We start from the raw sequence: 102141 nt of genomic DNA on the forward strand, positions 1-102141 counted from the left end.
TGGCTAACTGTGTCCAATTGCAGGACAAACCTCTCCCAAACCCCTCCATGTATGTATGTTTGTTTGTTTGTTTTAATAGCAATGTCTACTATGCATTATGCAAAATGAGTGATGTTGCTTACAAGGTGTGTGGAGGAAATAAAAACTCATGGGATTGTTACAGCTTTATGTTTGTTTCCATGGTAATTATAAAATTATTTTTATTAACTTTAACTAAACCCACTCAGGAATCATATGTTAATCCTGAAAAAGAGGACATCTGATCACCTTATTTTATTTATTTGTTTATTTTAATATGTAGAACACTTCTATTTCACTTTGTTTCTGTATGGGCAAAATTATTACATATTATTGAACATATTATTAGTAACATATGATTTTAAAAGTTGAGTTTCATGGTTATAAGAGAAAATTGACTAAACATATATAGGTATATAAATATATAAGTTTCATGCTGGAAACATGTTGCATTTGTATTACTTTAAATATCTTTAATGTTGTCGACTCAGAGAATTTAGGTATGTTTGGTGTTATAATGAATTAAAAGCAGACGTAATTATTTTCATACATTCTGACATGCAAACTTTTACAAATGTGTTTTCAATGCAGAGGGATTGAAGACCTTAAGATGATTATTTTTATCATTTGTAACATGGTTGAACATATTAAAAAATATGATCTGTTTGCTTCAAATTTGAAAAGTTTTGTGTACATGCAACTAAATATATGATCTAATTTGATGAAAGAAATGTAAAATACAATGAAAACCTACAAGCAATTCTAGATTTCTTTGGTAAACTATGTGCTTTATTGTTTGTAATTTCTGGTCTATTGATCAATAAATCATACAGAGATTGATAAATTACATTGTTCACTCTTTTAAGCAAGCTGAGCCAGGCCAACACTGTTGGTCTGCCTGTTAAAGATGGTGTAGTAGTTTCGGATGAAAACATCACCCAGAATCCACAGAGAGTCACCGCTGCCACTAAAACCTACATTGCAGCCATAAGAATACTAGAGAGAGGGGTGGGGAGGGGGAGAGTAAATACGACATGTTTAAATTGAAATTTGAAAAGGTGACCTTAAATATGCAGGTTTTTGCAGATGAAATGAAAAGGAAGTTTGTCTAGATTTACCTGACTGACGTAGGATATAGGAGAGATGGTGAAGGTGTAGCCATTAAGGGTGAAGGTAATTGAAGGCATGCTCGGGATGTTGTTACAGTTCACACTAGCCTGCAAGGAAAGCATGACAATTTTTAGTATACACATGTATATTTGTTCCAATTAAAAAGTTTATTTTCTAACATAGGCAGAATTATAATATTTGGTTTGACTTTAATCAAGTTTTTAAAACATTAACTCACAATTCCATATTGGTCTACAGTGGCGCCCAACAAGGAGTTAATGTTGCTGATCTCTGAGGATGGGCCAACAATATAGGAAGTGCCAGTGTCAACAATAGCCTGACATCCTCCAGAGCAAGCAACAGTCTGCCCATTGATAGAAACACTGCAAACAATAAAAAAAAATAGTTGTAATTGACGGCAGTGTGGCTTTGGTGAGCATTGCTTAGCATTTGAAATGACTGGGAATTGTGCTATTGTTAGTGAGAATTAGAATGCTGTGCATTATTGCTCACTTAGTATACATAATGTATAAATCTATGAAATGCAAATGGTATCCGGTGAGCTCTAAGAGTATGATTTTTGCATGGTTTTGACATTTGTGTGTTTTTGAATCTATAATAGTTAAATGTTTCACCCGGTGCAAGCTATAACAGAGCATGATACTGTAAGTATTCTAAAGGTTCTAAAAAGGTTAATTTGTAACATTTTCAAAATAATGCTGTTAACATTCTTACATCAACACAAATTTGAACATTATAAACATTATGTTCGAAAGAAATTCAAAAAAAAAATCGACAAATTATTGCAACAAAAAGATCATTAAACAGTAATGCTCTGAAAACATTCTTTAACATCATCACACCAGACACCAACCATACCTCAGTGTAAATACTTATATAAATCATGAATAGAGTTTTGTATATATTATATGATTGCACCTGGTTCATAACCTGCCTACCTGTCCATGGTGATCTGGTAGTAGCTCTCAGAGGACAGAGGGATCCAGTAGATGCTGCCAGTGTAGTAGGAGGTGTCAATCTCACCAAACAGCACCTCACTACCCTGCTGACCACTGCGGAATTTAAATAGAGCCATGGTTGAGGTAGACTGACATTTTTCAGACTCAAATTATAACAGTGTAATTTGGTATGTCTGAAGCTTAAACAACTTCTAAAGCTTGTCTAAATGTTGAACTAAAATTAAAATAGGAGAAAAAATAGGCATACTTGCTCAGGTAGACTGAGAATAGATCCTGGGAGACCAAATTCTGACTCATCATGTTGTCAAATATAGGAGTGGCACCATCAGAGGAAAGGGATTTGTAGGCCAGACCCAGGATACCGTCTGCCTTCATGATGGCCATGAAGGGTGCTTCAGTCTCACTCAGTCCGAAGATCTGATTTTGCACTGAGATTCCACCGACCTACAGAACAAAAGCTTAGGAGTCACTTACTGCTGTTTTTTTTGTTTGGTTTTTTTTTGTTTTGTTTTTTTTCAACATCTAACTCTTCCCATTAGTTGCAGTATCTTATACGCTTTCAACTACAGAAGAAATCTGGATCTTATTCCTTTTAAATTTCAAATGAAAGAAACATGTTTTCTCAGTGATTAGATCCAAAAGCCTGATGCTCACAATAAGAAGGACAACTAATGGAAAAATTGTCACCTTTTGACTCATAATACACAAATCATAACAAACTACCTAGGGCGGTTATAATAACCTTGCAGCAAGTTACTGGAAACTAAGTACTGGTAGGCTTACATGGGATTAGTATATTTTAATATTTTTTTCGCATGGTTCAGAGGGCAAACATTATGATTTCTGGACCTGTCTCTGTTTATTAGCTGTCCTGTAAATAATTTCAAATCAATTTGATCAAATCAGTAGGAGAAACTGAATACCGTCACAGTGTCATAACCCAGGTATCCGGTCATGCTGCCTGTGCCATACTTAATGGTCAGAGCCTGGTTCTTGGTCCGGAAAGTGCTGGACTGTGTTGGGTTGAATTTATTGTGGTTCTCTTAAAGACAGAGATATTTGTTAGTGCTGTGAAAGTGCTGAACTGACTGTCTGTCCAATTATGGCAAATAGTTGCCAGAGTGTTGCAGTATTACTATGAGCTCATGTTTAAGCAATATAAGTATGTTTAGTAACATTTACCTCTCTTTTTTTTATTAAGCAGTCATATGGCTTGTATTCATTGACTGTCTCCCGTGTAACCCCACTGATACTTACGGCAAGCCTGGCTTGAGCAATAGATAGAAGGCACCCACAGGTTGGCGGAGCCAGAATCAAAAATCACTTGGAAGGACTGAGGAGGAGTGCCGATGGAAATTACACCGTAGTAAGAGAGCTGAGATGGACAAGAACAAGACTTAATGCACAAACTGAGAAGCCAGCATATTGCTCTTTGGACAAACATACTAGGAGATGTGCTATATGTTTTGGTTAACTTACATCAGCATCATTGGTCAGGGGCTCAGTACCAGTCTGTTGAAACTTGACTAGTGGGTTGTAGGGATATTTCTTTCTGTACTCCTCCCACAGGCCTTTCTCATGTAGTCTCTGACGTGCAGTCTTACCTTTGATCAGAGGCACTCTGCCAGAAAAGTCTCAGTGTTATTTACTCGGTTGGATTACTGTAATGTCATTTTAGCCAGAGTTTCTAAATCCATAATCAACAAACTGCAATATGTACAAAACTCTGCCGCCAGGATCCTGACGGGAACCAGGAAATGTGAACATATTACTCCTGTTTTGGAGTCCTTGCACTGGCTCCCAGTCAGGTTCCATGTCGATTTTAAGATCACGATGTTGACATACTAGGCATTACATAGCTTGGCTCCTCATTACTTATCTGGTTTAGTAATCCCTTACACCCCAAATCACAGACTGCGCTCCTCACAGTGTAATCTGTTAACTATTCCACAAACATGCTTAAAATCTATGGGTGACAGGGCCTTTTCTGTCTATGCTCCTTCCCTTTGGAACTCTCTTCCTCCTGAACTCAGGGAAGCTCAGACCTTTGGCATTTTTAAAGCTCAACTTAAGACACACTTTTTTAAACTTGCACTTAACTGCTGATGTCTACTTCTATTATTATTATTATTATTATTAACGTTGTTATTCTTATTAACTTTTATATATTTTCTTTTTCTGTGTACTGCTTATTTTGTGTACAGCCGTTTGAGAAGCTGCTTTTAAAGGCGCTTTATAAATTTATTATTAACTTTATTTACTTATTAAAATAAAGTTTTCTCCAAGCAAGGAATAATATTATTATTATTATTTACATTGGTTTATCAGTTTTAAACATTAAAACAAAAGCACATGACACACAAGAAGAATTAACAGGGATTAAACATATCACCCAGATCCATTTCTATTACAGTAGACTCATCGGCCATGTTGCTCTAATAAAGAGTTTTGGTACTTACCTGATGCACTCTGCAAATGCTACTAAGGCACACAAGGCCAGGATCAGCTTCATTTTCTTAAGTGTGACTTTAAGCTTGCACTAAATCATATATTGCACAGCCAGAGACGTTAGCCTTTATATACAATCATATCATGTTTCTTATCATAAACACCCAGAAGTTAAAACACATAGTTCCAAGAAAACTCATTTGTCATTGACAGAATTTCCTTTATATTTCATATTATCTTGAACTTAACACCAAACACTGTTGTATGTTTTTCCATAGTTTGTGGATGTTAAAGTATACATTCTTATATCTATGGCTGATAGGTGTAATGAATTATATCTAATGTTAAAATTGTGCTTAAAGGATTTACTGGGCTGTTTTATTACTAAAATGCACCTTTTTTTCAGAAAAGAGCACAGTTTATTTAATAAAATAAAATTTTAAATTATGTGTTTGAATATGTTTGAAATGAAGAAGCTGAAATAAAACTAATACATAAAATAAACTTATTTACTACTTATTTATGCAAGTTCAGTAGTACAGATAAAATATATATAGATTTCATACAATAATGATGGGAAAAAATATTTAACACAATTAAGAAAATCACAGAAAGATCTTAATATACTGTACATTTTCCCATCATTATCATTTGCCATTAAATGGGTGATCTCTGACCCCACACCTTAAATATGTATATACACATACACCTACATTACATATGTGTGTGTATATATTAATATATTAATATATACACACACATATATAATTTGATGTGTGTGTGTATATATATATATATATATATATATATATATATATATATATATATATATATATATATATATATATATATATATATACATCAAAAAGCTTGGCAAAGATTTTATAAGATAAATGTTTGTATTTGTCGTGGTATTGCTGCAAAAATCTGAAGAAAGACTGGAGTAATGGGACAAAGCATTGCTTAGTAGTGAAGCTTAATACAATGTTTACAGTAATTTTAAGGCTGAAAAAATAGTTTTTACACAAATTTAATTGTTATTCATACTTTTTAATAAATAATAGAAAACATAAACTAATGAGTTTACACTTTAAACCCTTTCCTCTGATTGTGTTCTTTATCTTTTGCAAACATATACACTGGAAACTGTTGTTGTGCCTCCTTCTGGTGGAGTGCTTGTCCAAGGTCAAATAATACTTTGCATTTCATATCAAAATGTACTTATCAGGAAACAAGAACAGGAAAATTTCATAACAAAAGAAAATTATTCTTTGCTCATTTCTTGAAATTGGCCTTCTTGTGCTTTAGCCCCCCAAAATGACACACTGTGTTTGAGCATTGACACTGTGACACCATTTGCGAGTACTGTAGATCTATAAAGAAAATTCTGTTGTATAAATTTGACACTTAAAACATATTGTTAGAAGCTGCAAGCCTACTGTAGTAAAATGAATAAATCCATCCCCAATATGAAAATTAAAAAACAAGTTTACACATTTGAACTAGATCTAATTTTTTTATGCATAAAATACAAAAACGCAGTGCAATTCCAACATAAAAGGAATTTTCATAGCCTCTGTATGGATTAATACTGGTAGCCAAATAGGTCACTGCTAGAAATGTATGATTGAAAGCTAAGAATTTATTTATCTAAATGGGTTTAAAAGAATGTACAGTGAGGGAAAGAAGTATTTGATCCCCTGCTGATTTTGTACGTTTGCCCACTGACAAAGAAATGATCAGTCTATAATTTTAATGGTAGATTTATTTGAACAGTGAGAGACAGAATAACAACGAGAAAATCCAGAAAACGCATGTCAAAAATGTTATAAATTGATTTGCATTTTAATGAGGGAAATAAGTATTTGACCCCCTCTCAATCAGAAAGATTTCTGGCTCCCAGGTGTCTTTTATACAGGTAACGAGCTGAGATTAGGAGCACACTCTTAAAGGGAGTGCTCCTAATCTCAGCTTGTTACCTGTATAAAAGACACCTGTCCACAGGAGCAATCAATCAATCAGATTCCAAACTCTCCACCCTGGCCAAGACCAAAGAGCTCTCCAAGGATGTCAGGGACAAGATTGTAGACCTACACAAGTCTGGAATGGGCTACAAGACCATTGCCAAGCATCTTGGTGAGAAGGTGACAACAGTTGGTGCGATTATTCGCAAATGGAAGAAACACAAAAGAACTGTCAATCTCCCTCGGCCTGGGGCTCCATGCAAGATCTCACCTCGTGGAGTTGCAATGATCATGAGAACAGTGAGGAATCAGCCCAGAACTACACGGGAGGATCTTGTCAATGATCTCAAGGCAGCTGGGACCATAGTCACCAAGAAAACAATTGGTAACACACTACGCCGTGAAGGACTGAAATCCTGCAGCGCCCGCAAGGTCCCCCTGCTCAAGAAAGCACATATACATGCCCATCTGAAGTTTGCCAATGAACATCTGAATGATTCAGAGGACAACTGGGTGAAAGTGTTGTGGTCAGATGAGACCAAAATGGAGCTCTTTGGCATCAACTCAACTCGCCGTGTTTGGAGGAGGAGGAGGAATGCTGCCTATGACCCCAAGAACACCATCCCCACCGTCAAACATGGAGGTAGAAACATTATGCTTTGGGGATGTATTTCTGCTAAGGGGACAGGACAACTTCACCGCATCAAAGGCACGATGGACGGGGCCATGTACCGTCAAATCTTGGGTGAGAACCTCCTTCCCTCAGCCAGGCATTGAAAATGTGTTGTGGATGGGTATTCCAGCATGACAATGACCCAAAACACGCGGCCAAGGCAACAAAGGAGTGGCTCAAGAAGAAGCACATTAAGGTCCTGGAGTGGCCTAGCCAGTCTCCAGACCTTAAGCCCATAGAAAATCTGTGGAGGGAGCTGAAGGTTCGAGCTGCCAAACGTCAGCCTCAAAACCTTAATGACTTGGAGAAAATCTGCAAAGAGGAGTGGGACAAAATCCCTCCTGAGATGTGTGCAAACCTGGTGGCCAACTACAAGAAATGTCTAACCTCTGTGATTGCCAACAAGGGTTTTGCTACCAAGTACTAAGTCATGTTTTGCAGAGGGGTCAAATACATATTTCCCTCATTAAAATGCAAATCAATTTATAACATTTTTGACATGCGTTTTTCTGGATTTTTTTGTTGTTATTCTGTCTCTCACTGTTCAAATAAATCTACCATTAAAATTATAGACTGATCATTTCTTTGTCAGTGGGCAAACGTACAAAATCAGCAGGGGATCAAATACTTTTTTCCCTCACTGTACATTAGTTATAAATAATAATAATAATAATAATAATAATAATAATAATAATAATAATAATAATAACAGTCTACACACCCCTGTGAAAATGGCAGGGTTTTGTGAAGTAAAAAATGAAACTAAGCTAGATTATGTCAGAAAATTTCCCATTCTTTAATGTGAAATTGCAAACTATTCAAATAAAGTGAAAAACAATCAAACTTTTTAAATGGGAAAACAGAAAAAGTACAATAATCTGGTTGCAAAGTGGGAAAAGTTCTGACATTTTTTATCTTAGTTTCATTTTTTACTTCTACAGAATCCTGCCATTTTAGCAGGGGTGTGTAGATTTTTTATATCCATTGTATCTTGAATTTATGGGGCTGAGTTAGATCAGTTATATCAGTTATATCAGTTAGATCCCATCAGATATATCACATTTGAAAACCAGAGTCTTTAGGAGCTGTTTTTTTAGGAACCTTAGGAACAATTTAACCACAATAGCTTTCTATCCCTGCAAGCTATGGGGAGCTTCCATCACAGGTTGCTCAGGACACCTCAGGATAAAAAGCACAAAAATGTAAAGCTCACACAATGCCATATTTTAATCTTAGATTTTATTCAATTTCCTGCTGTACAGTAAGCTTCTGTTAGGTTGTATCCTCTTTGAAGGCTATTTGTAGGCTATTTTTTTTTTTTTTAATTATCTAGATATCTTGCCTGCAACTTTCTTTTGTGTTTTTGTGTGGTCAGCTCATTCGTCCTAGCTGTGAACTGTGTCAAACTACAGGGCAAACCTTGTACCAAATCTTATACAAATTCCTCATAGCAATGTTTCCAAGAAATTTCTTATCTTATCTTAAAGGTGACTTGGTAAACAAGGCCACCTTTTCCTTTTCAGTCCACAAGTGTTATTGTTCCACGTGGGATGACTTGGTGAAATATAAATTCCCTGTTGTTGCAGGATTTCCTTTCACAGAAAATGTGATACTATAAGCTTTGATTTTGCTGCTTGATATGATGTAGAACTGGAAGATGTCCCCAACAGAGATGGGTGTAATGTACTGTACTGTAGTCTAATCATTTATTCTGATAATGCAGTAATGTAACGCATTACATTTTAAATTTATGTAATTTGATTACAGTTACTGATGTCAATAAAATTACATTACTTGCGTTACAAATTTATTGTTAAAATAAAATGTATTTTTAAAATAAATCACATTTTGCCCTGAAGATTTTTTCTTTAGCCCTGAATAATTTTCCACTTGAAGCTGTTTGTCACTATGTAACTGAACGTCAATAAAGAAGACCACCTGTAATTTTATACCTTCAGTGAATGGCGGCGAGACCAACCCGACAGGGTTTAGAGGAAAATACATGGAAATACTTGTGTTTTATTGGCTGACAGCTCTCAGTTCTGCCAAACACTAACTCACAGTCAGTTTGAAGAAAAATGGAGAAACGCCTATATATATATATATATATATATATATATATATATATATATATATATATATATATATATATTTCAAACCAGTAAAGGGATTGAAACTGAAACAGTAACATCCTCTGATGCTGAACAGGAAAACAAGGTCTTTAAATGTCAATATAAGTTCCAGTTTACATGAACATGATTTGAGCAGAGCATAAGGAAAGATAATGTACTTTGCATGGCACTGTAGCAGCTAAACCCATACACTGTAGCTTAGCTGTGCCTCCCCTTGTTTAGCGACACCAAATGAGCCTAGTTAAAAAAGTTTTATATGTTATCAGTCTGGTAGTACTACAAACAGTAACAACACTCAAGGCAAGTTTTATGATAAATCCAACTTTTTCTGATCATGTCATACATTGACGCGCTAAAATTACTGAAAAACTATGAGTTTCACATTGTAGTGTATTTTTGAAGGTTTGGTAGGTTTTGAAAGTAACTTGAAAGTAAAGTAATTAGTAATCTGATTACTTTTTACATGCAGTAATCAGTAATGTAATTAGGTTATTGCAAGTGGCCAATTGTGTCCAATTGCAGGACAAACCTCTCCCAAACCCCTCCATGTATGTTTATTTGTTTGTTTGTTTGTTTGTTTTAATACCAATGTCTGCTATGCATTATGCACAATGAGTGATGTTGTCTACAGGGTGTGTGGAGCAAATAAAAACTCATGGGATTGTTACAGCTTTAAATTTGTTTCCATGGTAACTATAAAATAATTTTTATTAACTTTAACTAAACCCACACAGGAGTCATATGTTAATCCTGAAAAAGAGGACATCTGATCACCTTATTTTATTTATTTGTTTATTTTAATATGTAGAACACTTCTATTTCACCTTGTTTCTGTAGGGGAAAATTATTACATATTATTGAACATATTATTAGTAACATATGATTTTAAAAGATGAGTTTCATGGTCATTAGAGAAAATTGACTAAACATATATAGTTTATATATAAATATATAAGTTTCATGCTGGAAACATGTTGCATTTGTATTGCTTTAAATATCTTTAATGTTGTTGACTCAGAGAATTTAGGTATGTTTGGTGTTATAATGAATTAAAAGCAGATGTAATTATTTTCATACTTTCTGACATGCAAACTTTTACAAATGTGTTTTCAATGCAGAGGGATTGAAGACCTTAAGATGATTATTTTTATCATTTGTAACATGGTTGAACATATTAAAAAATATGATCTGTTTGCTTCAAATTTGAAAAGTTTTGTGTACATGCAACTAAATATATGATCTAATTTGATGAAAGAAATGTAAAATACAATGAAGACCTATAAGCAATTCTAGATTTCTTTGATACACTATATGCTTTATTGTTTGTAATTTCTGGTCTATTGATCAATAAATCATACAGAGATTGATAAATTACATTGTTCACTCTTTTAAGCAAGCTGAGCCAGGCCAACACTGTTGGTCTGCCTGTTAAAGATGGTGTAGTAGTTTCGGATGAAAACATCACCCAGAATCCACAGAGAGTCACCGCTGCCACTAAAACCTGTATTGCAGCCATAAGAGGTCTGGGGGTAGGGAATGAAATAGTAAATATGACATGTTTGGATTGAAATTTGAAAAGGTGACCTTAAATATGCAGGTTTTTGCAGATGATATGAAAGGGAAGTTTGTCTAGATTTACCTGACTGACGTAGGATGAGGGAGAGATGGTGAAGGTGTAGCCATTAAGGGTGAAGGTAATTGAAGGCATGCTCTGGATGTTGTTACAGTTCACACTAGCCTGCAAGGAAAGCGTGACAATTTTTAGTATACACGTATATTTTATCCATTTATAAATATTATATTATATTTATTAATGTATAATTTATATTTATATTTATAAATATTATATTATAGGCAGAATTATAAAGTTTGGTTTGATTTTAATCAAGTTTTTAAAACATTAACTCACATCTCCATATTGGTCTACAGTGGCGCCCACCCAGGAGTTAATATTGCTGATGTCTGAGGATGGGCCAACAATATAGGAAGTGCCAGTGTCAATGATAGCCTGACATCCTCCAGAGCAAGCAACAGTCTGCCCATTGATAGAAACACTGCAAACAATAAAAAACTAATTGTAATTGATGACAGTGTTGCTTTGGTGAGCATTGCTTAGCATTTGAAATGACTGGGAATTGTGCTACTGTTAGTGAGAAGTAGAATGCTGTGCATTATTGCTCACTTAGTATACATAATGTATAAATCTATGAAATGCAAATGGTATCCGGTGAGCTCTAAGAGTATGATTTTTGCATGGTTTTGACATTTGTGTATTTTTGAATCTATAATAGTTAAAAGTTTCACCCGGTGCAAGCTATAACAGAGCATGATACTGTAAGTGTTCTAAAGGGTCTAAGAAGGTTGATTTGTAACATTTTCAAAATAATGCTGTTAACATTCTTACATCAACACACATTTGAACATTATAAACATTATGTTGGAAAAAAATTTTTATATATATATATATATATATATATATATATATATATATATATATATATATATATATATATATATATATAAAATTAGACAAATTCTTGCAACAAAAAGATCTCAAAACAGTAATGCTCTGAAAACATTCTTTAACGTCTTCACACCAGACACCAACCATACCTCAGTGTAAATACTTATATAAATCATGGATAGAGTTTTGTATATATTATATGATTGCACCTGGTTCATAACCTGCCTACCTGTCCATGGCGATCTGGTAGTAGCTCTCAGAGGACAGAGGGATCCAGTAGATGCTGCCAGTGTAGTAGGAGGTGTCAATCTCACCAAACAGCACCTCACTACCCTGCTGACCACTGTAGAATTTAAATAGAGCCATGGTTGAGGTAGACTGACATTTTTCAGACTCACATTATAACAGTGTAATTTGGTATGTCTGAAGCTCAAACAACTTCTAAAGCTTGTCTAAATGTTGGAAAACTGGAAAAATCACCAGTCTACAATAGGATTGGAAAACTGGATAAATGCAAACATAAATCCTACTGATTCTTAGTTGAATAATTTGAAATTAAAATAGGAGGAAAAAAAGAGGCATACTTGCTGCTCAGGTAGACTGAGAAGACATCCTGGGAGACCAAATTCTGACTCATCATGTTGTCAAAGACAGGAGTGGCACCATCAGAGGCAATGGATTGGTAGGCCAGACCCAGGATACCGTCTGCCGTCATGCTGGCCATGAAGGGTGCCTCAGTCTCACTCAGTCCAAAGATCTGATTTTGCACTGATATTCCACCGACCTACAGAACAAAAGCTTAGGAGTCACTTACTGCTGGGATTTTTTTGTTTGTTTATTGTTGCTGTTGTTTTTTTTTTGTTTTGTTTTGTTTGTTTTTTTACAAAATGTAACTCTTTCTATAAGTTGCAGTATCTTATATGCTTTCAACTACAGAAATGATCAGGATCTTATTCATTTTAAATCTCAAATGAAATGAAACACATTTTTTTCTCAGTGATTTAGTTTAGATCCAAAAGCCTGATGCTCACAATAAGAAGGAAAAATGGTCAGCTTTTGACTCATATTACACAAATCATACCAAACTACCTAGGGCGGTTATAATAACCTTGCAGCAAGTTACAGGAAACTAAGTACTGGAAGGCTTAAATGAGATTAGTATATTTTAATATTTTTTAGCATGGTTCGAGGGCAAAAGTTGGAATCTGTTATTATATTTTACTTTTCGATATGGATGTTAACATTGTAGCATTATAACATTATGATTTCTCTACCTGTCTCTGTTTATTAGCTGTCCTGTAAATAATTTCAAATCAGTTTGATCAAATCAGTAGGAGAAACTGAATACCGTCACAGTGTCATAACCCAGGTATCCGGTCATGCTGCCAGTGCCATACTGAATAGACAGAGCCTGGTTGTTGGTCTGGAAAGTGCTGGACTGTGTTGGGTTGAATTTATTGTGGTTCTCTAAAAGACAGAGATATTTGTTAGTGCTGTGAAAGTGCTGAACTGACTGTCTGTCCAATTATGGCAAATAGTTGCCAGAGTGTTGCAGTATTACTATGAGCTCATGTTTAAGCAATATAAGTATGTTTAGTAACATTTACCTCTCTTTTTTTTATTAAGCAGTCATATGGCTTGTATTCATTGACTGTCTCCCATGTAACCCCACTGATACTTACGGCAAGCCTGGCTTGAGCAATAGATAGAAGGCACCCACAGGTTGGCGGAGCCAGAATCAAAAATCACTTGGAAGGACTGAGGAGGATTGCCGATGGAAATTACACCGTAGTAAGAGAGCTGAGATGGACAAGAACAAGACTTAATGCACAAACTGAGAAGCCAGCATATTGCTCTTTGGACAAACATACTAGGAGATGTGCTATATGTTTTGGTTAACTTACATCAGCATCATTGGTCATGGGCTCAGTACCGGTCTGTTGAAACTTGACCAGTGGGTTGTAGGGATATTTCTTTCTGTACTCCTCCCACAAGCCTTTCTCCTGTAGTCTCTGACGTGCAGTCTTACCTTTGATCAGAGGCACCCTGCCAGAAAAGTCTCAGTGTTATTTACATTGGTTTAGCAGTTTTCAACATTAAAACAAAAAGCACAACTGCATTGACACACAAGAAGAATTAACAGGGATTCAAAAATAATACCCAGATCCATTTCCATTACAGTAGACTCATCGGCCATGTTGCTCTAATAAAAAGTTTTGGTACTTACCTGATGCACTCTGTAAATGCTACCAAGGCACACAAGGCTAGGATCAGCTTCATTTTCTTAACTGTGACTTTAAGCTTGCACTAAATCATATACTGCACAGCCAGAGACGTTAGCCTTTATATACAGTCATATCCTGTTTCTTATCATAAATACCCGGATGTTAAAACCCATTGTTCCTAGAAAACCCATTTGTCATTGACATTATTTACTGTGTGTTTCATATTATCTTGAAATTAATAACTTAAAAACAAACACTGTTGTATGTTTTTCCATAGTTTGTGGAAGTTAAAGTATACATTCTTATAACTATGTGTGATAGGTGTAATGAATTATATCTAATGTTAACATAGTGCTTAAAGGATTTCCTGGTCCTATTTTATTATTAAAATGCAATAATTCTAAAAAAAAATTCCAGCACAGAGCTCAGTTTATTTAATAAAAATAAATAAATAAATAAATTAATAAATAATAATAATAATAATAATAATAATAATAATAATAATAATAATAATTTGTGTGTTATTATTATTCATAAGCATGGAATTATCTTCCACTGTTATGCTGATGATACACAGTTGTATGTTTCAGCAAAGCCAGATGACAGACACCAGATTAATAAAGTTGAGGAATGTGTAAAGGACATTAGACATTGGATGCCTATTAACTTCCTTTTACTTCATTCTGACAAGACAGAAGTACTTGTACTATTACCACATGCAGCTAGAAGTAAGCTTTCTGATTACATAGTAAGTCTGGATAGCCTTTCTGTTTCATCATTCAGTAAAAGACCTTGGTGTGATTATTGACCCCAGTGTTTCATTTGAACCTCATGTAGATAGCATTACTAGGATAGACTTCTTTCATCTCAGAAATATTGCTATGATAAGAAATATAATGTCACTACATGATACAGAAAAATTTTATCATGTTTTGATCACCTCTAGGCTAGATTATTGTAATGCCTTACTGTACTGGATGTTCCAGTAGGTGCATAAACAAACTCCAGTTAGTCCAAAATGCAGCTGCAAGAGTCCTTACTAGAACAAGAAAGTATGACCACATCACCCCTATCTTATCCACACTGCATTGGCTCCCAGTAAAATTTCACATTCATTATAAATACTATTATTGAACTACAAAGCACTGAATGGTCTCACGCCACAATACCTGAACGAGCTTTTGGTCTTTTATGATCTGACATGCCTACTGCGATCAAAAGGTGTAGGCCATTTGTTGGTACCTCGAATAGTGAAGGTTACAACAGGGGGAAGAGCTTTCTCCTACAAAGCCCCACAGTTATGGAACAGCCTTCCAATTAGTGTTCGTGACTCAGTGTCTCACTGTTTAAGTCCAGGCTGAAAACATATTTGTTTACTCAAGCTTATTGTGAATATTTTTTTTTCTTAGGTAAGAGAGGAGATCTAGAGGGCTTATAGGCATAGTGTGTTGTGGAGAACTGGGATGATTGGATGCTGTCAACCACCGCCCCCCGCCCCCGTCACATTCGCACATTCACCCTGCTTTGTTGATGGTGGGGTGGCTGGCTGCCTTATGTCCCATGCACCCACATGTCTATGTTGCCTTCTGGCTCCTCCTTTTAGTTATGCTGCCATAGCTATTCTTGTCGGAGTCCCTGCTTGCACTCATGCAAAGTACTTTGTCCTTAATCATTACAGGACAATAAGCATACCTAATATTATCTCCATCTCTTTCTCTCTCTCTCTTTATGCTGAGCTACACATGATACTCCTGAGATGCCAGTGATCCTGACCCTTTCTTCTCTCCGGATCTGCCTGATCCATCCTAATGCCCTACTTCTGATTGGAGTTTTCATCAATTGGAAGTCACATGCTGCTGCTGAGGATGGCCCCACATGGTGCAGGCTAAAGATCATTGAGATTGCTGAGGATGGTACCACTTAAAAAGAATAAGATGACTTTGGACCTCAACTCATGTGAACAGTTATGATGTGATGGCCAGGACTACAAATTGCTATTATTGCCTCAGCACTGCAATTACCACAAACAGTTTTACACTCAAGTCTCCATCAGTGACCAGTGGAGAAGTTCAACAAAACAGATTTCATGTAAAACTGTAATGAATTTTCCTGGTTACACAACAGCGCTATTTGAACATGTGGTATTAGCGCATTTGTAGAAGGGACTTATTTATAATTATACTATTCGTTGTCACCCAAATGAGGATGGGTTCTCTTTGAAGTCTGGTTCCTCTCAAGGTTTCTTCCTCATATCTCCTCAGGGAGTTTTTCCTTACCATCATCACCTCCGGCTTGCTCATTAGGGACAAATTCATGAATTTAAAATTTATATTCTGAATTCATATATTTCTGTAAAGCTGCTTTGGGACAATGTCTATTGTTAAAAGCACTACACAAATAAAATTTAATTGAATATATGTGCCAGATTATATGTTGAATCATGTGTTTGAAAATGTTTGAAATAAAGAAGCTGAAATAAAAGTAATAAATAAAATAAACCTATTTAGTACTTATAGTGGGAGAAATAAGTATTGAACGCATCAACATTTTTTCAATAAATATATTTCCAATGAGGCTATTCACATGAAATTTTCACCAGACATCAGTATTAACTCAAGAAATCCGGGAATATAAAGAATTCATAACATTAAAATCCATAAATAAAGTTATGTGTAATAAAGTGGAATGACACAGGAAAAAAGTATTGAACATACTAAGAAAAAGCAGTTCTCCAATGCAAGGTAAGGTAAGGAACCCGCTGAAATATGTAAGTAATTATACCCCCTATCTGTGCAAAGTAATGTCAGCTGAGTTAGTAAATTGATGGTCTATAAAAAGGCTTTTCGTTACCGAGGTGTCACACAAGAAACATCTCATGATGGGTAAAAGCAAAGAGCTCTCCCAAGACCTTCGCAACCTTCTTGTTGTAAAACATATTGATGGAATCGGATACAGGCATATTTCAAAACTTCTGAATCCTCTAGTAAGCACCATTGGGGCCATTATCGAAAGTGAAAGCAACATCACTCCTTCATCAAACAGCCCCACACAGGAGAAGAATAGTCAGAAGAGTAGCCGAAGGGCCAAGGACTACTCGGAAAGAGCTCCAGAAACACTTGGAGGCAGCAGGTGCCATCATCAAAGAGAAAATAATAGGCAATGCACTCCACTGCTCTCGCTCACCCCGCAAGACTCTATTACTAAAGAAAAGTCATGTCGAAGCTTGTTTAAAGTTTGTTACAACTCATTCGGACAAGCCTATGAAATACTGAGAGAGTATAGTCTGGTCAGACGAGAGCAAAATTGAACTTTTTGGCTGTCATACTACACACCATGTTTGGAGAAGAAATGGCACTGCACATCACCGTAAAAACATTATACCAACAGTGAAGTTTGGAGGTGGAAGCATCATGGTGTGGGGCTGTTTTTCATCACATAGTACTGGCAATAATAATAATTGAAGGAACGATGAATGGAGCACTTTACTGGGAGATTCTTGAGGAAAATCTGCTGCCATCCACCAGGATGATGAAGATGAGACATGGGTGGACCTTCCAGTAGGACAATGATCCAAAGCATACAGCAAGGAAACTCTCAATTGGTTTCACAGAAAAAAATCAAGGAATGGCCCAGTCAATCACCTGAACTGAATCCAATTGAACAACCTGAATACTGCGGCCGATTAATTTCTTCATACAGGAAGCGTCTTGAAGCTGTGATTACAAACAAAGGCTTCTCCACTAAGTATTAAATAAATGTCAGTTAGCGTGCTCAATACTTATTTCCTGTGTCATTCCTCTTTATTTTACATGACTTCATTTATGGACTTGAATGTTGTGAATTATTTATATTTCCAGATTTCTTGAGTTAATACTGATGTCTGGTGAAAAGTTCATGTGAATTGCTTCATTGGAAATATATTTACTGAAAAAAATGTTGACACTTCCAATACTTATTTCCCCTACTGCATGTATATAGATCAAAAAGCTTGGAGAACATTTTTAAAATAAACATGTGTATTTGTAGTGGTATTGCTGCAAAAATCTGAAGTAAGACTAATAGGAGTAATAGGACAAAGCATTGCTAAGTACTGAAGCTTAATGCAATGTTTACATAAATGTTAAAGCTGAAAAAAGAGTTTATATCACCATACACAAATATAATCATTATGCATACATTTTAATAGATAATAAAAAGCATAATCTAATGGGTTTACACTTTAAACCCTTCCATCTGATTGTATTCTTTATCGACTACAAACATGTACAATGGCAAATGTTATTGTGCCTCCTTCTGGTGGAGGACTTGTCCAAGGTTAATTAAGACTTTGCATTTCATATCTGTTCATCAAAATGAACTTACCAGGAAACAAGCTTAGAAAGATTCATAACAAAACAAATTATTCTTTGCTGTAGGAATAGGCTTTCTTGTGCTTTAGCCCCCAAAAATGACACATTCTATTTGAACATTGATACTGCGACACCATCAAGACTCTTATGCTGAGTTTTTGGGAGGTGTAAATATTTATATGTGTGGGTCCCCCTAATGTGCTGTCACTTGATATGTGTATTGCTATATTAATAATGCTATAACAGTTTGTTACTATTTGCTACTATTATTTGAATTGATTCTATCATTTATGGCATTGTGGGGTGCCAGCACCTATAACTCCCATGTTTCATGTTTAGCTGTGGCTCTCTCCCTTGTTTTCCCACAATCATCTTGCACTTGTTTAAGATCATTTGATGGAATTTTCCTTTAATGCTTCCTTTAACAGCACAATGCTTGGAAAGTATTCTTCTAAAAGGGTCTGGTAAACACATCCATTTAAATATAAGTGAATGTGCATTTTTATTGTGGGACCTACTGTACTGATTTTAGTGTTGTGGAAGATGGAAGAGTAAAATGCTGTGGAGTTGTCAGGTTGTATTTGAATTATAAGGTTTTATCTGACAATTCTGTGATTTTAATATACTGAGTCATACTTTATCTTTCTTCCATTAAGGTTAAGTAAAATACAATTTTAAACTTCATATTTTTGAAAGATAATATTTATTATATAATGACAATTATTATTCCTGACATATATTCAGTGACATATAAATCACATATTTAAAACATTAACTCATTTTGAAAGAAAAAAAGAAGACTGAACTTTATAATTCCATGCTTTCAATTTATTTCTGATGTAATTTAGTGCTTAGACAGGATAGAAATATTTAAAGCAGTGGATTATTATTATTATTATTATTAGTAGTAGTAGTAGTAGTAGTAGTAGTAGTAGTATGGTTGTTGTTGTTGTTGTTGTTGTTGTTGTTGTTGTTCTTATTGTTATTGTTATTATTATTACTTTTCCTGAATAGCCAGCCAATTTTATTGTATTACACACTTGGATGTTATCTGATTAAAAATAGATAAATAAATAAATCACAAATACCTCATTTTTGTGCTCAGAAATGCGAAAGAGTAGTGAAATATCAGCAGATAATTTACAAATCACACACCACATTTCATTCAGAAAGCATTCAAAAACATAGAGCACACTTTTTATGGAGCAAGACATTTATTTGAAAATATGCTCTGAATGCTGTTTGCTATACTAACTCAGACTGTGCACATGGCTTATTAGATGCCAGTGTAAACAAGTATGACATTTCCACTATTATTTTGGAAAAATGATAAGAGTGTACAGTGCAAAGTGCATGAATGTGATAAACAAAATCAGGGACCGTGGCACTTATTATCTTATAATTTTTCTTTCAAGTGCTCATTTCTCCTAGCTCACAGTCCTCTGTTTTCTCCCTGTCTCTAATATATGCATTTAAAAGTCTATACTTTTGTAATCGTTGGTACACCGGTATCTGCTGTCAGCAAATCTGGTGCACACTAAATGAGGCAGACAGGGGCAGGTGTGATGCTGTCTCTTCCCAGGGAAAGGTACCTGTGAAGAGAGATATGTAGATGACAATAATGTTATTTCCTAAACATGCTAAAATTGCTCCTTAAGAACATAATATTTGATCATTCAAATATCCATGAGTATTTTTTTTTAGTTGCGTGAATATAATAAATGCAATATAATGCAGTATAATGCAATATAATATAATAAGTACAATATAATATGCACTGATATTCATCTCATTTAGATAAAATATCTTAATGCAATACTCTATAGATTAACAGTGCATGCTGGGGAAAGCATCCCTGATTCATCTAAATACAATGCACTGATCTTTATCTTTGTTTCTTTATTCACTGTGTTTCCGAGTCCCACCTTAGCTACACGGCTACACCATCACTTGATCAATGCTGCGGATGCAGCGAGTGATGTATAACACAGATCACTCTCACAGCTCCCAGGACATGATCAGTATCAGCTATTTCTGTCAGTAACTGTACTACAGATGCCCTTTGAGCAAGCACTGCATGGGGCTATCGAATAATCCACAAAATAGATGGCTGAGAGTGACAATGTTTGGTTTGGCATATCATATTCATCTTATTTCTTATGTTATTACTATAATCCTTTACTCTGACACAGCTCCCTATTTAAGTATTGTATATCTTCCTTACTATAGGACATATGCTGACAGGTTCCACAAACATATTCTTTTAAATTATTGGCACTATCCACCACTGCAACCCATTAGATGAAGACATGTCATATGGATAAACAATATGGAACAACGCTTGAAATAATATGTACCTTGTGGCTAAACGGATGGCACTCGTCTCCCTCAAACCCCTCTGGCGTGCACATTCGTAGGCCCCTCAGCCACAGACTGACTGCACAGCACATCCCTACGCCGCACTGGATGTCCCTGTCACATGCCTGCAACACACACACACACACACACACACACACACACAATGAGCATATGTTCATATTCACTCCCATGCACATCCATTATATACGTAATACTGTCATATAAATACAAAATATAATGACTCTTTACTAACATTTGCTTATTGTTTGTAAGGCTCTGAAATGGTTCTGCAGTTCATCCAGTAATACACATTTAATCACAAGGATCCAAATTTAGTTCTGTCATTTGTTCATTAGCATGCAATAAAAAACAATCTGTGTGTGTTTTCTACCCATCATTCTATAATCATTCTTCGGCTTAAGATGAAATCAGGTTTTAATATTAGCTCTTTATATAAGGATTATATATACTTTAGTCTTTTTTATGAGATCTCATACTAAATTCTAAAAGTGAAATCAATTTTAATGCAGATTTTCCTTTTGTTGTTGTTTTTGCTGTTAGAAGTCCCTGAATTTGTTCAGAATTGCATCAATTAAATTCAACTAATGAATAAATCAAATCATTGATTTTGTTAAAGTACCGTACTAATACTATACCTACAAAGTACTGTTTTAATAAGTGCTTTTATTAGGTTAAAATGTATTTTAGTCAACCTTTTTTCTTTATGAAATTAAGTCAATTCTCTAACTATAATCCTATTTTAATGTAAATTTTCAGGTGTTTTCGTTATAGTTCAATAAATGTGCTTCAGAATGACATCAATTAAATTCCAGTAATGACCAAATTAAATCTAGAATTTGTTTTCTTAAAGGTACTAATACTGTATATGGTAATGAGCCTTACTTGCTCATAATAAGTAGATAAAAAGCAAGTTGGTCTTACCCCAGTGATCACAGCACATCTGCCACCACTCAGAGACGCAAGGAGAACTGAGAATAAGATGAGCAGGCTCATAGCAGCAACAGCAGAGCTTTATAGCAGACACTTCACTGCTCTTACACCCTACAGTTCTATCTAATCCTCCTTGAATTCAAACAAGTTTTACAAAGCTTTGTCTTAGTTTGGAGATGCTGAGGTTCCTGCTTTAGCCGTGCTTTCTTTGCCTACTTTCCTTTTCTTCTTCTCTCCAGCTTCTTAGCTCATAGGTGCACCAATAAGTTCTACAATGAGATTCAGTGTTTTCTCTCTCTTTATCTCCCTTCACCCTGGTTCAGCCCCCTCCCCTACCTCTGTAGGATCCTCGTCATCTTGCTCTATATGACGCTGGACAGGTTGATGGCGATGCCATTTAGTGGTAAATGATCCTTTGACATAATACTTTCTTTTTTTGCAGTACTTGTACTTTTTTTGGTTCTTCCTGATTTCAGCAATATTAACCATGAAGTTTTAGAATGATCTGTGTTAACTCATAAGAGCTGATTAATTGTGCTTAATTTTTTCGCCTGATTGTCAACCTTTCAACTAATAAAAATTTGATTTTCATGTAAAAACACTCCACCCAGATGCAAAGCCAGAGGTAAATGAATATGCAATTTAACATTATAACATGCATTACACATGTCTAAGAGACCACCGTGAGCTAATTATTTGGGTCTTTGTTGTTGTTATTGTTGCTGTTGTTGTATGTGTTGTATGTGTAATACATCTTAGCACATCCTATAAAATCTTTGAAGATGAGTCATCAAGTAGAGTAGGCCAGGGTAACTTTTATTTCCACATCCAATAAAGGATTCAGCTTGCAGGTAGATCACAACAAATTAATCACTTGTCACTGCTTTTGTGAAATTTTAGCCTACAGTGACACAGAGATATGATTCATTCTGTCATTCACTGACATTCTAAATTTGCACATTGAAGAATTCCCATCAGGGTAAGATGGTTAGGGCTATCTGACATGTATGACCACTTGTGTCCAGACACTTTCTTAACCACTGGCACTTTTTCAGTGAAGACTTATATGCTTTCTGTACAGTCAAATTAGAATACAATTAATGTCAGATTATCCATGAGAAATCCCTGTCTGTGTATCATCTTTCCTCTGTGCATCAATGTTCTATTCAGCTACAGGGTTCATTGGCTTGAAGTGTAGCAGCTGCCGTGTTCAATGTTTCTATCCATTTCTCAGCCAATTATGGCACATGATGAGCCATTTGGAAGGGTTGCGCTTAGGTCGGACTGTGCACTTTGAATTCTGACACTAATCTGGTTCAGGTCATCTTTCACTTTGCTGTATGATTTCCTGTGAACTTTGCTATAAAGATTAACAGCACAATGCTTAATGGAAGAAATGGTTTATTTTTGCAATACTACGTCAACTGTCGGAGAGACAGAAACAACGACTCACCATTACTCTATTTCTGTCGACTCATCCAATGTACTGTAAAGAAAAAAGTGCTGTAAAATTTGCAGTAGTATACTGGCAGCAGGGTTACATTTACATTTACAGCATTTGGCAGATGTCGTTATCCAAAGCAACTTTAAAAAGTGCTTTGAAGTCTCTATCAATAAATATATACTGATAATGGTTCACTAGGTCACTGACTAAGAATACCATCAGTCTAAAAACACTGTTGGGGACGTAAAATAGTAAGAAATGCAAACAGAGAAAAACATTTTTTTTTAAAGTGCTAATTTAATTACTTCAGGAAGAGGTAAGTCTTTAGACTTACCTTTAGACCTAGGTCTTTAGGGTTGTCTGTAAAGTACAGTAAATCTATAGTAACTAATTCTAAAATATTGTGAAACATTACAATAAAGTACTATAATATGTTTACATGTAATTACTGTCCTTTTTACAGTATATCACTGTATGTAATCACCAGTAATATGCTATAACTTTGAAATAAAATATAATCCACTTCACACTTTTATCCAAAGTGACTTACAATCGAGGCAGGTATAACTGAGCAGTTGAAGGATAAGGGTCTTGCTCAAGGACCCAACCACGACAGCTTGGCGATGCATGACCTTCTGATATGTAGAACAACGGCTTAAACAATGAGACACCACTTCCCTCAACTAACCTGTGCAGATTCAGCCTCATTTATTTTTGAATTCACTTGTACTACAAGATGAATTTCAGTGTTATACTATGCTAAATATAATCTTAAACTCGAAAAATGTCAACTGAAATAGTGGCTAAAATAAAGGCCACAAAAATGATCCACTAATTTTCAGATGTTAAGGTTAATTATGCATTGCTCTATTTGTCCAATCGTTTGCATTTCAATCCTGTAAATTAATAAAGCAATATTTTGTTGTAAAATAAATACTGTATATGTACAGCAGTTTACACAGCATAGCAAGAGATTATATAATGTTAGATTCATCCCATTGAACCATCCCAAATCTGTGAGGCTACATTCATCAGATAACATCCTGGCTCTTTAACATCCTTCTTCAAAACAACATCTGAATAAATTCAGCCTAACAATGCCAACTTAAAGTGTTAAAGCAACTTTAAATGCTCAAGGGGTGGAGCGGAATGCTGTTGTCTGAAGGCTGCATTTTCATCTCGCTGCCGTTTTGAATTAGAGCTGGATAAATTAGGCCTATCTGCTGTGAGACCGATATGCGTGAGGTATGACAGCCCTGAAGGTTGTGTGCGTCTGTTAGATACTGATTTAGGGCGAGTAGGAGCCTGAAAGTGCCATAGGTTAGTCGGCATGGCATCACTGAGCTGCAGTTAGGAAGATGTATGCCTCTGATCTACTGGCCACATAATTACATTGCACCATTTTGCCTGGTCAGCACAACAGTCTGGCCCTTATCCTGCAGTACAGAGCAGAAATCAAAATGGGGAGAGACACTGAGCTGGCTCTTTACCTGTAAGCCAAAGTACAGTTCCAATGTGAGTAATGGAAACTTGCTTAAAATAAGTTTTTATCCCAATGTGTGAATTGTGTTATCTCTGCTTTTACAATTGGGAAAATATCATGTTTCCATTGTATTCAGAACATCAACAATTATTAAATGTGTATTAAATGTGTAGACAACCACCAATGTCTCAGTTCTTACTTGGAAACTCACCCTTAAGACAAAGCTGCCTTAAGACATTGACACTGTTAATCATTAACTTCCATATAAACCATGATTCTTATAACTTTATTTTCAGCAGCAGAGGAGGACGGCTTGCCTTGTAGAGTCATCATAACTGCTCCATCAGTTGGAATGGTTGTCCTTGGCATTGCTGGCCTTAGTGCACCCACTGTGGGTTAAAGCACCAGTGTCAAAACACTAACTGATTAAAATCTATTTTGTTCTATTAGCAGGGCCGCAAAAAGCAGACATTAACTGTAATTATGACATTCTTACACTCATATACTTATAATAATCCTTTACTTACAACAATTCTTTATTATTAACCTATTCATCTTATTAATATTAACATTAATTAATAGACATTAATAGACATAATTAATAGACAATAGGCATTGCCGGTTCCCACTCACTATAGCCAGCTTTCCCATATCTCATGACAGATACCAACTGGGGAGGATGAGCGCTAGGATGCTTTCTCTGAGACACTTGACAAACTTATTATTAACTAACTTTTTGAGCAAATGTTCTCAGCTGTCCTGCACTCGATACGGCTCTTCAGCTCACACTGCAGCTGTTGGTTATATGAGTTGTACGAGGGAGCAGGTTTACTCGACTAACCACCAGTGTGTAAAGCCTGACTGAATTACACTAGCACAAGCCAGTGTTCCCAATGACCAATCACTGATCACCTTTGTTTGTCCCACTCGCACACTTCTTTGTTCTTCTTAATAAAGTCTCTTCTTATATTTGCATTTACATATATTCATTTAGCAGATGCTTTTATCCAAAGCCACTTACAAATGAGGACATTCTTGACAATATTTATTATATTTATAAGTAATAAAAGTTGATTATTCCATCAGTAACTGTTTCCTTCGTGCTTATTTATCAACTACTTACGACCACAGCTTCTTGAAGCCACTGTTGCTTTTCAAGCTGAATTAGCTTGGAGTCGATGCTTAACAAACCGCATAGACACTGATACAAACTCACCCAGATATCAGAGCCACTTCTGCTGTGTTGGACGCACAGCCATGTATGGTTATAATATAAATTAATTTTAAAAAATCTAAGCTATAATATATATATATATATATATATATATATATATATATATATATATATACATATATAAAAAATTTTTTTAACTCCAGTTAAACTCATTTGAGTGCTTCATGTAGTAAATAGGGCAGAACACTATATGAAACCATGGTAGTTGGATGTTTCACTACACACATTAATATGTTTGCAACGTACGTGAATTTATTTTACTTTTTTAATTTTATGACTTTTTTGCTTGTATGCTATAACATTTTTTTCTTTGATTTATGTACATAGTATTTTCTTGTGAAGTGACATAAAAGTAAGCTGCCTATTAAAATACGCCAAGATCTCAAAAGTCTTGCAGTTCATTTGTGAGAAAGGAAGAAAATGTAAAATAAGAGTTTGACATCCTCACTGATTGTATGTAGTTTAATATTGTGTTCTATATTAAATTATGTTTGAATGTTGTTATGCAGAAATCATTAGATTCAAATATTAGAAAGATATATGAGACAAAATGTCAAATGAACCCATAACCGTGGTTTTATTAATATAAAAGAAATACAGAATGGTTTGATAAGGAGCTCCTGCAGGCTGTCAAAAATGGAAGGCAGTCCTGTCTTTTGAGAGCTGCTGTGTCCCTAACAGGATCCATTCATAAAACACAAACACAAAAGAGTTTGACCATGGCTTTGTCACTGAACAGAAAAAAAGTCGCACAGATTTCTGATAAGAGGATATACCCTTTTAAGAGTGCATGTTGAGAAGAACTGATCTTTTCATAGCGCTATAGTCAGTGACCAGGTGTCATCTGATAGACTATCCACATTCAGTCACCAGTTCCCCAGTGATCACACTGACAATAGTGAATAAATGTGAGTTTAGTGTTTTTAAATAGTAGTAGCTTTGTGGTTGGGGCTTTGGACAACTTATTGGAAGGTTGTGAGTTCAATTCTGAGTACTGTCACTGTTGGGCTCTTAGCCTTCTACTCATCTACTCAATCTGCTCAATTATAGGTCTCTTTGGATAAAAGCATCTGCCAAATTAAATGGGTATGTAAACACAAAGATTCTACTGGCATGGCTGGACTTAGCCAGGGGCTAACCTGGGCTGTAGCCCAGTGGAACCAAATTAATCAAAACCAGTGATTAAATATTTAAGTTTTCAGTCCGGCAATTAAAATAATTTGAAAACAATATTGTAACTGGTTTGTCCAAATTCAAAACATATTTTTAAAAATGGCGCTTTGATTGCTTAGTTGAACGTCAGACATATTTGGTTTTGTTTATTGGTTTACGTTTTGACAGTGGAAGGGTTTGCAGCAATAGAACCCCTCATAGAATTTGCAATGGTTTTAATGGTTATAATAGGAATTGTATTGGTTTTAATGGAAACTTAAATGGTCCCTGTGGGTCTCTACTGCTAATTTATTGCCTTCTATTGGTGGCATTGTATGTCTAGTAGATATCATTAAGGACCAGTAATGGTAATGGTTTTAATGGTTAGCTGATGGTTGTCAGTGATGGTTTCTACTGTTTTTCTTCAGCACAGATGGGACCCCATCTCCTTAATCCACCCACCTGTCCCAGCAAAGAATGGTTAATTACATAGGCTAATTACACTATAATGTGCAGTATGAAAGTATGTATGACCAAGTGTTAGCTCTATTTTGAATAAGTGAGACTTCTGAGGAAGTCTAGAACATAGAAGTCTCTCAAAAAAGCCATTAATCAGTTTGAACAACCAAACGTAACTGCTATAGGGGGAAAAATATGTTAATGAAGTGTAATTACGCCATAATTTCACTAGATGGCGATTTTGCCGCGTTAAAGGAATCACGTGACTCAATATCAGGTGATTTTTTTTGTTCCCGGAAGTATTTTAAGAGTATATAGCCCTTAGCTTATTTATGCAATTTTCATCACGTTTCCGTTTAAATACAAATTTATTCTACTTGGTTTCATGGAGGCTACACTAGAACAACACCTTGACGATACGTAAGCGTGTATTTTTGTGACCTATATAATTTTTTTAATCGTTATGTTATTTTCATTACGCTAAATGTAGTAATGATTCTGCTGTAGTTTGTTTTGTTTATGGAGCGCATATTTAAAACCAAAGTCATTGTCTTGTGCTAGAATGAAAAATCCTGCGATTGTTGGAGTTTTGTGTACAGACGCCCAAGGTCATAATCTTGGATGTAAGTATTTATCACAAACATCACAAATGATCAGGTTGCCTAGTAGCTAGGCTAAATATGAATGCTAATTCTGCATCAACAGTCCACCCTTCTGGCACATACACTGGGAAATAATACACTGATGTTTTATTCCCCTTATTTGAATGAATGAATGAATAAAAGCGAAATCGAGGTGTTTATTGAATCCGTTATTGTTATTTTATTGCTTACAAATTTTATTCCAGTCTAGGTAACACTGAGAAGTTCAGACCTAACTAAAAAGGCAATCAAAGAATACTTTTATCTCTATGAAAGTCACACTTGTATAATAAGGGCATACAGAAATATTAAATTAAATTCAATTTTATTTGTATAGCGCTTTTTACAATGGACATCGTCTCAAAACAGCCTTACATAAACACAGGATACAGATTTTAAGTGTGTGAATTTATCCCTCTTAAACAAGCCGGTGGCGACGGGGGCAAGGGAAAACTCCCTAAGATGATCTGAGGAAGAAACCTTGAGAGGAACCAGACTCCGAAGGGAACCTGTCCTCATCTGGGTAACAAAGGATAGTGTGAAAGTAAAAGAAAGTTCATTATGGTTTTTACATGAAGTCTTTGTTGAACTAGTCCACTGTTCACTAAAGGAGACCTGAGTGTGAAATTGTATGTGGTCATTGCAGTCCCAAGGCCATAGTAGCAAGGCATAATCCTAGCAACCACAGCAAGAGTGTCCATGTGGAATTAAGGTCCAAAACCATTTCAAGGTACTTCAAGCGGTATCATCCTCAGTAATTTACAGAATGTAGCCTCCAGTTGATGATAGCTCCATCCAGAGGTAGGGCATCCGGATGGATCAGGCAGGTCCGGAGTGCAAAAAGGGTCAGGATCACTGGCATCTTCATAAAATTATGTGTGGCTCGACAGAAGGAGAGAGGAAGAGGGAGGTAAAGAGAGGGAGAGATTATTAGGTATGTTTACTGTCCCGTGATGGAAAAGACAGTGTACTTTGCAGAAAAGAAAGTTTATTCATGGTAAACTTGAGTAAACAAATACGTTTTCAGCCTAGACTTAAACACCAAGACTGTGTCTGAGTCCCGAACACTAATTGGAAGGCTGTTCTATAACTGCGGGGCGTTGTAAGTGAAAGCTCTTCCCCCTTGCCGTAGCCTTCACTATTCGAGGTACCAACAAATAGCCTGCACCTTTTTATCTAAGTAGGTGTGGTGGATCATAGAAGACCAAAAGTTTGCTTAGGTACTCTGGCGTGAGACCATTCAGTGCTTTATAGGTCAGTAGAAGTATTTTATAATCAATGTGAAATTTCACTGGGAGCCAATGCAGTGTGGATAAGATAGGGGTGATGTGGTCATATTTTCTGGTTCTAGTAAGGACTCTTGCAGCTGCATTCTGGACTAACTGGAGCTTGTTTATGCATCTACTGGAACATCCAGACAGTAAAGCATTACAATAATCTAGCCTAGGGGTGATCAAAACATGAACTAATATTTCTGCATCATATAGTGATATATTTCTTAGCAATATTTATTAGATGAAAGAAGGCTATCTTAGTAATACTATCTACATGAGTGTCAAATGAAGACTGGGGTCAATAATCACACCAAGGTCCTTTAATGCTGCACATGATGAAATGTAAAGGCCATCCAGAGTTACTATGTAATCAGAAAGCTTACTTCTAGCTACACATGGTCCTAGTATAAGTACTTCTGTCTTGTCTGAATTAAGTAAAAGGAAGTTAATAAGCATCCAGTGTCTAATGTCCTTTACACATTCCTCAACTTTATTAAGCTGCTGTGTTTATCTGGCTTTGCTGAAACATACAGCTGTGCATCATTGGCATAACAGTGGAAGCTAATTCCATGTTTATGAATAATTTGACCTAGAGGTAGCATATATGGAGTAAATAGCAGTGGGCCTAAAATAGAACCTTGTGGAACACCAAATTTAACCTCGGAACTATTCGTGAACATGTGAAAAAAGTTTAATCTGCCATGCCACAGCTCTTTTGGAAAGTGTTGATTAATTTTCTATAAGAGCAGCTCTAACAATAGTGCTGGCTGTAGTTCAGGTCACAGCTCTATTTTAATGCACTCTGTCTAATATGGCTTTGTTTCTATAGTAACAACAATTTCTGAATTCTGACTGATGTCAGATGCTCCATATAGTCGGTGTACTTCTAAATGTTTTTTTTTTTTTTTTCAAAAGTGCTGTCAATTAACAAAGAGAAATCTGTTATTGTTGATACGGTGAAGTTTTTTGTAAGGAGATGCTTCTTTAACTTTTATGTTAAGAGTCTTCGATGTCATGCATTGTAAAGGTCAGTAAGTGTTCAGGAAAGACTTCAGGAGGGAGAACACGCTTTGTGAACTCAGAGTACAAAGTGTTCCATAACAGAGCGTACCACTGAGCTTTCCATCTTTAGGACTCCTAATTCTTTCAGTCCATATTCTGTAATGACCAGCGTTTCAGTGGTTAATGAGCTGCTTGATCCAGTCTGTTTTTCTGCCAAAGGACCTGGATATTTTGTAAGGACATGGCATCATGGACTCTATCAAATATCAACCGATATTAGAGGAAAACCTGACTGTCTCTGCCAGAAAGCTTAAAATAGGTCATGGTTGGATCTTCCAGCAGGATAATGATCCAAAACATTCATCAAAATCAATGCAAAAAATGGTTTACTGACCACAAAATTGAGGTCCTGCCATGGCCATCCCAGTCCCCTGACTTGAAACCCATAGAGAACTTGTGGGGTGAACTGAAGAGAGGAGTCCACCAGCATGGATCCCGAAATTTGAAGGATCTGGAGAGATTCTGTATGGAGGAATGGTCTCAAATCCCTTGCCATGTATACTCCAACCTCATCAGGCATTATAGGAGAAGACTGAAAGCTGTTATGTTGTCAAAAGGAGGTAGCACAGAGTATTGACTAAAAGGGTGCCAATAATTGTTGCACACCTATATTTAAAGAGTTTTTTGTGTGTTTTTTTGGGGGGTGGGGGATAAACCTGTGTTTTGTTTGTAATAGCTTGATATCTACTGTATGAGAGCAGAGTATTTTTGTGAATCATTTGGAAAAAAGCTCAGAAGGTTAAAGAATAAAGACACTTTCACTGCCTTCTTTGCTCATATTTACCAAGGGTGCCAAAATTAGTGGAGTGCACTGTATACTCCTCAATATATACTGCATCAACAGCCAAGCAGTAGATACTGAATCAAATGCAGTAGGTAGAATTTCAAACACAGCCCTAGGTTTCATAGGAGTGTGTTTTGTTTTTTTTGTTGTTGTTTTGTTTTTTTAATAACTTAAAGAAGCAATAAGCAAAAGAAGCATCATGGAATGTTTAAAATAATACACACACACCATATAAATGTGTGTATGTATGTGTTGTTTTTTTAGATAGATAGATCTATATAGCTATAAATCTATATTTATCTCCCAACTGAGAGTTTGTTTCTGGTAGAATCACCCTTTTAAGTTGCACGCAACGTTTAAAGAGCAGCGTATAGTTTACAGGAGTGTGACTTGGTGCTTTGTATTTCTGCAGGCCGTGGCTCCCTTTCTGATGAGCATGGTGGAGTTGTGTCTGTTCTGGCTAAACAGGCTGCCTCTCTAACTAAAGATCCAACAGACACTCCTACTGTGTGTCTCGAATCCGATTCAGGGTAAGATGCTAGTTTTACACACACATGCACACTATATGGCCAAAAGTATATGGACACCCCTCCTAATTCTTGTTCGGGTATTTAAACCACACCCATTGCTAACAGGTGCATAAAATCCAGCAGATCACAGCCATGCAATCTCCATAGACAAACAGTGGCAGTAAAATGGGTCGTACTGAAGAACTTGGTGACATTAAACATGGCACTGTAATAGGATGCCACCTTTGCCATGGGTCAGTTCATGAAATTTCTGGCTTGATAGATCTGCCCTGGTCAAGTATTGCATCTAGGAGCAGCAACATCTCAGCCATGAAGCGATTAGACCATGCACACTCACACAGTGGGCATAAAAATCACCTCCCTTCTGTTGCCATCACTAGTGTTCCAAACCTCCTCTGGAAACATCAGCACAAGAACTGTGCATTAGGAACTCCAGTGGCCTACACAGAGCCCTGACCTCAACCCCAATGAACATGACTAATTGGACCATCGACTGTGAGCCAGTTCTTCACGTTCAACATCAGTGCTGACATCAAAAATACTCTTTTGACAGAATGGTGTATGGTTATGTTGATGAATGTGATCTTTCTTTGTCCCATGAGCTACATATCTGACCACTTGTTTACACCTGCATGAAAGCAAAAACCTCCTAACTTACTCATATCCGGAGATAGTGAGACGGCACATAATTATAAATCATGGTGTGACAAATATTGGAGTCACAAATCTTAAGCAAATTATAAGGTAGAAAAGTAAATTCTCTTGGTTATAATGCTCAACATGGCATGCTTTATTTCTCTTATACCACAACAGTTTGGGAGTGCTAACATTTTTTTACTTGCTAATAAAAGAGTCGGATCCATAAGTATTTGGACAGTGACACAATTTTCATAATTTTGTATCTGTACCCCACCATATGAAATGATGCAATCCAGATGTGGTTGAAGTGTAGACTTTCAGCTTTAATTCAGTGGGTTTAACAAAAATATCGCATTAATCGTTTAGGAATTACAGCCGATTTTTCATAGTCCCTGCCTTTTCACAGGCTCAAAAATAAATGGACAGTTATCTGATGAGTTTCATGGCCAGGTGTGGCCTATTTCCCTGTTATTTCATGACAAATTAAGGAGATAAAAGGTCTGGAGGTGATTTTTGCATTTGGTAGCTGTTCATGGGAAAACTCCATGTGGTCCGAAGAGGTGTCTATGCACCTCTGAAGGAAGTGGCCATCAAAAACTAAACAAAATAGACCTATCAGAGCAATAGCAGAAACTTTAGGAGTGGTCAAATCAACAATTATGTACATGCTTAAAAAGAAGGAATGCACTGGCGATTTCCACAAGTCCAAAAGGCCTGGAAGACCATGGACGACAACTAAAGTAGATGATTGCAGAGTTCTTTCCTTGTTGAAGGAAAAACCCCTTCACAACATCTAGCCTAGCATATCATTGTCAAAGTCTACAATCAAGAGACACCTTCATAAATGTGAATTCAGAAGATTTACCACAAGATGCAAGTACTGGTAACACTAAAGAACAGAAGGACAAGATTAGACTTTGCTAAGAAAAAAAATCCTGGCTAATTCTGGAACAAGATTCTTAGGTCAGATGAAACCAAGATTAACTTGTACCAGAATGATAGGAAGAGAAGAGTATGGAGAAGGAAAGGAAGGGCTCATGAATCAAAGCATACCATATCATCTCTCAAACATGGTTGAGGTAATGTTATGGCATGGGCATGTATGGCTTCCAATAGAATTGTTGATACTGCTGATAGAAGTAGCAAGGTGAATTCTGTAGTGTAAACGGTTATACTTTCTGCTTAGATTCAGTCATATGCTGCAAAACTATGCACTTCACAGTACAGCTGAACAATGACCCAAAATGTACCCCAAAAGCAACCCAAGAGCTTCTTAAGGGAAAGAAATTTAATGTTCTTAAATGGCAGAGTCAGTCACCTGACCTCAACCAAATTGATCATGTTTTTTTACTTAATGAGGACAAAACTGAAGGTAGAAAGACCCACAAACGGGCTGCAGAAAAGGCCGGGCAAACCATCTAAAAGGTGGAAATTCAGCATTTGGTGAGGACCATGGGTTCCAGGTTTCAGGTAGTCATTGACTGCAAAGGAGTTGCAGCCCATATTTATAACTGTTTGTCCAATTACTTTTGAGCCTGTGAAAATGGACAGACTCCAAACTTTTTATTTTTACTTGTTTAAAAGGCTGTAACTCCTAAAAAGTTAATGCACTATTTTTGGTAAACACCCTTAAATTAAAACTGAAAGTTTACACTTCAATCACGTCTTGATTGCTTCATTTCAAATCCTTTATTGTGGTGTGGATGTATAATTACAAAAATAGTGTCATTGTCCAAATCCCTATGGACCCGAGTGTATTTCATACTTTTTTATCCACTTACAGTTACATTTAATGTTCTTGAACATTTTTGAAATGTTGGTTCTTGTGATCCACTTGCGCTATTGCCAAACCTGTGATCACACCCAAATGTACATATACAGTGCTGTGGAAAAGTATTTGCCCCATCCTGATTTCTTGTTTTCGTGCACATCTCATACTAAATTGTTTCAGAAATTAAAACAAAGGAAACTTGAGTAAACACAAAATGCAGTTTTTAAATGATAATTTTTTGCTTCAATAAATAACATTTTCTCCAATACCAACTGGGCCTGAAATGTGAAAATGTATTTGCTCCCGTAGTTACTAATTCCCCAAATCTATGAAACTGCATTCATAACGGGGTTCAGCTGGACTAGACACAACCAGGCCTGATTACTGCAAACCCTGTTCAATCAAATTAACACTTAAATAGAACTTTTTCAACAGCATGAAGTTGGTTAAAAGGTCTTACCCAGTAACACACTGCCAAAATTGAAAGAAATTCCAGAAGTGATGAGGAAGAAGGTGATTGAAGTATATCAGTCTGGGAAGGGTTACATAGCTATTTCAAAGGCTCTGGGACTTCAAAGAACCACAGTGAGAGCTATTATCTCCAAATGGAAAATATACTCTTGAATAACTAAACTGGCTCTCGCCATGAATTTAGCCATAGAAGCTGACATGGCATTAAAAAGGAAGGTGGAAAAAATGGTGGGGGGGGGGGGCGTCCATGGAAGTGTGGCGAGGTGAAAACTACTGCTGACCCAGAAGAACATTAAGGCTGATCTGAATTTTGCCAAAACACACCTTGATGATCCTCAAACCTTTTGGGAGAATGTTCTGTGGATTGATGAGTCAAAAGTGGAACTGTTTGGAAGACAGGGGTCCTGTTACATCTTCCTACAGAAAACTTCACTATAATGTATCAATAATTGTACATTTTCTTTGCTAAATAATGTTATGTTTTAGTCTCTTTTATTTATATTTATTTTTTTTATTAGGCTTGGATAAACATAAACCTGCATCTGTAACCATGTTGCTAACATAACTTGCTGACATAATTTTTCATAAAGTTCTGCCTCAAAGTGCAGTAACAGACTTTGATAGGAAGACACTGGCCCATGCTGTATAACCTAACTAAACTTACTTCTAAGTAAATATGCAGCGCTCATCTGGTTACTCTATATTAATATGTAGTCTTTCTGGAGTAACCAGCTGAGAGTTGCTGACTTTCTTAAACCAGAGAAGACAGTAATATTAATGTAATCCTTTAGTCACACTTCATGACCACTTATCTATTCTTCTTCTTTATGGTAATACTTCATAAGAATGCATTGCTTGCCGAATTGACCTTGAAAATGCAATCACTGCTACAATAACACTGTGCTGTTGTAACTTGTGCATCTGTTTTTGCAGGACTGTGCTGGTGAGGACACACGGCACCATCACAGTAGCCATGCACAAGATGGTCTCATAAAGTCTCTGGATGCGTGCACGATCATCACAAAATCTTGCTAATGTACAGAAATCTGGCCGATACACATTACCACTTATCTGCTTTGGATTAGAAAAGGACTATGTCTGCATTCTATGCACTATATGCATATCTAATAACTGTTCTGTGTTGTGTTTTGCTTATAATGGCATATTTTGAAGGATTTGAGTAACTGTGGCCTCAATGCACTGATATGGTGTTTGCATATTCTTTTACAACTAGATACATTTCTTAATTATTCAGTGCTTCCAGGTGTAACTTGAAACTTCTGATGTTAAATGTTACTGTTAATAAATTATTTAATAAATAGTTTTGATGTCTTGTCCTAAAGTTCTATCAAATGTAATACTTAGTTGTCTAAAAAAAAAAAATCTAAACATTTGTAACACTGTATATAGCCTGTTCTTATCAATGACCTTTCTAACAAAACACTTTTTACTTCAAATACTTCTGAGAAGTATTTGTGAAAATTGGTGTGTGATCCCAGTCAAGTACAAAGTGTTATTACAGTCGCTGCCGAAATACGAAAAAGAAACAATTGTTAAAAACAAAAGAATTGGCCTTGTTGTTCCAATACTCTTGGAGGGGACTATACGTTCAATTCAGTATTGTTTGTGTATTTAACAACAGATAGTCACAAAGCAGCTTATTTAATATACTTCCAGTGCATATATCATAAAGTTATACACATACTGTCTTTTGATTGTCGTTATAAATGTGAACAAAAAGTAAGCATAAACAAAGATGTTTACAAAATTATATTGATGGAGGAAAAAGAAGTGTTCAGACAGCAGAAATAACAAACATTAGTACTTTGTTGCAAAGCTGTTGTTGGCACTTACAGCTCTGAGGCATCTATAGTAAGAAATAATTGTATTAATGCACCATTATAGATACAGTTATGCCATTTCTGCTGGCAAATTGTCTTAAATTCCCCAAAGTTACAAGGGTCCCTTGGATAGATTGCGAAATCTTCCAAATATTTTCAGTTGTGTCAGGAGACTTGCAAGGCCTTCTTGTGTTATGACATGTTATCTAGCACAAGTCTTTCCTTTGCTTCATTAATTTTCTTTCATTTATGTGTAATGCCCCAGTACTGTTTGCAGAGAAGCAGCCCCATACCATGATGCTCCCACCTTCATATTTCACTGAGGGTATAGTGTTTTTGAAATCATATGCACAACATTTCCTTCTCCAAAACATGGCAAGCTGAATTATTGCAAAATATTGTTGTTTAGTAATGTTGTCCCAAAGAACTTTTCTAACCATGATTCTACTTGTATGAAATGTTTCCAGTGGCAACTTTTGTAATGACAGCAGGGTCTGTACATATACAACTTCTCAGAAATGCTCTAAAGAATAGTCTTAAGCTTTGACTTAAGTGTGAAAAGAAAAAAAAATCTTAATAAAAAGGTAGGACTTGTGTAAGAGCAGGAACATTTTTATAAAGAAGCTAAAAGCAACTTTCAGCAAAGTCTAAGACTGACTCTTAAGTGCTGACTGAGGTGACACTTAAGTGAGTTAAGGACTACAATGATGCCAACCCAAAATGGCCACCCTCATCCTCTGAATCAGCCAATAGTGAGCCTGCAAGGGTAGTCACAGCAGCATGACACCTTTCATTCATGATTCAATTAAGACACTGAAACAATTATTTTAATATTTAAATTTATTTACAAAATTTGCTTTGCAAAATATGTGCATTTTTTTTTTTTTTACAAATAAGTACATGCATTTATTTTACACAATTTTGCACAATTTTAAGAACGAGTTTCAACACATAAAACGTGATGCTATTTAAGTAATTAAGCCAATGAATCACATCATTCTAACTTGTACTCACAGCTGAGTGCTGTGAGGAAAAGACCAAAGACTTAAAGGAAAGACCAAAGTTGCTTTTATATATATATATATATATATATATATATATATATATATATATATATATATATATATATATATATTAATGTATTTAAAAAGAAAACCAACCTGGTCCAAGGAAGAAAGTGTTCTAGTGTAGTCAGTCCTTAAATTGAAGGAGGGGATAAGAGGAAGATTTTACTCTTGAGTGGCTTTATGCATACGGCCCCAGGTGCAGTTTGCACAAGCTATCATGAGCACATACTCACTGAAACTAGACAGTTGAAAACTGGAAAAAGACCAGTGGCCCTATACATAAAATTTTTAGAATGACATCATTTTAGTCTTATTCCTAGACTTAACAATAAGTGGGATTTATAAAGGTTCCTAAGTGTTAAGTCTAGGTGTCAGCACTTAAATTATTTAAGAGTGCTGGAGAGGTATCCTAACCTAGTTAGGAGTAACAAGATGGCAGCAGAGAGGCGGAGACCACATATTTTCCAACAAAGAAAGAATGTGTTGGAATTATATGATGACAGGGAGTTGTTAAAACGATACAGGCTCGATCGTCAATGTATTATTTTTGTTACTTTCCTAGTAAGAAATTCAGTAACTTGTCCCACTCTACGAAACAACGCTCTAACTGCAGAAATGAAAGTAATAATGACTCTGCATTTTTTGGCAACTGGAAAAATACAGCAGTGCACCAGTGATGACTTGGGCCCATCACAGTCCACAGTAAGCAGGGTCTTAAATAACACTATTGCAGCGCTAACCACATTAAACATAATAAGGCAATTCATTGACTTCCAAACTGACCTTCAAACCATACGGCAAAAGCAAGCTGCTTTTATGAGGATTGTGGGCTTCCCTGGGAGTGCTCCAACTGTAAATGAGGAGACATACATTAATAGAAAAGGATTTCACAGCATCAGTGTTGAAGTTGTGTTTGATGCCAATTACAAGATGCTGGATCTTGTGCCAAAATGGCCAGGGTCAATCCATGATGCTCAAGTTCTTTGCCAGAGTGGCCTCACCAGGTTATTTGCACAAAATTATGCTCGCCCTGGATATCATCTGCTGGGTGACTCAGGATATCCTTTAAAATGTTGGCTTCTCACCCCTTACAGAAGACCACAAGGAGAACAGCAGTTCAGTTATAACAGGTACTGTACTGGATTGAACTGTAGACAAAATACCAATGTTGTTCACTGAGTGCATTCCTGACTTATCTTTTTTTTGCAACATGAAGAGCACACAAAGTAAAGAGACAAATTGGACAGCTGAAAACGAGAGTCCATGTCCTTCATGGAGAGATTCAACACTCCCCTGAGCGCTCTAATCGCATTATTATGGCTTGTGGCATTTTACACAATATTTGCAAAGCTCGTAAACTTCCACTGCTTATTGATGATGATGATGATTGTTATGAGGAGAATGATGACAATACCACCGACCACACATTACAGAGTGTTTCAGGGAGAGCATCAAAAAGGATTGCTTTGCCAACTTACATTTTGCATAAGTAAAACCAGTTGACAATAAATAATATTGCACAAACTTGTCATTTACACAAAACATGTGTACAATCATTGAGTATTCTTTGATCTTTTCAGTTTTAGTGTGTAATACTCATTTTGCACTTCCAGCAACTTTATTTCTAGTTTGAGCTTTTTTCTTTTAAGAGACTCAATGTCATCTAGAGGGGCTGCGTTCTGTGCAAACCCTGTGTCTTGTGAGGCAGAAGGCTCATCTGGAGGACACGGGGAGATGTGCTGAGATGATCCAGGAGAAGATGGGCCAGCTCCAGCACCATCCACACTACATTCACATGCAGAAAATATTAAACATTGCAAACATGTTTATTAATCTGATGTGTTGTGTTTATTTCATGTCCATAGATTAAAGTAACCATTGTCATGTTATAAAAAAAAAAAAAGAGAAACACATTACTACACATACTATTTGTAGGGCTAAAATATTAAGGGTCAATTACTTAGTCCACTGCTCTCCTATAAGCAAAATAGGAAATAGGTGCAGCCAAAGTTTGAATGTGTGTTTTAATTTATGGTTTGGTAAAAAGGTCTGCACTTATATAGCGCTTTTATCCAAAGCGCTTTACACTGTGTCTCATTCACCCATTCACACACACTCACACACCAATGGTAGCAGAGCTGCCATGCAAGGTGCTAACTTGCCATCGGGAGCAACTTGGGGTCAGTGTCTTGCCCAAGGACACTTCGGCATGTGGAGTCACGTGGGCCGGGAATCGAACCGCCAATCCTACGATTAGTGGACAACCCGCTCTACCACCTGAGCCATAGCCACCCCATGTTTTATATATCTGACTCTATTTAATTAATTCTCTGACTCTTAAAGATAATCTTCTAGTTAGTGCTGGAAATATAATACCTCAGTGTTCTGATTATATTTAGTCTAAAAGAGTTTCATGCTAAGCTTTCATTATAAAAAAAGACGTCAGGGGCTTTTCTATAGCTTATAATAAACAATTCTTCTTGTTAGCTCAGAGGTTTATATCAATGTGCAAGCCTAGGCCTTTCCTATTAGCTTGTCAGAGGTCAATTTTAACATGTCTAACATCAGGTGACTTTAGCTTAGGAAATTATTTCTAATAACCATATAAATACAATCATGCACTTTTAATACTTTCTCCCGGAAGAACCACTGAATATTTAAAGAAAGAAATAATGAATGGATTTATTGTACAAACACAAATGAACGATATACAAAAAACAGAAACAAAGTTGTTGGTCAGCGTCATGGACATAGGATGGTAATAGCATTACTGGCATATAGGCACCCTCTGATGTTATAAGCCCCTTCCTTGATGTTACAAGCCCCTTTCTTTTATACCCCTGAGCCTCTTTGTAATGTATAGTGACCAAGATACCAAATGGGAAATAAAACAATGTGTTTCATGGCAGGATGGACCCCCAGCTGATTAGGAACTATATGTTAATTAAGTTCCTGAGAATGGGTTGGTGGGATCAAAGGGAAAAATGTCCCCCAATGCAAACCGGGGGTGCCAGCATGTCTCTGTGTGTGTTTGTCTGTGTGTGTATGGAGAAAGAGCACATATTACAACATATAGTGTAAATGTTCTCTCCTGAACCTATATGATATTTATGATATCACCACATCATTCACCATGAAATATGGATAAAAATGATACCGAACATGCCCTGAGGAATACTGTAATTAAAAACAGTTCAGATGACCAGTTTTGGTTTCCCTGGTATTTCTATAACCCTGGTATTTCTTGTGCAAATTGCACCTGGGGCGGTATTCATAAAGCAACTCAGAGTAAAATCTTCCTCTTATCTCCTCCTTCCATTTAAGGACTGACTGCACTAGAAGAACATTTTCTTCCTTGGACCAGTTTGGTTTTCTTTTTAAATCCATTTTTTTTAATATAAGCAACTTTGGTCTTTCCTTTATATACAGCTGTGAGGGCAAGTTCGAATGATGTGATTCACCGGCTTAATTACTTAAATAGCATCACATGTTTCATGTGTTGAAACTCGTTATTAAAATTGTGCAAAATTGTGTAAAATAAATGCATGTACTTATTTGTAATATTTTTGCACATATTTGCAAAGCAAAGCAAATTCTTTTAAATAAATTTAAATATTAAAATAATGGTTTAAATGTCTTAATTGAATCATGAATGAATGGTGTCATGCAGCTGTGACTTGCAGGCTCACTATTGGCTGATTCAGAGGTTGAGGGTGGCCATTTTGGGGTAACATCATTGTAGTCCTTAACTCACAACACTTAAGTGTCACCTCAGTCACCACTTAAGAGTCAGTCTTAGAATTTACTGAAAGTTGCTTTTAGCTTCTTTATAAAAATGCTCCTACTCTTACACAAGTCCTACTTTTTATTAAGAATTTTTTTTACACTTAAGTAAAAGCTTAAGACTATTTTTAAGAGCATTTCTGAGAGGTTTTATACATACGGCCCCTGGTGATTTTTCTTTTTCTAATCTTCAGCTGCCCAGTTTCAGTGAGCCTGTGCCCATGATTCTTGTTCTTGGCTGAAAGAAGTGGAACCCAATGTGGTGTTCTGCTGTTGTAGCCCATCCACCTCAAGTTTGTGTGCATGCTGAGATGCTTTTCTGCTTATTTGAATTATTATATCCTTCCTTGCAGCTCGAACCAATCTGGCCATTTTCCTCTATTCTTTCTTAACACAAGGCATTTGCACCCACAAATCAGTGGGGGTGTTCCTCACCATTTTGTGTAATATGTTTTGTGTAAAGATTGTCGTGTGTGAAAATCCCAGGAGTTCAGCAGCTTGTGAAATACTCAAACCAGCCCAACTGGCACCAACAACCATGCCATGATTAAAGTCACAGAAATCACACCTGTTCCCCATTCTGATCTTTGATGTGAACGTTGACTAAAGCGCTTGACTTGTATCTGCATGATTTTATGCACTGTGCTGCTGCCACATGATTGATTGATTAGACAACTGCATGAATGAGCAGGTGTACAGGTGTTCCTCTTAAAGTGGACGGTGTATATATAACGTTGCAATGCCATGGGTTAGCCACATGGCTGCAGTAGATGTAAGACATTTTGCTGTATCAAAAAGGCATGGGAAAATACCTCGGCAACTGTTTGTTATTTCCTTAGAGAACACAGAGTGTGTACATAGCTACATATTATCATACAGATGTACAGATACTAAACTCTACATGTGACCATTGGTGTAGTAATACAACTGCAGTTCTGACATTTTACCACCACTACCTGCATTTATCCAGATATTCTTTATAGTGTACAATATATAACAGTGATGTTTCATCTTATTTAGGGGGGTGGAATGCCTTTTGTATTTAATTGCTCAACTGGTCCAGTTAACAGTTTGTTCTCAGAAGCTACAGGAATACAGTACGGTAATGGAATTGTTGAAACTGGAATCAATACAATTATGGTCACCCAAGTGTTTAGAGGCTTATTATCCATAATAAGTAGTTCAGTAGTTGTGTTTACACATCTGTATGTACAATGAACAACTTAGCATTTTAACATTGGATAAATGCTTTCAGGTTAAAGAAATTTGGGGTAGTTTCACCTTCATTATTTTACTAAAATTTTAGATATCAGTGTCAGCCTACTGGGGGAATTCTCTTATGTAAATAATGTTGAAATAGGGATTGGGGTCAAATTCAAAACCGTACGTTTTACTGAAACCTCTTCATCCATGTCAGGGTCACAGTGGCTCCAGAGCATATCCTGGGAATGTTGGGCATGAGGAGGGAATTCACTCTGGGTAGGATTCCAGTTCATTGGTGGCACCATGCACACACACACACACACAGTCATTCACACCTACAGACAATTTATCTTAGCCAATGCCCCTACTGGCATGTTTTTGGGAGGTGGGAGGAAGTTCCACAACATGGTGTGAGAAATTTCAGAATTAATTTATTTTCAAAAGATTTCTATGTATGTATTTTTTTTATGATTATTTTAAGCATTTTTTTCACATGTCGGGCATGTGGTTTCATTTATCAGATTACTCATACACACACACACACACACATACAGTGGGGGAAATAAGTATTGAACATGTCAACATTTTTTTCAGTAAATATATTTCCAATGAGGCTATTCAATGAGGACATTTTCACCAGATATCAGTATTAACTCAAGAACTCTGAAAATATAAAGAATTCACAACATTAAAGTCCATGAATAAAGTTATGTGTAATAAAGTGGAATGACAGGAAAAAAGTACAGAAAAAGCTGAGAAAAAGCAGTTATTCAATGCAAGGTAAGGCCAAGAACTAGCTCAATATGTAAGTAATTATACCACCTATCTGTGCAAATTAATATCAGCTTTGTTAGTAAATTGATGGACTATGAAAAAGTCTTTTCGTTACCAAGGTGTCACACAAGAAACATCTCATGATGGGTAAAAGCAAAGAGCTCTCCCAATACCTTTGCAACCTTATTGTTGCAAAACATATTGATGGAATCGGATACAGACGTATTTCAAAACTTCTGAATCTTCCAGAAAGCATCACTGAGGCCATTATCCGCAAGTGGAAGCAACATCACTCCGTCATCAACCGGCCACACACAGGAGCTCCTTGAAAGATTTCTGACCAGGAAGAGTAGCCCAAGATCCATGGACCACTCGGAAAGAGCTCCTTGGAGGCAGTTTGTGCCTTCGTTACAGAGAAGACAATAGGCAATGCACTCCACCACCATGGCCTCTATGCATGCTCACCCTGCAAGACTCCATTATTAAAGGCATGTTGAAGCTTGTTTAAAATTTGTTACAACTCATTTCAACAAGCCTATGAAATACTGGGAGAGTGTAGTCTGGTCAGACGAGAGCAAAATTGAATTTTTTGGCTGTCATACTACACACCATGTTTGGAGAAGAAACGGCACTGCACATCACCCTAAAAACACTATACCAACAGTGAAGTTTGGAGGTGGAAGCATCATGGTGTGGAGCAGATTTTCATCGCATGGTACTGGCAGACTTCATATAATTGAAGGAACGATGAATGGAACACTTTACCGAGAGATTCCTGAGGATAATCTGCTGCTATGCACCAGGATGATGAAGATGAGACATGGGTGGACCTTCCAGCAGGACAGCGATCCAAAGCATACAGCAAAGGAAACTCTCAATTGGTTTCACAGAAAAAATCAAGGTGTTAGAATGGCCCAGTCAATCACCTGAACTGAATCCAATTGAACAACCTGAATACTGCGGCCAGTTAATTTCTTCATACAGGAAGCGGCTTGAAGCTGTCATTACAAACAAAGGCTTCTCCACTGAGCATTAAATAAATTTCAGTTAGGGTGTTCAATACTTTTTTCCTGTGTCATTCAGCTTTATTACACATAATGTCATTTATGGACTTTAATTCTGGGATTTCTTTATATGTGTGGATTTCTTGAGTTAATACCAAAGTCTGGTGAAAATGTCATGTGAATAGCCTCATCGGAAATATATTTACTGAAAAAAAATGTTGACGTGTTATTATTTCCCCCACTGTGTGTGTGTGTGTGTATGAATGACATGTGTCTACATGTCTGTGCGTGTGTGTGCGTGTGTGTGTGTGAATGACATGTGTCTACATGTCTGTGCGTGTGTGCGTGTGTGTGTGTGTGTATGAATGACACGCGTCTACATAAACATACAATACATATTACTCACATAAACATCTCAGGCTTTAGAGGCCAAGACATGTTCCCATTTGTAAAGGGTAAGCTTGGTACTTGATCTCTGGTTGTTACAGGAGAAAGGTTGCCCTAAAACTGACACTCTGCCATATCCTGTGCCTTTTCCTTAACCTGAAGGGGCCTGCTCCCTAAAAAGGGAGACACTTGTTTTTGCATAACCACAGCCCGCCTTGCCGCACGCGGTTTCGGGTCGAACCTTATGGTCAAGATTCCAGTCACGTGGTTCTCACCACGTGGTCCAGAGCTCCAGCGCCACAGCGCGAGCCAGCGCAGTGAGTGTTGGATCAGTGTAGTGCTCAGCTTGTAAAACTTGTAAAACTGAGACAAACTCCGGGAAGAAACGAGAAGGCATAAAAACCAGCCATGGTCAGGCATGATATCCTTAAGGCATATCATTGTTTAGAATTAGCTGTGTGGAAGGGGTGTGCGGACGGAGCAGAGCGCGCGGCTGTAGATGCTCAGGAGACCAGACGTCACCGCAGCTCCATCCTTCACCACTGACTGCACCAAGCCTTCATGCCGTTTCACACAGTAAGGTAACACGCTGCTGCTTTTACTCCAACTCTCTCGCTGTTGATGAACTTTTTAACCCTTTATTTGCGTACCAAATGAGGTAATTTTGGTTTAAAATGTAGCAAAGATTATATTAAAGTGAGCAAGGGAATTTAATTCAACTCAGAGTCAGGCGCCTGAGGGTGTAGGGTAATATTAACGCTGGTGTATCACAGTAATGTGCACACTTTTGTGAAACTGTGAAACTGTACACACTTTTGGCTCTGCGATTTACCCTCATTCAATCAAAAACATTTTCTCATACACATGATCCATAAAACATCGACCTATTTTATACACACAGTGTGGCTCAAGGGCTTGTCCGTTTCAAAACAGACCCAAACAGAGTTTTTTAAAAAATAGAAAAATCTCGTCTTTTAGAGTTTTAATTCATATTACTGTAAATGAAAGTACTTTACAAAATGATTCAGAGTGCGACATGCACCTCTGCTGAGTAAAAGCAGCTAACTAAGTAAACGGATTTTTCATACGTTGTGGCCGGTCACGTGACCGGCTAATAGGGTGAGGGGTTAAATTATGTCATTTAACGATCTGCGGTTTAAAGATCGGATTTTCATACAGCTGAATACAGAAGCTATATAAGGTAAGAATAAAGTCTGTATTTAGACATTGTTGTAATTGTAACGAGCAAAACGTTTACAAGAAGGGATATTTTGAAAACAAATAAGCAAACAACAACAACAAACTATAGTAATTTAATTGGGTCAGTTAGAACAGTGGTTTTCAAAGTGGGGGCCGCCAGGGGGCGCCCGGGGGGTCTCAACAATTTGGTGTGAAAAATAAGTTCTCACTCTCAGACAACCCCCCCCCCCCCCGCCCCACACACACACACACACACACACACACACACACACACACACGATCAATTCCTAATATAATGTAATGTAAAGATGTAAGATGTAATTATTAATTTAAAAAAAAGGTGGGCTTGGCTTTTAAACCATGGATTTTCCCACTTGGGCTTCTTCTGCCATGGGTTAAATGTTTTCGACCGTGGATTAGGGTCACCAGATGCAAACGGACCAAATGTGGGACAAGTACTAAGATTGTGTGGGACATATTTCTGATACCCAAAGGCCTACCACTTTGATGTCTAAGTGAATAAGAAACATGTACGCTTGGCCCACTGATATTTATTTATATTCATGTCTTTTGTGTCAAACAATGCAACAAAGAGAAACATTACTGCATAAAAAATGAAGTGGAGAGAAAAAAAGGATTTCTGTACGTTGACATCACGTGTGCCCAGTTTGAGTGAAAGCTGACAGCCCTTTGATGACAGACTTCAGTACTTTCTTCACAGCCATTGGATGAATGTCAGATCTGGCCACCGCCCCCCGGGGGCGATTGCTTCTTCAGTGATGCAGCTGATGTTTTCCGTCTATTTCAGTTTATAACTTACTGAAATATTATCGTAGAAATATGAGAGAAAAAAATGACTAAAACCTTCGTGTAACACTTTCCCATATTCAGGTGGAGAATGAGGAAGCTGGAGGCAGGCTCGAAACAACTGAAAAGGAGCTATATTCTTTATCGTTCTCTTTTCAGCGGTTTTATTTTTTAGACACACACGGCTCTGTACTAGTTGGCTCAGCCGTTTTAATTCTTGCCTCGGCTCGTTGCAACACAGAACATTCATTAGTATGATTACCCGCAGATGTACAATCCTTACCACTCACCTTCTCCGGCTCTACCCTCCAATCCCAAACCGGCGCTCAAGCACACCCCCGCACACCCTCGAGCACATATCGCTGCAAGTTGCCAGTCGCTGTATTATGAAGTTGCCAGTAGATGTTCCTACTTCTGGTTTCCATAGTAATATGGGTGGTGCAACTACCATTCCACTTTTTACAGAACAGACAGGTTTTCCTAGTTCCTGAGAGTTGCACCCAAGATAGGAGCTACACTGGGATTTTGCTTGATTGCAAGAAAAGTGAGTGTTTCATTACTGGTTCTTTTGTTATTATATATATATTTTTGCTTTAAACCCGCTAAGATCCTAAGCTAAGCAAATTGGCTACTGCCACAATGGCACTGCTTCTGCTAGTGAGCGCGGGTGGCTACGGATCACGCGCGCTTATAGAAGTATAATAGTGCTAAATGTCCTCAAAGAATTGAAATAAAAACATATTGCAATAACAATATTGAATTTTTCTGCCCAGCAATTTGACACAAATTGAAAAAAAAAACAAAGCAATAACAATGCTTGAATTAGTTTCCTCTGCAATTCATTGGGTTTGTATATTTTGATTGAAAACAAAATTCCAGCATTCAAAATTCAATGCAGACATATTCATCTTCCTAAAATACAGTTCCAAAATAAACAGTTGTTAAAATAGCATATTCATTATTCATCAGGTAGTATTTCAACACATTATTTTTCAACCTCACAAATTCAGGCTGCAAAAATTCAAGTCTTCAAATTCGGGTCTCACAGGAAGAGCAATGAATAATAATTAGATTATAATTTCAAACGGATTTTGTCAAGTAAAGTGGATGTGCTTTTCTGTGACAGACACTTTAAACTGAGGGATCACGTACTGAGAGACACGTTCACCGGTCTAGGTGAGTGTTTGTTTCCACAGTGTAAAGGTCCATTCACACTAGACTTCAAGAGTGTTGCATGGCTTTCCCCCGCGATCATCGTTCCTGTGTAGTGATTGTATTTCTGCATGGTATAAATTCTCTTCCATACACACAAGTCTCAGATACAAACGCAATCCTCCCCTACCGTGAGTGTAACCGGTAGCGCTCCTTCAGTATAACCGATCAAACGGCTTCTATATTTGTCTTAAAAGTTATTAGAAGTGCAATAGCGTGTTCATATGTATTTTTGATACAGAGTCAAGTTGCACTACAAGTGCAAAAGACTGTGCATTTATTTGTGCTTTCACAGGATATGTCTATATTTGTGTAATGTACTGTGAGCTTGTATAACCATGTGTAATATATTTATTCATTTTGTGGAATCGTTGATTTTAATTCAGTTAAAGTGAAATAAAACTGACTGGTTTAAAAGCTGTTGTTGTTTTGTCTCTCCTCTTCCCCCTCCACTCTGCAGATTACTACGTCTACTTTTCTACAATTTTTCAAAACTGTGATGAGAACTGACTGGTGCTGAAATAGGGCAATTTCATGACCCTTTAATGGTATAACAAAAGTTTGGACTGTAGTATGTTGTAGATGGTTGTAAGTTCAGATTTGAGTAATATTGGTACAATAATCTGTTTATTGCCTTTCTTTAAACGTTATTACATTATTTGCTTGACTTTCTAGACTAGTGTTATAAAAGAACAACATTATTTTGAACTTGAAGTAGGTACTATTCATTTGTTATGATTGTGCGGTCTCTTGAGCGTGTCTGAGTGCTTGGCTTTGATGTGTGCAAACAGAAGTACTGTCTATAATAAACTGAGAGGTAAACGGTATAAGCTAAGACAATGATTTGATTAAAACTGTGACTAAATATTTTTCTTGCCGGTGAAACTTAATTTTCTGAATCGAGCACAAAGTGTAGTGTTCTATCATTGAATATCTTATGATTCTTTCAAAATCGCACCCAGTGAACCTACGGTACAATAAGTGAACAAATTGTTCTTGTTAGCATTTATTGTTTCAGGCTGCCCCACCCGATTAATGGATTAGTGTAAAAAAATAATCGGCCAACTAATCGATTATGAAAATAAGTTGCAGCCCTAATTTATAACCAGTCATGCGAAAAAGTAAGCACACCCCATGGAAAATGTTGCCTTTTCTTTTTTGACATATTTGGACAAGCAAACATTTGGTAATTTTTGGTGCCTGTTAATAAAGTTGATATACTTGAACAAAACCACAAGGGAAATGAGCTTTTTCAATCATTTATTCAACAGAAATATCAATAGATGTTATATTCTTCTGTGCAAAAAGTAAGTACACTCTTGGCCTCAGAAGCTTATATTGCCCCCTTTAGCAGAAATAACTTGTCCACCAGACTATGACATCGGTTTGCTGGAATTTTTGACCATTCTTCCATACAAAATTCTTGTAGTTGCAAGATGTTTGAGGGTTTTCGTTCATGTACTGCCCATTTCAAATCCTCCCACAACATTTCAATGGAATTCAAATCCAGGCTTTGTCTAGGCCATTCCATAACACTCCATTTCTTTTTTTGAGCCATTCCTTGGTGGATTTGCTAGTGTGCTGAGGATCATTATCCTGGTGAAAGGTCCACTTTCGGTTCAACTTCAACTTTTGGACAGATGGCCTCACATTATCTTCAAGCACTCTTTGATATGATGCAGAATCCATAGTTGGATCAATGAATGCAAGCTGTCCAGTCCCTGAGGCAGTAAAGAAACCCCAAACCATAACATTTCCACCACCGTGCTTCACAGTTGATATGAGTTGCTTCTCCTGAAAAGCAGTCTTTGGTCAGCACCAAACATATCTGCTGTTATTGTGGCCAAACAACTCTATCTTTGATTCGTCTGTCCAGAGCACATTATTCCAAAAAGCCTGGTCTTTGCTTATATGCTCATTGCAAACTGTAATCTTGCTGTAATGTTCTTTTTACGCAGCAAAGGCTTTTTTCCTGGCAAGCCTCCCTTGCAGGTCAAATTTCTGAAGTCTCTTTCTGATTATAGACGCATGCGCTTTGACACCAAAAGTTGCAAGACTTACTAGCAGATACTGTTTTTCAATTTTGGGTTCTTGGAGATGTCTTTTTGCATCAGGCGGTCTGCTATGGTACATAGGTGGAAAAAAATGAAAATGAGAAAAAGAATACAGACACTGGAAAGAGGATGATTGGGGGGAAAAAGGGTTATGGACAGGTGAATCTAATTTTGAGGTGTTTGGATCACAGAGAAGAATATTTGTAAGGTACAGAACAAATGTAAAGACGCTGGAGGAGTGCTTGACACCATCTGTCAGCCATGGTGGAAGAAATTGGTGATGGTATGAGGGCTGCTCTGGTGCTGGTAAAATAGGATATTTGTACAGGATAAAAGGTATTTTGAACAAGGAAGTCTATCAATAAAGGTCATGCAATACCCTGTGGACAGTGCGTGATTCGAGCCAATTTTATCCTACAACAGAACAATGACCCAAAGCACTGATCCAAAGTATGGAAGACCTATTTAGCGAAGAAGTAGTCAGCTGGAAGTCTGCCTGTAATGGATTGCCCAGCGTAATGACCGGATCTCAACTCTGTTGAGCTGTTGTGGGAGCAATCTGATTGGATGGTATGAAAAAGTGCCCATCAAGCCAATCCGACTTGTGGGAAGTGCTTCAATGAAACATTGAGTGAAATTGATGCAGATTGCCTCAACATCCTAGCCAGAATGCTCAGAGTCTGCAAGGCTGTAATGGTTGCAAATGGATAATTCTTGTATGAAAGCAAAGTTTGAAGCACTAATTTTTTTATTTCAAGCATAAATCATTATTTCTAACCTTGTCAGTGTCTTGGCTATAGTTTTTATTCATTTTACAACATATTTGATGAATGAAAGTATGACTTTTCATGGAAAATGTGACATTTCTTTAGTGATTCCCAACTTTTCAATGGTAGTGTAAATTGGATGGTTGAAATATTGGGTAAAAATTGTATTAAAATGAGACATGTTAAAGCAACAAATGACTGTCTAGTAAATTGCTCTGTCTAGTTCTTTTTTGGTACAGCTCCTACCTTGGGTTTAGGTGCACATAATGCAAGCAAAACTGTGGTTTCATCCTTAAATAGGATTTACCAGAATATTAAAATATTAAATATTAAAAAGTAATGCATGTATGCATATAAATAATACACTAGATTGTATTTTTTATGATAGTGAAATAAAACTGTTGGGCTAGAAATCCTTTACAAAAGGATATCAGTCAAACACATTCATTAGAATATTAGGACCAAACCGATCCAGTTCTGAAATTGAGAATCTGAGGTTTTAATTCTGATTGGTATTTGAGTAGTGTTTTATCATTTTTTCTGTCTTGTTTTTCTCCCTTCAATCTTTGCTGTTTGATTTATCACTTAGTGATCATACAAATATTTAACATTTTATATGTTTTGCCCTGGAACATTAAAAGAACTGTAAAGAGCATTAAAAGAGTGTAGTAGTTTATTAATTTAGAAGGCTTTACATTCTCATTGTTATGTGGTCAGTTTACATTCATAGCATATTTTCAAATCCATCTCTACAGATATGCACAAGATTATAAGTGGCATGTGAGTAGAGTAGATTGTTATCTGATCACCAGCAAACTTTCTTGATGTGGAAATGAGTCTCACAGATTAAATGAACCCGGCATTTGTTTCTGTTCAAATACTGCCTGCTCAAAGAACCTGCACTATGGCCTGAGGGGGAGGAAGGCAATGTTTTGGCATGCCGCTGATACTATGCACATTTTCTCTTCTCCCCATCTGGACAACCTTCACAGCTTTGGTATTCTTTTTTTTGTTGTTGCTTCTTTAACCCATTTGTACATGGATTTGGGGGTAAATATGATGTAAGTGTTCAATTCCACATACAAGATAATATTGACAAATGTGCGTTTTTAATGAGTGGAGGATTTTAAATCCTTTCCGCAAACTCAGAAAATCATAATCATTATTTCTCAGCGACACTGTAAAGTGGACTACGGACTGTGTGTTTACTAATTATTTCCAGAGGTCACAGAAAAGAAACACATTTTAATTAAAGGCTCTAAATGAAAGGCTTCTGTAAAAGTGAATATAAGTCTTGAGTCTTCTTCACACTACTTCAGGCTACACTTCAGCACCACACACAGGTCATCAGTGCAGTAAGGTGATAAGACAAGGCATCTCTCCTAATGCTGTAGCACAGCCTCCTGCTCCACCTACTTCCTCCCTGCCCCCTTGCTCCCTCCTTCTCTCCCTCCCATCGGAAAAGCCTTGATTTACTGTAGCATGGACATACAGTCTGTCCATGTGCACTGCAGCACTAAGATGACTGCTAAATTACCTGCATGCTAGTGCAGTCTTGGTTTAGCTTGACTAACTGCATATCAGCTAGATATTTTGCAACACATCAGCTGCATAGTGCTACAACAAGAAAGGGGGTAGAACTTAAAAGGAGTCTGGGGTATACTAATTTTAGAATTTGTATTTCAAATCTTTAAAAAAAAAAAAAAAAAAGCTAAAAAGGCAATCAGAATTGACAGTCCTGTTTTGGTAATTCTAGCAAAGAGATTCATACTGCAAGTGGATGGTCTAGAAGTAGGTAAGCCAAGATTTTGTTCTGCTCCACCTTGGCGTCACTGAAGGAAAAAGTTGTTTTAATCACTTATTTCAAATACAGTACTTTTTTATGGACTTGAATGTGTTTCTACAAGGAGGGATGAAAACTGGTGAAAATCCCCAAAATACCCAGACAGAGCTCAAACTAAAAAATCAATAAAATCAGTATTTTTGCTCATAGATACCTGTTACAATCGCTTTGTTTCTACAGAAATTACCCCTGTAAAGATTTTTCTCTGAATTTCTTTTGAAAGTTCACCTAAAACCTAAGATTGTGTGAGCAAAGTGAGGCACCTTAAGTTCTTTCTTTCTTTCTTTTACTGAATCTTCCTTTTTTAATGTTGTTATGAGAATTGACCATTTTCTGTTGTTTTAGATCTAACAGGAATATAAGACCAAGGCTTTCCAGCTAAGTCTATCTTGAGGATGACACCAAGCAAATAGGTTCTGCAAAGTTTCTTCATTTCTCCCACATCAAATCATCAAATATGCTGCCTAAAGAAAACAGCAGGTAAAGTCACAAATACTAATGTACTCACATATAATTTTTGCACTGGCTGAAATACAGGACAGTCACAGGACCAACAGTTCAGTCTTTCAGCAAGAGCAAAAAAAAAAAAAAAAGTGGTAACTGAGTGTACAATTATTGATTTTGCATGATGTGTTCACATTGTTTATCTAAGTGAGCACTATGAGATATCAGAGGCTTTTTATAGTTTTTTAATAGGACCTGTTTCAATATAGAGATACTCAATCTTACTCAAAAGGGAACATTAAGGGCTCAGTTTTCCCTCTATGATTCTTCTCAGTCCTTAGTAATGGACTGTAAGCAAGTTATATTAAGCCAGGTAATTACATTTAATTGAGACTGCATTAAATTACAACCCCAATTCTGAAAAAGTTGGGACAGTATGGAAAATGCTAATAAAAACAAAGAGGGGTGATTTGTAAATGTACTTTGACTTGTATTTCAACAAAAATGTATAAAGACAAGGTATTTGATGTTTTACCTAATCAACTGCATAGTTTTTTGAAGGTAAACATTCATTTGAAATTGAGGCATGCAACACATTCCAAAAAAGTTGGGACTGGGGCAATTTAGAATTAATAGCGATGTGACATGTTGAAATAAGAAGGTGATGTGAAACAGGTTAGGCAATCATCTAATCATAGTATATAAGGAGCCTCCAGAAAGGCAAGGATGTGTTGAGGCTCGGCAATCTGCCAACAGAAAATAATCCAACACTTTGAGAACAACATTCCCAAATGACAAATCAGTAGGATTTTGGGCATTTCACCTTCTACAGTGCACAATATAATTAAAAGATTCAAGGAATCTGGTCAAATCCTATAGGCTATCAATATTAAACTATGTTTCTCATTAATGATTCTCATGAAGTGCATTCAGAATAGTAACTTATTTTTTACATCGGTTTCAGATTAACTACTTTGCACTGTGGTATCTCTGCTTAAAATTACTTACTTGATAGTTGAGTGCGAAGAAACGTTCTCAGAATTTCTGTTCCTTTTAAGAGTATTTATACCTTTTATACTGTTTTTGTCTGTTGAGACTATGGTTACTGTGTTATTTTAGCTGTTTAGTGACAGCTGAATTGGTCTGGAATTGTATTGCAGACCATACATGTTAGCAAGGATAATACAGTTGTCATTAAGCACTTGGCTCTCCTTTACATGTGCCTATCACAGGTAAAATTCATAGACAATTTCAGCATCTTCTGGGAACACAGAGAGTTGATTAAAACAAATGGGCTTCATCCTAACATGCTTCCTCCGAGACACGTGAAGCCAGCCAACAGCATCTTTTCGAACTGCTGCTCATGCTGGGTCACAGATGCCCATGATTGGCTGGTATTGTTGTGATTGATAGGGGAGAGACTATGCCATCTCTCCCAAAATGACTCCCAAGCATGTATGGCTGTGGCATTGTCGTGATTCAAGCTTGTTATCTCTGGACAACAGGGCAAATGCTTTTCAGTTGCATCATTCAAGAGCCCCTCTTTTTAAACACATTTACTGATTTTTAAATGCATTCAAGGTCTTTTTCCACTGTATCTCAGCAAACTGATTGTTAGAGAGGTTCCAGTGAGAGCTCTCTGATCAACAAACAGAAATATGCTGGTAATACCTGCTATCTAGCTGAAGATTAGTGAGGCATTCTTTTGTTGTTATGGCCCTAAATGAGTTCTTGATTTGTGTTCATTTAAGAGGAGACTAAAGACTTGTTCTGCTTAGCTTTTACTTCATATTTATTCATGTTTTATTTCTGTTATCCATTGCACTTACACTCTCTGAATTACATTCTCAAACTTAATTTTATTTGTCTGTTTTCATGTCTTTTATAATAATAATAATAATAATAATAATAATAATAATAATAATTATTATTATTATTATTATCTAAAATGACAAGTTTAAAAAGTGCAACAGACTCAAACTTCTTTTTATTGATGGTTTTTCATGTTTTTGTTGTGATTCACTATCTTAATTGCTAATCATTTAATTACTAAACATCTGCACATTTCACTTACTGTGAAGATATATAACAGTAACAGTTAAAATTTGTGGTGTGTGTAGCCAGAAAAACCTAATAAATAAACTGTCCTTGTCATAAAGTGACATGGTGCTAATGAACACTTCAGTAGCTGTATTAATGTTAGGTTCATAATGCATTCACCCTATATTGTATAAAGGGATAAACAAAACCCCTCTTTGTGTAGCGTGTTTCGGAAATGTTTTTTTTTTTTTTTTAATAATTGGAGATTGTACACCTTCTGTAATCAAGTATACCTGTTTTTCTAACTCTTTTTTGAGAACTTTTTGGAAACCTCAAACTTTCGAAACTTTTTGGAAAAATAAGAGTGAATCCGAGTCGAGTTGCAAGCCAATCAAATTTAAATCCAGTCACGAGTTACTGAACTGAACTAAATGCAATGACAACAACTCACACATATGCACACACTCACATACATACTCTGTGGCAGTCATTGAGTAGCACATGTAAAGAAATACTTTTGCCTGAAACACAGTCACAATTCATCCTTCTCTAATCCGCTAAGTAGTTTTTGACAGATTTGGGCTAGGCCTCTAAACATGGCCATTTCTGCTCAGTGGTGTGTATATTAGTATACCAGCAGAGAAATGTTAAGCAGCATTGACAGCAGCTTCTAGGCAATATTAGTTTAAAAACACTCTGATTTGTGCACTTCAGCACAAGTAGTAATGATGCAAGAAGTTGTTTGATCAATTTCTTTACAATTACATTTACCCTAAAACTCCAAAGAATAGGCCTTTAATTTTAAGATGCACTTACTAAAATCTGCCTGCTTTGTGGGGAAAAAAGTAGCATGTGCTTTACTTCATTGTATAAGTTTCATTAAGTAGCAAACATTTTATTTTACACTCCAGTTCTGTGTCTAAAATGCCACTCCAGAGACCCCACGCCACATCCAGTATGCTCACATCTTTGTCTTGTGAACTTCATTTCTGACTACCTGATCCCATCCACATGAGAGTAAAAACCGCCTGTTCCTGCAGCTTTTTTCCACACCTCTACACCTTGTTTCTTGAACTTAAGAAACAGAAAACACAATAAAGGTAAAATAAAGACAAACACTTTCTTTCTGTCATGCCTAGGAAATATATATCTAAAAATACACCGTTACAAAGAGGTCATTATATTGAAATGTTTGCTGAAATTCACCTCATAAGTACCTTTTGTTTGCCCAATCACTTCCATTATTGTAATGCTTATTTCATCATTTTTTTCCATTAAGACCTTAGAATTATAAGGTTCAGAATTTTAAGGCAAAATAACTTAGTTGTAAGTGTCACACAAAAACAGAGCAATTTTTAAAAAATATGAAACGGTATATCAGCTTGACTTGATTAAGTAAAAAAAAAAAAAGTATAGCTTGATATCCTAAAATCACAGAATTATCAGCTATATATGGAAATATATTTTCCATGGTCACCAATTCCAAGGTCACAACAATGCCATGGGTTTATTGAAATTGAAATACAAAGAAATTCTGTGAATATGCTTTCAGGACAATGAAATGAACAGTTGAAATGTAATGATAAAGAATTTATTTTAAAAATACAAAATACAAAAAAAACACACTTTTTGCAGTAGTATAAGTTTGTAATTTTGTAAAAACAGTTTTATGACATATAACTTGTGCAACCAGACTGCAAAAGATGCTTTATTTATGTAAATGTCAAAATTGCCTCTTGAGGCAATTGTAAGAACCAGGAGTTTTAATCTTGCCATTATTAATTATTTTAAACAAAGTGTTAATTTAATGTCACAGTTTGTACGTGGCAGCAAAGTACACATAAACATTCTTCTCTCTCCTCAGATTTTAACTACAAATATAACGACTTACAGTGACCCAATGCAATCTGAGAAGGACAAAGATTAAAGATTTATGAGGACTGTACCAAACTCAGCAGCCTCATAGCAGTAATGTTAAACACTGGAGAGTAGGGACATTGGCCTGCTTTGGTCAGCTATATGGCCTGTTTGTTTGCATTTATGCCAACACTGTAGCATTTTCAGGAATCTGCTAAAGACTGGTCAGTGATTCACAGTTAACTGTGATAATTGATGATTTATGAAGGTGATTGAAAGATCAAAATTTACCCAGAACTTCTTGAAGGTAGGTTTCGAATTTGTATTTCACATTTACTGTGGCTTTTATTGGCACTGATTAAATTTAAAGCTGTGTAACGCCAAGGCAGCTATGTTCAACAAAGGACAAAGCTTTTCACAAACATGCTGAAAAAAAAAAAGTGGTTAATGTACACGAAAACTAAAGTGGTATGTCCAGTGATTGACTGTCAGTGGATGTTGATGTTAAATGAGCATCGCTGTGTTTTCAGTGAGGGTAAAGCAGCCAAACTTATGCAGTATGAGAAGAAAATCAGAGCTGCCAAGAAAGAAGAGACGCTGCACTATGTGGAGCCACCAGATGGAGGATGGGGCTGGATGGTGGTTCTGCACTGCTTCCTGGTGTGTCTTCAACAGCAGTACCTACCCCAAGACTGCTTTTTTTCTTTTGCAGCAACAGATTTGTCTACAAATTGATGATCCCTGATTCCTGAATTTGATTTCTAATGATCTCTTACCACAGTAATTCTGCCATTTGATTGATTTGTGCTGTTTACTGTCTACCAGGTGAACGTGCTAGTGATGGGGACCTTGAAGACTTTTGGGATCTTCTTCGTGGTGCTGCAGGACGAGTTTGGTGGCTCGTCTGAGAGCATCAGCTGGATCGGCTCCATCATGTCCAGCATCAGACTCTCAGGAGGTAGACCTGCTGTCCCTATAACAACCATCCCTTACACGCGGCCAAACAGTTCCACCTATTTCTGTAGCACTCACTGCATCCAGGAACTCAGACGAATATGAGGGTTGCGTAGCCTTGCAAGAATGACAAGGTACAGTTCCTTGTGTAGTTGTTGGAACTGTAAAGTCGCAACCCTGAAATAGCTTACCAACTGTGTATACGATGTTAGCAACCTGGATCTGTAGCTTGCATTTGCCTTCATTTCTTTACTCTGGTCTTTGCATACCTCCAAATAGTGTTGTCCCTGTACCATCAGGTCCTCTGGCATCTGTAGCCTGTGCTAAGCTGGGGAACAGAGTCACTTCCATCATGGGAGCCCTACTGGTTACCGCAGGCTTTCTCATCAGCATTTTCGCTAACAGTCTCATCTACTTGTACATCAGCATGGGGCTGGTGGTGGGTGAGTCTTAGGTCTTTGCGCATATTTAATTCAGGACAATTGAAGTTTGGTAAATGAGTATATAAACATGTAGACATTACATAATTAGATGCTATTATACTAGATGATAATTTATTGTCAATTGATTAGATAACTCACTTAGATGTTCTTTTTTACTTTATAAAATTATCAACAATGTTTTCATGTCTTAAACACTTATTCTCCAGGTCTTGGCTTTGCACTGCTGTACCAAGCCTCATCTGTTGTGACTGCAACTTATTTCCGTAAGAGGTTAGCCACGGCATACTCCATTGGCCGCTCTGGCATGGGCTTGACCTTTGCGCTGGCACCCTTCACACAGCTGCTTCTGGATCAATATGCATGGCAGGGTAAATATGACTTGAGATTTTCTATTAAAAGCTAAAAGACACAAAGACAGAAATATGTGGACAACTGCCTGTACCACACAACCAAGAAACTTCATTAATGCTGATTATTGAACTAATCTGTCTGTGCAGGAGCTCTGTTGATTTTGGGTGGTCTGATGTTGAACCTGGTGGCTTCTGCAATGCTGCTGCGGCCCATCCAAATGCAGCCTGCTGCCTGCCCTCTGCCTTCTTCCCCCAGCCTCAGCAGAGATCTGCCTGCTTCTCTGACACAAACGGAGAAGGAACCTCTTGAGAACAGTCAAAAAGCGACTCCAGCCATGTCTAATAGCATCACCAAAACAGGAGCGCCTTCCTTTCCCAGGGATACACTTACTATTGAGAACACATCTCTTGGTCACAGAAACCTCCAGGCTATGGAGCTAACGAACCTGGTCCAAAATGGTGGCAATGAATTGGACAATTGCCCCATAAAGGTTTGTCCAGAAAAGAATGGCAAATTGACTGCAAATTCCTTAATACGGGAGACGGCTGCAACCAAAAAAGCCAAAGTCTTGGACTTCTCGCTCCTAAAAAATCCTTTCTTTTGCATATATACCTGGTCGCTTGTCTTCAGTCAGTTAGCCTACTTTATCCCCTACTTCCACCTGTCAGCAAGAGCCAGGACTTTGGGCATTGACCCCATGGATGCATCATTTATCATATCTGTGGCAGGTGAGTATCAGGAAATTGTTCCTGGTTCTCGACATCTCTGTAATTTAACAATCATGTTACCGATATATAATTTGGAACAGTAGGAATTATATTTTCCAGTCAGTAGAGAGACTTAATAGATTCTTATATTTTAAGGCTGTCATAGTGAAAGTTACAAGATTTTCTAGTGCAAATAATGAGTCAAGTGGACAAATAAGGTACATGTTGCCGATCCCACGTTGTACAGTCTGCACTATAATTACTTTTGTACAGGAAATCGCAGAGCAGGAATATTTGAGACCTGATGTTTTCTAGTCCTAAGAGAGAGAAGGAAAAAAGCTAACTTTCAATGACATCTATAGCAACCTGTGCATATGACAAACAATAGACAAACTGTGACCGCTACAGTTGAAAGTCGTAAGAGGGGATAAGTTTGATCTTTGTGTTTTATTTTGTTTTGTGTTTATCATGCATGTTACTATTTTTTACACTGAGCCATATTTGAATGAATAGTTTAAAAGTAGATGCAAAAAGCCTCCGTCAGTGTCTGCACATTAATTATTTGTAGGCTACTGCGAATGTGGCGAGTTATGTAATGAATCTTACATAAAAGATGAACTTTATCCCAGTGGCCAGAGCTGTTGGGTTCAGAAGTATACCAATGGTGAGACTACATCAGAGAAAAAGACCTCCTCTCAAAATGTCCAGTATATGTTTTGTTTTTTTGTTTTTTTGTGTGTGTGTGTGTGGATGCATTAAAATAGTTATAGTAGAACACGCTCAAATTTAAAATGAAGGAAAATCCAACATAAAGTAATGTGCCTTGACATTGATTCTGCACCCAGGAGTGACAAATAAAAGGAAAAGGTAACCTAATGTGCATTAGTAATGCATTGGCTCACTGCAAGCCATAGGTTCTACAAGTCTCTGGAATTATATTGGAGGAAGGAGCGCAATTCTTCCAAAATATATTCTCTCAATTGGTGTTTTGATGATGGCGGTGGAGAATGCTGTCTAATATATCGCTCAATTTCTCCTATAAGTGTTCAGTTTGGATGAAATATTCATCCAGTCAGCTGTCATTGTCACAGCTGTGCATGGGATTCCCATCAGGATAGAAATGTTTCATCATAGGATAAAGTGATCAGTCAGAATAACTTTGTATTGATTTGCAGTGACACTTTCCTCTAAGGGAACAGGTGGACCCAAACCGTAGCAACAAAATAAATTCCCCCCACCACATTACAGCATGGCGCATCCATTGGTTTTTACTTTATTTTGTAAACATATGCCGCAGCATGTAAGCCTGTCAGCTTTAGTGCCTAGAACACAGCTGCCAGTTTTTGCCCTTTCTGAAAACTGGCAGAAAATGCATGGTCATAAATAATGCAAAATGCAAGGTTTAAACAAACGCCCACAAAAGGGGATCAAATATTGTCCTGATTATGCAAGTATCCAAAGCATCTAATTGGTTGCTTTAATAATTAAAAGTAAGTAGTAGTTGTATGTCAGTCTCGTTTTGATTACACGTTCATAGAAAAGCGGCTCAACCTTGATTCAGAGATTTTTATTTATTTATTTATTTTTCAAGTTGGACAGCCTGAGTAACTGAGTGCGACTCAGGACACTAAAAGCGTCTCCTCATCATGGGCCATTCTGTGTCACCGAGCCGGGGAAGTCGCTAAGCAACGGCAAGGCTTCCTAATTCCACAACCGCCTCTAAAGTGGCTGACATTGTACTGGGGAGCACTGGGGCATAATAGCAGGAGAAGAGAGCGGCCAAAAACGCTTGTGCTCTTAATGAGTGGACTGGGAAATTGGACATGCATTTGGTCCATCGTCCCCCACCATGAGCTCACTGTCTCTTTTTTTATGCAGTAGGGACCCTGCATTCCTACATTTTCAGTGGTTGTTTAGGTGACTCGATAAAAGCACAAACACCTGTGCTGTTGAATTGATTGCTGAATTGAGCCTCCTGTATGCTATACTTTTAATTGTGGGATAGCAGAATGGTAAAGGGATTTAAAAGCTCCATTTTTTGTTCCTTGCTATTGAAGTGTAATTGTGTAGTACATGATAAAGACAGCTGTGAGTTTCACTGGACCTGCTGTGCCTTAAACACACAAGCAAATCCCCAAAAGTCTCTGTGCTCAAGTAGGGACACGCCAGGATAAAGCCTTTGGTGGTGTGGTGAGGACAGACAAACATTGTCCAGCTGTCTTGCTACATGCCTGACCACTATGAAGAACATCACTGTGTGTGCTTCAATACTGCCACTGCATTAAGAGTGGCCTACATTTTATGGTTGACCTTATTGACTTGCTTGTCTATTCAATACAGTGTTCTGTGCACATTTGGCAAGTTTCCCACATTCTCCTGGCCTCCTATTAATTACTTGGGTCATAGTATGCTGGAATGGTTCTGAAGTTAAAACCATTGCATACATTTCTAAAATAATGCATTTTTAATGCATTATTATTCTTTCAAACTGCAAATAGTCCATAATATAGTACACAGCTGTGTATCTAGTGTGCAGTCATGGCTGTGATCAGTACCACTGATCCATAAATAGTTTGCTTGAAAGAAAAATGTAAGATAACACATCACATCATACACATCCGATAAATTTTATGATGGAATGATATAAAGTTTTAAGTGCATTCTGAAATTTTTCATTTAACTTCTATGGCTCAATGTATGCAGCTGACATATGCAAAATAATAAATCCATCATTGTATCCTTTTATATATATAAGTAAATATAAGTAAATTTGTTTAAAGCCTGTGTTGCACTGTAATTTCAGCAGTCTTTTAAGATGATTACTTTTTCACATTGCACAAGATGATGAATAAAATCTCGGCCGAATTTTATAACAGACGTTATAACAGACGCGATAACAGTGAAGATCCTCCTGCGATTAAAGAAAATTACTATGTTCTACTCATGTCATCACTGCAATCTGAGCTCATGCAGAAACTGAACAGAAAAACAGAAACATTCTTCAAAGTGAGATTGAGATAATAGGGATAATGTTTCTGCACATTAACAAATTTAGATGACATTTTGCCTACCGTATTTGTAGCTGTCCCATGAGTTTGTAATCCTATACTCTCTTCCTATTGGTAGATTTTAGACAAGCATTGTAGCAGTGTGACTCTGGGATATTAATTTAAAAAATCCTGACACTGCCAGAACTAGGTTCTAAATGTCCCTATTTATGCGTTTTAATCTCAGCTAACGAACATAGAACAATTTTACATGATTTTTGACTGTGATAAAAATCAGCTGAAAATCATACAGCATAAAGCTGGTTTAAAGCCTTTCTGTGACTGACAACTGTTTACTTCTAGAGTATAATAGGCTGGAGAGTAATGGAGCCAGTGATCCATGGTTGAACCCATGTGTATGTCAGGCCTCTTATACACACCTTCATACGCTCATTCACCACAGCAGAGAAGTCACTGCTCACTGAGCCCTGTCGATTGATGCTTTTAGCAACATTACTGACTCAATAATGTTCATGTAGGGGACATCAGTGACCCTGTTCTCGAACTCGTCACACCAGTGATTTTTATTCATGCATTGTGCAGATACAGCGTGGGAGTGTGTGATGGGTGGGTTCTTGTCTTACACAGGTATAACAGAAACTGTGGCTCAGCTAGCCTCTGGCTGGGTGACAGACAGGAACCTGGTGCATAAGTACCATTACCACAAGGCCTATCTGATCCTATGCGGGATCGTCAACCTGCTCTCTCCCCTCGCCACCTCCTTCATTCAGCTCATGATCTACGCTGTATTCTTTGCCATCTTCTGTGGAGGATACATGGCTCTGCTCCTTCCAGTCCTGGTGAGTAATGAAGTAACACTCAGAAACAATACACTTTATGTCATCAGGATTTAGCATCAAACAAAACCTACAGACGATCAGGTTTCTATCTTGTAGATTACTACTGTATTGTATTATTTAATAGTTTAATTATGGATTCATAACTAACATTTTTTTTTTGTACTGAGTATGAATACATTTGTTTAGTACACGCTACCGATAACAGTCTGTAATTACATAGTGGCCGTGAAAAACACACATGCTTATTCAAGCACTTAGGCAGCTAGGGTCATTCTTTATCATTTAACTATTTGCTTTTAAATGAAGTGCATTTGCTAGATACATTTAGTTATCTTGGATTGAGTAGGGTTGCAGTGGAGAAGAGCAGGTTTTGTTTCACTTTGGAAAAGTGCTTTTGTGCATGTGTAAGTTTTTTTGGGTTTTTTTCCCATTGTATTAGAATCCTTCATTTTCAATCACTAGTAGTGGCTGATGGTAAAGATACATACTGGATGAGAGCTGTTAATTTCTCTCACCCAGTGTTGTCTGTAGACATTTTTTATTGCCTAGCTAGATACTGATACTAGTACTGGTATTGATACATCCCTATATTTAATTGTGAAAGGTACTATACACATATGATCTGAGATAAAGTAACAGCTGAAATAAGACATGGTTGAATAGTAACAAAAAAAAATTTAAATTAAATAAATAGAGAAAAATAAAGAAATAAGAACAGATTGTAAATCTGCTGCTGTTTTTAAGCTCTCCTAATTGGTAATTTACCTTTAGGCCTAAATGTTGTGAGTTTAAGCCTCTTAATATTTCCTAAAGTTGATTCCATAAAATGGCTCTAAAAGAAAAGCCCTCTCACCTACTGAGTTTTTATTTGTCTTATACGTCTTAGAACAGAGAGCAAGCCACAGCTAAGAGAGTATGGTGTGTGTGGTAGACAGTAATCAGCAAGTAGGCCAGACAAATAATATGGTGGCTTGTGTAGCTTCGCAGGTCAGTGAACAAGCTATAGTCAATCAATTTAACAGCAAGTCCAATAAAGTCTGATAGAGTCTGTGTTATTTCCTAGAAGTCTGCTTACTGGAGACATACAACAGTGTAGGAGATCATATTCACAAGCTTCTTCAGAATGACTCAGCAATAAGTTTCACCACAGATATTTGGTATTCAGGTGTGAGCCCAATGAGCATGCTCAGTCTCACTGCTCAATGGATCGATCGTGATTTTAAACTTTTAAAAAATGACGTTAGATAGACGGAAAATTGACAAATCAAGAGTGCACTTTGTTATACATGACAATACAAGGAATAAGCTAAAGCCATGATGGAAAGTGATGTGTTTTCTGTTTATAACTGAGACCAGTTACTGTGAAACATGGAAAACATGTAGATCGAGTGAATAAAGTTATTATTTGCTTTTCTTTTCAAAATTACTTATCAGTCATTTGAAACAACATATTAAAAAACAGAACCACCAAACTATCGGTATCAACGGATGTCATTCTTAAAAAATCTGATATCGGAATCGGCGCAGAAATTTTGTACATTTTGCATCGCTAATAATAAATAACAATGTTGCCTTTTCAGTGCACATGAACTTTGGATACGGAATAAGGGTGCAACTATGACAGATGAAGAAAGTGAAGTATTAGAAAGAAACAAAAAGAGTTGAACAAAGGAAAGTGTTAATAACATTATAGAGGATCTTCAATGATAGGTTTAAAAAGCTAACATTAAAACATACAGTATATTCAAAGTTGTTATATGGGCATTGCAATGGAATAGCTGTTGCAGTGGTGAATCCCAGTTTTTGAACTTTGTGAACATTGCCTCATGACACTGGTAGGACATTTTGTTATCGTACTGGCCACTCTCTAAACAGACTGAAGAGACTTAGAACATTCTGAACTATAGACATGTTCATGTTGATTTCTCCTACGAGTGTTAATGAATAGACAAGATTGTTTACATAATCAATAAGTAATAGCAGACTTATGATTTAGGTAAGCTGTTAATAATTAGTACATTTTATCATTCCTCCTAGAGAACTATTTACAAACTGTGGATAATTGTAAAGAAATGGCTTTTTAAATGCACATTTCGGGACCTTACTCCTGTGGACATTTTTCTGTCATGCCTTTGAACTTCACCCTTATTTGTAATCATTTTTTCCACATTATTATTAATACTTAAATAAAGAGAAGACAGCTTAGGTCCACACTTCTCACTGAATCACTAGAGTCACAGAGACTACTGGAACATTTCAAGTCATTAGCCATACCCCAATTGCCAGACAAATTGTAACCTATACAGTGATTTATTTATTTAACATACCTCACAGAAATATATGGTTCTATGTAAGTCTTCTACCTCATGGTTAGAATATTCTATACTTTAGGATTAGGTTTTCATTAATAACTATTATAGGAATCATAGTAGCCCACTAATAATGACTACTACATCCTTCAGAAGGAATGACTAATTATTTAGAACCGTATTCTAAAGTGAAGATCATGATAACTCCCTACTAATGACTCTAGTGTTACCAAATCTGTCAGAATTAATTACTAACCAAAACCTTACAAAAATGTACACTGAAAAGCTTACACTGACCAGTGTTTGGTTGCACGATATTTTTTCATCATAACTGGGGGAAAAACGCATTATCTTTAGTTTTTTTATTTTATTTTTATTTCCGTTCACTCAATGGTTTACATATTTGCATATCAGTAATCACTACATATTAAGACTCAGTTTATGTTTTATTCAAATACTTTATTAATTCCAGTGCATTATTTAGCTAGTTGGAGTGCACACATTCTACTTTGTGTTGTACTGTACACACTTTTGTTAACAATGTTTTATTTGAGTCGAGCTACTGTTGTGTGGGATGAACTGAGGAGTGGACGGCTGGTGTATAGTTGCCTTGCGGAATCTCCGATGGGGTCGGTGCGCATTAAAGGCCGACACACTGCATTCACTGCTATTTTTAGTCGTGCTTGCTGGTACCAAGAAGCAGATTGGCTGTGGGGAGAGTGGGATGTTTTGTGTTTGTTTTCTTTACTTTCTTATTTACGATTATGTATTTTTTTCTTTCTTTTACTTGATTTATTTGTTTCTATCATTATTCCAATTATTCAGCTGGCCTTGTCTTTAATGTTGTACTTTGAAGTTTGTAGTGTTTTGTTTTCCCCCTGTGCATCTAAAGTGGACTAGTCCATCTGTATTGCCACCTCTGTCGAATTATTTGTTTGGCTCTGTTCAGTCTTCCGTTATTTCAGTTTAGTTCTGTTCAGTTGTAATGAATTGATAATGATGTGGCCCACGTTACAAGTTGTCCTCTTTTATAGGTTCAAATATTGATTTTGATTATTTTAATTTAATTTGATTTATTTGTAAATACATCTTTTGATTCATCAAACTTTTTTTGGGAAACTATCACTTGTGCCTTGACTGCCCTGGTCCCTCACAAACAGCTTACCCAAATCATAAGTCTGCTATTACCTATTTATTTTGTAAACAATCTTGACTATCAGTTAACAGTAGTGGTTTCGCATTAATTATGAAACTGTATATAGTTTATTAGTAGTTCTCCAGGAGGCATGAAAGAAATAGTAGCTCCTGATTAGCTAATAGTGAACTACCACATTCATCTGTGTGCTATTACTTACTAACTCAATCTAAGTTTCTAGTTAGATAATAGTAGTTACCAGAAAGTTAATATTGCATTATTCATTTCTTCCCGTGTAGTTAAGCATTAATGACAGATCTGTATTCTAAAGCGTTACCGTTCATCTTTTACAGGTTGACTTGGTAGGTTCTGAAAAGGTGAACAACTCTATGGGTTTTTCCATGTTCTTTGTGGGACTTGGCTGTCTAACAGGTCCTCCACTGGCAGGTAAGTTTTTTTTCCCCCATAATAAGTAAATGATTGATTAACACTACACATGCTGTCAGAGAACGAGGAGTGATTCAAAACAGCCAGGGTTAAAATGCTTTGCATGCTTTATTAGACTTGGGAGATACAACTTTGCTACCTGAACTGTGTAAGTGTGTCATCTTTCTTAAAGGGGGAACAAATATATCTCCTTTTGACATTGCCAGGCAGATCATGTCACTTCTCTTTATTTAGCAGCATGTTAACTTGCTCAGTTGCATGTAGTTGTCCCCCCCCCCCCCCCCCCCCCAAGACCTTCGGCCTTCATCATGTGATTTTTAACGACGCAAAAAGCTAAAATCTTCTTTTTTTAAAAAAAATTACCTAGGAACCTCACTTTGAGAACCACAGTTCTATTTAATTCAGGGTTCATGAATATAAAGTAAGTTGAAAAAATTGTTTGGTTGTACTGCCACGATGTCCACTTAAAACATGCCTGGGACATGCCTTGATGGTCATAGATAAAATTCTTAGAAATTGTACACACTCACCCTTAAACGGCCCCGTTTAGGAGGGGCTTGTGCAGGCCCTATTTGCAGTGGGGGGTATGTTTACTGTTTCTAAGTGGGGGAAGTGTAGGATCTCAGTGGGAGAAGGCAGTGTATGTAAGACAGAAAGGCAGAGTTTACTAGCTGGTTATAAGGCAGTGTACCATTCCTGAGAGAGAGAGGTTGTTTTAAAAACCGTCATAGCTGGCTGTCTGCATTTCTTTCAAAAAACTGTGTGTAAAAAGAATTCTAAAAAAAAGTCACACATCCTGCACCTGCCCAATGTAAAAAATATTTATATTAGCTAGCTACCTGCTACTATTTAAATATTAGCTAGCTGTCAAGAGGTTTCTGTGCAACTGCCATCTAAAAAGAAACTGAATAAAATGTCATATCGAGTGTTTGCTTGGTTTAGATAAATTAAAATCAGTTCAATTCAACACAAACCGAAATCAAACCAAATCCTTTCTTTTCTATTCCCCCAAATTACAACAATAACAAATCCATAAATAAAAATTGGAAAAGTAATACCTTTCTTGTATTGCAAGGATAATACAAATGTGAATTAATTACCTTCATTTCACGCTGCTCGGGTCTGATGAGCTAAATGTTTTCCTTACAGGAAGATTGTATAGATAACACCATTATCCATTGCATGGAGAACATCGTAGTGTTTTAATGAAGTACAGACAAGTGGCTTTCTAATTTATTTATTTAATTTTTTTTAAATCCCTCAGTGAGATTGGCTGTGGTTTAGGGTGGTATGCAGCCTTACATGCTGGGCCTCTCAATCCTGTATCCTGTAGGCAGTGTACTCCTTGACCTTCGCCCTACATCACACAAACCCAAACCATGTACACCTGAGCCTCAGTTAGGGAGTGCTGACTCAGTTTGTGCAGTACATCATATAGAATTACAATCACCATAACAGAAAGACATTCTTAGATGCAAGCATTTTTCTTTTTCAAATTTGGTTTAATTTTATTTTATGTGAGTAAATGTAGTGTTATTCTTTGTAATGAAATATCTTTTTTATGGTGTGAGGAAAATCTTGCAGTTTTTACTGAGCAGTAAATTGAACCTTGCTAAATATAGTCTTGCTCAAAGATGTCCTCCATGAACTGTATCAACAGCAGCACATGTTTGACTCCTCACTCGTGTCCCCCAGGTTTTCTGTATGACTACACCCGAACCTACGACTGCTCCTTCTACTTGGCTGGTGTGTGTTACCTGCTCTCATCAGTCTCTCTCTTCCTGGAGCCACTCGCACAGCACTGGCAGGCCAGAAAAAAGCAGCAGGAGCTGCTCAATAAAGAGCTGGGGTGGAGCAGCGGCTGCTTCTGTCCAGCACCTCAGAGAAACGGGCTGGTATAGCTACACCGCATGGCCATGCCACTGACCTTTTTTTTGTTTTGTCCTCCTAAAGTGGACCTGAACCTGTTAGTAGAGCACAATGGCACCAGCCTTTTGAGGGAAGAAGGTTTTTGTGAATGGCACAGAGTATGACCAACTTAGTCGCAAAGTTTGAAGACACCATCATGGAACATTTTAGTTTTTGTGATCATGGATCACATGATGTGGTCTCTAAATTCCAGCAAAAAAAAAAAAAAAAAAAAACTAAACTATTAGATTACATACTTTTTACCATACTACAAAACTGAAAATTTAAGAAAATATGTAACTTTTCTATTAATGTCCATATCTGTGTGTGTGTGTGTGTGTGTGTGTGTGTATATATATATATATACACATATATCTATATATACACATATATACACACACACTACTTCCATTAATATTGGCACCCTTGGTAAATAAGAGCAAAGAAGGCTGTGAAAAATTTTGTTTTACATTTTGTTAAAAAAAAATTCACAAAAATACTCTGCTTTCATGCATATCAAACAATTACAATCACAACACAGGTTTATCAAAAAAAAAAAACATTTTTAAAACATATTTGTGCCATAAGTATTGGCACCCCTATGAATTCATATGAGGAAAAATATATCTAACGTATATTCCCATTGATATTTTACTTTTATTTTAGTACATCTGGGTGACTAGGAGCAGGAAATTGTTCAACCATGACTTCCTGTTTCACAGGGGTATAAATATGAGGTAAAACATGGGCCAAATTCCCTTAGTCATTCATAACAATGGGAAAGACCAAGGAATATAGCTATATGTGATGTGCGGCAAAAGGTTGTTGAGCTTCACAAAATGGGAAGTGGCTTTAAGAAAGTAGCATAAGCATTGAAAATGCCCATTTATACCATCAGGGCAATAATTAAGAAGTTCCAGTCAACTGGAAATGTTATGAATCAACCTGGAACTGGACACATGTCTATATTGTCTCAACGCACAGTGAAGAGGATGGTTAGAGTGGCCAAAAAATCCCCAAAGATCACAGCTGGAGAATTGCAAAAGTTACTCTTGTCTTGGGATCAGATAGTCTCCAAAATTACAATCTGAAGTCACCGATGTCATCACAAGTTGTTTGTAAGAAAGAAAAAAACCTCAGCTTTTTGGCAATAAACACCAGAGGTGGTTTTGGTGCACACAAAGAGGTAGCTATATGGAAAAGTACCTCATGTCCACGGTTAAATATGGTGGTGGCTCTTTAATGTTTTGGGGCTGTTTTTCTGCCAGAGGACCTGGACATTTTGTTAGGATACATGGCATCATGGACTATCAAATATCAACAGATATTAAATGAAAACCTGACTGCCTCTGCCAGAAAGCTTAAAATGGGCAATGCTTGGATCTTCCAGCAGGACAATGATCCAAAAACATACATCAAAATCAACACAAAAATGGTTTACTGGTTTCAGTCCCCTGACTTGAAACCCATAGAAAACCTGTGGGGTGAGCTGAAGAAGAGAGTCCACCAGCATGGACCTCAAAAGGGTGCCAATAATTGTGGCGCACACTTTTTTTTGTTGATAAACCTGTTTTGTGTTTGCAACCGTTTGATATCCATGAGAGCAAATAATTTTTGTGAATTTTATGAACAAAAGATCAAAGGGTTAAACAATAAAGACTATTTTTCACAGGCTTCTGTGCTCATATTTACCAGTGGTGCCAATATTAGTAGAGGGCACTGTGTAATTAATATATATATATATATATATATATATATATATATATATATATATATATATATATATATATATATATATATATATGTATATGTGTATAAAGCAGACAGTTGGTGTGTAGTTTCTTTCGCTTGCTATAATAGCATGTGTACTATTGATCAGAGCATACGACAATATTTATAAAAATTACCCTTAAAATGCTTAAATAATTGAATGTACCAAATGCTGATTATTCTCTATGCAATTTGCCTGCTGGTCCAAGGTCAAAGTTTTTCCTTGTAAGCAGCAAATCAGATTGGTTTATTTTGATGCTCCATCATCAGCAAAGTTCCGGTCGGCAATCTTCATATTCATATATGAGGCTTAACCACTACGTAAAATGTATTACAATTATTTCAAGGTATGTTGGAAGGTGTATTTGGGTGACTGTGTCTCTGGATCTTGGAAATAGATTTTTTTTTTTCTCTAGCTGGTGGTCCCAAATTACAATTGTGCCAACAACCACTGACTAAGATGAAAAGAATTGCCAAAACAAAACGGCTTTAAACCACTTTAAACCTGATAGGAGTAAAAATACTTCAAGGGCTCAGCCTAAAAGATTTAGGGCACTGTGCTTATAGCTACACTATTGTTAGACATTTTGTTTTCAAAAACATTCATTTGTATTGAAATAACTGTAGTGTTCTGTCGTAGTTGCCTTTGATGTACCGCATAACTGTACTAACTATTGAGATATGAGCCAAAGATGCAAGAGAGACTGTTTTTTATTATTTTTTGCATTTTACCCTCAGGCTTGTGTAGAATTTGACTTTTTTCATTTATTTTTAAAATCAAAACCTTTTCTTAGTAATTGTTTATTTAATGGTTGCTTCTTATATGCCATATAGTTTCTTTTGTGACAGAGTCCTCTAGTGGTGCAGACATTGTACTACTACTGAAAGCTAGCATTAATTACTGTACAGTGCTAATTGTTGCGAGTATGCTGGAGTGCTACAAGTGTGGGTTTTTTTGTTGTTGTTGTTTTTAATTTCACAAAGATCAAAAAGTGGCAAAAACTGAACTGGTAAGTAGCATTTATAGGAGCACCAATTAAATACACTCCTGTTGAAAATCTGAGTTTGTTCTGATTGATTGTTTAGTAAAGTGTTTTGTATCATGTTTGAACATCTCAGTGCGATTGGGAAGCACTTCTTATTCAATCTCCCAAGACTTTTTCTCATGGGGCCATGGAAGTTAATATTTAATGGCAATAAAGGTATCTCTATGAGCCACAGATTGAAGTTTAAGAATAAAACAATTACAAAGTAGCATAAGAAATGTGTCAGCTCAGTGTAGTCTCACCACTCAGTGTGTGAACATAAAGTCTGTCTTTTATACATGGATGTGTGTTACTGTGTAAATTTTGGAAGTGTAAAAAAAAAAGGGTGGACTTCTTATGATTGTGAAGTTTTTCATAACTGAAATTAAAGCAAATGGAAAATGTGTTTGAATTTCATATAAACTGTGTTTACAACATACACTATTCTGATGAGGTTTCTGATAGGGATTTCAAAAGGATGGCTTTCTTGACTGTAACAACACAAACCAATAGAAAAATACTGCTTTTATTGTGATTTCAGATACATGTATGCAGTTATAAATGGTATCAGCAAGATTCCAAACATTTTGTGCACCTTTAAACAAGATCCACAAATAATACTACATACAATCATACTATTTTTAGCAATTGCAAAAACAAATCTAGTAAGATTTCCACTAAATACACGTCACATATAAACTAAAGTTCAACTACTCACCATTTGGAAGTAATAATCGTAGCTCATGATTCTTTATGGACTAAGAGATGAACTGGATCTGGACTGAAGTTCACAATCCAATACCACCACTGGTACTGTTACAAAAATAAGTGAATAAATACAAATAAACACTGACTGTCATATCAAAAATGAAGAGAGAAGATTATTACCCACAGTACGCTTACGGAGACAAACTGCTCACCACTTCACTACTGCAGCTGTAGTCACATTTCCCACATCAGCCTAGAAAGGATTCAGTTGAACAATAATGAAATATTAATGTTAATAATAATCTTATAGTCTACAACTCCAGAACTGTTTACTACAGTTGCAAATATTACAATATCTGCCTTTAGCAGAATGTCCAGGCTTTCCCCAGACACAAACCCCATTTTACTCTTGCACCAAACTGATTGATACCCAAATTGTTTCCTTGTTTTCTACAGAGGTCTGATTTTAAAAACTTTCAAAATCTGCCCGAGTTATAGTGGAGATCACAAATGTTTATCATATTCACTACTGACAGTCCATCATTTCAATGACAACATATATGTCAATACCTGCATACTATAAGGAAATGCTGTAGATTTGTCTAAATCATTCACTTCTAATTTCTATGCAGATGTCAAATCTAACATCTAACACTTCATATATACACATGCAAACAGATGAAAACAGGAAAACTGTTGCTGTCGGAGGCATTTTGCTGGCAGTGCTTGGCTCCACTTGTCCCCTTACAACACAGGTTCCCAGTCTCAGTCATGGCATCCTGCACATTGAAGTGTTTTCCCTGCTCTAACACACCCACTTCAATTCACAAAGGGCTGTTAATCAGGTTGATTTAAGCAGTTGTTTTAGACCAGGAAAACACAGGACAACGGGTACTCCATGACCAGGGTTGAGAACAGGGAAGAGTCCCTACAAAACACTACAAAACAATCGTGACTGATCACCTTCGTCCCATGAGGAAACTTTTCTAACCTGATGGGAGTGGTCTCTTCCAGGATGACTCACGGAATAGTTTAATGACTATGAAAATGTAGTAAATCACATGCTATTGTCTTCACATTCACCAGATATAACCCAACTGAACACCTATGGGGGATTATGGACTGTGGTGTTCGTGTTCTGCACAACCATGACCAAAACACCAGTAGGGGTATATCTTTTGGAAGAATGATGTTCATCCCTCCAGTACAAATCCAGAGACTTGTAGAATGACAAGGAACACACTGAAGCTGCTCGGATCCCATTACGACAATTTATGTTGTTTTTCCTTTAATTTGTCACTCCTGTGTGTGTGTGTGTGTGTGTGTATATCTATATATCTAATTATAAATAATATTAATATATATTATATTATTATTATATATTATATACTATTAATATATATATATATATATATATATATATATATATATATATATATATATATATATATATATATATATACACATACACACACACACACACATATACATAAACCCATATTAACCTGTTATCAACGTTAATATACTGTCCAAAAATCCTATTATCTTCTTTATACTGGTAGTATCATGACTAATAACATTGTGTACATAATACATTATTTATATTAATTTTATTACCTTCCAAGGTCAAAGAAATTTGAAGCCAACCAGCTGTTGTTCTGACTTCCACATAAATCTGCCAAGAAAAACAATACGCCTGGTCTAAATATTTACATAATAAACTGTGACCTGTGCATTACTCAGCAAATTGTCAGTAGATCAGGTCAGTAGATTATATTACTCAGCATGCTATAGCTTTGCTAAATATTTCATTTTCGCTCAGTAAACAAGAATAGATCACTCTTTCCCAATTTCCCTGTTCTCACACACGCACACCATGGAGCGGTTGAACGTGTGTAGTGCAGTGGAATCCACAACCAGGTTTGGGAACCACTGGTAGGTGACATGATGGCAAATTAAAAGCCTATCAGAGCACAACTTCTGATTAGTCATCTCTAACGTGTCTACATTTAAAACCGCATTATAAGCCGAACCGTCATCGATCAGACCCTAAATGTTCTTTTATCGCTCAGAGGACAAAGAAAATATTTCCACATGCTAAATCTCTTATAATCTGGTGCCTCAACAAGGCCTTTTTTTTTTTAACAGCTCCAAAGAAATTGACCAGGCACTGAAGCACTCATGTTCAGTTATCTTAGGGATTTTTGTCTTGTTACCACCTTCCAGTCAGTAAATTCTATATTAGAGATCATATTCACATGGACAGAGGAAAGATTTATGAGCTTGTCTATTCAAATATTTCAAGTCAGTCTGATCCTAAAAGTTTCTTGTATTATTGAGCTTCCCAGCAAGCAGTCAAACCTACCTTTAAAAACAAATTGTCCACAGTGAGTCACTATCCAGAGTCAAATCTCTGAAAATTAATCCTAGTCCTGAACTAAAAGGCAGAAAGTGACACACCAATGAAAATCCCCATATGTCCAAGACTTACCTCCTCTAAAGCATGTTAGTCCCACAATCCCACAAACTGGTGATGGCCAGAAATTACAGTGCAAGTTAAACCTGTCTGGCAAACCAGATTTTTTTTTTGTTTTTTTTTTTTTAACTTACAGCTAAAAGCTAAAGATTATTTTTTATTAATTACTACTGAACATGTCAATTCAGCTCATGAACTCACATGTTTAAATACATATTAATGAAAATGCAGAACTTACTGGACAAAAATTGTCTCCAGTCATATTAATAATGGCGCTACATGGGGTCATATAATCTGTGGAACTGTCAGTTTAGTGGCAAAAGTAAACAGTCAAATCCTACATGAGTGAGTTACTCTGTCCTGCACTGATACTTACCTTTCGCTGCCAGGCTTTGAGAAGCAGCCCCAGTATAAAACCCACTAGCCCTACTCACCGCCATCAGGCAGGCACTCACTGCTGGATGACCTGATGGAGAGGTGATGAAGGTGAACACAACAGCTTACTAAGGAAGAAAGGAGGCCTTTTTTTCTCTCCATCTGAAGCTTCTTGCAAGTGCCTCCTCCGTGTGTTAACTGTTGTGCTGTTTGAGGAACCCGGCAGTCTAGTTGGCAACACTTGAATTTCAGGTCAATTTAAGACAGGTGTGGATTTAAATACTTCTGTCACAAATGCAAAGTGGAGGAAGACAAAACTATCAGCCTTCCTTCAGGGCCTAGAAGGGCTTTTTTTTTTTTTACTTTCTATATCGCTCTCCTTTTTCCTGATCATGGAAATCCTCTTCCTGTACTGATATCTCAATGGAGTGGAAAAATAAAATCAAATGTGCAAAAACCAAAGGATGGGGTAAACAAATGCCTGCTCCACCGAAATAGAAAGCATTCAAATTTGACCTTTAATTCGCAGGTGGTTGTGCTGCCAATGCAAAGCAGTTGGGTTACGGCAGACCTGACCTCTTCCAGCTGATGCAGGTAGGGAAGAACCGTGGAGGACACCAGTGGCAGTGCTGGAACAAAACTCGCATCTTATCTGAAGGTCTGTGCAATCAACATCTCCCCTCTGACTTTGGTCAGCAGCAGAGCACAAGCCTGCTACAGAGAGCACAGTAGCAAAAGCCCCCTTCTTTCTGCTCTCGCTTCCCTCGGGAATAAGGGGGTGGTTTAGGGCAGGAGTGTGCAAGGGCTGTTAATTAGCAAAGCCAGGCAACTCCGGGACACAAGGTTGGAAAACACTGACAACGCGGCAATAAAACGCTCTCGCTCTTGGCTCTTAATGTCATCACTGATCCACATATGGGAATTTTTTTTTTTTCCTGAGCAGAAACAATCAGCAACAATTCCATTGAAATACAACCGCAAAACGGCAGGAGCTGGTCTTCGATTCATTTCCAACGAATGAACATTTCTCCCTCAAATGAAACAATTTATTGATAGTAAGACAAAATCAAATAAGTGCCAGTGCACTTTGTGTGTATGTGGACAGCTATTTCTTAGCTGTGCAAGATGTGAATGAGCGATTCCTCTTTTTTTCCTCTCCTTCAAGAAACCAGGTAAACACACCACAAAGCAAGACGGTCATATTTCCGTTTAAATATGGGAAGTGTAAGCACAAAAACATTTACACAAGTGTGAAGCTGCTCTCTCAGCGAGAATACACAATCAGTAAACGGAAAGCTCTTGCCCCTCTGCATCCAAAGGGCTCCTGTCAATCTTTTTGATTCCGGCCATGGGAAGTCCTCTGTTGCAACGGTCCTTTTTCATCCTGAGAGATGGCTACTGAAAGTACAGTATCTCCTACTCATCCATACATATAGAACAGCTTAATAATCTTAATTCACAAACCAATTTTTAAATCTGCTTTAAAAATGCAATTTAGTGTGATTTTAAAATGATAGATGGCATAACACAGATGGAATTAACACTTATGTTAATAATCAGACTCAAGACACTGCAAAAAAAAAACAACCCCTCAACATTGATATAAATGCTAAAAATTTCAGATGGGGGGTTATAAAAGTATGTTGCATGTCTATTCAGACTAATCATACATAGCTCATTATTCAACTTAAAACATACTTAAGTTTAGGGCTGCACAATTAAGCATACTAAAACAAGTAGACTCAATAATTAATGCATGCTCTTTAGTGGTATGATCACTACACAATCACATGTGCTGACCAATTACAGCGCTTCTGTGTTTTTGCACTGAACCATAGTCATTATTAATGTATTGAAAAATACTAAATACTTTGATCACTTCTAATTGTACAGCCCTGCTTCAAGTATGCCTAAAGCTGACAATTAAAGTGTGTTAATATATGAGGGAATATAGATCATAGAAGAATTACATCACCATAGGCATTATTATGTTTATCAAATTGGAAGGAACACGTTTCCACTCACATTTTAGTACCTGGACATCAATTTAACAATTCCTTTAATGTGGCATATTGAACAAAACTGAGGCCAATGCTGACAAAAACGAGAAAAAAAAGCCACATGCATTATATACTGCTATTCTATCAAGTGTTCTTTGATTTTTGTACTGTGTTCTACGGGCAAGATTACTTTAAAATAAAAAAAAACCAAAAAAAAACAATAAAAGCACTGAAATCAGTAAAAACTAGTGGATGACTACAGAAATTATTAGGGAAGAGCAAAAAGCAAAGTAAAAATGGAAATTGTCTCAATAGAACTATTTTTTCAGATGATCTTGTCAAATACAAAAAAAAAGGATAAGCTATGTGCAATTGTCTGTGCAAATGGTGGTTTTGAAACATGTTAGAATTAAAAGACCAAAATAATCACTGATTCATATTACAAGATGCCTTGGGTATAATAAAATCTGGGAGAAAATTTGTAGCCTCATTAAATGCTTGCCCAGTTACACACTGATAAACACTTCAATACTAAAGTACAGTTGTGTATACATTAGTTTATAGTCTGCAAACTTTAGACTGTGAACTACCCCGTAACGGTTTCAAAACAGGACAACAGTCAACATGCAGTTTTAAGTGAGAAATACCTGGACTGTTTAGGTGAACTATAGAACTACACACCTAGGCCTATGTTACACTTTCTCTTCATCATTAACTGATTGTTCCGAGCGTTAAACCCCAATGACTCAATAACCTCCTCTTCTTTTTTTTTTTTTAAATAAAAAATATATAGAATATACCTACATGAAACAACATTCTTGTTAATATCCATATAGGGAACTGCTTACAATCTAATGGCTAAACAAACATGTATAAGATTTTCAGCAGTACAGTGTATAGTGTAAATCTTCAGTTTTCAAATTGTGTCTACCTTTTATCTTTCACTCTTTCAAACAGTTGCACAGTATCACAATGATTTGGTTTGGAAACTCAACTTGCAATGGTGAGCAAATATTGCAATATGAAAACCAATTTTGCTATACGAGATGTTTTTCATGCATTGCATTTGGCAGAACAGATGACACATACCCTTTTAATAACTGTTTAAACTATGGTTGCTGCACCAGGCTTAACAGAGCATGCAAATGAGACATTTCTTTTTTTTATAACAATGCTTTTTTCTTGTTTGTGTTCTGATTGTTAGGATGCTCCACGGACAATGATCATGACAAGATAGTCCTCTTCTGTTTTGGCAAGAGCTTTTGCAGAGGAATCTAAGAACTGCTGAGAGAAATCGCAGGGTGGGAACGCGTGCAGCACCCCCGCGTTGTCCTTATCGCGAGTGCCCCCCACGGGTAAACTGATTACCCCGGCTGCCTGCTTTTGTTTCAGATACGAGACCAGGTTGCGCAGAGGACGCTGGGTCGAAGCCGCTGGGTCTGTCGATGAGGAGGATGAAGATGCATCCTCGGAGCTGGCAGGAACAGCAAGGAGAATGGCATACCCACCTGGGCCTGCCACTTTGATGCGGCGTGACACCTCATCCATCTTGGGCTGGTCGAGCCGAAGGCGCTGTGTGATGCGGAGCTGCGTCACCTTCCCTCCCGTGCTGTCGACCAGGAGGGTGTTGGCCACACTCGGGTCTCCCTCCAGGATGTGCATGCTGGCTGGGAAATTGCTATTCTTCAGGAGCAGCATTCCATTCCAGGCCATGCTCAGCTTCCCACCAGTGTCCTGCTTGGATGACTGACTGCCCTTGGAGCTACCTTCAGCTCGCTCTCTCTTTGAAGGCCCTTTGCTCGCTTCATTTGCTTTGCGTTTTCTTTCTGACGGGCTTGCACCAATGCTGGACTCAGACAGGCTGCTGTTGCTCTTGAGGCGCTTCTCTCCAGGAGCCCTGTCTAGGCTGCTGCGGTGCTCTCGTGCCGGTGACAGCCGCTCTGCCCTCATAGGACGCTCAGAGTCGCTGAAGCGGCCGTCGCGACTACTACCTCCTGGGCTGCCCTCAGTGGATGGGGCTCTCCGGCGCCGGACTGCCCACTCACTGCTGCTGTCGGGTGAACAGTCTAGGTGCCGTCCATCCTCTAGAAGGCGCCGTTTTCTTGCAGCATCTCTGCTCGGCAGCTCCCGCTCCAGGGACCATGGCTCTCTGGGCCGTCGATCTCGTTCCAAGTGCTCCAGAGGTTCAAATGCAGGAGTTCTTACACGTTCACGGATGGCAGGGGCTGGCCACTCCACACCAGCATAGAGCTCCCGTTCTCTAAAATGCAGTGGTGGGGGAGTTCTTTCTCGGACCCTGATAGCTTCAGGGGTTGCACGGTGAACAAAAGACTCAGCCATGACCTCGTAGTGGGGCGGGAGCGGGAGTGGCTGCAGGAACTGCTGCTGGTAGCGGTGCTCGGTGTCTGCAAAATCCACTCTCAGCCGTCGGTCCTGGCCTCCAAGAGGAAAACCACGCATGTTTGTGCAAGCTGCCTGAGCAGCATCCAAGCTTTCATACTGAATGTAGGCCCACGTGTCCCCTTTCCTGTAATCTATAGTCCTAATAGTGCCAAATCGATCAAACTCCCGTGCTAACGCAGCAACGGGAACCCATGGTCCAAGGCCCCCCACCCAGAGGCGTGTTGTTGGGGTCGCCTTTCCGTAACCAATTTTAATAGCATTTCGGCCGACCACTTTTCCTGACATGCTAATCTTTGCTCTGTGGGCCATGTCCAAGTTCTCAAACTTAAGAAAGCCATACGTGCTGTTTTGGCCCCGGGTGGGTCTCTTGATGTCCACTTCAGTGATGGCCCCAAAGCGGTCAAATGCCCTCCTCAGATCATTTTCTGTTACTGTAATGTCCAAGTTACCCAAAAACAACGTTCGGTTAGCTCTTTGGTCGTCCTCGGGAGAAATAAAATCCTCTTCGCGAAAGGCAGCAGCTCGTTCAGCGATGTAGGTGGGTCTTGCTCTGGCTTCATAAAAGGCAAACTCTCTTTCTCTCTCCAGCTCTCTGGGTAGGGGAGGCGGTGGGGGTGGAGGAAGTCGACCAAGTGCTAACTGCTGGAGCCTGTAGTCCCTATAACCTAGTCCAGTAGGGGACAGAGGCCTCTGGGTGTGCAAATGTCTGTGGCCAGCCACGGCAGAAAAGTGGTCTTTCTCCACGGGTGATCGACTTTTCCTTTTGTTCATGTACATCGCCTCGATTTTCAAAGGGCGGTCATAGAGTACCAGGCGCCCTCGAGCGTGTTTCGCCGCCCTGGCATCGTCAGGCCTCCTGAAGTTCACAAAAGCTATTCTTTCGTCGTTAACGCGGCTAATTTTCACGCTCACGTCGCCGAATTTCTTGAACTCGTGAAACAAACCGTCCTCGATCTCCTCGTCGCTCAGCTGCGACCCCAGTTCGCTTATTTTGAGCGTTTTGTACTCACTCTCGTTAGCTGCGAGCTGGCTGCGCTGGTCTGAACGCGAGTTGCCTCTCGCGGCCGCTTCGAGCGACAGGCTCGAGTTGTGATTCTTGCTGCTAGCGCTAGCAACGGGGCCGGTGTAGCCGTGACTGTTTCCCGTGCGACTAGAAGCATGTCCGTCAAAGTCCCGACTATCCCTTTTGTCTCCAAGTAAACTCCTTCTCGCCGAACCTCCTTCGCTTTTGGAAGAGCTATTTCCATTGTTGCTTCCGCCAGAAATTGCCACAACCCCCATTTTCTTACTGCTCGGGTGGCTTCCTCCCCTGTCTCGAACATCGTCCACGGCCCTGGAGCGTTTTTTCACTGGCGACCTTTCTTTTCCTTTCATGATGGATATTCCGCGTCTCTACGGCTTATAGCAAACAATTACGAAGGGACTACACTACTGTAATTAATTAATTTAGACGACAAATTTCTGCAATTCGCTCAATATTGTAGCTGGAAAACAACCGCGTACGCCATCTTGTATAGACTACAGCGTTCCTCGCCCTAAGAATTTGATTGGTTTACTAAGCTGACACAGTGTAATTCTAATGGCTGTAGTTCACGTCAATCAGGGAAGTCCGTAAACGCCCAGATGACTTTTCTTCGCAGAGAGATGCTTCGCCCTCGTGGCATGCGGAAATAAACACTGAAAAAAATAATTATTATGGATTTTACAATAGTTACTTTTGAATGGTATATACGTACACTGCGAATTAAAACGTTTAGTCATTATAATGCCCGACATTTCTGCAAAAAATGGGGCAAATTGTTTTATTTTACATCTGATACTGGTGACCTTTACGGGAAGCAAATTCAGCATGTTCATCTTATGTCCAAGAGATGTCGCCACCTGTGTTTTTAGTTTTAAAAAGACTTGCAAATATGCCCGTACTTATGTACTGTAAATACAATATTATAATAATAATAATAAGTATTATTATTAATAATAATGTATATATTTATTTTGTCTGTCTCTTCTTTTGTGATGCAGATTTTATGTTTCTAAATTGGTGTTTATTTTTCTTTCATTTTCAACTAATGTTTCAAAGAACTGTCAGGCAAAAATGATCATTTTCAAATATTTGATTAATGTTTATTTCCAGAAACAGCCAAACTAGTATACAAAAATAGGTTTATGGTGACCTATTATAGGCTTATGTACAGTGCTGTGAAAAAGTATTTGCTTTTTTCTTCTTCTGTTTTTGTTTATATCTCATACTAAATTGCTTCAGAAAATAAAATCTAAGATAAAACAAAGGCAACTTGAGTAAACACAAAATGCAGTTTTTAAATGATTATTTATTGATGCAAAAAAAAAAAAGTTATCCAATACCAACTGGGCCTGTGTGAAAATGTATTTGCCCCCGTAGTTACTAATTCCACAAATCTATGAAACTGCATTCATAATGGGGTTCAGTTGGACTAGACTCAACCAGGCCTGATTACTACAAACCCTGTTCAATCAACAACATTTAAATAGAAATTTTTCAACAGCATGAAGTTGGTTAAGTTGGTCCTGACCTGAACCAATTGAGATGCTGTGGCAGGACCTTAAACGGGCAGTTCATGCTTGAAAACCCTCCAGTGTGGCTGAACTAAAGCATTTCTGCAAAGAAAAGTGGGCCAAAATTCCAGCACGGCTTTGTGAAAGACTGATGTCCAGTTATCAGAAGCATTTGGTTGCAGTTATTGCTGCTGAAGGTGGCAGAACCAGATTTTAAGTTTAAGGGAGCAATTAGTTTTTCACATGGGAGATAGGTGTTGGATAACCTTTTTTTTTTTTTTTGCTTCAATAAATATAAAAACTGTATTGTGTGTTTACTCAGGTTGCCTTTGTTTTATGTTGTATTTCATTTGAAGATTTAAAACTATTTAATATGAGAGGCCATGTACAGTAGGCCAATGCTACTGCCTAAGCACAAAGAGTTATTTTGCTGCAAGCACAACCTGTTAATGGCAACAGCATTAAAAAAGTATTTTTTACTCCATATATCTGTTCAGAAATTATTTCACAAAAGTTTTGTTTTTGTATTTTATTTTTCTTAAATGATTACATTAATAGGAGCAAAGCCTGTGTAGCTGGAGCAAGCATGTCTGTCTCAAAGGACCAGGCTGGAATTCTAAGCCGTGGGTGTGGAGGGTGTGTGTGTGTGTGTGTCTCTCTCTCTCTCTCTCTCTCTCTCTCTCTCTCTCCCCTCTATTGGAAACACATGTCCTTTCTCTCACTACAGTATTACATGGTATGCCAGACTGGCACGTAATGTGGTCCAGCACAGATATGATGTTTAACTTATAATGGAAATACTGAAGCAATCCTCCTTTAAGGCTCACTCAGATAATCAGAACAACGAAAATGGCTATGAACATCTTAAAACTGTAGTATGTTATTTTAGAGTTACAGCCTAGTTATTCTTTATACTGAAATAGTGGCTGACAGGACTGGCATGCAGTCATTAGATCCAGATGGAGCTGTCCTGTGCAGTACCACATACCTACTCGGCCATGCTGCACTTCAGTGGATGCCCGGTGCTTCCTGCATCTATGTTGCATGATTAAGGTGTCATGGTTAAAATAAGAGTATTAACAGTCTGAAATCGTAATGGATTTCTAAATGAGTTTTAGTGTTAATGTATGATCTATATAGGTAGGATTGAAAAAAAAGAAAATATTTTTCCAGAAGCACCAATAATAATTCCTCATGCAAAATACCAGGTTGTGCAGGATTGTCAGATTTCATTCAGTATGGGTTGTAGTTTGTATCTTTTCCAAACACCTTGAAATATGGTATATAACTATATTGTTATTATACAAAAAGTTACTATATAGGGGCAGTGGTGGCTCAGTGGTTAAAGGCTCTGGGTTACTTATCAGAAGGTCAGGAGTTCAAGCCCCAGCACTGCCAAGCTACCACTGCTGGGTCCTTGGGCAAGGCCCTTAACTCTCGATTGCTCAATTGTATAAATGAGATAAAGGTAAGTCGCTCTGGATAAGGGCTTCTGCCAAATGCCGTAAATGTAAATATATCATTCGTTAAGGTTGCAGTAAATGTCTGCTGGGAGAAAGCAGTTAATGTTAATGAAAGGAAAGATGCCCTGAAATGCATCACTGATATTAAATATGAAGCTTTATAAACTTCAATACTGTTTAAAGAGTAAACAGTTTTTTTTAAATGGCACTTGCTTATATCGGCTGATATCTTAAGGCCCCCTGAACTAAGATAGACTCACATTACTTCCTTTTTTACATTGACTAAGGATTGTCCTCGCTGTAAAATAATATGGGCATGCAGTACACACTACATACAGTAAAAAATAAAGAGTAGCCTGCTCTGAATCCATTGTACCATAATATTTCGAAATACTGAAGGTTAAATTATTATCATTATGCAGAAAGACCATTTGCTAAGTGCTTAAATTTTGCTAATTATACAAGAATATTATAAGCATGCAGTTATCATGTGTCATGTGGATCTGTGTGTTGTGAATTAACAGGGAAGGTGGGGGAAAGGATTTTTGTAGTTACAAATTAACTTTAATGGCAGCACAACTGAAACATGAAAGCCACTTACTGACTGTCATACTACAATAAAAATCAGTATACACTGGAAATATGTGATTAACTACTTTAAATAAAAATGTCACCCTTGTCTTTGGACAATTATGCTAATTTCATAGAATACATTCTTTAAAAATTGAACATTAAAGCAACCTTGCATATTTTAAAAGGACTGACAGTAACAAAATACATGCTCCCATATAGAAACATATAAACATCATATACAGGTGGCATTTATTTTTGTTATTACTATTACATCAACTGCAAATCTAGTAAAGGATTAGGACTGGAACTGTTTCTCTTGCTCGATCAGAGATGGACTCTGTCCCAAACTCTAATGTTTGGATTTCTGTGTGAATCCATTGATTATATGTTGGCTCAGTCCTAATTAAATATCAGTCACGTTGGCCAAGACAAGAGGCTGCCAGGGTCTTTGGGTTTCATGCGCAGTGCCACCAGGCCTGAAGGCTTGTAGTCAGACTCAGGGCTGGGCTCAAAGGAATGAGCCCCCAGACCTCCCTGGAAGCTGTGCAGGGAGTACAGGCCATTGATGCCTGGATGGTGAGGATGAGGATGATGAGGAGGGTGAGTCGGGGATGTAGACATTCCCATAAGCCCATGAGCATGGGGGTGTGCATGGGGATGAGGGTAAGGAGCCATGCAGGAAGAAGGCATGCTGTCTGTGCCCAGAACACAGCCCCCACTGGCCCCTCCTGCACATCCTCCTCCAGGCCACAGGTTACCCTGCATCTATGAGTTGAGACAGATGATAAATGTTAAAAATACACATGCAAAAGTATTAAGCTGAGACAGAATTGAAATCAGTAGATTTCAATTAGTAGTAGTCAATCAAGTAGTCCTAGACAATTCAACTCTTCCTAATTAATGCACAGAGTGATCAGTCACACATCTACACATGAATCAGTTGAATCAAATCAAATCAAATCAAATCAAATAGACCAAAGTATTGTCCATGAACATTTTGCTGCACAATTTTATTGGTAGAAAAAAATAATCATTACAAAATAACCTATAGAATATTTCACTAAATATCTTAACATGATAATCTTGTATGATCAGCAGTATGAAAATGGGTGTCATCTTCATAACACATCTATGGTGTACTCATTGTATGTGTGTACCTGGTAGGTATTGGAGCGAGGGAGCAGGGAGATATCATATGTAGCAGCAAAATGATTTCTCACTTCCTGCATTTTGCCATATCGCTCCCGCTTCCTCCATTTAGCCCTTCTGTTTTGGAACCACACCTGTCAAAGTATCCCAAAACAGACAAAAGATTATAGAAATACTTTTATCTTACAAAGTAATATAAATATAAATTTTATATTACAATGCTAAAATTGTTCAACTTTATAACATTAACACATGTATATCTTTGAAAAGGCTATGGTACTGATGGTCCTGATCCTTTCAAAAAAATAATCAGATGACATATTTTTCTAACTCCAGTTACGTAATTTGATTTTAAATAAACAAAATGTCAGTGTGTTTAGATAGATTTATGTACCAAAGACTCATAGAGTACCTGCACTCGTGCTTCAGTGAGCTCAGTCCTCAGGGCCAACTGCTCCCGTGCATACACGTCTGGGTAGTGTGTCTTCTGAAAGACCTTCTCCAGTTCTTCCAGCTGAAAGGTACTAAATGTTGTGCGGTTTCTTCTTTTCTTGTTCTTGCCTGACAAGTTGATTGAGTCTGCGATGGAGTCTCCTTCATTTAGTCCATCTGAAGACTCTTTCAGTTTGCCACAGCATTCAGAGTCCAGAACAGGATAAGCCAAAGGCTTTGGCAATGACTTCTCCCCCACTGAGGACAGAAGAGACAAGGCAAGACTTGGTTCTCTATAAACCTTCAGAAGATATAAATTAGAAGAGGTGTGTGTGTGTGTGTGTGTGTGTGTGTGTGTGTGTGTGTGTGTGTGTGTAAAAGCTTACCCAAAATAACAGCCTGTTTTCACAATATATAACACATATAATTATAACACTGCTAAATGCATATACAAAGACAGAAAGCAGTTCTCCACCTGTGAAGGCCATACGTCAGTGTATTAACTTTAAAGCTGAAGTGCTTTAACTTATTCTTAACATTATACAAATTGTACAGTTTGTTATAATCCGTAGTAACCAACAAAAATGTAGACGTAAAGTAGATATTTACAGACTGCTTTTTTTTTTTGTAAAATTTAATGTAATGATGAACAGTAAGAAAAATGTATAGTATAGTATAGTGTAGTGAAATGTAGTATAGTGTGATATAGTGTAGTATAGTGTAGTGTAGTGTAGTATAGTGTGGTATAGTGTGGTATAGTGTAGTGTGGTGTTGTGTAATGTAGTATAGTGTGGTATAGTGTGGTATAGTGTAGTGTAGTGTAGTATAGTGTGGTATAGTGTGGTATAGAGTAGTGTAGTGTAGTATCGTGTAGTGCAGTGTAGTATAGTGGGGTATAGTGTAGTGTAGTGTAGTATAGTGTGGTATAGTGTGGTATAGTGTAGTGTAGTGTGGTATAGTGTAGTGTAGTGTAGTGTAGTGTAGTGTAGTATCATGTAGTGCAGTGTAGTATAGTGGGGTATAGTGTAGTGTAGTGTAGTATAGTGTGGTATAGTGTGGTATAGTGTAGTGTAGTGTGGTATAGTGTAGTGTAGTGTAGTGTAGTATCATGTAGTGCAGTGTAGTATAGTGGGGTATAGTGTAGTGTAGTGTAGTGCAGTGTGGTATAGTGTGGTATAGTGTAGTGTAGTATAGTGTGGTATAGTGAGGTATAGTGTAGTGTAGTGTAGTGTAGCGTAGTATAGTGTAGTGTAGTGTAGTATAATATAATACAATATACTGTAGTTTCAGGGTCAACTTGGATCAGGAGCTAATTCTGGGAACACTGGGTGTGAGGTGGGAATACTTCCTGGATGGGACACCATCACACAAATGACAATTTAGACTATCCAATCCATCTACTAGAATGTTTTGGGAAGTAGCAGGAAACCAGTGAAACACAGTAACCTGAGCTCAGGTTCAAACTAGGAGTTGTGAAGAATGCTTCAAACTGCACCTCTGTACTATTTTGGTATAGTATAGTATGGCATGGTATGGTATAGTACATTACTGTATTATATTAATGAATAGTATAATAATATTTTACTGTCATTTTTATTATTTCTTTGAATGTTTGAATTTGATAAAGTAAATGCATATAAACTATTATTTAAATAAATAATATGTTCACTTATAAATAGGATGCAAACGGACTATATTCAGGAGATGTTAAGTATGCAGTGATATGAATTGTCTATTGGCACTGACTCTCTCCAGAGAACTGAGAACAAATGATTTTCAAAGATAAATAAACAAATGTGGTTTTGTATTTGGTTTGCATAAACACAGAACTAAAGGATTTGCACAACCATAAACATAAAATAATGTTTACTATAATGTGGGGGAGAAATATCTGGGGTTTGTTTTTTAATTTAGATGTCTAGTGCTTTTTGAGGGAAACTGTCCCCTAAAGTGGACTAGATTATCTTCATATATGTAGAGATCGATGGGCTTGAGTCCAAAAACATTGTGTTCATGAGAGGTGAATAAATATTTCTGTGTTTGCCAAAAAATAAAGTTGCTTTTCTAGCCTGCTAGAGAACATTTATTGACTTTCACTGATCTCTCTGTGTTAGACCAACATATATGTTAGATATTCTTGACAATGAGCATGATTGCCAATCTAGCAATAAACTGTAATTCCTAAACTTCGATACAATATTCTGCTATTCTGCTATTAAATACAGACACATAAACTCATTCATAAATGACAATAAAAATCTGAAAATGTTGGAAATTGCTTGTTCTTTATGTAAAAGATTCCCCCATGTTTGCCTTGAAGTGAAGGGGCCTTGGGGGAGTGTCCGTAACAAGACTAGGAGGTACACGTAAACACAACCATGTTGTCTGACCCTTCATATATTTCCAGGTAATTTGTAATACTAAAATGGTTAAAACAGTTAATACATAAACAAATCATACATGTTGCACCCTTAGGGCTTACATTTTCCATGACTCAGTAGAGATGAGTCATGAGAAATAAATTTATAGTAGAAAATTACCACTCAGTGATATCTGAATTGACACTGATTTGATTCAGCATTTAAGCTCAAAATTAAAAACAAACACAGAAACAAACAAACAAAACACAAATTCACAAGTGTTTATTTCTTTCAGTTTTCATTTATGTCAGACTGGAATGAGGTTTGTTCATCCAATAGCACGGATTTTGTATCGAAACCAAGTTGCTTGTTATGTAGTACAGTTTTATGTGTAGTTATAAAAATGTAGAACCCTCTAGTTGTCCCTCTGGGCGAACGCTAAAATGTTTAATGGAGAACCAAGTAAAATGTTCCATGTAGAACCCTTTAAGGAAGCTAGGAACACTTAAATATCTAATAAACACTTAAACATTCTTGAATAGCCTTTTTTTCTAGGTCATTATATGTCATTTGTCCATTTTTAAAAATTGCTTGCTGTTTCTGTTAAAACAATTTTAATAATATTAGGAAAGTACTTCCTGACAGGTCCGTGCATCATATCCAGAAAATAAAGCAGAATTCTTTTAAGAACAGGAGAGGTTGTGATTTTAACAAGTAACAAAGATATTTTCCATCAATAAATTTTAGGTGCTAAAATGTCCTCAATGTTATAACACGTCTAGTCATTTCAAATCACTAAAGATCGCAATCAAACACTGAGTATTTGCATTTGAAATTAACCAAGAGTGTTACATAATTTGGTAGGCTAAATGTCACAATATTATTTGTTGCAGGCTATCCGTACAGCATGTAGCCAAATTCTTGTTCTTTTGTTGGTTTCTGTAAGCTATATTATTCACCAGTGTCTAAGTTATATTAACTGACAGATTGTATATTACATTTTGTAATCTGAAGTATTATTACTTTACTTTACTTTAATGCATTAAATATATGCATTAATGCATTAAATATATTATATATATATGCATTAAACAGGAAACCTATAGGCTTAGTGGTTAGCGCATTTGCCTCATACCTCCAAGGTTGGGGGTTCAATTCCCGCCACGGCCCTGTGTGTGCCGAGTTTGCATGTTCTCCTTGTGCTTCAGGGGTTTTCCTCATGGTACTCCGGTTTCCTCCCCCAGTCCACAGACATGCATTGTAGGCTGATTGGCATGTCCAAAAAAGTGTCCCTAGTGTATGAATGGATGTGTGAATGTGTGTGTGATTGTGCCCCACGATGGATTGGCACCCTGTACAGGGTGCACCCTGCCTTGTGCCTGATACTCCCTGGGATAGGCTCCAGGTTCCCCGCGACCCAGTAAGGATAGAAAATGGATGGATGGATGGATGGATGGAGGAAACCTATAAATAATCCTTATTTCTTGTAAACAAAAAGCCTTAATCATCCATCATTTTGGTTCTGCTAATGTTCCAATGTAAGGCCACTCTCGGAGAAAGTTGTTAGTGATAGCCTATGAAAAATGGATGAGGAAGAATGAGAAGTTCAAAAAAGAATGAGAAGTACAGCAGATTTGAGATGTATTGAATCTTTGTCCTTGCTTAAAAATGTGGATATATTTATCAGGCTGATAAACAGCACATCCGAGTCCACTGAGAGTGCGTGTTGTTTCAGTGGTTAAACTCAGAGATCTTAATTGTGAGCTTCTTATATTACTGCACAGGCTATATCAGCCAATACTCTCCATTAATAAGGTATGTTTTAATTATACTGCCCAATTAAAACTACATAAAAACTCGATCATCACGAGTATGGACTGTCGTTCTGTCCGTTGAAGCAACACAGACAAATTTACCATTGGTAGATTTAAACATTTAATGCTCCAAACAATGCTCAAACAGACTCAAAAAGATTTCCTTGTTTGTTTTTCAACATATAAACTGAAACTGGGGTATTAGAGTTGACCGAGTTCCCTTTGACAGATTCCTACAGATCGTAATTTGAAACGACCGGAAGTCGCTGTTTGTGTTCAGAACATGCCCGGTGTGACACAGTGTCAGAGCTGAACAGGAAGGACACCGCTGTCCACAATACTGCGCAACTGGTTTAGCAAATATAGCCTATGAATAACAATGAAAAAATAATTATTACGGTATTATTGAAAACCCCCAATTTCATCCTAAAATTGGGTGACACTTAATTTGTTAATTAAGACAATTCGGAAAAATAATAAACCATGGCTCGAGTCATTTGATTTGCAGGGTTTGGACCTGGTTTCAATGAGCGAGCCGCTTTGTTAGTTTGAAAATGGAGCAAGTTGATAGTTTTTCAAAGTTTGAGCTCTTAATGCCTTATTAACTACATGTACAATGCGCATTTTGGTCCTGACCACAAATGTATTGCGCAGTCTGTTTTAATAGCCAAAGATTTTATCAGTGATTTTAGATCATTTTAAATACTTGACCATATTAAAATATTTCATTATTATTATTAGTAGTAGTAGTAGTAGTAGTAGTAGTAGTAGTAGTAGGCCTAGTAGTAGTAGTAGTAGTAGTAGTAATAATAATAATAATAATAATAATAATAATAATAATAATAATAATAAACAATTTATTGATAAAACCAATCAAATCATTTGATTTCAAATAAACCTTATCAATAAACCGACAGAAGGATTGTCTTGTCTTTTTAAATAACAGGCATTAAATGCACATGCATTACTGTAGATATCTGCTAAAGTTTATTCTCTGAAAAGATGCACAAATCGTAAGATGCAGTTTAAAATGCACTTAAACAATTATAGCCTGGATTTCATTCACCCTTATTATTTCCAAAGCATGCTTAATTCCAACCCATAATATTTTTTTTACGTAATGCATAAAATTCGATCTCATAATTCAAATCTCATCAGTACAAATTATTAAAGCATCTATTGCATGATAAAAACAAATCGTGGTGTGTATTTTGTGTTTTTGTTTTGTTTTTGTTTTTTAACAAATAATTAGTGCTAGAAAAACGAAGCACGTTCTTTAAACAAAGTACAATGATAAAATATATGTTTTAAATTGAATATTAATTAATAAAGTAATAAAAGCGTATACCACGGCCATGCATCCACGACTTTTTAAAAGTGTTTAAACTCTTTTCAACATTTTGTAATCGCGGTTTATGAGGTGTTATTTATAAGCGCACCGCAGCAGGCCTACACAGAAAACTGTCCACGTTGTCAAAGACACTGTTAAATTGAACTTTTAGCACATAAATTATATACTCTTATGAGATGTTGGGTTTACGTGTAATACATTTTGTTCATTCTTTAGAGACCTATGTTAGAGAATACATTAAAATGATGTGTTCAAAAGCAGAAATATAAACTTTTAGCAACTTTCAACAAAACAAATATATCCGTGTTCATTATTCTTCTTCTTATTATTATTTATTTGTTTGTTTGTTTGTTTGTTGTATTTGTTTGTTATTTGTTGTGTACATACGTCGTTATGTGCTATAACTCTAGATATAGCAGTTGAAGTCTCAACAAAGCCGAGCCTTTAATTCTCGCTTTAGTCACTCACCATTGGAACTGCTGTCGTAAAACGGGCTCTTCTCGGTTATGGATAACGGTTCTTGGTCCGTCGCGGTGATTTCCAGGTACTTGCCGTGTTTTCTAGGTGAGGAAGCACCGAGGCTGTGCGTAAAGTCCGCGTGCGCGCCGTTCGCAGCGTAGCGCGCAGTAAAGAAGTCCGCGCGCCCAGCGTGCCTCTGCGCGACGTGAGCGTGTGGCGATTTCTGCAGCTCGTCGCACTGAAAGAAAGCGGCTGAATTATGTTCCAGACCTGGAGACTGCTCTGGCGTCGTCCTGTTCGGAGGAGAAGCGAAAGACAAACAGCTCTCAGTCTCCATTGTGGCGCTCCGAGCGCGCGCGCTGGCTGCTATTAACATCGAGAAGGTTTGTGCGCGCTCGAGAGAGGGAGACGTTTTCGCCCCTGTAGCGTCTCCATTTTCAAGTGGGTGGGATTTCAGAGATCAGAAACAAAGAGCCGTGAAACGAGAAGTATGGGAGAGAGAATGCAGCGGTCTGATTCAATCTAGCAAGAACTCAATCACGTGGAGTTCCTGTCTGTCCAATTAACTATTTGTCTAAGCAGATGTTGTCGAAACAAATGTTCAAGAACATTTTCAGCAAGAAATTTAAAACAAGGGCTCACCATGAGCCTGTGAATGCGTTTTTGACAAGAAAATCACACCTAGGCTTATATAATAAAAAATGGTGGTGAACAATGAGTGTCAGGATCCTTGTTTCAAACGTGACGAGATGTGCGTATAAGAGTTATTAAAAAAAATTAAAATAAAAAAAAAAATAAACATTGAATCAAAGTGGTGTGCAAAACTCACATCCCAACTGTCAAACAAGAAGCACAACCGGCTATAATCTTCTAATATTCATTCTAATTAATCGAATCCTTGTATGAATAAAACCTTGTATTTTACAGATATATTTTACATGTATATAGTTTTATATTTTAAAACATTTAGATAAAATGCAGAACCACAATTTCTGTTCAACCATTTTTATAGACATACCATTATTTTCTAGAAAAGAGAATACGAAATTATGTATTTGTTTTCAAATAGTAGGCCAATCTGGCGAGTTGTACTGGCAGCTAGTGGCATAAGGAGCCATTATGAATGTGAACATAACAATAACAACAGCAGCAACAACAACAACAACAACAACAACAACAAGGAAAGCAGCAGCTGCAGCGATAACAATACTGCTGCTACTACTACTACTACTACTAATAGTAATAATAATAATAATAATAAGTAGACGAAGAAGAAGAAGAAGAACATGAACAACAACAACAACAACAACAACAACAATAATAATAATAATAATAATAATAATAATAATAATAATAATAATAATAATAGGCCTAATAGTAAAACGATTATTATTAGCAGTAGTAATAGGCTAGCAGTAGTAGTAGTATTAGTAGAAGTAGTAAATGTAGTAGTAGTTACTGTGGGTTTTTTTTTTTTCCTCAGGTTGCATATTTATTATATTTTTACTTTTGTGTAAAATACAACATTGAATAACGCTAATGCGCCAAGCAGTAACATGTTGCGCGCATGTTCAAGCACAACTGTTAGATCTGTCAAAACAAATAAAAGCTCTTGAACTTGCAACAGCAAAGTCCGTTTGTTTTCTTACTTTTCTGAACTGAAGGAGAAGTTGACATTCCGACTGACATATTAATTTACTTCATATAAAAAGCCCGACAAAATTAGCGCTGGCATCTTCAAGCCTAAATATACATCAGCTCGTTAAATATCTGAAAGGCAATTTAACAATAAGCTACGGCAAGTTATAAAGCAAACGATTAACAAATAAAAACATTTGTAAAAATAATAAATCTTAGAGATAGAAATGTATTGCCTAGACGATTAGACAAATATAATATGGTTCTATCTCTCATTTATTCTTAACTCAAATATAACTTTACAAGATTAATATCACGAAGAGCAACATCCTTAGTCTCAATAGGATTAAACTTCACTGAAACAACTGTTAACAAAGGTCTGGAAAATTGGGTCCAATATAAACACTAAAACTGGTAAGGTTGGTAAGGTGTGTATTAATCAAATGCTGGGACATACAGTAGCTACAGTGGGGTCCAATAGTCTGAGACCACGCTGAAAATCTGGGATTTTTTTTTCCATTTAAAACTATAATTAAAAAGAAGGTTTTAGAATTTCGAGACATTTAAAACAAAGAAAGTGAATGTTCAATATATTGACTATTCAAGACTGCACTATCTCTAGGCCTTTATTTAAATGTAAGCAAATTAGTGACATTGAAAAACAGATTTCCTACAAAAGGTCAGATTTTCCTCATGGCTTATATCTTCTACTAAAGCGTGTTCAGACGACACTCCGATTAATTTAATCCAAAATGGATCATAGGGTTTTGCACAAACTTGTGGAGTCCATGCCAGCTCCAGTGCACACCGTCATTAAAGCAAAAACAGTACATAGCCTACCAAATGCTAAAAAAAAAACAACAACAAAAAAAAAAAACTCTGAAATTCATGTAAATATTTCCAAGATTCTACTTTTCACTCAAGTTGTTGTGAACAAAATAATTTGTAATGAATACTGCTGTACTTAATTAGAGAAGAATGCAAAAGAGCTTTATGTAAGGTTTACTGTGTGTGTGTGTGTGTGTGTGTGTGTGTGTGTGTGAGAGAGAGAGAGAGAGAGAGAGAGAGAACACATGGTTAGTCTAGTGTGCAAATTCGTGGTATCACAAGCAAAAATTAGCTCCATGTAAATCTTTAGAAACTTATTACATTTTAGCATTTGCAGTATTTGATCTAATAGCTATCTGTATTATTACGCTAGGTCTAAAATCCAGCCCACAAATAAACGCATCTCTCTTCCTCTTATACGCAGAAACCCACACGCAGCCTGTAGCCCACTCACCTTCTGCACACACACATGCAGAGCTGATTAATTCTGTAAAGACCTTCTTCAAGTAACTCATGACTGTTGATATTGACGTTGCTGTTACAATCTCTGCACGCAATCTCCAAACACAAGGCACTTACACAGCTTTCGTTGGTTTAAAGACGTCTTATACTTTCGTTGGATACCTGTATGGCCACACGGAGACAGACTGATGGACAAGTGTATAAACAGCAAGGCCATTTACCGTGGGGAGAATAAGAGCCAGTCTATCCGAGCTGGATCCTCAACCTTTCCCCAAATGTCCCATGACGTCCTAATAGTGGAATTTGTTGAATACATAGGTCTAGCAAATAACCGTCATGTCGCACTTATAGGCTACACACTGAGTGTCTTAACCGACACTCTGCCTATAATTTACTGAAAATAATTGATTTTATCTAATAGAAATAACGTGTGTGTGTGTGTGTGTGTGTGTGTGTGTGTGTGTGTAACTGACTAACGGATGTTATAGCTGAGCCTTAATTGATTCGAAACACTTTATATAGCCTAATAGTAAATATGTATTTGTTCATGGTTTGCAATATTTTCATAGGCTTCTTGATGTCCTAGCACAGGCCTAAACGCATAATACATGGTCTGGTTATGTAATTTAAATGAACAGGTACATGAATGAATGAATGAATGAATGAATGAGCGAATTAACAAATTATGAATGATGAATTATGATCAAGGCGGATTTGTCAAAGGTCAGACCATTAGCTCAAAATGAGGAGTGGAAAGAAACTGCACTTAAAAGTGATGAAATTATTCATAGGAAGTCGGTAAACAAAATTCAAGTAACCACTGAAGGAGAAAAAAAAACATTAAAAATACAGTTTTAATTAGACGCTACTGTGATTATAATGGAAAAGACGTGACCGAGCAGAGAGGATGCCAGAAAGCGCGCTTCTCTCACTCAGCGCTCATACTGACTACAATACCAACACAAACAATAGCACATAGCCTGTAGTGACACTAGTACTGCATAAAATGTAAATGTATATGTCCATACATATTATATGTTTATAATGTGTTTATTATGTCCATAACCATTGACAATTTGGCAGGGTTTCTGAAGACATTTTAAACACAGAGAGAAGGATTAAAACCTTGATAATGTCTGTCAACTTGGTTTAGAGTAAAATTGTGAATTAAATGTAAATTTTAAAGAAAAATTGTGTGAGGCTAATTCTGAGGCATTTCATATATATATATATATATATATATATATATATATATATATATATATATATATATATATGTTTGTGTGTGTGTGTGTGTGTGTGTGTGTGTGCGTGTGTGTGTGTGTTACATCCTGCTGAAAAGAAGCTCCTCACTGTGTACTTGTTTAATGGGTTCTATTGCCATTAAAATCATTAGATACTGATGGGAATATAGACCTAGTTAATTGAAACCATTAGGCCATTAGGAAGTGTTTTTGTTTAGTTTAATTTTGTTTGTTTGTTTTTTGTTTTGTTTTGGCTTGATTTTGCGTTTTTCGTTATCCTTAACGCAATGTTAATCTGGAATATTGGGAGTACTTTGGGAATATTTCTGTTTTCACTAAACCACGCGGATACCCGCAAAACGCGGTGTTCCCGCTGTCCCCATTCACGTGCACTTCTCTGGAGTACTGAGTACAGCACCATGGTGTCCTGACCTGCCTTAATATCCATACTTTTCTCTCAATGTTAAATCGTATACTACCGCATATTTACGTCTATAGTACGGTTTTAGACGGTTTTAGACGTAGCCCATATATTTATTTACCTCTCAATATTTGAGATTTCTGTGGGACGGAAGGGGAACAGCAAATTACACGGTAGTAAACTATTAACAACTTCACATTGACGGCTCTTAAGCCCCCTAAAATATTGAGACTTTTTCGTTATCATAGCTTTTCTATCTAGTAAAGTCAATTTAGATTCGGCAGTGTTGGTAATATAGCATAATCTGTGTTTGTGTTGTACTTGAGCTTCAATTAATTTACAATGTTGAAGAAATATACATGTACTTTTTAGGGGATATTTTAGGGATTAAGTTGCATTAAGAGTTTGTATTGTTCTGTTACTATTCAGTGATTAAGGGGAAATGGTAAGCAATGTGCTACAATAAAAACAATACACAAAATACATGTTTTTAGGCTCACTTGGGGCTACTGAATTGGTTAAAAGCTTGAGTGATGCAAAATGACACAAACATGATTATGAAAACAATGATAAAATGTCTGCATCTATGATTTTGACTCAGTGTACATAACTGACTCGGATTACATTACTCATATTGGGACTTGGGTTAATGGAGTGTGTTCAAAATCAAAACCCCAGTGGAGAAAATGCATTTCTGAGACTAGGACATGCAGACATGCCACTAAAAGTTCTTGGCCTGCCATTTTCTCTTTAACACTGACAAGGCTGGCTCCCAAACAGCCATGTGAAACGACAGGTTAGCTAGAGTCAAAACAACAGCTAACAGCTTCATCACCATTAACATGGATACTGGCATGGCAGAGGGAAATGCGGCCTTTTTTTTTTCCAAAAGAGGGCTGTGTTGACATTTTCAGGCCAACTCTCCATTACAGAAACTCAAGTAACTGACTGAAGTTTAAAATAATGATTTTGAAAACACCCTACACATGTTGACCTATAATATGCACATTATTATAACTAATCCACGAAAATGGTCCAATGAGGTAAAATGCATTCACAATATCCAGTGAAATAGTGCTATTAAAAATTTGTTCTTATGTTTTAATGTTGATCAAAGGCACAATTTATATGATTAATGTCAAACACGAATCATACTCATGTTAAGTCAGGAATTAAAAGAAGGTATTTTTTTCTTGAGCTATAAAAGTCCCAGCAGTTTTGGATTTACCAGAAGTCTGACCCTCTCCCTCTTGGTCAATCTGGCTTCTCAGCTGCTCTTGTTTCCTGAACCTGAGGCTGCTGAACCTGTCCCTGGCATGACCCTGTGCAGGAAATCAGTCCAGTCTGTGGTCCACAATCACAGACTCTGCCTCCCTCTTTGTGCTGTATAGGGAGACTGCAATTCCAGTTCAGCTCTGAGTGCAGAAAGCAGAGTTGAAGGTGAGCCCTCTAAGCTCTTTATCTCTCAAGTTGCTATCCTTGGGTTAACCCTCCTTACATCCTCTCACTCTCCTTTCCCTTCTCTGTATCCAGTGGTCTGTTTTTCCTTATCTCCCTGAAAAGCCTATTTAAGGCAAGAGACACCTGAGGCTTAATGTAGCAGTGTGATATTTTTAACTTATACCTACAGTATGGCATGGTTTTAGAAATTGATTAATCACAGATTACAGACTAAGATACAGTTGTCTTCAACTTAGTCTTAATTTGATACTCATGTCTAATGTTTAGTGGTCATTGTCCTCTATGGGCAGATGTTAAGTAAAGCTGGATATGACTAGTTTCAAAAAGTTACTAAACAAACCGTGTGATATATAATAATCTTTAATGGTCTGCATATTTGCTCAACATGCAGTTTTAACCAATTGTTTTTCACAATTTCTCTGAACAATGAAACCACTGTGCTCTTTCAGCAAACTGATTTATGCACGCTCTGAACATATGTAGAGGTCTTTGTTCTATCAGTACTTCCAAACGGCCAGCTAACCTGAGGTTTGCATTAAAATGTGAAGGAGGAAAGGGAAGGGCAGTAATTCAATTACATGACCTGAATGCAGAGAGTTGATCCCATACAAAAAGGGGATGGTTCTTCCTCAGAAGGCTTTTCTCCTTCTCGCGCTTGCTGTCCAACATGCTGACCAGCTGAGGGTTTGACTGACAGCTGATCACCCCTGGGTCATAAGACAGGACAGAAGCAGTCTGGGAAGCGGTTTTATTCTGAGTTTGTTTCTGAGAACCTTAGGAGGTGGAATGTGTATGTGTGCTTGTTTGTGTGGGAAGGGGGTGTTGGGTGAAAGTTGGGTGACTGTCCTCTCTCTGACCCTACGTTTAGCCACAAAAGGCTCAATGGATCTCAGTCACATAATATAATATAATCAATATGATTAATGTTTTGGGAATATCATTTGCAAGGATTAGATAGAGAGAGTTTTATGTCTAAATTACTTGAATATCACTATAGTGGATATACAAGTACTGGGACTCTCAAGCTCCTCCTAAACGTCTGAAATGAGGCAAAAGGCTCTATAAGAATTAGACACAGGGTTCATCCATGCATCCATGCATCCATGCATCCATCCATCCATCCATTTCATCCACCCATGCAATGCTGTGCATATGTATATTCTCATATGCAAAATTGACTAACTAATCAGTGACAGACCAAACAGCCTTCACTTACCTCCTTCAAGTCTGCAGGAATCCATAAACAGGCACCTCAGCAAAACCATCTGGGTATCAGTTGACCTGCTGTGGACGCACGCCATTGCTAAAAATAAATAATCCCTAAATGTGTTTATAGTGGTTGGAGAATGAGTGGTGAAGCATCCCTGTGACCTATGGCCCTGATTAAATTAAAGGTGGTTGCACAATGACCATGAAGTTTCTACTCTGGAGTGCGGATGCTAAGGCCATGGGATTTTCATTAGCTGCAGCCTCAGGCTGGGAACCTCTCCTTAGATACTGCTAACCACTGGAGAGTTGGCTCAGGTTCCCAGTTTACATCTTTCCCCATTTTGGCCCTCCACAGTAAAAAGCCAACCACTTCCCCAACACCTCCACTAAACAGCATTCTGCTGCTAGATGAAATACACATGCCATAGCTCTACAGATTCTGTATGACCAATATTTCCAATATCTCAAGTATCCTGAATGTTTTCATAAAACATGAGACGTTATAACTTTATATAAGATATATATAGCAAGGCCAATTGTTTTGTTTTTGCCATACAATGAAGACATTTGGGTTTAAGATCAAAAGGTGAAATGAGATCATTGATCAGAATTTCAACTTTAATTTCCTGATATTTACATCTAGACGTGTTAAACAACTTAGAACATGGCACCTTTGGTGGCAGATCACCCATTTTTAGGTGAGCAAAAGTATTGAACTAGTCACATAAAGTTTGTTTGCTAGCTAAAATATAAGTTATGGTTGAAGGGAAAATCTCACCGCATGCTGCATGCACTAGACCATAGGGTGAATGTAACAGGCTTTCCCTGTTTCTAAACTGTAATGAACTGGCACAAACCGAGAAATGTTAGCACACTGTGTGCAACCCAAATCAGCGGTTAAAAGACAGATTAGGTGTGCAGAGGGATCAAATCAATCACTCTCACCCAATGTAACTGAGTTTGAAATAAAAAAATACTATCATGAATTCTCCAGCTGAACCATGTCTAAACTGGTTTACAAATACAAATTCCACAACAAGGATAAATCAAATGCCTATCATTTATCTTTCACTATCTCTAACAAATTAGAGAACAAATAAATGCATTATCTGCTCAGCAGGAAAAAATGTTAAACTCCATCAATCCTGAATCTTTTTTCTTCTTACAGTGTAGTATTGGACTCCACTGACTGAATTCTGTTTTCTTTTTATATTTAAGGAAAAATATGTATACACTGCAGCTTTAAGATGCATTAATTCTAATCTTAGATAAAGTTTTAGAAACAAAGATGTATAAGCATACTGTAGGTGTAATAATAATCAATATTTTTCATATGTGTCACTGAATTACATTTTAGGCATTAATGCATGCATTCTGTCTAATAAATAATACACAATGACGTTATTATTAAATAAATTTTATATATTCCTAAATATACTGTAACTCTAAACCACTACAAATCAATTATATGAAGATTATATGCTAGAAAAAGGAACTAACATTAAAAAAAAAGTAAGTAAGAAAGAAAGAAAGACTGCACTCACATTTTCCTTTTCCTTAGTCCCTCAGTTTCCTTAGCTTCAATTTAAAGACCTGGGTGGATATACTCAATCAGTGTTTCCTAGAAGTGTAAACCTTCCCTCATGACAAGTGATTCTTTTCACACACAAATGATTCCTCTAATTCTCAGGTACCCTCAATGAATTTACTTGAGAAAATGACTGTACTCAAGAGGATAACCAAGGTGTTCCACAAAATGCTAGAAGGACATTAGGAAACAAAATGTCTAAGTAGTCATAATAAACAGTGAGGCAATTGAACTACCTCACCACTATTTTGGACTGTACTAACCACTAGGCCCCAGCTTATTATTCAGTTATTCATGTTGAAAATATTGTTTAGTACTACTATGAATATATTCAGTAACTATAAAAGATATGTAGATACAATAACTTATTCAATTATTGAGATATGATGCTTTGGGTCTAACTATGTATCTCTATGAATTCTAGCATCTAGTCAGATGAATTTTGCCAAATCTATGCTGAAAAGTCAGGGCATGCTGGTGCAGTGGGTAGTATTGCACAGCTCCAGGGTCCCCAGTTTGACACTGATCTTAGGTTACTGACTGTGCTGAGTTTTGCATGTTCTTTCTGTGTCTGTGTGTGAGTTTCCTCCATGTTCTCGGGTTTCCGCCACCCTCTCAAAAACACGCTGCTATGTGTATTGACTACAGTAAATTGGCCCTAGGAGTACTGTCAATGTGTGAATGTGTGTATGCATGGTGCTCTGTGATGGACTAGAATACCATCTTGGGTGTATTCCCACCTCCCATCAAGTATTCCTGGGATAGGCTCTAGATACACTGCAACCATGACCAGACGAGGTCATTTGCTGTCTCCAGGTTTGATCCCAGGCTTGATCCCGATGTTACTATCTGTGTGGCATGTTCTCCCTGTGTTAATATGGGTTTCCTCTGAATTCTCTGGTTTGCTCCCACTATCCAAAAACTGGGTGAATTCCACCACTTTGTATCCAGTGTTCCCAGGATAGGGTACAGATAGAAAATGAATGAAGAATGAATGAATTAGAATGAGAAGATCTCAATAACATGGTTAACCACAAAGATTTTGCGCTTACTGTATGTATCTAAGCAAAGCCACATAGGAACCATTACAATATTAGACTAAGTTGTTCCTGCAAGAACATAGGTAGTTGGATGCCTGTCATGTGAGGATATGCCTGTTCTTCATCATCCTTTGCTGTCAGATCAGCTTCTAAACCATAGGCCTTTCCAAATGGATTAAAGAATATCTATAGCTTCCCTGTCTAGCTCTTGTGGAAACAGTCTTCAGAGCTGTAACACGTTGAGATTTAATACTGGACAAGTCCAAGAATTTTTTTTTTTATCTTCTGGGAGAAGTTAGTTATTTCATTCTTTCCGAAGCAATGATTGGTGTTTTTGGAACAGGCTTCAGAGGGAAG

At 37.1% G+C, this 102141-nt stretch overlaps 7 protein-coding genes across 13 annotated transcripts; 2 read left to right on the forward strand and 5 right to left on the reverse strand.

Annotated features, from left to right (window-relative positions):
- Window positions 1–840: 840 nt before the first annotated feature.
- LOC128607901 (pepsin A-like) lies at window positions 841–13752 on the reverse strand. 2 transcript variants are annotated; one of them, XM_053625157.1, is made up of 9 exons: window positions 4568–4718; window positions 3588–3729; window positions 3366–3483; window positions 3032–3150; window positions 2356–2552; window positions 2088–2201; window positions 1367–1511; window positions 1137–1235; window positions 841–1014 (listed from the first exon to the last, which is right to left on the reverse strand). In XM_053625157.1, exons 1-9 carry the CDS (start codon window positions 4618–4620, stop codon window positions 880–882), a joined length of 1122 nt encoding a protein of 373 aa, XP_053481132.1. In that variant the 5' UTR covers window positions 4621–4718; the 3' UTR covers window positions 841–879. The 2 variants fall into 2 exon arrangements, with proteins under 2 accessions (XP_053481132.1, XP_053481133.1); XM_053625158.1 differs by lacking the exons at window positions 3588–3729; window positions 4568–4718 and adding an exon at window positions 13694–13752.
- LOC128607900 (pepsin A) lies at window positions 10620–14110 on the reverse strand. The gene is made up of 9 exons (XM_053625155.1): window positions 14017–14110; window positions 13694–13835; window positions 13472–13589; window positions 13138–13256; window positions 12374–12573; window positions 12019–12132; window positions 11235–11379; window positions 10965–11063; window positions 10620–10848 (listed from the first exon to the last, which is right to left on the reverse strand). The coding sequence occupies exons 1-9, from the start codon at window positions 14067–14069 to the stop codon at window positions 10714–10716; spliced, it is 1125 nt and encodes a 374-aa protein (XP_053481130.1). The 5' UTR covers window positions 14070–14110; the 3' UTR covers window positions 10620–10713.
- A 5490-nt stretch (window positions 14111–19600) lies between these two features.
- prok1 (prokineticin 1) lies at window positions 19601–21984 on the reverse strand. Its single transcript, XM_053623918.1, has 3 exons — window positions 21664–21984; window positions 20721–20846; window positions 19601–19955 (listed from the first exon to the last, which is right to left on the reverse strand). The coding sequence occupies exons 1-3, from the start codon at window positions 21733–21735 to the stop codon at window positions 19836–19838; spliced, it is 318 nt and encodes a 105-aa protein (XP_053479893.1). The 5' UTR covers window positions 21736–21984; the 3' UTR covers window positions 19601–19835.
- A 5732-nt stretch (window positions 21985–27716) lies between these two features.
- On the forward strand, window positions 27717–35937 carry lamtor5 (late endosomal/lysosomal adaptor, MAPK and MTOR activator 5). Its single transcript, XM_053625160.1, has 4 exons — window positions 27717–27864; window positions 28006–28067; window positions 31618–31735; window positions 35550–35937. The coding sequence occupies exons 1-4, from the start codon at window positions 27830–27832 to the stop codon at window positions 35608–35610; spliced, it is 276 nt and encodes a 91-aa protein (XP_053481135.1). The 5' UTR covers window positions 27717–27829; the 3' UTR covers window positions 35611–35937.
- Window positions 35938–47130: 11193 nt separating this feature from the next.
- Window positions 47131–69241, forward strand: slc16a4 (solute carrier family 16 member 4). 3 transcript variants are annotated; one of them, XM_053625166.1, is made up of 11 exons: window positions 47131–47226; window positions 47809–47858; window positions 52904–53038; window positions 57430–57559; window positions 57725–57857; window positions 58153–58296; window positions 58503–58664; window positions 58794–59375; window positions 62990–63201; window positions 66999–67092; window positions 68788–69241. In XM_053625166.1, the coding sequence occupies exons 3-11, from the start codon at window positions 53016–53018 to the stop codon at window positions 68991–68993; spliced, it is 1686 nt and encodes a 561-aa protein (XP_053481141.1). In that variant the 5' UTR covers window positions 47131–47226; window positions 47809–47858; window positions 52904–53015; the 3' UTR covers window positions 68994–69241. The 3 variants fall into 3 exon arrangements, with proteins under 3 accessions (XP_053481141.1, XP_053481140.1, XP_053481142.1); XM_053625165.1 differs by lacking the exons at window positions 47131–47226; window positions 47809–47858 and adding an exon at window positions 52234–52510; XM_053625167.1 differs by lacking the exons at window positions 47131–47226; window positions 47809–47858; window positions 52904–53038 and adding an exon at window positions 55979–56142.
- rbm15 (RNA binding motif protein 15) lies at window positions 63120–81310 on the reverse strand. 4 transcript variants are annotated; one of them, XM_053625162.1, is made up of 3 exons: window positions 74121–81310; window positions 72514–72756; window positions 63120–63198 (listed from the first exon to the last, which is right to left on the reverse strand). In XM_053625162.1, exon 1 carries the CDS (start codon window positions 81129–81131, stop codon window positions 78555–78557), a length of 2577 nt encoding a protein of 858 aa, XP_053481137.1. In that variant the 5' UTR covers window positions 81132–81310; the 3' UTR covers window positions 63120–63198; window positions 72514–72756; window positions 74121–78554. The 4 variants fall into 4 exon arrangements, with proteins under 4 accessions (XP_053481137.1, XP_053481139.1, XP_053481138.1 ...); XM_053625164.1 differs by lacking the exon at window positions 63120–63198 and having other exon boundaries at window positions 71919–72608; window positions 72716–72756; XM_053625163.1 differs by lacking the exon at window positions 63120–63198 and having other exon boundaries at window positions 71919–72608; window positions 72688–72756.
- A 3432-nt stretch (window positions 81311–84742) lies between these two features.
- alx3 (ALX homeobox 3) lies at window positions 84743–92230 on the reverse strand. Its single transcript, XM_053623921.1, has 4 exons — window positions 91903–92230; window positions 85890–86167; window positions 85486–85611; window positions 84743–85093 (listed from the first exon to the last, which is right to left on the reverse strand). The coding sequence occupies exons 1-4, from the start codon at window positions 92228–92230 to the stop codon at window positions 84743–84745; spliced, it is 1083 nt and encodes a 360-aa protein (XP_053479896.1).
- Between the last annotated feature and the right edge of the window lie 9911 nt (window positions 92231–102141).

This window comes from Ictalurus furcatus, chromosome 5, assembly GCF_023375685.1.
Source record: "Ictalurus furcatus strain D&B chromosome 5, Billie_1.0, whole genome shotgun sequence".
In the NCBI taxonomy this organism is placed as follows: Eukaryota; Metazoa; Chordata; class Actinopteri; order Siluriformes; family Ictaluridae; genus Ictalurus; species Ictalurus furcatus.

Bases quoted from the DNA above. Each gene is read 5' to 3' on its own strand.
- alx3 (XM_053623921.1), bottom strand. From the start codon at position 92,230: ATGGAGACTGAGAGCTGTTTGTCTTTCGCTTCTCCTCCGAACAGGACG. The intron at 86,168-91,902 runs GTGAGTGACTAA...TTCTGTCCTCAG, and splicing joins TTACGACAGCAGTTCCAATG to TGGGGGAGAAGTCATTGCCA. The intron at 85,612-85,889 runs GTACTCTATGAG...ATACTTTGACAG, and splicing joins TCACTGAAGCACGAGTGCAG to GTGTGGTTCCAAAACAGAAG.
- prok1 (XM_053623918.1), bottom strand. From the start codon at position 21,735: ATGAGCCTGCTCATCTTATTCTCAGTTCTCCTTGCGTCTCTGAGTGGT. The intron at 20,847-21,663 runs GTAAGACCAACT...TGTGTGTTGCAG, and splicing joins GATGTGCTGTGATCACTGGG to GCATGTGACAGGGACATCCA. The intron at 19,956-20,720 runs GTACATATTATT...CTCTCTTCACAG, and splicing joins GCCATCCGTTTAGCCACAAG to GTACCTTTCCCTGGGAAGAG.
- LOC128607901 (XM_053625157.1), bottom strand. From the start codon at position 4,620: ATGAAGCTGATCCTGGCCTTGTGTGCCTTAGTAGCATTTGCAGAGTGC. The intron at 3,151-3,365 runs GTAAGTATCAGT...TCTGTCTTTAAG, and splicing joins TTGCTCAAGCCAGGCTTGCC to AGAACCACAATAAATTCAAC. The intron at 1,236-1,366 runs GTGAGTTAATGT...CTTTCCTTGCAG, and splicing joins CTGTAGACCAATATGGAATT to GCTAGTGTGAACTGTAACAA.
- slc16a4 (XM_053625166.1), top strand. From the start codon at position 53,016: ATGCTGCCTAAAGAAAACAGCAG. The intron at 57,858-58,152 runs GTAGACCTGCTG...CTGTACCATCAG, and splicing joins CAGCATCAGACTCTCAGGAG to GTCCTCTGGCATCTGTAGCC. The intron at 63,202-66,998 runs GTGAGTAATGAA...CATCTTTTACAG, and splicing joins CTCTGCTCCTTCCAGTCCTG to GTTGACTTGGTAGGTTCTGA.
- LOC128607900 (XM_053625155.1), bottom strand. From the start codon at position 14,069: ATGAAGCTGATCCTAGCCTTGTGTGCCTTGGTAGCATTTACAGAGTGC. The intron at 12,574-13,137 runs GTATTCAGTTTC...TTTGTTCTGTAG, and splicing joins TGGGTTATGACACTGTGACG to GTCGGTGGAATATCAGTGCA. The intron at 12,133-12,373 runs GTATGCCTCTTT...TAAATTCTACAG, and splicing joins TCAGTCTACCTGAGCAGCAA to TGGTCAGCAGGGTAGTGAGG.
- rbm15 (XM_053625162.1), bottom strand. From the start codon at position 81,131: ATGAAAGGAAAAGAAAGGTCGCCAGTGAAAAAACGCTCCAGGGCCGTG.
- lamtor5 (XM_053625160.1), top strand. From the start codon at position 27,830: ATGGAGGCTACACTAGAACAACACCTTGACGATAC. The intron at 27,865-28,005 runs GTAAGCGTGTAT...GTCTTGTGCTAG, and splicing joins GAACAACACCTTGACGATAC to AATGAAAAATCCTGCGATTG. The intron at 28,068-31,617 runs GTAAGTATTTAT...GTATTTCTGCAG, and splicing joins CCAAGGTCATAATCTTGGAT to GCCGTGGCTCCCTTTCTGAT.